This window comes from Bufo bufo, chromosome 1, assembly GCF_905171765.1.
Source record: "Bufo bufo chromosome 1, aBufBuf1.1, whole genome shotgun sequence".
NCBI classification, from domain to species: Eukaryota; Metazoa; Chordata; class Amphibia; order Anura; family Bufonidae; genus Bufo; species Bufo bufo.
The window spans coordinates 581,596,451-581,740,629 of record NC_053389.1 but is presented as its reverse complement, the minus strand read 5'-3'; the positions used below and the strand labels follow the sequence as shown (position 1 = coordinate 581,740,629).

At 43.2% G+C, this 144,179-nt stretch overlaps 1 protein-coding gene across 1 annotated transcript; it reads right to left on the bottom strand.

Moving 5' to 3' along the window:
- Positions 1 to 26,065: 26,065 nt before the first annotated feature.
- On the bottom strand, positions 26,066 to 127,683 carry PRKCQ (protein kinase C theta). The gene is given in 20 exon segments (XM_040413326.1): positions 26,066 to 26,899; positions 27,459 to 27,587; positions 53,920 to 54,005; positions 54,008 to 54,055; positions 54,058 to 54,106; positions 54,475 to 54,531; positions 54,533 to 54,614; positions 56,849 to 56,911; positions 58,561 to 58,652; positions 74,943 to 75,116; positions 77,015 to 77,175; positions 80,847 to 80,940; positions 91,340 to 91,449; positions 94,013 to 94,142; positions 102,625 to 102,710; positions 102,803 to 102,834; positions 107,026 to 107,188; positions 109,146 to 109,206; positions 110,115 to 110,314; positions 127,422 to 127,683. Coding segments are annotated over 20 exon segments (2,094 nt in total). The 5' UTR covers positions 127,543 to 127,683; the 3' UTR covers positions 26,066 to 26,743.
- Between the last annotated feature and the right edge of the window lie 16,496 nt (positions 127,684 to 144,179).

The following is a 144,179-nucleotide window of genomic DNA, read 5'->3' as shown; positions in this document are numbered from 1 at the left end:
TGCTGCATCCATTATCTCTCACACCTAGATGGTTGCATAAGTTAAATACTACTACACCTATGGTCTGTCCCAGATGCAGAATATTAGAAGCAGATGTTAACCATATGTGTTCAAGATTCTGGGATAATTTAACTGAGATTAGAGGAGATATACAGTACAGACCAAAAGTTTGGACACACCTTCTCATTCAAAGAGTTTTCTTTATTTTTATGACTATGAAAATTGTAGATTCACACTGAAGGCATCAAAACTATGAATTAACACATGTGGAATTATATACATAACAAACAAGTGTGAAACAACTCAAAATATGTCATATTCTAGGTTCTTCAAAGTAGCCACCTTTTGCTTTGATTACTGCTTTGCACACTCTTGGCATTCTCTTCATGAGCTTCAAGAGGTAGTCCCCTGAAATGGTTTTCACTTCACAGGTGTGCCCTGTCAGGTTTAATAAGTGGGATTTCTTGCCTTATAAATGGGGTTGGGACTATCAGTTGCGTTGAGGAGAAGTCAGGTGGATACACAGCTCATAGTCCTACTGAATAGACTGTTAGAATTTGTATTATGGCAAGAAAAAAGCAGTTAAGTAAAGAAAAACAAGTGGCCATCATTACTTTAAGAAATTAAGGTCAGTCAGTCAGCCGGAAAAATTGGGAAAACTTTGAAAGTAAGGGCTATTTGACCATGAAGGAGCGTGATGGGGTGCTGCGCCAGAAGACCTGGCCTCCACAGTCACCGGACCTGAACCCAATTTTGGGGTGGTTTGGGGTGAGCTGGACCGCAGAGTGAAGGCAAAAGGGCCAACAAGTGCTAAGCATCTCTGGGAACTCCTTCAAGATGGTTGGAAGACCATTTCAGGTGACTACCTCTTGAAGCTCATCAAGAGAATGCCAAGAGTGTGCAAAGCAGTAATCAAAGCAAAAGGTGGCTACTTTGAAGAACCTAGAATATGACATATTTTCAGTTGTTTCACACTTGTTTGTTATGTATATAATTCCACATGTGTTAATTCATAGTTTTGATGCCTTTATAGTCATGAAAATAAAGAAAACTCTTTGAATGAGAAGGTGTGTCCAAACTTTTGGTCTGTACTGTACTTCACATCAGTCATAGAGCAGCATCATTGTCATGAAGTCGAATTGTTCCATTAAGACCTGTCACCATCCACACACACATTCATACTGGCAGTGACGTGGACATCTCAAAAAACCCTCTCCAGCCCCATTACACAGTGACCGAGTTTTTCCAAATTTTTCCTGTACTCCCCTAGCTTCGTATGTTAACTTGTATACTGATAATGTGGCATTGATAAGCTGGATCCAATGAGACAATGTTGGTTTCTTGGGGGGCTTCCAGTTTAGCAGAATTGACTTTCTCGCATAAAACATCAGCAACCTATAAAGGATTTTGGTATGTTTAGTTGGAATAATATCATTAACAAGACCTAGCAGACTAACTTCAGGTGCCACAACTGCCGGGAGTCCAAGACGAGCATCCAGATAGTCATGTACCTGCGTCCAGAATTCAGCAATAACCGGACACTCCCATACCATGTGCATTAGGGTCCCCCTGCCATTATCACACCTTGTACACGTATCTGAAGCAAGTTTATGCATGCGTACCAGTCTCACTGGGGTATAGTAGACTCTGTGTAACCATTTCGTCTGAATCAGCTGATCCCGTGCACAAATCACCGTCCCCCTCCAAGAGGCCGACAGCTCCTTCTCATGACAATCTTCCAATGCGGGAATATCAGCCCTCCACTTAAGAAAAGCCCTGGTCATCGGTGAAGACCGGAAGGATAGAAGGAAAGCATAAAAGGACGACACCATTTTAGTATGGTTTGCCCGTCTGGCAATTTTCTCTACTGCATTATATTCCAGCCTCAAAGGACCAGCCCCAAACTGGGATTTGCAAGCATGTCTCAGTTGGAAAAATTTAAAAAGAGATGCTTGTGTCAGGTTATATTCAGTTTGCAAGGTTGAAAAGGTCTTAAAAAACCCGTCTTCATACACTTGAGTCAGGTATTTGACGCCCTTCCGCGGCCAGAATTCAAAATCAAGCAGAGAAGTTAGTTCCACCAGCTTGGGATTTCCCCACAAGGGCATCACTGGGGACAATATATTGCTTTCCTCTCCATCCCCCCTCACCTCCGCAAAAGTATTCCATGCATTAATCACCCCCGCCATCAATGTAGTAAAATGTTTAACCGGGTACTTCCCTGCTCTATACACTAAGTTCGTCATAGCTTCATACGACCCCATGAGAGCCGCCTCCAATACCACCGCCGGGTTATAAGGGTCTGCCTTTATCCACCAAGCAGCATAATTTAGTTGCCTCGCAATGTAGTATAGATACATGTCCGGAAGTGCCAGTCCACCTCTCTCAGTAGTAGCTTTCAAAGTGTCCCTAGCTATGCGAGGAACTGAGTTATTCCACAAAAAGGGCGTTAGCAGGCTATCTAAAGTCTGAAAATGAGATTTCTGTAAAGTTAGAGGGGCTGCTCTATATATGTACAGTAGCTTGGGGAGAAGGATCATTTTAAAAATATTGATGCGTCCTATCAATGACAGTGGTAGCGCCTCCCAAGCTTTCAGTTTTTGCGAAACATATTTCACTACCGGGTTTATGTTTAAGTCTATGAATTGGGGGACATCTTTATGTATGACTATCCACAGGTAGGTGAAGTTACTCACCACCTGAAGTGACGACAAGGGTGATACACTCTGAGAGGAAAGCTCATCAACTAAATATAACGCCGATTTGGCCCAATTGACCCGTAGCCCTGAAAAAGTTCCATATAAATCCACTATTTCTAGTAGAGCTTCCAAAGAATGCCCAACATCTCCCAAGTATATCAGCATATCGTCAGCATAAAGCGAGATTTTTTCAGATATACCTGCAATGTCCCATCCTTGTATTCTACTGCTACCTGCTATATACACCGATAGCGGTTCCATTACTAAAGCAAACAGAAGGGGTGACAAAGGACACCCCTGTCTGGTGCCTCTTTTCAGCGCAAATGACTTGGACAAATATCCATTGACTCTTACCCTAGCCGTCGGTTGCAAATATAGCAAGTGCAACCACTGGAGGAAATTCTTAGGAACCCCCATTTTCTTTAGGACTTCCCACATAAATCCCCACTCCACCGAATCGAACGCCTTCTCGTTATCCAATGAATCAATCGCTCTGCTGCCAGCATTATCATGTGTGATTTGTAAGTTTGTGAAGAGGCGCCTCAGGTTTATGTCTGTAGTTTTCCCGGGCATGAACCCAGATTGATCCATGCCTACTATCGATAAAATGACTGACGCCAATCTACTAGCCAACACCTTAGCCAACTGCTTAGCGTCTGAATTTATCAATGATATGGGCCTATATGAGCCACACTGATCCGGGGGCTTCCCTGCTTTGTGTATGACCACTATAGTAGCTTCATGGAACGATGTTGGCAGGACCCCACCCTCCAGAGCATACATAAATAATTTGCTGAGCCTCTGATTCACTTCCTCAATCTGGAAATTGTACCACTCCACAGGGAAGCCATCCGGACCAGGAGTCTTTCCTTTTGCCATAGATAATATGGCATGTTGGATTTCCTGCGGGACTATGGGGCCATCTAATAACTGCTTTTCTGAATGCGCTAGCTCCGTTACTGGGATAGTATCCAGAAAAAGTACTACCTCCTCTGTGGTTTTAGTAGTTTTAGAGGAATATAATGAGGCGTAATAACTAGCAAATTGGTCACATATTTCCTCTGGTGCAGTAAAAAGTACACCCTGCCCATCCCTAATAGCTGGTACTACTGTTAGTGTGACTTCTGTTTTGGCCAGGTATGCCAAAGCTCTCCCACTCTTATCCCCTTCAGAAAAAAAAATTCTGTTTCTGAACCATGAGGCGCTTCTGGATAAATTCAGTTAAGTATAAATTGTATTGTCTTTGAGCTAATAACCAAAGTGAATGATGCTCTGGCGTGGAGTCATCTACATATGCTTTTTCTGCAACATCTAATTTCCCCTCTAATTTCACCCACAAAGAAAGTAGTTCCATCCTGTGTGTTGCTATTGCCGCTATTAATACCCCTCTCAAAACAGCCTTACTTGCGTCCCATACCACCAGTGGATTGGAGGAGCCCTCGTTAACTTCCCAATATGATGAAATAGCTTCCCTGCACGCCACTCCCACAGGAAGGACGTCTAGCCACTTTGGATTTAACCGCCAAAAAGAACGCGGCCTACTGCTTGGCAATGTAAGGATTATCTGCAAGGGGGCATGATCTGAGATACCCCTCGGCAGATACTCTGCAGCCTTCACCCATAGAAGCCCCTCCTGATTTGTGAAAGCCAGATCTATACGGGACAATGCATTGACAGAGGTCGAGTGACAGGAGTATTGCTTTGTATCAGGATATAAGTTCCTCCATATTTCCGTCAAGTAATGTGCTTGCGCCCAATATAGTAAAGCGGGGTTGTGCCTGGGAGAAGCCTAAGTCTATCACGATTGCTATCTAGTGTGGCATTAAAATCACCCAATATGAACAAGGGAGCTGCAGGCAAAACAACTACTCTGGCCATGATTTGGTCAACCACTTCCCTCTCAAAAGGTGGGGGTATATAAATACCTACTATTAAGACGTCACAACCTCTAATGTTAGCCTGCAACAATACATATTTTCCTGCCGGATCAATGTGCACGGACATCAGCTGAAACGGAAGAGTCTTACTGACCAGTATGGAAACTCCTCTAGCGTAATTAGAATAGGTCGCATGATAAACAGATCCCACCCATGGTCTTTTAACCGCCAGCACTTTTTGACCGCGGAGGTGAGTTTCCTGAAAAATAAGAACATCGGGGTTATACTTCTTAATGTAATTAAACACTAGCGCTCTTTTAACTTTGTCATTGAGTCCCCGGACATTCCAGGAAATTAGCTTACATAAGGCCATTGTTGCTTAAGAGATATATCCCCTACTCCTCCAGATCCTTCAGCGTCACTGCCCCATTCACACACACACACACACACACACACACACACACATTCCAACTTGTCTCTAAAGTAGAACATCCCAATCTTCACCCACCCTGCCCAGACATCCCCAACTCGTCTAAGCTTCTATATCCCTAACCTATCCCTCCTTTTAGTGTAAACTAAGGAAGACCCAGTCTGCCTAAAAAAAACTAAAACATAGTATGAAACCCAAGTCCCTCAAAACTTGTTTAAAATAGAGTGATAACTCTGAACTGAGATTAACCCCTGTCAGTATCAAAACTTCCTGGCAGTACTATACTATCCTGCTACTTGCATGTAAGATCATATCTGTCTCGCAACAGCTAAGGTGTGACACCTAGAGTCCAGATTGATATAAACAGAGCTCCAATAGTAGAGCAAAACATTAGCAGCGGTTCACTGCAATATCATAGTCCACCGCTTCATCTCGGACGCTGTCGATCAATCCAGTCAGCCGCTTCCTCTGGAGTCTGGAAGAATCTGGCTCTGTCTCCCTCTTGGATCCTCAGCTTGGCCGGGTATATCATTGCGTATTTAAATCCCAGCTCCCGCAGACGAGTCCTGGCATTTGAAAACTGTCGCCGTTGCTTCTGCACCTCTGCTGTAAAATCAGGGTAGAAGGATAACTTCGCATTTTCAATTTGAATGTCCTTCCTTTGTCTGGCGGCCGCCAGAATAGCATCCCGATCCCTGTAGTTTAATAACTTCATTATGAAGGGCCTAGGAGCAGCCCCTGATGGTAAAGGTCTTGTAGGGATCCTATGGGCCCTCTCCACCACAAAACTGGATGACAACTCAATCGGGCACAGTATAGTGCGAATCAATTGCTCAGCATATGCTCAGCATATGCCTCTGAGCATATGCCTTCCACCCTTTCGGGTAATCCCAGGATTCTGACATTATTCCTTCTATTGCGGTTCTCCACATCCTCCACTCTGGCAAGCAGGATCTTCACCTGTTGCATGTTTCTGGTTGTCTCAGACGTGGTATTTGTAGAGTCCTTCACATCACCCAGGCGGCGTTCCACCTCTTTAGTGCAGTCTCTCATTTTATCCATATCATGTCTAAGACAATTAATGTCGCTCTGTAAGTGATCAATCTTGGTTGTCAGAGCCGCCTGACATGCAGCAATGGCAGTCATTATCTTGTCAGTTTGGAGCTCAGCACTCGCTGCGCCACTCTGGTTCAAATCCATCTCAGTCTGGCTCATATTATCTACCACTTCCTCGGCTGGTGTAGAGCTCACAGATGTCCCTGTTTTGCGGCCCATAGGTGAGATTGATGAATGGCTTCTGCTATTTGCAGGTGCAGAGGAGGTAGTGTAATAGGCGACCCAGCAATAGAACAGAGGATTTTGAGAGATTTAGGCCCCTGTCACCCATGCACAGCAGGGGTTCATTCACGGCAAAAGGGGGTTCATGTCACCCAGCAATAGAACAGAGGATTTTGAGAGATTTAGGCCCCTGTCACTCAGGCACAGCAGGGGTTCATTCACGGCAAAAGGGGGTTCATGTCACCCAGCAATAGAACAGAGAATTTTGAGAGATTTAGGCCCCTGTCACCCAGGCACAGCAGGGGTTCATTCACAGCAAAAGGGGGTTCTTGTCACCCAGCAATAGAACAGAGTATTTTGAGAGATTTAGTTCCCTGTCACCCAGGCACAGCAGGGGTTTATTCACGGCAAAACTAACTTCATGTCACCCAGCAATAGAACAGAGGATTTTGAGAGATTTAGGCCCCTGTCACCCAGGCACAGCAGGGGTTCATTCACGGCAAAAGGGGGTTCATGTCACCCAGAAATAGAACAGAGGATTTTGAGAGATTTAGGCCCCTGTCACCCAGGCACAGCAGGGGTTCATTTACGGCAAAAGGGGGTTCATGTCACCCGGCAATAGAACAGAGGATTTTGAGAGATTTAGGCCCCTGTCACCCAGGCACAGCAGGGGTTCATTTACGGCAAAAGGGGGTTCATGTCACCCGGCAATAGAACAGAGGATTTTGAGAGATTTAGGCCCCTGTCACCCAGGCACAGCAGGGGTTCATTCACGGCAAAAGGGGGTTCATGTCACCCAGCAATAGAACTGAGGATTTTGAGAGATTTAGGCCCATGTCACCCAGGCACAGCAGGGGTTTATTCACGGCAAAAGGGGGTTCATGTCACCCAGCAATAGAACAGAGGATTTTGAGAGATTTAGGCCCCTGTCACCCAGGCACAGCAGGGGTTTGTATACGCCAAAAATGGTAAATTGTCACCCGACAATTGAAAATAGGAATTTTTTCAATTTAGGGCTCTAAAATAGTCCTTGAAAAGGCTAGAGGGATGTAAAAGGCAGTAAAATGTGCTTAAGAGCATGGCAACTGCTCTGCAAACAAATGTGGATAGGAAAATAACTTAAAATAAAATAAAATAACTAAAAATTACAAATTATTAATCTGCAACTCAGAGAAGGAGGTGGATATGGAGTCGGAGGTTGAGGAGGCGGTGAATGTGGTTTTGTAGGTGGAGGCAGCAATGGAGGAGGACGTAGCCAACAATGTTTTTTTTATTTTTTTTATTGGGGTAGGTAGCCCCCAAAATTTGGGACAAATAAAAAAAATATAAAAAAAAGAATCATTGCACTTGACTTGAGTACAAGAATGTATGTTTGATGGTGGTATAAATGTCTATTCTGCACAAGGTACAGACAAGTCTTATGGGATCCAAGCCTGGTTCATTTTAATGAACGTGAGCTTGTCCATGTTGGCTGTGGACAGGCGGCTGCGCTTGTCTGTGATGACGCCCCCTGCCGTGCTAAACACACGTTCAGATAATACACTGGCTGCAGGGCAGGCCAGTACCTCCAAGGCGTAAAGGGCAAACTCAGGCCATGTGCCCAATTTGGAGACCCAGAAGTTGAAGGGGGCAGACCCGTCATTCAGTATGTGTAGGCGTGTGCACACATACTGCTCCACCATGTTGGTGAAATGCTGCTGTAACATCCTGAAGTATGTCACTAAACTTCTGTTCCCCTGCTTCATAATGTTAAGTGTATGTATATTGTCATCTGGTATAAGTTTGCATCACTCTCTCCATAATGTGCATTTTCCAGGCCTGTTGTATTGTATATTTGCTGTAATTCTCAATGTACATCAGCAGGTGGCAGCAATATGTAAGCAGACCATGGTTAGTTAAAAGATCTAGGCTGGAATAGATCATTCCAGGCTAGCTTTCCCCTATCTAAGGAGGAGTGGAATGTTCCCACATCCTACTTCAGGGGGAGGAAGGAAAGTTCTAGGGAGTGTGAGCCACCCCCCTGCTGGGGTAGGCTGTGTTAGTAGGAGCTCCCAGAAACAGGGATCCCAACCTAGGATCCAAGCCTCGGCTGAGGCCCAAGATCAACCTTCCCAGCCTGAGTCCCGTACCTCAGCTGGTGGACAAAGAAAGCAGCCCTTCACAGACATATAGATCTCCAGGAAGAAGACATCATACCCTGCGAGCAGTCCTGTAAGTACAGATCCTAAGACAAAGAGAAGATAATTACCTCACCAGCTAGTCAGACCCAAACTAAGCAGACTAAAGACAGAGCAGAGGATAGATACCTGCCAGTTTCTCTAGGCATATGATCAGATGCAGAATACATATAAATTCCTGCCACATATTGCCAAAACCTGCTGGGACCCTAGACTAAAGCTGTAACTTGTATGGATCAAAGCTGCATATCATACCACCAAGTAAAGACAAGTTAGACCCTATTATTTGTGTGGAATCCCATCATTCCTCAATTACTCCTATTAACAGCACTTAATTTGTTGCATGTGAGCCGGGATACAGGAGTCCAGCCGTACCACAGGTAGGAGACACCGTTGACACTACCATATCTGCTACACAGAGACAATATCCCCCTCTGGCATTCCTCACCTGGTACGTGAGCCTATACCATCTTAAAGGGCCCTGCTACAGTACCTGCGCAAGCTGCAACTGGCGTCACAAACTTATACACATATAAACTGACCCACTGCATAGCATCCCCACTGACCCAGTGTCCTGCTCATTGCACTGCCTCCTGCTAAGACATTCCATATCAGCTGGTGGTGCTGGTTGTTGTGGCGTGCTGACAAAGCTTTTCCACATTTTGGCCATGCTAACCCTGCCTTCTAAGGTGCTCGCGGTGTCCCAGCTGCGTTGGCGACCTCGTCCTCGTCCTCTGCCTTCGCCTTGTGCTTCCACTGTCCCCCCGCTGTCAGGTGGGAAAGCCACCAGCAGCGCGTATACCAGCGTGCACTTGTACTCGGTCGGCCTGGGCCCTGAGACGCTGCCCAAACTGTTGTGGTCTTACCCTTACCCTGCCTAGCCGGAGAGTGACAGAGCCCGTGGCTTGGATCGGCTGAAGTACAGACGCTTACCTCCGGTGGGTGACAGGAGTCGGTGGGGTTCTTGTGATCCTGGCGTGTGGGCGCTGCTGCGCCTTTTCCTCTCCTGAGGAGGCGGTGGACCCTGCGGTGGATGCTGGTGGACTGCGGTGCCTAGTCGTGGATGCCGGTGGAGTCTTTTGTGGAGGCTGGACTTGGATGCCGTGAGTCTGTGAAGCCGAGTCCCTCTGTGTGCTGTGTGCTTGAGAGGGGATGAGATCACAGATGAAGGTCTTCTGTGCCACCTGCGATTCTCAGGTGCCTCTGTTTGTATGTCTGGACGGATCTGCTCTCTGAATAAATATCATGCGCTGGGAGGCTTCTAGCTGGGCGACTTGACAAACTTGTCCGCTGGGTGAAATTGGCATATTTGGGGGCTCCATCTGGAGTGCAGGACCGTGAGGTTTGAGGAGGCCTCTGCCTGATCCACTGCAGGTGATCTATGTGACAAACTCTCATCTAGCAAGATCTTTAGATCTACAGTGGCTTTCGCCTGTAGGCTCTTGTGCTAGCTGAACCAGACTGCCATTTGGGGTTAAAGGAGCCCTCCGCCTGTATATTGTGACCTTAAGGTTGTACAGCTGCGGGAGGGTGTATGTACACAGCTGAATATGTGTCTTTCTCCGTCCTCGCCTATATGTATCCAGCTTCTATGTTTTCTTTCTATATCTACTCAGCTTTTTTGGTTACCAGGTATCCTATTTACTTGTGTTAAATCTATGTGTGGGACATTCATGTCTCTATGAGTACGAAGAAGGCTGTCTGGGTCTTACAGCTAATCCGGGGCATTTCCCTTGCCGATCCGGACTACTAGTGGATCTGGTATTGGAAATCCTTCTGTGTGTCATATTGCCAGGCTCTAATATTGGTTCTCCCCCGTGTGAATTGTGCATACGGGGCCCCCTAAAATGCTGCATAAGTATTGTAAATCAGGACGGATGTCCTCGCCAAAAGGTGGTCAGGGGGGAAGCCCCCAGGTTCGTTTAGATAAATTTTTGAAGTCCCCTTCACCTAAAACGAGGGGAGGTGTGCAAAGATCTGTCCTACAGGTTGAGCAGGGAGTGGTTAATACGGACCGGACAGAACTGGGTACTATAAAGGCTAGCACGCCCCAGAGTGAAGGTTTTGAGATTATTAATAAAAAACTTTCAGATAAATTGGGAGTAGTAAATGCTACTAACACCTCCGTCGCAGAGCTGGCCTTGTCCCTCTCAGTAGTACAAGGTGATATCACGATAATCAGAGATGAGATGGCTAAACTAAGACTGAAGGTGAAGGAACTGGAATCTGCAGTTAACTCTGCCACTTTAGAGAACAGTCTATTAAAAAAGAGACTAGAAGAGGTAGATGAAGATCGTTCCTGGCTTAGAAGGAAAGTGATAGATCTGGAGGATAGGTCTCGTAGATACAACTTGCGACTGGTAGGTTTCCCAGAAGGAGCAGAACAGTATAACCCTGCAAACTTTATCCAAAAATGGCTGGTTGATAATCTAGGGCCAGATCATGATGCATCTACTTTTTGCGTGGAAAGGGCCCACAGAATCCCCTCTAAAAAGCTTTCTCCAGGGGCTCCACCTAGGGCAATTCTGCCGAAACTAGTTTGCTCAAAAGACCGGGACTGGGTACTTAGACGTAAAAGAGAAGTATTAGAGATATATTTGGATGGTAATTTGATATCAATATACGCAGATTTTTCGCTAGAGACCCACAATAAAAGAAGATCTTTTTTTGATGTAAAAAAATTATTAGCTGCAGCTAACATTAAGTACTCAATGCTATACCCAGCCAAATTGAGGGTGGTGCACAATGATTTGGTCCGTTTTTTTTCTACACAGGCGGATGTTGTTCAATGGCTGGACTCGGTGGGGCTATAAAGAAAATATGGGTGTGGGGAGGAGGGAGGCTAAGGGGGGAAGTGGCTTAGGGGAGGTTTGGTGGATTGAAAGAGGTTGATGGGTAATGTGCTTTTCCTTATCAACCATGGAGGTTTTTTTTTGGGGGTGGGTATAAGGGAGGGATTGGCTGTCATCACTCGCTTTTTAGGTCTATGTGTCTCTCTCCTAGATGGGGGACCGGTATTGTCATTTATTCACTGCCTATGCCACGTAATATTCTATTCTGGAATGTGAGAGGGTTGGGAGACAGGGTGAAGAGGACGGTGGTGTTTGATCTTGTGGCCCGTCATTTGCTGGCAATCGTGGTATTATTAGAAATTCATGCAACAGTAGACAGGCTCTATACATTGAAAAGAAAATGGGCTTCTTTTGAAAATCATGCTTACTTCTCCTCTTATGCAAGAGGGGTTAGTGTATATATTCACGGTGGGATGGAATTTCTACCGGTAGATAACATGATTGATAAAGAAGGGAGATTTGTCTTCTTGCATGGGTATTGGAAAGGGCAGGAGATTATATTGGAGTTCATCTATATTCCTCCACCATATAAGTCAACTGTCTTTTCTCTATTATTGAAATACCTAGCCACAAAAAATCCTTGTCCGTTATTAGTAGCCGGAGATTTTAACTCTGTTCCTGATCCTGAGTTGGATCGTTTTTCTACCTCTTCTGGGCAAGGTCGGACTGGATCTCCTTTGAGTTCTGCTAGCGCTGGTTGATATCTGGCGCCACCTCTATGGAAACAAGATAATTTTCTCTTGTTTTAGCCAGTCCTATGGGTCAATGTCCCGTATTGATCTGGCTATTGCAAGTCGTGATCTGAATCGTCAAATTGTGAAAATGAAGTACGAACCTCATGGAATCTCAGATCACTTTCGAGTCCCGATTTCGTTCAGAGAGGTAGACTTTCCAGCCCCAGGTAGAACCTTTAAATAGAATTCGCACTGGTTTGATGTGATAGGAGAGCAAGGTCGGATAGACCAGGATATACAGGAATTATGGGGTTTCAATGTAGGGTCGACACATATTCATTATGTGTGGGATGCATTGAAGGCCCATATAAGGGGCATATATTTTACTAAAATTAACCGGTATAGACGTGAACTTCGTCAAAGGAAACAACACCTGACAGAGACAATTAGGAGATTACAGGGTGTATTGGTTGCTCACCACAATGAGCAACTTATAACCCAGTTAAAAGAGGCCAATTCACAGCTTAAGATACTCTTATATAGTCAAAATCACTTCTGTGAATTGGGCAAAACAGGTAAGTTCTTGGCACGGTTGGTTGCTAATCAGAGAGAGGCTACTAGTATAAGTGAGATTAGGAATTCAAAAGGTAATAGGGTGAGGTCCCCAGAGATGATTAGGGAGGAATTTGTGAAATACTACTCTTCGCTTTATCAGTCTGACATTACGCTTAGTCGGGATGATATGGACCAATACTTACAACAACTAGGGCTTCCCCAGTTAGATCTACAGGATAGGGAAATGTTGAATCGACCTATTTGTTTGGAGGAGTTGCGATTGATACTTCCATTGCTGAAATATAATTCATCCCCTGGTCCTGATGGTTTGCCGTTTGAACTCTATAGGTACCATGCTAATTCGCTCCTTCCAATTTTTTTGCGGGTCTTGAATGAATCCTGTGTATCTGGCTCTTTGCCTCCATCATTCAGAGAGGCAGTGATTACCTTGGTGTTGAAAAAGGATAAAGATAGATGCGATATGGGATCATGTAGACCCATATCGCTCTTAAATACAGATTACAAGATCTTTGCAAAAATATTGGCTAATCGCTTGAAAAGGGTCATAACATCTCTGGTACATTCCAATCAGACGGGATTCATTCTGGGTCGACAAATACAGATGAGTCTCTATAGGGTGTATTTGAATCTTTCTGTTGGGGGTAGTATAGACCACTCCATCCTGTCCTTAGATGCCGCAAAGGCGTTTGACAGGATGGAGTGGTCTTTTTTTTGGTCTACTATGTCTCATTTTGGATTGGGGACTGTATTCATAGAAATGAGCCAAATGTTATATGAACAGCCGTTACCGCGTATAAATATCAACTGTATTTGTTCTTCCCCCTTTATGATGTGACGTGGGATGAGACAGAGATGCCCTCTTTCTCCCCTTCTTTTTGCTCTATTCATTGAACCATTGGCCTGTAAGATCCGTTCAGATAACAGCTTAGACGGCTTTGGGGTGGCAGGAGTGAGCGATAAAATAAGCCTCTACGCCGATGATGATATTTTGTTTTTGGACCAGGGATGGAAAATCCTCCCTTATGTGATGGCAGTAATAGAGGACTTTGGTAGATTTTCGGGCTATCTGATCAATTGGTCCAAGTCATCGCTCCTCCCGCTTAACCACAAGGCCGTAGATGAGGGGAGTGGAGTCCGGGTCCTTGCTTCCAATGAAACCCTGAACTATTTGGGTGTTAAGATTGGGGTTCCTATAAAGAGGTTTTATGAGCTTAATTTAGTCCCGGTTTTGAATAAAGTTAAGTCTAAAATATGCGCTTGGCAGAAATTGATATTGGCACAGACGGATCGAATAGCGCTGGTCAAGATGATTATCCTGCCTATTGTGATGTACCCGATGTCTGCCTCCCCTGTTTGGATTGATGATATCTTTTTTTATAGACTGGAGACTCTTATTAACGATCTAATATGGGGAAGGAAGAGGGTGAGGATAAAACAAAGATATTTATGGCTGTCGGAATCAGATGGTTGGCTATCATTTCCTTTCTTTCAAGGATATTATTTATGTGCACAGGTTCAGCGTTGTTGTAATTTTAAATAGAGTGTATTAGCACAATATTTGTCGCAGGTTATGGAAAAACCAATAGAGAATATTTTTACATGTTTGGAATCTGGTTATTTGGGGGTGAGGAAGTCCCTATTGATTCCTTGGACCCTACAAATGGTTTGGAACAAGCGAAATTTCCCCAAAATAAAGGCCGAGACTGTTGCTGCCCTAAATGTGGATATGTGAACGCGGATTTCAGGCATTTACTTTGGGAATGTAGTAAAATAAAAAGGTATTGGGAACAAGTTTTTGTAGCCCTACAAAAGGAGTCCTCTTCGACATATAGCCCTGGGATGGTGACAGTATTGTTGGAAGATTATGCTCTAGTTATGGAAGTTCCGGCCCGGGTCAGACAGATCTAGATGATGGGTCTGATGGTGGAAAAAGTCATTTTAGTCAGATATTGGGGTTCTGTCTCCCCACCTTCATTAAATGAATGGATCCTGTACCTTCAGCAAATTAAAGTTTATGAGGATATGGAAAGGAAATGGAGAGCGGGACGTGTGACTGTTCAGACATAGTTACTAGGGTAATTATGTTGGTTCTTATTAGAGTTGGAGTGACGACAGCCAATTGGGGGGGAAGGGGTGGGAGGTTATAGTCTTATTGTGTGTAGTAATTGTGAATTTACAGTCCTATTTATAATCTTTGTAGGATTTTGTGGTATGTTATAGGATAGTTGACTATTGTTTTATAGTGGCTACCCTGTATTGGCAGTTTTTTCTATTATAATATTTGTTGTTTTGTATTATGAACAAAACAAAATAAAATGGAATAAAAAAAAATAAAAAATAAAAAATTGTGTAATCGTCTAGTTGTAATAAAGAATATGTGCAGCAATAAAGGTAGCAGCATAAGAAAAGAAAAAAAGAATGTGGGCAACTCGGCGGTCGTTGCGGAGACACTGCAGCATGTAATCGCTCATGTGTGCCAGGCTGCCCAGAGGCAACGAAAAGCTGTCCTCTGTGGGAGGTGTATCGTCTGTGTCCTCTGTATCCCCCCATCCACGCACCAGTGATGGCCATGAGCTGGTCTGGGTGCCACCCTGCTGTGAACATGGTTCCTCCTCCTGCATCTCCTCTTCCTCATTCTCCAGAACTGTGCACTGGCTGGACAACTGTGTACCTTGGGTTTGTGGGTGCAGGAACCCACCCTTGGAGCCACTTGGGAATGACTGGCCGGAAACCCTACGAAATGATCCCTCTTCCTCCTCCTCCTCCTCCTGTGCCACATCCTCTTCTATTATCGCCATGAGCGTTTTTTCAAGGAGGCATAGAAGTGGGATAGTAACGCTGAGAACGGCGTTATCGGCACTGGCCATGTTGGTGGAGTACTCGAAACAGCGCAACAAGGAACACAGGTCTCGCATGGAGGCCCAGTCATTGGTGGGGAAGTGGTGCTGTTCCGCCGAGCGACTCACCCGTGCGTGCTGCAGCTGAAACTCCACTATCGCCTGCTGCTGCTCGCACAGTCTGGCTAGCATGTGCAAGGTGGTGTTCCACCTTGTGGGCACGTCGCATATGAGGCGGTGAGCGGGAAGGCCGAAGTTACGCTGCAGCGCTGACAGGCGAGCAGCAGCAGGGTGAGAACGCAGAAAGCGCGCACAGACGGCCCGCACTTTATGCAGCGGCTCTGACATGCAAGGGATGTGCGTCAAACCGGCTAGTCCCAGAGTTGCTACGAGATTTCCCCAATTATCGCACACCACCAGGCCGGGCTTGAGGCTGACTGGCACAAACCACTCATCGGTCTGTTGTTCAAGGCCCGTGCACAGCTCCTGCGCGGTGTGGGGTTTGTCTCCCAAACAGATAAGTTTTAAAACTGCCTGCTGTCGTTTACCCCTGGCTGTGCTGAAGTTGGTGGTGAAGGTGTTACGCTGACCGGATGAGGAGCTGGTAGAGAATGAGGAAGCAGAATAGGAGGAGGAAGCAACAGGAGGCAAACTGAAGCGCCCTGCAATCCTCGTGGTGGAAGGACATGCGCCAAACTGCTATCCGCCTCAGGCCCAGCCACCACTGCATTTAACCAGTGTGCTGTTATGGAGATATAACGGCCCTGACTGTGCTTACTGGTCCACGTATCCGTAGTCAGGTGCACCTTGCCACAAATGGCGTTGCGCAGTGCACACCTGATTTTGTCCCCTACTTGGTTGTGAAGGGAAGGGATGGCTCGCCTTGAAAAGTAGTGGCGGCTGGGCACAACGTACTGTGGGACAGCCACCGCCATAAGGCCTTTAAAACTATCCGTCTCCACCTGACGGAATGACAGCATTTCAAAAGCAAGTAATTTAGAAATGCTGGCATTCAGGGCTAGGGATCGCGGGTGGGTAGGGTGGTACTTCCTCTTCCTCTCCCTCTCCAGCGTTTGGGATATGGAGAGCTGAACGCTTCCGTGGGACATTGTGGAGATGCTTGGTGACCCAGGTGTTGGTGTTGCTGGCAGATCCTCTGTTTGCGGTGTGCCAGGTGGCACTGTCACTCCAGAGGTGGATGAAGAGGCCGCGACTGCAGAAGAGGAAGCAGGAGGAGCCAAAGCCCTTTCTTGGTTTTTGAGGTGTCTACTCCACTGCAGCTCGTGCTTTGCACTTAAATGCCTGGTCATGCAGGTTGTGCTCAGGTTGAGAACGTTTATGCCTCGCTTCAGGCTCTGATTGCACAGCGTGCAAACCACTCGTGTCTTGTCGTCAGCACATTGTCTGAAGAACTGCCACGCCAGGGAACTCCTTGGACCTGGCTTTGGTGTGCTCGGTCCCTTGCTGCGGTGGGCAGTAGGAGGCGTACTGTCTAGAGGATAGCCGCTCAGCTTTTGCACCCTGCTCCCTCTTCTGCTGTGCTGGTGGCTCTGTGCGACCACCGCCTCTTCCTCCGAACTACATCGGTCACTCGCATGACCTTGATTCCATGTGGGGTCGAGGACCTTATCGTCCTCCACATCATCTTCCACCCAGTCTTCACCCCTGACTTCCTTGTTGGTCTGCACACTTTCGAAAGCCCCAGCAGTTGGCACCTGTGTTACGTCATCATCCGAGACGTGTTGCGATGGTCCTCCCATGTACTCATCTTGAAAAATAAGTGGTTGTGCATCGGTGCACTCAATCTCTTCCACTTCTGGGGCAGGGCTAGGTGGATGGCCCTGGGAAACCCTGCTAACAGAGTCATCAAAAAGCAGAAGAGACTGCTGCATGACTTGGGGCTCAGACTGCTTGGCTGATTTGCAAGGGGGTGAGGTGAAAGACTGATGGACATCGGCTGCAGGTGCCAACTGTGGTCTTAGGACTGGGTGGGAGACAATGTGAAGGAACTGGATCCACTGTCAGCAACCCAATCTACTATCGCCTGTACTTGTTCAGGCCTCACCATTCGTAGAGCTGGCACAGATCGACCACGTCCTCTCCCTGCAACAGGAGCTCCACCAGCAGCACCACGAGCTGGGCCACGTCCCTTATTTGACGCTCTCCTCATATTTTTTTTAATTTAGGATCTTGCCCTAAATGGGTGTTTAATAGTAGAATAGAACGACAGTATGTAAAGGGTGTATCTCACACTAGGCCTCAATAAAAGATTTTTTGCCCAAAATGGCTGTATTTCAAATGCCTAATTCAAACCCCTATATGTAGAGGTAGTATCTCAGAGGGCCTGAACCTCTGTAGGCCTGCAGTAAATATATCTTTTAACAAAATGGCTGTATTTCAAATGCCTAATTCAAACCCCTGTATGTATAGGGGGGGATCACACACGCCCTGAATCAGTGTAGGCATGAAGTAAAGATTTCTTTGCACAAAATGGCTGTATTTCAAATGGCTGTATTTCAAATGGCTGAATCAAACCCCTGTATGTATAGGGGGGATCACACACACCCTGAATCAGTGTAGGCCTGAAGTAAATATATCTTTGCACAAAAAGGATGTATTTCAAAAGGCTGTATTTCAAATGCCTAATTCAAACCCCTATATATGTATAGGGGGGATCACACACGCCCTGAATCAGTGTAGGCCTGAAGTAAATATATCTTTGCACAAAAAGGCTGTATTTCAAATGGCTGTATTTCAAATGCCTAATTCAAACCCCTGTATGTATAGAGGGGATCACACACGCTCTGAAACAGTGTAGGGCCGAAGTAAAGATTTCTTTGCACAAAATGGCTGTATTTCAAATGCCTAATTCAAACCCCTGTATGTATAGGGGGGATCTCACACGCCCTGAATCAGTGTAAACCTGAAGAAAAGATTTCTTTGCACAAAATGGCTGTATTTTAAATGGCTGTATTTCAAATGGCTGAATCAAACCCCTGTATGTATAGGGGGGATCACACATGCCCTGAATCAGTGTAGGCCTGAAGTAAATATATCTTTGCACAAAATGGCTGTATTTTAAATGCCTAATTCAAACCCCTCTATGTATAGGGGGGATCACACACGCCCTGAATCAGTGTAGGCCTGAAGTAAAGATTGCTTTGCACAAAATGTCTGTATTTCAAATGGCTGAATCAAACCCCTGTATGTATAAGGGGGGATCACACACGCCCTGAATCAGTGTAGGCCTGAAGTAAATATATCTTTGCACAAAATGTCTGCATTTCAAATGGCTGTATTTCAAATACCTAATTCAAACCCCTGTATGAATAGGGGGGATCGCACACGCCCTGAATCAGTGTAGGCCTGAAGTAAAGATTTCTTTGCACAAAATGGCTGTATTTCAAATGGCTGAATCAAACCCCTGTATGTATAGGGGGATCACACACGCCCTGAATCAGTGTAGGCCTGAAGTAAATATATCTTTGCACAAAATGGCTGTATTTCAAATGGCTGTATTTCAAATGCCTAATTCAAACCCCTATATGTATAGGGGGAAATCACACACGCCCTGAATCAGTGTAGGCCTGAAGTAAAGATATCTTTGCACAAAATGGCTGTATTTCAAATGCCTAATTCAAACCCCTGTATGTATAGGGGGGATCGCACACACCCTGAATCAGTGTAGGCCTGAAGCTGTTATTGTGTAAAACTTACATAAATAAAAAAAAAGTATACATATTGGGTATCGCCGCGTTCGTATCGACCGGCTCTATAAAAATATCACATGAAATAACCCCTCAGATGAACACCGTAAAAAATGTAAAATAAAAACTGTGCTAAATAAACCATTTTTTTGTCACCTTACATCACAAAAAGTGTAATAGCAAGTGATCAAAAAGTCACACGCACCCCAAAATAGTGCCAATAAAACCGTCATCTCATCCCGCAAAAATAATACCCTACCCAAGGTAATCGCCCAAAAACTGAAAAAATAATGGCTCTCAAACTATGGAAACACTAAAACATGATTTTTTTTTTGTGTAAAACTTACATAAATAAAAAAAAAAGTATACATATTAGGTATCGCCGCATCCGTGACAACCTGGTCTATAAAAATATCACATGATCTAACCTGTCAGATGAATGTTGTAAATACCAAAAAATAAAAAAGGTGCCAAAACAGCTATTTCTTGTTATCTCTCCTCACAAAAAGTGTAATATAGAGCAACCAAAAATCATATGTACCCTAAACTAGTACCAACAATACTGCCACCCTATCCCGTAGTTTCTAAAATGGGGCCACTTTTTTGGAGTTTCTACACTAGGGGTGCATCAGGGAGGCTTCAAATGGGACATGGTGTAAAAAAAAACAGTCCAGCAAAATCTGACTTCCAAAAACCGTATGCCATTCCTTTCCTTCTGCGCCCTGCCGTGTGCCTGTACAGCGGTTTACGACCACATATGGGGTGTTTCTGTAAACTACAGAATCAGGACCATGAATATTGAGTTTTGTTTGGCTGTTAACCCTTGCTTTGTAAAAGTTAAAAAAATATTAAAATGGAAAATCTGCCAAAAAAGTGAAATTTATAAATTGTATCTCTATTTTCCATTAATTCTTGTGGAACACCTAAAGGGTTAACGACGTTTGTAAAATCAGTTTTGAATACCTTGAGGGGTGTAGTTTCTTAGATGGGGTCACTTTTATGGAGTTTCTACTCTAGGGTTGCATCAGGGGAGCTTCAAATGGGACATGGTGTCAAAAAAACCAGTCCAGCAAAACCTGCCTTCCAAAAACCATATGGCATTCCTTTCCTTCTGCGCCCTGCCGTGTGCCTGTACAGCGGTTTACGACCACATATGGGGTGTTTCTGTAAACTACAGAATCAGGGCCATAAATATTGAGTTTGGTTTGGCTGTTAACCCTTGCTTTGTAACTGGAAAAAAATTATTAAAATGGAAAATCTGCCAAAAAAGTGAAATTTAGAAATTGTACCTCTATTTTCCATAAATTCTTGTGGAACACCTAAAGGGTTAACGACGTTTGTAAAATCAGTTTTGAATACCTTGAGGGGTTTAGTTTCTAGAATGGGGTCATTTTTGGGTGTTTTCTATTGTGTAAGCCTCGCAAAGTGACTTCAGACCTGAACTGGTCCCTAAAAATAGGGTTTTTGAAAATTTCAGAAAAATTTTAAGATTTGCTTCTAAAATTCTAAGCCTTGTAACATCCCCAAAAAATAAAATATCATTCCCAAAATGATCCAAACATGAAGTAGACATATGGGGAATGTAAAATAACAACTATTTTTGGAGGTATTACTATGTATTATAAAAGTAGAGAAATTGAAACTTGGAAATTTGCAATTTTTTACAAATTTTTGGTAAATTTGGTATTTTTTTATAAATAAAAATGAAATTTTTTTTTTACTTCATTTTACCAGTGTCATGAAGTACAATATGTGACGAAAAAACAATCTCAGAATGGCCTGGATAAGTCAAAGCGTTTTAAAGTTATCAGCACTTAAAGTGACACTGGTCAGATTTGCAAAAAATGGCCAAGTCCTTAAGGTGAAATAGGGCTGAGTCCTTAAGGGGTTAATGCTGATAGCAATAGATTGTTATGTACCTGGCCGGTGGTGTAAGGAGGGCTTGGGCGGCCCGCCAGTTAACTTCCCTGTAGAGTCTATGGCTAGTCTGCCCCTCTACATACTGTAAGCCAGCTACTTCACCATTGTGAAGTTTAAGGCTGTACTTGTGTTTATATGTAGGTTTTATGTAGAATGATAATAATTGCAGTGCTCCACTAGGTAAAAGTTTCTAATAGTTTATTCATGCATTCTAACGGCAAATGGATTACTGCAATAACACAGTTTGAGTGTTTGGTTTACAACTCCTTTCTTCAGGTTTCTGAACATTTACTATGTTATATACTGTATGTATCAATAAGTCTCATTTACAAAAAAAATGAACACATTTTAAATACCTCAATATATACATGTACACATACAGTACGACTGCTATTTAAAAATACATTTGCTCCTAATTACATTGGGCATTATAGGCTACAGGACAACCTTCACATAGCCCCAGGATCAGATGTAAGCATTCACTTATATCAGTTATGAACAGACACAGGTGCAGACACAGACAGTAAGGGCTCCTGCTCAAGAATGTTGTGGGCCAATTGCTGCTTATTAAATTGGTTGTGTCACTTCAGCGAATAGCATTTATCATGTAGAGAAAGTTAATACAAGTCACTTACTAATGTATTGTTATTACTAGTGATGAGCGGCAGGGGCTATATTCGAATTCGCGATATTTGACGAATATTTTGTAGAATATTCATCATATATTCGCGAATATTCGAAGAAAACAAATATATAGCAATATATTGAATATATTGCTATATATTCGTTTTTAGAATATTCGTCAGTTTTCATCATCCGTCTGAAGTGAACAGTACACATGATTCCTCCCTGCTTAGGGTGTCTGGTTCCCAAATAAACAGTTCTTATCTGTCCGGGCTCCCTAGGATTTCAGCCCGCTCGAGTCAGTGCCCGTTGCCGTGTGCATGGAGCGTCCCCATCACCATGGGAACGTCTCGGGTTAGAATATACCATCGGATCTGAGTTTTCACGATCTCACAACAGCGAATAGTCGTGTTCACTTCAGATGAAAAAAAATGCCGAATATTCTAAATAATGAATATATAGCACTATCGTGATTGAAGAATATTCTAAAAAAAAACAAATACATAGCAATAGTGCTGTATATTTGTTTTTTAGAATATTCGTAATTTTTTTCCATCTGAAGTTATGATTCCTCCCTGCTTAAGTTGCTTGTGGGCCAATGACGTCATTGGCCCACAAGCAAGAAGCAGGGAGTAATCGTGTTCAGATGGAAAAAATGGCGAATTTTCGAAAAACGAAATATATAGCACTATTGTCACGGCTGTATGTGAGCAACAAGAGCATGCACAGAAAATAGAGCTACTGACCGGACCCAAACTAGGGAGGATAAAGGGTTACCCCTGTCAGACCCTCGAAAGCTCTCCCTATGCTGCTAAGCCCATGCCCGGATCCAAATGGTGGAAGGAGGCATGCCCGCGTACCTAAGACTAATGACCACTGTAACCCCTACAATAGTGGAAGGGGCACGGCCACCGGTGCCCTGCTCAGTATATGGAGGGAACCGTGGTCGCCTCGGATCCAGTCAGAAAACACACAGATACACAACAATGTCTGCACACTTAGCTGAAGGGGCTGCAGCCGCAGTGAAGACGGATCCAAAGACAGGCTGGCAATATCCGGAGTACTTGCTGCAGCAGAACACAGGTCCAGTGAAAGGATAGCATGCAAGGGAAGATACTCAAGCAAGAGCTACAACCCAAATGAGAAATATAATCCACACCTACAATAGGAGGAGGGGGAATATAAAGGCAGGGAAATCAAACGCAGCTGGGAGGAAGGAAACAGAAAACTCCTCCCAGCTCTAGTACTGACATCATCACAGGGGTGGAGAAACAGAGCTGTGAGAACGTCCCAAAGCTCTGGTAGTGACAACTATATTCAAAATATTTGCGAATTCTCAAAGTGCCGATATTCACGATTAAAATTCGCAATTCGAATATTTGCGCTCAACACTAGTTATTAGCCATATTGCCTCTTTTACTGGCTGGATTTATTTTTCCATCATATTATACATTGCTCATTTCCATGGTTACGACCACCCTGCAATCCAGCAGTGGTGGCCGTGCTTGCACACTATAGGATAAAGCACTAGCCTATGTGTGCTCCTATGGTCCCGGCCACCAGGGAAGCCAGCGCTTTTTCCTATAGTGTGCAGGCATGGCCACCACTGCTGGATTGCAGGGTGGTTGTAACCATGGAAACGAGCAGTGCATAATTTGATAAAAAAAAATAATCTAGCCAGCAAATGAGGCAATATGGACAGTCATAATACATTAGTAAGTGGTTTGTATTAACTCTACATGATGAATGCCTCTTGCTGAAGTGACACAACCCCTTTAACTAATCATCATTGTGCTTCTTACCATGACTTTCTAGTCAAATCTTCATCTGATGGGTCACAATCTATCAGTAATTTTGAGTGAAGAGAACCTTGATGCCATGTGGATTGAGTGTCCCTTGCCTAAAAGGCAAGGATGAACAGGATACTTGAAGTGGCCCTGGGAAAAAACTAAAAGTGGCCCCCATGTTGTACATGGGTCCAAACTAACATAAGGTGGGGCAAGATAAGTAAGCAGGGCCAACAAAAGTACAGGGAGCAGCAAAAGTGGGATCATAAATACCATAGTGCAGCACAAAATACTGCCTCAGCAGAACTAAATACCACAGTGCTGTACAAATACCTCCCCAGGAGCTGTCTCTTTGTGGTGGCCATAAATAGCTGTCACTGTCCTCTGTTTTCCTTCAGTTGTCTCTAAGAAATGGTGCAGGGGGCTTAGCAGGTGTAATGCAGGCCACAGCGAAGCCTTCAGCATGCTGCATGGACTGCCCCTAGTAATGACTCCTATAGTAGCCCCAATAGTATGCCCCCTAAGTGGCCAAGGAAAGAAGAAAAAAATACTTGAGTCCCATTCCAAGCCATCATCTCCAGTGCAGGCCACAGACCTCTTTCAGCCTGCGGCCTGAGACTCCTGTGTCCCTGTGCCGTTTGTACACTGCCTCGTATAGTTGACTGTGGCCAATGAGGGTAAATAACAGGACAAAGAGCCATGGGCTCCCATATCCTACCACAGAATTCAGCTGTATCATTGTCCTGAGGACAGCTGTACAATTGAATTCAGGAGGGCACCTGCGGACGTCGGACAGATAAATAAGTACCTGATGCTCCCAGCATTAATTACCACTGAAACAATCATTATGTACCCAGCGGCAATGAGGAGGGCTCAGGCAGCCCCCTCGGCCCACTGGGAAATTTACCTTTAGGGTCTAGGGCCAGTCTGCCTCTGCCTAAAGGGTCTTTGTGAAGCCGCACAAGCAGCACCAATGGTACGTCAGCCCATGGTGAAATATACATTTCAATGCTGTCCAGTCTCCGACTGCATACATATATACACTGCTCAAAAAAATAAAGGGAACACAAAAATAACACATCCTAGATCTGAATTAATAAAAATATTCTTCTGAAATACTTTGTTCTTTACATAGTTGAATGTGCTGACAACGAAATCACACAAAAATTAAAACATGTAAATCAAATTTTTCAAACCATGGAGGTCTGGATTTGGAGTCGCACTCAAAATTAAAGTGGAAAAACACACTACAGGCTGATCCAACTTTGATGTAATGTCCTTAAAACAAGTCAAAATGAGGCTCAGTAGTGTGTGTGGCCTCCACGTGCCTGTATGACCTCCCTACAATGCCTGTGCATGCTCCTGATGAGGTGGCGGACGGTCTCCTGAGGGATCTCCTCCCAGACCTGGACTAAAGCATCTGCCAACTCCTGGACAGTCTGTGGTGCAACGTGACGTTGGTGGATAGAGCGAGACATGATGTCCCAGATGTGCTCAATTGGATTCAGGTCTGGGGAACGGGCGGGCCAGTCCATAGCATCAATGCCTTCGTCTTGCAGGAACTGCTGACACACTCCAGCCACATGAGGTCTAGCATTGTCTTGCATTAGGAGGAACCCAGGGCCAACCGCACCAGCATATGGTCTCACAAGGGGTCTGAGGATCTCATCTCGGTACCTAATGGCAGTCAGGCTACCTCTGGCAAGCACATGGAGGGCTGTGCGGCCCTCCAAAGAAATGCCACCCCACACCATTACTGACCCAATGCCAAACCGATCATGCTGGAGGATGTTGCAGGCAGCAGAACGTTCTCCACAGCGTCTCCAGACTCTGTCACGTCTGTCACATGTGCTCAGTGTGAACCTGCTTTCATCTGTGAAGAGCACAGGGCGCCAGTGGCGAATTTGCCAATCTTGGTGTTCTCTGGCAAATGCCAAACGTCCTGCATGGTGTTGGGCTGTAAGCACAATCCCCACCTGTGGACGTCGGGCCCTCATATCACCCTCATGGAGTCTGTTTCTGACCGTTTGAGCAGACACATGCACATTTGTGGCCTGCTGGAGGTCATTTTGCAGGGCTCTGGCAGTGCTCCTCCTGTTCCTCCTTGCACAAAGGCGGAGGTAGCAGTCCTGCTGCTGGGTTGTTGCCCTCCTATGGCCTCCTCCACGTCTCCTGATGTACTGGCCTGTCTCCTGGTAGCGCCTCCATGCTCTGGACACTACGCTGACAGACACAGCAAACCTTCTTGCCACAGCTCGCATTGATGTGCCATCCTGGATAAGCTGCACTACCTGAGCCACTTGTGTGGGTTGTAGACTCCGTCTCATGCTACCACTAGAGTGAAAGCACCGCCAGCATTCAAAAGTGACCAAAACATCAGCCAGGAAGCATAGGAACTGAGAAGTGGTCTGTGGTCACCACCTGCAGAACCACTCCTTTATTGGGGGTGTCTTGCTAATTGCCTATAATTTCCACCTGTTGTCTATCCCATTTGCACAACAGCATGTGAAATTGATTGTCACTCAGTGTTGCTTCCTAAGTGGACAGTTTGATTTCACAGAAGTGTGATTGACTTGGAGTTACATTGTGTTGTTTAAGTGTTCCCTTTATTTTTTTGAGCAGTGTATTAGGATTTCCTATGTAGATAGCATGAGGTATATGGTGCAAAAGATTAAATGCATTTAATATAATATCACAATTACTAAAACATTAACATGAAACACTATGTTGAGGAGACTTTTAGAGTGCATGTATCTTTTCTATTAATTTACAAACACATTCACAGAAAGATGAATAGACAAATAGCATATTGATAACTATTTACACATCTGCATCCCTTCACTGCTACAGCTGCCCAAACACCTTCCAATAGCTAAAATGCTATTTCAACCGACAGCTACTGTATCTCTTCCTACTGCTCCATAGACATACTTGATCGGCTTGGTAGAACATGTATGTGTTTTCACTGGGAGAAAAGAAAAAGCGAATGCCAGAAACTTCAGTGATACATTGATATACCCGATCCTTCTCCCCGATCATCTGTTGGGTTGAGTCGGGGGCTCCCTACACACTTTAGATTGTCTCCAGATGATCAGCATACAATCAATACAGTTTATTTTCTACTATCTAACACTCATCTATTAGCCTTTCATAAAAAATGGGATTTCTGAAGGCAGGCTCACAATGTTATGTGACGTCCAGTACACCTAGCAGAATATGAGTTTTTTTCCAGTTTTTCTTTGGGGACAGAAATGCTTTCTTGCAAATTCATTTAAAATGTATTATCATTTGGAAATTACATCATCTCAGCAGACAATTGCCTCCATTTTTGGATTCACATATGAAAAGTTGTTGAACATATTCTGGTCCATGCTATTGATCAATGTTCTGTCTGAACTTGAAATTCTGGCTCTCTCAATCAAAAATTCTTTGTCAAAGTTGCTGCAGTCATTTGCAGATTTCTGGGGAGAGAAGAAAATATTATGAACAAATAATATTTAATAATATTTTTAGAATCTATTAAATAAATAATAATCACTAAAGATAAAAAAATTGAAGTTGCTCAGATCAGTATTAGAGATGAGCGAATTTCATGTTATGAAATTCGTTCACGCTTCGTTTGGTGGTAAAAGCAGAATTGCGTTATGGATTCCGTTACCACGGACCATAACGCAATTCTATGACGGAATGCATAACGGAATGCCTTTAGAGGCATTCTGTTATTCATTCTGTCATAATAGAAGTCTATGGGCTGCATAACGGATCCGTCCCGTTTCCATTATGCAGGAGAGGACTCCCCTGCATAACGGAAACAGGACGGATCCGTTATGCAGCCCATAGACTTCGATTATGACGGAATGAATAATGGGATGCCTCTAAAGGCATTCCGTTATGCAATCCGTCATAGAATTGCGTTATGGTCTGTGGTAATGGAATATATATGAAATTCGCTCATCTCTAATCACTATGCTCAGTGTGATGAGCACTAGAATACATTTAAGAGTAAGATCTGTTCCTTACCACTTTAGGTTTAAATGGTGGCTCCATTTCCCTCTTTTCCAGTCTCTCCCAGTCTATCTTTAGGAAGAAGCAGTGCTGACGAATGTTGCCTTTGATTCCAAGTCTTCTTTCTGGTTCTCTGACAAAGAGCTGAAAATTGCACATACGATCAATATGTGGAAGTATGGTTAGTGCATTTCCTCTTAACTACAATGAAGAACATTTGAATATGTTTATCTTACTTAAATGGACTGTCACATGAAAAGAAACACTGTCTATATACTGTTTTCAGATATTGTATAATGCATTTGGACATTATAGAAGGGGCTTGGGACCCACCATGTATGAGCCAGAATGGAAGGACGCTGAATAAAGAGGTTTCTCTTCTGGCAGACTTGAGCTGTCCTTGTATTATACAGGTGAGCTTTTCACTATTTAATGCTAGATTTTTCATGCAGCTTAATTTTTCCAGGCAAAATTAGCTGTTCATCGGGGGTGCAGGGATTAGCACCCACGGTAGTTAGCTGATCACCATGACTAATGCAAACTAAAGTTAGCAATCTCTGAAGAGACAACCCCTTTAGGACAGAGGCCTGTTTCTTTTTAATTTACACATCTGTCTTACTTATGTGATTATGTGGAGCTGTAATAGGGACTGCTAAATACTGTATACCTAAGTTAATCCTTCTCCTTACTCCCCAATAGTATCATATCTAGGCAGATTTGCCTTCCACTGACCTAGGAAAGCTGGGATATAGCCATCTGTAGACTGTAGAATACCAAATTTACCAAGATAAATACCCCTCCCCACGCAAATATATACAATTTTAACCCAGACAACAGTTATTACAGACAGTCAGTCAGAGAAAATGCCTGTTCCGAAGGAAAACTTCCCCATCAGTTCTTCCTCTCTAGTGACAGTTGTTACCAAAGCGCCTAAGGCTGTGTTCACATCATGTTTTTGTCCTATGTTTAACATATATGTTAAACAGCTGCCTCAGATGGATGACATAAAGGGGCAACCATTACCATATGCTTCCACTGCAAACAAAAATGTATACGTTAGAACCGCTGAAGAGCCAGTGCATAGGATGGGAGTGCTAGTGACCCTGATGAGATGTTGTGTCATGGTGTACTCCCTCAGGCCATCGCTCCCTGGGGTTCAGTGTGGTGAATAAGTGATATGAAGGAACCACACAGAGATTTTGCTAACTGACAATGTCTCTCTCCTGATTCCTTTCCTTACAGCTGTACTCTTGTACCTGTGGCTGTAGATGTCCACTGTATGATGCAGGCTTCTAGCTATGCCTGTCCTGAACTGAGGTGGTGGTGTCTTAACATGTTTCTCCTCAGCTTGCAGTGGAGTCTGTATAGCTTGATTGCTTGATCACTCTGCTGATACAAATATGCTATAGCTTACAGATCTTTTGTAGCCTGGGGCCTTGCAGGCTCTCTGGGGCAGTGTTCCTCCTAGGTAAGCTGCCTCTGGTTTCCTCATGGCCTGGAGTAGCATGTCTGGATCGCATTCTCCCTTACTCCTCACTCTCTTCTTTCTAACTCCCTTCTAACTATCTCTGCCCTTCCTTTGACAGGAAGTCAGACCAGCTTACTCCTACTAAGAGAGAAGGAATGGGATCCTGTTTCCAAACACTGCCAACCATACCCCATCTACTGGTGTACAAAGTTTATAGCATGACATTACATTAAATGACACTACAAACCGTTTACAAAAGTAGTACCCTCAGGTCTGAGGTATGTTTTTGCTAGACTCTGCAGGATGGAAAAGTGATGTATACTACCATATAGTTTTGCATCCTTTTTTTTGTCTTGTATTATAAACGTTGGACAAAAACGTCATGTGAACAGTCCCTAACGGGTATCACTAGGGAAACACTCCACAAGTTTTACACTAAACATCCAATATGGACAGAAGGACAGTGTAACATGGAGACTTTACTGTGTGTTTAGTTATCTGAGGCTGTGATCCGGATGCTGGTAAATGTCTTGGTTGTGGAGTCAATAAAATGATCTAATACGATGCAGGGGTGATTAGATGATGATTGATTGTATTGACAATCCTTTTCTGGAAAAAAGACCAATCAAAGAGCAAGCATGCTCTGACTGATATGCCACCAATGTCTGATAGGTGCGAGTCGCACCTCTGGAACCCGTAACCATCAGCCTCAAATTCCTGAGTTTGTGGGCAGCTCAGGAATCCAGGTTGACACTGCGGGCTTCACATTTTTCAAAATGCTTTCCTCTGAGGGTTTTGTAAATGGCGGCTCAAACTAATTTATATGCCCAACAATTTATTGCTCAATATCCAACATCATTATTTGCTCGACCATTGATGTGGACCCCAGTAGAAGTAGCAGAGATGATGACATTTTGGGTGCTTGTGCTGCATATGGGCCTTGTAAAAAAGCCAGAAATTAGACAATATGGGAGTACAGACATTTTGTACCACACTCCAGTTTACAGTATGACCATGACCCAGAAACGATTTGAAGCAATTCTGAAATTTTTACATTATAATGATAATGCACAATTCCCACCACAAAATTACACGATAATTGACTTTAAAATTAGGCCAGTCCTTGACCATTTTAGTCAAACCTTTGCTAAGGTGTACACCCCTGAAAAAACATTTGTGTAGACAAATCCCTTTACATTACATTATAAAGGGAGGGTAAAATTATGCCAATACCTGCCCAGCAAGAGGGCAAAGTATGTGCAGTACCCAAGACCAGGTAGTATCTGCAAATGGTTTGTTGGTAAAATTGTATGTAATATATTGTTATGCTATGCAATGTATTAATAGCAACATGTATTACTCCCAGTATAGTTCTACATGGCAGTGATGGAGTTAACTAACTTGGGTTCAGCACTTTGCAGGAGGTTGCTAGGTGGTGGCTGGTGTAGTAGGTAGAGGAAGGAGTCCATGTGCTCCCTGTCCTTGAGCCTCAAGTTCCAGAGACTAACAGATCTCTATATGATTGCTGCAAGATCTACAGCAAGAGAAAAAGGAGAAGGTTCAGAATTCTGCATGGCTGACAAGAGTCAATCAGTAAGATAACTGCTATCGAGGGCAATACAGACTTTACTGCCATGGAGGGATTAGAGTTAAGACACCCTACACCATTAAGGAAACACCCGGCCAGTCAATCCAGTCATATGATTCAACCTGTAAGGTGCAGTGTGCATTATAGGCATAATTGCAAAAGTACAGTCACCTGCTATAAATTCTGCTGAGAGAGACTTTAGCTAGATAGTGAGTAAAGAGGGCCATAACTCCCATCCTTGCAAAAATCCATACACTGCTATCTGGGAACAGTTGGAACTGTGTTTTGCTATAGTTGAATGTGCTAGTGCCCCTGGTTTGGACCACAGAGACATTTATTCTTTCAACTCTGGCCTGGTTTTCTGACTCTTACACCATACTCTGCTATTGTATTATACACGCCCTGCCTTGCACCTAGCTACCAACAGGCAGAAGCTCAAGAATCAGGGTGTTCCCTGAGGGAAGAAAGGCTGTACCCCCTCCTTTCACTATATGGCCCTAGGGAGCAACAGTGTGAGGAGTTTGAGGACAGCTGTTATGATTGACTCTGACAGCCAGATTCACTACCATTCCCATCCTCCTCTCTGGCTTCTTCATGAGTCACTGCATATGGCATTAAAATGTATAAGCTGTGAGGGGGGCGTGGCCTGACCGAGCTTGATGGCGGCTGCTTAAGAGCGGAGCTCCCGCCACTAGATTCCCTATAGCCTTTCTAACAGCACTACCCGAGAGCAGAAATGAAAATCCAGCCAAAGGATTCGGCTAGAACCTCCACAGATCAGAAGCGGGATCATCCGCAGCAACCCGATATGGAAAAATACTTCCAGAAATCGGCTCCCCAGACATCAGCACGCGCGGGCAAGATGGCGCAGAAGAGGCATGGGGAAGACGACACGTCCGGAGACCTGAGTCAAGAGGGTCAACATACTGAAATGGCAGAGGTATGTGGGGCATGTCCTGGAGATGAGTCAGCGTTACTCACCAGAAACTTTCTGGAGGAAGCACTGCACAAAGCGCTAGCCCCGATTGCAGCTGACCTCGCTACCATCAAAGCGGATGTACGCCATATAGGAGACAGAGTGGAGGCCTTAGAGCAGGTGCAAGAAGCTATGCTAACCTTTGATACGGCAGTGAAAGACACCCTAGGGGCACACACTAGAGCAATGAACAGCTTGCTCCTACAGATGGAGGACCAAGAGAATAGGAGCCGACGGTGCAACATAAGAATCAGAGGGTTACCTGAAGCTGAGGAGAAGGAGGATCTGATGAGCACTATGGGCCTACTTTTCACTTCACTACTGGGGTCTGAAAGGGCTGAAGGAGTCACAGTAGAAAGAGTGCATAGAGCCTTGCGGCCAAAACCCGGCTCAGCTGAAAATCCTAGGGATATTATCTGCGGTCTGCTGAGCTACAGGGACACAGAGGATATCCTGCAAAAAGCAAGGGCCAAAGGAGAAATACACTTACAAGGGAGAAGCATTCAAATATACCAAGACCTAGCGGCCTCCACGCTTCAGAAAAGAAGGCTACTTAAACCGCTAACGGATCTCCTCCGGTCCTCAAAATTGCCTTACAGGTGGTTATTTCCATTTGGCATTCTGATCACGGCAGGGAACTGCCGGTTCACAGTCAGGACACCTGCGGATTTGACGCCATTTTGGAAGATGTCAGACCTGACACCAGTGGACATTCCCTCCTGGTTACCTGTGCCCTCAGAGGAAGAGCTCCCACCATTACCTCAAGTTTCTTCCTGGCAGAAACCGAAGCAACAGAGAACCGGCCGCAACAGGAAGATGGCGAACAGAGAAATAGACACCTGAAGCAGAAGATGTCAAGGACGTTTGCGTTCCAGTGAGCATGAGGGGACAGTGAGGATTGAAATACTTAATTAACGCAATTCTCTTCACCCCCCGCCTTCTCCCTTTCTTGTCCCTTCTTCTCCCTTGTGCTCGTATTTGCTCTATATATGCTATATTTGCTCTATATATGCTATATATATGCTCTTTATCATAATATGTATGCATATGCTTATGAAGGAATTGTTTAATACTTCAAAAATGGAAAAGTATGCTGAGCAATGTTATTGCCCTCCTGGCAGTATTATATTTGGGTAGATAAAACTCACCTTTATTATCTACACTAGGCTAATAGGAGAATCTAGGCCGATCAGGGTTTACTGATGTTAATTGGTTCCCTTCCCCCTTCTACCACTAGGAACTCATTGAGGGTTTCTTATCCTGGTTTATATACGCTGGTTTCATGTTCAGTTAATAGTTATTTTCAGCAAATGTTTAGAGCTCCACCTTCTGGTCATAATTATGTCTGCAGGGAGTTTTATATCATTATACTGGCATATACTTGTCAGATGACATGCAGAATGCAAAAATAAATTCCCCATTAAAAGTGTCCTGTCTGACCCAGGAAGAAGTACATCAGCGGCTTAAAAAGATTAAAATAGACAAATCGCCAGGACCGGATGGCATACACCCCCGTATCCTAAAGGAATTAAGTAATGTCATAGCCAGACCCTTATTTCTGATATTTGCAGACTCTATACTGACAGGGAATGTCCCACAGGATTGGCGCGTGGCATATGTGGTGCCAATATTCAAAAAGGGGCCAAAAACAGAGCCTGGAAACTATAGGCCGGTAAGTTTAACATCTGTTGTGGGTAAACTGTTTGAAGGTTTTCTGAGAGATGCTATATTAGAGCATCTCAACGGAAATAAGCAAATAACGCCATATCAGCATGGCTTCGTGAGGGATCGGTCATGTCAAACAAATTTAATCAGTTTCTATGAGGAGGTAAGTTCTAGACTTGACAGCGGCGAATCAATGGATGTCGTATATCTGGACTTCTCCAAAGCATTTGACACTGTACCGCATAAAAGGTTAGTATATAAAATGAGAATGCTCGGACTCGGAGAAAACGTCTGTAAGTGGGTAAGTAACTGGCTGTGTGATAGAAAACAGAGGGTGGTTATTAACGGTACACATTCAGATTGGGTCACTGTCACTAGTGGGGTACCTCAGGGGTCAGTATTGGGCCCTATTCTCTTCAATATATTTATTAATGATCTTGTAGAAGGCTTACATAGTAAAGTATCAATTTTCGCAGATGACACTAAACTGTGTAAAGTAATTTACACTGAAGAGGACAGTATACTACTACAGAGGGATCTGGATAGATTGGAGGCTTGGGCAGATAAGTGGCAGATGAGGTTTAACACTGATAAATGTAAGGTTATGCACATGGGAAGGAAAAATGCAAGTCACCCGTACATACTAAATGGTAAAACACTCGGTAACACTCACATGGAAAAGGATCTAGGAATTTTAATAAACAGCAAACTAAACAGCAAAAACCAGTGTCAGGCAGCTGCTGCCAAGGCCAACAAGATAATGGGTTGCATCAAAAGGGGCATAGATTCCCGTGATATGAACATAGTCCTACCACTTTACAAATCGCTAGTCAGACCACACATGGAGTACTGTGTACAGTTCTGGGCTCCTGTAAACAAGGCAGACATAGCAGAGCTAGAGAGGGTTCAGAGGAGGGCAACTAAAGTAATAACTGGAATGGGGCAACTACAGTACCCTGAAAGATTATCAAAATTAGGGTTATTCACTTTAGAAAAAAGACGACTGAGGGGAGATCTAATTAATATGTATAAATATATCAGGGGTCAGTACAGAGATCTATCCCATCAGCTATTTATCCCCAGGACTGTGACTGTGACGAGGGGACATCCTCTGCGTCTGGAGGAAAGAAGGTTTGTACACAAACATAGAAGAGGATTCTTTACGGTAAGAGCAGTGAGACTATGGAACTCTCTGCCTGAGGAGGTGGTGATGGTGAGTACAATAAAGGAATTCAAGAGGGGCCTGGATGTGTTTCTAGAGCGTAATAATATTACAGGCTATAGCTACTAGAGAGGGGTCGTTGATCCAGGGAGTTATTCTGATTGGAGTCGGGAAGAAATTTTTTATTCCCCTAAAGTAGAGAAAATTGGCTTCTACCTCACAGGGTTTTTTGCCTTCCTCTGGATCAACTTGCAGGATAACAGGCCGAACTGGATGGACAAATGTCTTTTTTCGGCCTTATGTACTATGTTACTATGTTACTATGTTACTATGAATGGCTCCTTTAGTTTTAAATATTGCCACATACAATGTACACGGCTGCAACAACCCAATTAAAAGGAGCCGTGTGTTCCGAGGTATTAAAAAAGCAGCAATTGATGTTATATTGCTGCAAGAAACTCACTTTAAGGCCCGACATATTCCTAACTTGAGTAACACTTCTTTTCTTCATTGGTACCATTCTTGCTCCGATAATGCCGCTTCCAAGGGAGATAGCATAGGGATCAAGAAAAATGTCCCATTCACTCTGCATTCACAATTGGCAGATCCTGGAGGCAGATACCTACTGCTAAATTGCGAGATAGGGCATGCTGAGTATACGATATGCAATCTATATGCACCAAACGCGAAAACAGTCCACTGGCTCATTGAAACTTTAGATAAAGTAGCCGCGTTTGCCTCAGGTGGGTTAATTATTGGAGGGGATTTTAATTTGACCCTAAATCCGTTACTAGATTCCTCATCCAAAAAATCGGCCATATCATTTAGGGCACTGAAGTCTTTACAGACTCGCCTGCGTGATATCCATGTGGTGGATGTTTGGAGATCGGTTCATGGGGACAAAAAGGACTATACCTTTTATTCTAATCCACATAAATCGTACCAGAGACTGGATTATATTATGATCCAAGACGCCAGTTTGTCACTGGTGCAATCGGCGGATATAGATTGCATAGCGATTTCTGATCATGCAATGGTACAATGTGCCTTGCAAATCCCTAACACAAGAGGGAAAGAATGGTCATGGAGACTGAACCACACGTTACTTGACACCCAATCTGAGGTAAACACTATCACTAAGAAACTGCAAGAGTACTTTGAGCTCAATGTAAACACTGCAACCACACCGGCTATTACGTGGGAAGCACATAAGGCAGTTATAAGAGGCGAATTTATAGCTTTAGGGGCATACCTAAAAAGGAAAAGGACAAAGCAGCTGACTGAACTACTGTCCCATATCTCCCAAGTGGAGAGAACCCATAAAAGATCTTTGGCAATTAAGGACCTTGAGACACTCATAAGGCTCAGACAGGAACTTAAGGCACTGTTAAATGTTAAAGTGGCAAAAGCCTATTTAAGGGTGAAACACAAACACTATATACATGGGAACAGGGGCAGCAAAGTTTTGTCCGCCATGATCAAAAAACGAACTGAGCAGTCCTTTATTAAGCAAATGGTGACTCAATCAGGGAAGACCACGGTGGACCCTGGAGAAATTTCCAGGGTTTTCACTAATTATTATCATGAACTGTATAATCTGAGGAAGGGTGAGACTATTGAGGAACAGCTAGTTAGGCAAGAAAAGACAGATAGCTTTTTGCAGGAATTAGGTTTGCCGTCGTTGTCTGCAGAGGAAAGTGAGAACTTAATTTCCCCAGTAACGCTACAAGAAGTAGAGAAAGTCCTAAAATCAACACCAAAAGGGAAAAGCCCGGGACCTGACGGACTGACGGTAGCGTATTATAAAAAGTTTTTCCCAATATTAGGACCTCATATTGTGTCTCTCTTTAACTCACTGTTAAATGGAACCCCACTACCGAAACAGGCACTCGAAGCCCATATTACAATTTTACCAAAACCAGGGAAGGACCCTGACCTGCCGGCTAGCTACAGGCCAATTTCATTGCTTAACGCTGATGTTAAGTTGTGGGCAAAGGTCTTGGCCTGCAGAATATCACCTCTTCTTAAGAACTTGATCTCGCCCGAACAGTCAGGCTTTGTGGGTGGAAGGGAGTGCAGGGATAGCACCTTTCGGGTTATAATGGCACAACAATATGCTCTGTCACATGGACATAGTATCACGCTGTTAAGCACTGACGCTGAAAAAGCGTTTGACAGAGTGGACTGGCAGTTTATGGCGGCCTCTCTGCACAGGTTTGGTTTTCCTCCCCAATTTGTGACTGCTGTGCTATCCCTGTACTCCTCCCCCACGGCAAGAATCCGCGTAAATGGTGCCCTTTCCGCCCATTTTGATATAAGGAATGGGACACGACAGGGCTGCCCATTGTCGCCAACTTTATTCATCCTTTGTTTGGAAACCTTCCTGCAAGCGATAAGACAGGATAATGAGATACAGGGACTTGAGGTGGGCCGACAGATGCATAAAGTTGCGGCGTTTGCCGACGATATGCTCCTGTTGCTGTCGGATCCTAAGGCCGCATTTCCTGCATTATTGAGGCAATTAGATAAATTTGGGAGTTTGTCTAACTTTAAAATAAATTTAGCTAAATGTGTAGCATTGGGGGTTAACACCCCACAGTCTACTGTGACTCATCTTAAAACACACTACCCCTTCCAGTGGAAAGAGGAGAGTTTAGATTACCTTGGAGTTCAAATAACGAGGCACCCAGATAAACTCTTCTCCCAGAATTACCCCAAGTTACTAGAGAGCATTAAGCTACAACTAAAAGAACTTAAAATTCCCTTTCTGACATGGTTAGGGAGAAAAAATGTTATTAAAACTTATATTTTGCCCAAATTACTTTACTTAATGCAGACTTTGCCGATAGCTTTACCCTGTCAATTTCTAAGCCAAATAAGGAGAATCTTTACCTCGTTCGTGTGGAATCAGGCTAAACCCAGGATTGCTTATAAACAATTAATACTTCCCAAACATAAGGGTGGGTTTGGATTGCCAGATGGGAATAGTTATTATAGAGCAATTCAAATGAGGTTGCACTATGAGATCATAAATCTAAAAGTGGATAAGATGGGCTGTCAAATAGCGAGGAAGCTGTTGGGACCCAGAGGGATAGCTATGTTGTGGGCTGTAGGCCAAAAACACCAGAGGGGTCTTAAGGTTCCTACATTACTTAAAGGGGTGGCTGACTCTTGGCAAAAAATGTCTGAATTTTTGCATCCCACCGGGTGTATCTCCCCCTTGACGCCCGTTAAATTTCTGCCTTACCTGGTTAGAGAGAACTTCAATGACGAGATGGGAATGTGGGCTGCCTTGGGGGATGTAGCAATAGGAGATCTGTTAGTAAAGCGTGAGATCCCAGACCTGCCATCTATGAAGGACACTTTCCGGCGGGTACCCTGGACCTTGACACAATATTCGCAATTTAATAACATATGTCGACAATATTTATATACTACACCCAGTAATTATGTTCCTTCGTGGTATGATGGGATATGGTCACAGACAGTCGGCGGGAAAGGGGCAATTTCCCGGCTCTATAATAAAATTATGGAAATAGGTTCTGGGGCTAGACCTAGATTTATCGACCAATGGGCTACTGAGATGGAAATCACGATTAGTGATATTACCTTAAAGAACATATTAAAACACTCACACGGCTATTCACGCTGTATAAAAATACAAGAGAATGCTTTTAAAGTCATCACTAGATGGTATAAAACACCGGATAAATTACATATCATCTCGCCCACCTATTCTGCTGACTGTTGGAGATGTGGGGAGGACAGAGGGACCATGTTCCATATTTGGTGGACATGTCCAAAAATCAAAAAATTCTGGGACATGGTGTCGGAGAAGGTGCAAAGCATATGTAAGATCAATTTTTCTATCACCTCCTTGGTAGCTATACTAAATATATCAGACAGCAACTATAAACTGACAACACACTCTTTGGTGGCACAGCTAATAGCAGCCGCAAAATTATTAATACCAAAATATTGGTTGTCAAAGGAAGTGCCGACTTTAAGAGAATGGAAGTATAAGGTTCAGGAGATTTGCCAGTTAGAAGAAATGACAAGTTGGGAATCCTTATCTCATGATAAGTTTCTGGCAAACTGGAGTAACTGGAAAGAATGGTATAATTCTACTTTGATATTGGATCAGTGAGAGAAGAAATGGCCCAAAAAACCTAAATCTGATAGAAATGTGTAAGATTATGGCCCAGTAGAATAAAGGCTTAATTGGGGATTTAGATATAAAATCTGTATTAATGGGGATAGCGCAGCGCACATTGTACTTTTAAATGGCAGGCGTACTTTTCAAGTGCCTTTACAAGGATGCTAATTTTTCAGTTTTTCCATACAGGATTAATTTAGGCACTTTATTCACTTCAAAAGCTAGATGTGATGATCATTCCTTGCATGTATAACTACATTATTCATGTGACCAGATATGTTTTGTTATGGAGCAATTATTGTTTCTGTGGTTTTCATTTGTACTTGTCATACGATGGAATCTCAAATAAACAAAGATTTGATAAAAAAAAAAAAAATGTATAAGCTGTGAGAGAGTATCTCTGGGTACACCCACAGGTTCCAGGTTTACTAAGGGAAGGACATCCAGATTGAACCCCCAGAATTCCCCCCTGTCTTAGAAGTTAGTGGGATAATAGTGTGGGACTTAGTTCACCCACTGCTGAATCAGAGTTACACCTCTATGTGGATAACTATTACTCCAGCATTCCACTATTTAATTCACTAGGTTCCAGAGGTACTGTAGCCTGTGGCACGAATTACAGAGGCCTCCCTATATCCCTGCTTGGGCAACCAATCAGAAAGGGCAAAGCAGTGCTCTCCTAAATGAGAAAATGTTGGTAGTTAAGTACAAGGGCAAGAGAGATGTCCTTGTACTGACCACCGTTCATGTGAACACCACCACCCCTGCCTCTGTACAAGGTACCACTACCCCCAAGCCAGACTGAATCCTGGACTACAATTGGCACATAAGAGGGGTTGATCTTTCAGATCAAGTTCTGAAGTCCTACAGTGGCATGTGAAAAACAAAGGTGGGGTACAAAAAGCGACCCATGTACATTGTAAAGGTTTCACTGTATAATGCCTACACGTCATTTTGTTCTGCTGGCCAGACAGGAAAATTCCTTCAGTTTCAAGAGGTGGTGATCAAGGCCCTAATTTTTCAGAACCAGGATGGGGAGGGCCCCAGTACTTATAGAAGTAATCGTGCCTGTACTGTACCAGGGCAGCAAGTCCCGCAAACAGCAAGGAAGGGGTATACGAAAGGACATCATTTATCATTGTAAAACCTGTCCTCTGCATAAAGGATTGTTTCAAAGCACACCACTAGAGAGGAGCAAATTTCTCAAAAACTTGATTCGGCCGGTTCACCAAATTTTTCGAAAAAATTTGGTTCGATACGAATTTATTCCTGGTGAAACGCGTTAAAAACCATCTATTTCCTGGCTTCAGAAAGCCTTTATAGTGGTTTAGAACACTGTGCCTTGCAGTAACATGCATAGGGAGTCTGCTGTGGTAGTGAAATAATACTGTGAGTCAGTATAACATGTAGATGACAGGAGTCGCTCTTAGAATCACTGCACACTTCACTTATTTGGGCAGTTACGAGGCCAAAATTGACCAAATAACTCAAATGTGAACACAGCCTTACAGGTCAATGTTAGCATCAAGAAGAAGCACATTCCTTTTACACTGTCGTCAGCTGATTCCACATAGATGTCTACAGAACCTGTTCTATTAAACACTTATACAAGTAGAGTCCCCTGACAGAGTAGAGTGGGTGTCAGCAGTAAGTTTGTGTTGACGTCACTGATTATTTAGCCTTTTCTCTGATCCGTCAGAACAATAACTCCCAAAAAACGGATCCTGTCTGTGGAGCATCCGTCTTCATTTGGTCAGCATTTGGTCAGTAATCCATCAGTATTGCTAAAGCCATAAAAAACAGGAGTGGATCCAAAACAGAGATGACACGTGAATGGAATATTTGCATGTCTTCTGTGATTTGTACCCACTCCTGCTTTTGGCTACCAAATCATAAGCCAATTCTGATGCAAAATAGGGACTACGTCATGCAGGCCTTACAGCTGTTACATAGACAGGATCCTTTGTGCATCTCATTTTTCCTTCCTTCTGACAGATCAGAAGGGTCAAATAAATGATGATGTCAGCCAGGCCGAAATGCAAAATAGTCGCCCAATCATGAAATGGGGAGGGTGGGAACATCATGAGAAGTCCACAGAGTGGCCCTATCACATATTGGTGAGGTGGAAGCAGCATGAGGAGACCACAGAGTGGCCCAATGACAAAGTCTGGAGCTGGCAGCAGCATCAGGAGGAGGCCACAGAGTGCACAATGACAGTGTGGTGGTGGCAGCAGCATCAGGAGGAGGCCACAGGGTGGCACAATGACAGAGTCTGGAGCTGGCAGCAGCATCTGGAGGAGGCCACAGAGTGGCAAAATGACAGCGTGGAGGCAGAAGCAGCATCAGGAGGAGGCCACAGGGTGGCACATTGACAGTGTGGAGGTGGCAGCAGCATCATCAGGAGGATGCCACAGAGTGGCACAATGACAGTGTGGAGGTGGCAGCATAAGAATCAGGAGGATGACCGTGTGGAGGCCACAAAGTGGCACAATGACAGAGTGTGGAGGTGGCAGCAGCAGCATCAGAATCAGGAGGAGGCCACAGGGTGGCACAATGACAGTGTGGAGGTGGCAGCAGCAGCATGAGGAGAACACAGAGTGGCAAGGTGACATAGGTTGAGGTAGCAGCAGCATCAAGAGACCACAGAGTGGCAAGGTGACATAGTGTGGAGGTGGCAGTAACATTATGAGACCACAGAGTGGCAAGGTGACATAGTGTGGAGGTGGCAGCAGCATCCGGAGACTACAAAGTGGCAAGGTGACATAGTGTGGAGGTGGCAGCAGCATCAGGAGACCACAGAGTGACCCAGTGACAGAGTGGGGAGGTGGGTGGCAATACCAGTACCAGCTGAAGATGGTTGGTGAAAGAAGGAGCACTTGGCATCAGATGTGTGGCATCAGGTGGGTGGCAGCATCAGAATAGGAGCTGAGGCAGGTAGTGTTGGTTTGTCACCATGGATGATCTAGTCTGATGCACCAGGCATTGGTGGGTGGAAATCCTGGCTGATCATCTTGACAAAGGTCAGTCTCTCCACATTTTGGGTGGACAGGTGAGTTCTTCTTGGGGTAACTATGGCCCCTGCCACACTAAACACCTGCTCTGATGCCACACTACTGGCCGGGCAGGACAACTTTTCCAGGGTAAACTCTGTCAGTTGCGGCCACAAATCCAGTTTGGCTGCCCAGTAGTCCAGAGGATCTTCAATGTGAGGTGGCAGTGTGCTGTCCAAGTATGCCACCACCTGCTGGTTCAGGTCCTGCTCCAGGTCTAGCTGCTGCTGGTGAGTAATTTCTTCACTAGGCGGGTAAAGAAAGCTGCTCATCAGCGACTCAAGTTGCTGCTGATGGAGCTAGAACTGCTCCTACCTTCTCACCCTGCCACAGCAGCCATGGCAGAGGAACGTGAGCACAGAGGGCCCCCCCCCCCCCCCCGGTCAGACCTGCGATAGGATGGACGATGGCGCAGATAGGCCGCGGCCAACTGACTACATAGGATGTCTCTATAGTAGTTCAGTTTGTCCTCCCTCTCAATGGGAGTAAAAAAGGCCTCCATTTTGGACCGGTAGTGAGGGTCCAACAAGGTGGAGAGCCAGAAGTAATCCCTCGGCTGTCACTATGCAAGCAAGTGAGCATGCATTGGGCCATTGGTGCAAATGACTCGGAGGGACTCCCTGCCTCCATCTCCACTCCATACTACCATGGAGTGTCTGGGTCCTCTGCCTCGTCTTCCTCATTGTCCTGTAGCTCCTCTAGCTGCTCATGCTCCTCCTCTCCTGTCAAATGTGTATAAAAACCATCCATTTTGCTACACATTGCTTGTGCTCCAATGTCCTCCTCATCCTCCAGTTCAGCCCCCACAGGGCTCATGTGGCCATGAGATGTAGACGCCATGTCTCCAGTCCCCTGACCAGCCAGATTTACCAGCATCTGTTCCAGGACATGAAGCATTGGAATGACGTTTTTCATCCCGTAGTCCTGGCGACTGACAAATAACGTGGCCTCCTCAAAGGCGTGAGCAAACGGCAGGTGTCACACATGAGCTGCCACTGGCTGACATCGAAGTTACACAGGGGAGTACTCCTGTCCGCTTGGATCATCAATAAATCGTTTATAGCCTTTCTCTGTTCGTATAGTTGGTCCAACATATGGAGGGTGGAATTCCAATGGGTGGAAACATCGCATATCAGCTTGTGTTCGGGGATGCTGTTCTGCCGCTGCAGCTCAAGGAGGGTGCGCTTTGCAGTGTATGAGTCGCTGAAGTGCATGCAAAGTTCCCTGGCTATTTTTAGGATGTCTTGCAGATGGGTGGAAGACTTCAGGAACCGCTTGACAACCAGATTGAACAAGTGTGCCATGCAGGGCACATAGGTCAACCCTCCTAATGCAGCACTGACACCATGTTCTTCCCGTTGTCGGTCACCATGGTTCCGATTTTGAGTTGTTGAGGAGAAAGCTAGTGTTCGATTTCTTGATGAAGTAAGCAGTTCCTCCCCTGTGTGACTCTGTTTGCCCAGGCAAACGAGGTGCAGAACAGCGTGACACCGCCGTTGTCACGCTAGGTAGCTAAGCGGGGAAATAACCAAACACAGGAAAACAAAAAGAACAAACGACTAGGTCCAAAGGAGAAAAGGGTCACCTCCTAGCAATCCCTAAAAGCTTTCCCTAGACTGCTTTGCCCATGTGCATACCCTTGTGGTGGATATGCACATGCCCTCGTGCCTAAACCTAAACACCCTGGGCAAACCCTAAGCAGCAGGGAAAAGGGAAGAGGCAACCTGCTTCTTCAAACTAGGAGGAAGCAAGCGTCTCCCTAGAGGCCTAGATAAAACACACAAAGGGAAATAACGGAGAGGACTTATCTTGAGCAGAGCTGGAGCAGACAATTCACCACACATCAAGAGCTCCCAGGAAAGAACTATAACCCGCACAGGCCACTGGGGGAAGGAGGGATAAATAGCCTCACTAACAATGAAACCCAGTACACCTGAAGGAAGCTAGATCCAGCTCAAACCCAAATCAAAACAAACAGCGAAGTCAGTCAGCCAGTCTGTCAGACCTCCGCACATTCACAGGGCAAGGCGTGACAGCCGTGCCCTGCACATTTGGTATGCTGGAGGGGCATTGTGAATTGTCCCTGCAGTGGAAGCTGAGGACACGGTGGAGGATGAGGAGGCAGAGGCGGACATTGTCGCAGGACCAATGGCGTGAGAACATGGAGGCAGAAGCGGCTTCACCTGACCAAGTTGCTGGTGTGGCTGTGGGCCGTAAAGGACATGTATTGTCCCTGACCATAGTTACAGCTCTACACGTTGGCACTGCCGTGCACTTTGGCAGACACCAACAGGCTCAAGGACTGGCCCACCTTCTGTTCTACATGTGTGTGCAGGGCTGGTACTGCCTTTTTGTCAAACCAAATGATGGTTTGGGACTCTCCACCTCGGCTTGGCACAAGCCATCAGTTCTCTGAGAGGTGCAGAGTCCACCACTTAGAAAGGGAGGGACTGCAGCACCAGCAACTTGGCCAGAAGCACATTCAGCTGCATACTGTTGTCTCTTGGTGATCGGTTGCTGACAGAATCACTGACGAGGAGTAGAAGTAGGAGCAGGAGCATCAGGACCAGCAGATGATGGAAAGGACAGACAGCTCCCTTCGGCTGAGGTGGTGGAGCCTTGACTGCCTGAAATCGGGTACGTGCCACTGGGTGATGCAGCGGTTGCTGCGGCAGGCTGGACCACCACATCAGAGCCACAGTTATCCCAGGCCACTTTATGGTGACGCTGCATATGTTGACGCAAGGCCGTGGTGCCAACATTGGCACCCTGGCCATGCTTCACCTTCTGCCCACAGATTTTACAAATGGCCATGTTCACCCCCTCCGGCGGCTTAACAAAAAACTGCCAAACCGCCGATTAGGTAATTTTACCCCCAACACTCCGCACTGACTGACTACTACCGCCGCTGCTTCCGTGAACCCCTGCACCACTACTTTCCGGGCAGATAGACCCCTGCGAAGCGGGTGGTCTCCCCCGGGAACGTTTGGCTCCTGACCTCCCACTGCTGCCACCCTGCTGACTCCGCCGCTTCCTCACGGGCAAGCTGCCACCCTCTTCTCCCAATGATGATCAAGCCCCTAATTCACCCGGCTCCCAAGTGTGATCAGCTACATCATCATTATTGAGTACTGTCTGCACGTCACTGATGTCCTTCTCAACGGTCGCTGGGTCATCAGCCTGACCGCTCGCAACATCGGCTCCCACGCCACTCTCCTCATCACTACATGCCCGCCTACAGGAGGAAGCGGCGGATGTCTCCTCCACATCTTTGCTGGCCAGTAGCTGCTGACTGTCCTCTAGTAGCTCGTCCTCGCTGTATAGTGGAGCTGAGCCCACAGCATATAATACTTCTCTGGCTGAGGTAACAGAAAAAGACAGAGGCAGGTTGAGGACCGGTGAGGGCACAGGGCCTGCTCCCTGACCATGACAACTAAGGGTTGTCTCTGACGAACCCACCGACTCTTGGCTGGGGGTGTCTGATGTCACTTCGGACGAAGTGGATGACCGAGTCAACCATTCAAGAACCGCATACCATACCAAGCTACTGTGCTCGACCAACTAAAAAACTGGTGGATCAATGACACCGCGAAAAAATGGGTACAAATGGAAACTAGCTTAACTCGTGCACCCTCATTGCAGCACTTACTTTGGCAAGGATTACTTTCCAAAACGCCCCCTCGATCTACATCTATCACTACTCAAGCTGGAATGTCGTTATGGACCAAGTGTCCACTTATCCCAAAAATCCTTCCACTCAGGATGCTCCGTTGTCAGCTTTCAGTGCCTGCTTGCCGGATACTGATTTCTCACAATGGGAATCTAAGGGAATCCTTTCAGTGTCCCAAATTTTAGCTAATGGGGCCCTTATATCATTTACAGACTTAAGAGAGCGGTATCAAATCCAGTGGTCTGATTTTTATAAGTACCTTCAACTACGCCACCTCCTAGCATCCAAGAACATTACGCACATTACACATTCCTCTATATATGCAGCATATTTCCAGAACCCCAGAATACGGAAGGGAGGAATTTCTGAGGCCTATAGGGGTTTGCAGCTCTCAGTTACTATATCAAAATTCCCGTTCCAGATTAAATGGGAGAAAGATTTAAATAAAACTTTTGCGCCAGCGCATTGGGCCTTTGTATTTTCCCTGAGCTCTAAAACCTCGAAGTGTGTCGACCACCTGGAGGCCTCAAGAAAACTCCTTTATAGGTGGTATTATACCCCTTATCGCCTATCCATCATATATCCAACCACCTCAAATGTTTGCTGGCGATGCCTATCAGCAGTTGGCAACTTAATGCATATCTGGTGGACCTGCCCTGCTGTCAACCGTTTCTGGTCCAACATATTGTCACTTATAGGTGCTGTGATAGGGAAGGCACACCCCATATCCCCGGAAATAGCATTGCTCTCTTTGGGGCTGGAATGTTTAGATTTAAAAGACCTCACTATTGCTTTTCATATACTAACAGTAACGAGAGTCGCGATAGCTAAAAGATGGAAGAGTAGAGACATCCCAACCATACCAGAAATCATTGCTAAAGTTCACTATAATTACGGCATGGAACTACTGATTGCAAAACAGCTTTGCCGGTTATCAAGTGTCAGCGTCAGGTGGCTAAATGGACGTCTTATATATCCAACACTATCCATCTTTGCCAAATCTACAAGTGTAGAAAATGTATACCTCAATTCTATTGCTTGATTTTAACTGTGGTGCAGTGTTTATTATTGTTGTTTGTGGTCGTTTTTTCACGGCCTTGTCTCTTTCTTTAATGTAAATGAAACTTTTCATCCGATGTTTCTATCCTGAATACTTGTAATGTGATGAGCAAATTATACTGTAATTTACGGTAATATGACACTGTGGAAGATGTTGTATGCTCCAATTTTCAAATAAAAAATTTGTGAAATAAAATGGAAAATCTGCAAAAACTATTTGAAATGGCTTCTCCACCAAACCAAAGGGTTAACAACATTTCTGAAATCAGTTTGAATAAGTCGAGGGGTGTCGTTTCTAAAATGGGGACATTCATGGGTGGTTTCTATTATGTAAGCCCTTCAAACTAAATGGGTCTTTCAAAAAGTCAGTTTTGGAAAATTTTCCAAAAATTGCTTCTAAACTTCTAAGCCTTCTAATGACCAAAAATAAATAGATGTTTTACAAATTGTTGCCAACGTTAAGTAGACAATATTGTGAATGTTAATGAATAAGTAGATTATAACTCTCCTTGGGGGCAGGGTCCTCTCCTATCTGTACCAGTTTGTTACTAAGTTCAGGCTCATTGTACTATGTGTACTTTATATTGTATGTATGTATTGCATTGTAACTATTGTGTAAGGTATCATCACTATCTGATTTAAAAGCTGAGAAATTCTAATTTTGAAAACTGCAAATTTTTCCAAATCTTCCATAAATTTACTTTTATTTTTTTAAATAATGGTACAACATATCAGCTAATGTACCACTAGCTAAAGTATGATGTGTCATGAAAAAAATAATCTCAGAATGGCTTGGATAAGTAAAAATATTCCAAAGGTATTACCACATAAAGTGACACAAAATTAGGCTGTGTCAGAAAGAAAAAATGTCTGGGGAAGGGTTAATTGAAAGCAGACTGGCTACACAGCAAAACAGCATCTTAAGTACTGGAGGCATATCCACTGCTGGTCTTGAATGATGCAACCTTCCCCTAACACTAAACAGTTTATGAAGTGCTATGTGTGTATGGTATATAATGGTGCATTTTTATATGTGCAATGTATATATGTGTATATGTATATGGTTTGCATGCGTCTATATGTGTGTGTGATGTATATATTTATATATATATATATGTGGTGCCGTGTCTTGTGTGTAGTGTATATATATATAGGGATTTACGTGTATTATTATATTATAATGGTGTATATGTATAGTGTATATATGGTGTATGTTAATTTGTATGCATATATAAGTGTGTAGATATACTGTATATATGTTTATATGTACAGTCATGTGAAAAAATTAGGACACCCTTTGAAAGCATGTGGTTTTTTGTAACATTTTTAATAAATGGTATTTCATCTCCGTTTCAACATACAGAAAGATTAAAGTAATCCGACTAAACAAAGAAAACTGAAGAAAAGTCTTTTCAAGATCTCTGTAAATGTCATTCTACAAAAATGCCTATTCTAACTGAGGAAAAAGATAGGACACCCTATGCCCCTAATAGCGAGTGTTACCTCCCTTTGGCTAAATAACTGCAGTGAGACGGTTCTTGTAGCCATCTACCAGTCTTCGACATCGGTCTGAGGAAATTTTACCCACTCCTCAATGCAGAACTTTTTCAGCTGTGAGATGTTTGAGGGGTTTCTTGCACTTACAGCCCTTTTCAAGTCACCCACAGCATCTCAATGGGATTCAAATCTGACTTTGACTTGGCCATTCCAGGACTCTCCATTTTCTCTTTTTCAGCCAATCTTTGGTTGATTTACTAGTATGTTTTGGGTCACTGGCATGTTGCATGGTCCAGTTCCGCTTCAGCTTTAATTTTCTAACTGATGGTCTCACATGTTCTTCAAGCACCTTCTGATACACAGTAGAATTCATCGTGGGATTCTATGATGGTGAGCTGACCAGGTCCTGCTGCAGCAAAGCAGCCCCAAACCATGACACTTCCACCTCCATGCTTCACAGTTGTATGAGGTTCTTTTCTTGGAATGCTGTGTTTGGTTTACGCCAAACATGTCCTCTGCTGTTGTGTCCAAATAATTCAATTTTGGACTCATCTGTCCCAAGAACATTATTCCAGAAGTCCTGGTCTTTGTCAACTTTATCTCTGGGCAAATGTCAGTCTGGCCTCGATGTTTCTCTTGAAAGCAAAGGTTCCTCCTTGCACACCTCCCATGCAAGTTAAACTTGTACAGTCTCTTTCTGGATTGTAGAGGCATGTACTTCTACATCAACAGTAGCCAGAGCCTGCTGTAGTTCTCGAGATGACACTTTAGGGTTTTTTGAGGACCTCTTTAGCATCTTGCGGTCTGCTCTTGGGGTGAACTTGCTGGGGCGACCAGTCCTGGGCATGTTGGCGTTGTTTTGAAAGCACTCCACTTGTAGACTATCTTCCGGACAGTGGAATGGCTGATTTCAAAATCTTTTGAGATCTTTTTAAATCCCTTTCCAGACTCATAGGCTGCTACAATATTTTTTCTGAAGTCCTCTGACAGCTCTTTTGCTCTCACCATGGTGCTCACTCTCACTTCAACAGTCAGGAGCACACCAAACTAAATGTCTGAGGTTTAAATAGGGCAAGCCTCATTCAACATGCTGAGTAACGATCTACTAATTATGTGCACCTGGTGTGATACACCTGTTGAGATCTGAGCCAATTAAGAGGGAATACATGTGAGGGTGTCCTATCTTTTTCCTCAGTTAGAATAGGCATTTTTGTAGAATGACATTTACAGAAGATCTTGAAAAGACTTTTCTTCAGTTTTCTTTGTTTAGTTGGATTACTTTAATCTCTCTGTATTGTTGAAACGGAGATGAAATAAACCATATATTAAAAATGTTACAAAAAACCACATGCTTTCAAAGGGTGTCCTAATTTTTTCACATGACTGTAAATGTGTGTAGTGTATATGGTACATGTGTATATTTGTGTGTGTAGTGCATCTGTCTGCCATTCCCCACTGTCACGGGGTTCCGAAGGTGCACTCGGTCCCCCATTGCCCGCAGAACTGTTGCTTAGCTTTTGGAATGAGGTTCTGTGTTTGACCTCATTCCCAGGGCGGCTTTACTAGCTGGGTGGCTCCTTGCTCCTAAGTCTGCCTTGAGCGCCGAGCTGATCACTCGGTGCTCGACTGGTTGGTCTGTCGGTCATGTGACGCTGGCCACGTCACATGACCCTCACTCCCCACTATAAATACAGGCAGCCTGCTGGCTACAGGTTGCCTGTTAATTTCTAGGTTCCTGGCTATTTGTTGGACTGCTGAATACTTACCTGATTCTGTTCCTTGACCATCCTTTTGCCTGATCCTCCTGTACTGCGCATCCGTCCTGGTATTGTGACCTCGGCTCCCACCTGACTACTCTCTTAGGACTCCTCTTGTACTTCTCTGCTCTCCTGGTATTTATGACCCCGGCTTCTCCTGACAATTCTCTGCTTGCGCCATTTGTACTTTGCAGCTTTCCTGTATTGACTCGGTCCGTTCACGTCCTGTTGTTTGTCTGTCTGTCATACCTGCACTTACTCCAAGTAGGATTGCCGTCCAGTTGTCCCCTGTCATTAGGGACTCCGCGACGGAAGTAGGCAGGGCCAGGGGTAAGGGTGGAGCGCAGTGGTCACTTCCCTCCCCCCTGTGTGTGTGTGTACTCGACCGTTACAACCCACTGAGTAAGGAAGAAGTTGTTTAAAATTTGACTGACACACCTATCTGTAGGTCGGTGGCTAGCAATGGGTCCTGACTAGGGATGAGCGAACCCGTGGAAGTTTAGCCGAACTTCAGGTCAAAGTTTGGGTTCTTGACCCGAACTTGACCCCGAACCCAGACCCCATTAAAGTCAATGGGGACCCAAACTTCACTTTATTATTTTCCGCTATAACATAGTTATAACGGAAAATAATAGCATTCTTAAGACAGAATGCTATATAATATGGCCATTGAGGGGTTAAAAATAATAATAAAAAACTCACCCCATCCACTTGATCGTGCAGCCGGTATCCTTTTCTTTCTGCAGGACCTGCAAAAGAACCTGCAATGATGTCACCGTGCTCACCATGTGGTGAGCGCAGTGACCGTCATCGCACGTCCTGCTGCATGAAGATAGAAGGACCTGTGGTGACCATCACCGCACTCACCACCGCACTCAACCCTAGTCCTGACCAAGTATCCTAGATAAATGCCTATATGCTGCAACTGCGGGTGCTCGTATGGTACCTGGCTGCTGTTGACAGTATACTTTAGACCATGGGAGGAGCTATAGCTCATCTAGGCATGCAGGGCGCACGTTGAAGAAGCAATATACTATGTGAAATATACAGTGATGTGGCAGAGGCACTTCTTAGGTAGGTCTTTTATTTGTCCACCTTGCACAGCCTGACTGTAAGGGAATACGGAAAGTGTGAATGGGGCATAATACTTTTGGGTTTCAGTGTGGGGGTGGTCTAGTCCAAGGTTTGCCTGGGCCATAGGACTCTAACGCTACTGTGTACTACTTGCTGAAAAAAATATTATGATAGGTACTCAATAAGAGTGCATTCAAACGACCATGGGACGGTCATGCTCGTGTTGTGGACTGAAAACTGCGGATTCCCCTAAAGTCGCACAGTCTTGTGAGTTCATCCTAATGCTATTACGTCTAAAAACTGGAGCACTGCTAATATGCTCGAGCTAGAAAATATTTTAGTAAGTGTCAGGGAGCAGATCACCATAAATTACTTTATATTCTATGAAAAGGAAACATTTATATCTCACGTCAAAAATGTATTCTGCATGGCTGAACAGCCCTGCTGGAGTAAAATACAGTGGAGATGTCAGACAGACTTGAGTCACGTATCTCTGCCTAAAACTCAATATTATTCTACTTCTCCTTAGAAGAGCACCTGAATAGTGGCTTTTAATTATCTGTCTAAGGTTGCTTGAAATTTATTAGCTATCAATTAATTATAATCCTGCCAAGTCTGACGTGCATTTCAATGATTTCAAAGCCAATATGCTCCACTAAATGATGGCATTTTCTTGTACTCATATTTCTTGTAAGTGAATGGACTACCTCCTGTAGGAAAAAGAGGATCTGTTTCATTTCTAGAAGACAGTTTTGCAGTAATCTGGTAACACACAAGCTGATATTACCCCTTTGCAGGACTGTATAGCACCAGAATCACTATTAAACATGTCCTACATATAGTAGCCATAGTGCATGGCCAGTCAGCTTAAAGAGGACTTCTCACCACAAAATGCAAAGTAGTCTGTAGACATTGCTATATAGGTTAAGGGTCCATTCACACGTCCGTAGTGTATTGCGGATCCACAATTGCGAGACAAGATTAGGACATGTTATATTTTTTTGCGGAGCCGCGGCCCGAAAGTTCGGGGCCGCAGCACAGAAATGCGGATGCGGATAGCACACTGTGTGCTGTCTGCATCTTTTCTGTCCCCATAGAGAATGAATGGGTCCACCACCCGTTCCGCAAAAATTGCGGAACAGATGTGGACCATTTGCGGACCTGTGAATGGAGCTTATGGGAAAAGAGTCCATAAAACCTGTAATTCATACAATTATATCTTTGCTTTTTCCACTTCCTATCGGTACAGGGAGGAGGTGTTATCAGTGACTGACAGCTATCTCGGCCACATTTATACACACAATGTAATCTGATAACACCTCCTCCCTGTACGATAGCTCTTTACAGGAAGTGGAAAAAGCAACATATAAATGTATAAATTACAGGTTTTATTGAATCTTTTCCGGGCAAATCTATAGATCTATATACTATATATAATATCTATAGATGAAAAAAGGATAATATCTTCATTATGTGTAAATGCTTCATGTTTGTTGATAAAAGCAAATTTATTATATTGTTAGTATATTAATGACATTATATTTATAATATTATAATATAATTAAATTGATTATAATTATATTATATTATAGTTATATTGTGATTTGTTAATATTATATTATTATTTATTTGAAAGTGCCATTAATTTCATGGCGCTAATACATCCAGACGGGGTTACACAAATATAAAAATAAAATAAACAACTATTTACATACTGTACAGAGGGGTAGAGAACCCTGCCCGCAAGAGCTTACAACAGTTTCTGTTGTAAATTATAGTTATCTGTTGGGTCGCAGAAGGTCCCATTCATCTAATAAGCACATCCAGTTTAAAAAGTGGTGTAATCGATTCAAAAGCCCTAAGAATCACTACATTTTTAAAGCAAATGAAGCTTGCACAAAAAAAAATTGTGACTTTTTGAAGTCAGAAAACTGGTGATGAAAAGGTCATGGTAAATTCCACCTATTGACTGCCATGCAGATGGCAATTCTTGCATATTCTGAAAGGGACTTCCAAACAACTGACTATTTGCCCAGCATAACCAGAACCTAGGATGCTCCTTAAAAAGTAAGATCCTTACACAGCATATAACTGATAAAGCCATAACATTTCAAAGTCAACACTATGGAATGGTCAACCACTTTGTCGGTATTTCACTAATATCTTTTAGTTTAGAGTGGCTGCATGCTTTGAAAAAGTCAAACTCTCAAAATCTCAAAATGGTTCTGTCCAGAATTCCTGAGGGGTAGCTCATAAAAAATTCTGAATGCATGTGTCCCTTTGTTTCAAGCAAACCACAAATAAAAGCATCTCTAGATTGCAGCACTGATTATACCACTTTCACACAGTCATTATTTGTCAGTATTTTTCCTAAGTGTTGTAAGCCAAAAACCGGAGGGTGGGGTTGAACAGAAGAGGTTCAAATATTTTCGTTATACTGTTCCTCTGTAGGTTTTATTCATGGTTTTGGCTTACAAATTCTGATGCAAAATACTGACCAAGTACTTACTGTGTGAACGTGCCTCAGTGGTGATACTAGCCAATATTAAAGTAGCTTCTTTCTGGCAAGGGAACCGTGCCAAGTACAACCGACTAGACTGATACAATTCCGTTCCCTACTGTTGAAATATCGGAGTAGTAGAGGCTTTTAAAGGTCACCCAGTATTTTTTTGGACAGTTTGTTCAAAGTGCAAGTAAAAGAAGAATTGAAGTTACTTCCAAGAAGGTTGTTGTCATAGAAATCTCACCTTCCTGCATTTGATTATATGTTAAAATTCTTCAAGAGCCTACAAGATCTGCTGTTCCATCACATTGCTCATGCAGATGTGAACGTTAATAGATTCAACTTCTCATTTCTGAAATATTTAAAGGGTCACTAATTTAAAAATCTTTTTTTTTTTGGGATATCATAAAGACATTACAAAAGTTTAGAAGTCTGAATGTTGAGAACCCCACTGATCCCTGAATGAAGGTAGAGAAATGCGTGCATAAGCCCATTCTCTTTCCACGCTGCATGAGACGGGCTCCATGGAAATCTATGGGCCTGTCTTGATTCAGTTCTCAGCAGCGCGGAGAGAGAGTGTGTCATGCATGTTCTTCTTTCCCCTCAGTCTAGGAATCAGGTGGGGGTCTCAGCTCTAAACTTTTGATATGTCTTAATGACATATAAAAACATATTGTGAAAAGTTAGTGCCTTTTAAAAGCTCCTCAATGAAAACAAAAATTATTGTAATTAAGCTAGAGCTACAATAAGGGGTTAAACATAAACCCCCAAGTGCCCACTCATGCCAGAGGCAATTGTGGAAAAGACATACAAAAACAACATAAGAGAAAATAGCTATTGTATGATCTTACCATGACCAGTATATCTTTAGCCTCTTTACTAAGAAAACGGGGATACACTGGGTCATCCATGCGTATAGACTGAAATAACTGTTCTCATCCATACCACGGAATGGAGATTGGCCAATTAACATTTCATAGAGAAGACCCCAAATGACCACAGTCAAACTGAATAGCTGTATTTCTGTCCCAGTAAAATCTACAACACAAGCCAGAAATAGCGGGTTATTATATAATCATGGAAATATCACTTATCTCACCTGACTTTCCAATGATGGTCAGTGTAGCCTGCTGACTTTTCCTATTGGCCAACCATAATAAAATGTATACTGTTCAGAATATACCGTATGAGAATCTATGGATGCCATGAGCAATTATATGGTATACCGTTGCATTTGCTTTACTTTTATGGCAAATGTCAGGAGATTATTCCAACGTATACGCCAAATATAGAGTCCTAAACATGATATTAACAGAGTATAAACCTTCATATTCATGTTTCCTGGTTTTGCAATGAAAATTGAGAGGTACAAGAACAACATGTACAATGTAGAAAGGAATACATACCTCTGGAGCAATGTAGTCAGGAGTCCCACAGAATGTACTTGTTTTTGCATCTCCAAAACATATTTTCCTTACACATTCCAAAATCTGCTATCTTTATGTGGCATTCCATATCCAAGAGTACATTATCTAACTTTCAAGTCCTAAAATAGGAGAAAGGAAGTTGATCCTAAATGAACTTGTATAGAGCATTCAATCAGTGATGTGTTCTAAAATTACTTCTATGAAAATTGCAATTGTTTTATCACATATAAGAAATAAAAGAGTTTTCCCAGAATTCAATGTTCCCCATTGTAGTTAGTTCAAAGCTTTCTGGCAGAGAGTCCCCAGGTGCTTAATAGGTATTTCTTTTCCTGGTAAATTTATGATTAATCGGTCGCCTGAGTCTGGAGTTTTCTGATACCTTCTGGACATGTTTTGGACCAAAAAGACTTTGTTCACTTCTATATGCATATAGTGAGATGTTCTCCCCATGCAATGATAGCTGTTTCATAGGCACTGGCTGCAATTACTATTTTTGTACCCCAGATGCCCCTCATGAGTTATCTTCTCTCTGCATGGATTTTTTAAAAAGTACATTTTGATGATTTGGTTTTGTCCTTGTCGGGTCCATATATAGTGTCAAATAGGAACAAAGTCAAAGAAATGTTCAGACCAGTCCTGTTTCAGCCTTTAAAGACTTTTTTCCTTGTGTTGATAGCCCAATCCAGTTTTGGTCAAAACGTGACAAGTGTGCTTGTTTATTTCAGTGAGTGATGACTAGAGACCTCTATTGCAACGTATCTCCAGGGGAAGAAGAATTGAGCAGGGTAAAGTTCAACTTCCCGATACTTCTTTCTCGCCGTGCCCATCAGGCATTAAAAAAAGATTGAGCGGAAATTATCGATATCCTTCAACATAAATCTCATTGCCAGTCTTTGAGTTACCGATCTACTAGCAGAAACCAATTTAGTTCTAATATGAAAAAGCTTTCAACGCTTCCTGATATTGTGTATATGTGTAAAAAATGTTTTTTCTTACAGAAGAAATAAAGTGGATATAAAACGCCGAGAAATTCCTCAGGAAAAAGGTATGAATTTGTTATGATACATTTTCTGCACGTCTCAGAAAATGATGTGTTGTCTACATAGTCTTTGGATGAAACAGATCATTGCGATTAGGCTACTTTCACACTAGCATTAATGTTTTCCGGTATTGAGATCCGTCATAGGGTCTCAATAACGGAAAAAAAAACGCTTCTGTTTTGTCCCTATTTATTGTCAATGGGGACAAAACGTAACTGACCAGAACGGATGCTCCAAAATGCATTCCGTTCCATTCTCATACTGGATAGCAAACCGCAGCATTGCGGCAGTTTGCTTTTCCATCCTGGGATGCGGAGCAAGACGGATCCGTCATGACCCACAATGCAAGTCAATGGGGACGGGTCCATTTTCTCTGACACGATAGAAAAAGGATCCGTCCCCCATTGACTTTCAATGGAGTTTATGACAGGTCTGCATCCGTTATGAACGGATCCGTTGTATTATCTTTAGCATACCCAAGACAGAGCGTCTTGGGTATGCTAAAGATAATACAACCGGAACCGTTCATAACGATGCAGACGATTATATTATCAGTAATGGAAGTATTTTTGCTGAACCCTGCGGATCCAGCAAAAAACGCTAGTGTGAAAGTAGCCCTAGCCAGATTTATATACAGCCTTACTTTATATTTCATCCTTTTCTTTTCTACTTTGCAACAAATGTATCATCATTCTGTTTTGTATCCAAAATGTAAAAATAAAGAAGCACTTATGCAGTCTCGAAGAAAACGGGACATTCTTATCTTTATTTGTATCTTCTTCAATGTATCAATGCAGTTGAAGTTCTTATGGGCAGGTAAGTTCTTTTCTCTTAATGTATTGTTCGGAATACTTTGACATTTTACTCAGACGCTATTTGCCTAACTATGCACAACCTTTAACACTGGCAGATGATCACGCTAAGTATAATTGGCACTTGTTAATGGGTCGGCGATCTCACTGGACAAATAAGTAAACGCTTGTTAGTTGGTTGATTGTATCATTTATGCCAGCATGAAAACACGTGCAAGTTAGCATAAACAGAGGAAATGCCACCAAATTTGCATAACTATGGGAGATGAACGATCTTAGTAATGATGATTTGTCACCCATGCACTTTCCATTCACCTTGGAAAGACCTTATTACAACAAGCATGATCAACTGGTTTAATTGTTGTTTGGTGCCCACTATGCAATACATGCTATAGAAATGAGGTTATTATTATTATTATTATTAATAATAATAATAATAATAATAATAATATTATGATTATTACTTTTAAGTAGCAGCATAACAAAGCGTCTGTGTGTTACCTGTATACTACTCCTTTGGAATGAAGGAACTGGAGACCACACACAATTTCAGCTGCATAGAATCTACAAATAATTGAGGAAATATTAGGTTAAGCAGATAAAAAACACAGTAAAATGATACATAGCAAGTTATCATTTATTTAAATCTGCATACCTATTAAAAGGGTCAAACATGGACTTATAGGGTAGCTGCCTTACATCTGGTGGCATTGGAGGCAGAGCTTGTTAAGAGCTCATTTGCCTCCCTTTCTTCCCAGAATTCCAGAGGAGCATGTATGGCCTATAAGTCTCCTCACGCCGATTAAGGTGCTCTCTATCCCCATGGAGAGATAGTACCCCCCAAATCCTTTTAGATGAGTGATTCAAAGGAGAAGCCAATATAGGCAGAATGTATGTAAATAAAAAATCTGCCACAGAAAAATCTGCTCTTGATGGGGATTGGTCCTCACAAAGTGATCTTTTTGAGAGTTTACACTGTAGAGTTCTCCTATAACATATCTAATTTTTTTTAAACATTTTGAATTTCTAATTATATTTCATGCATTTTCAACAGCACTGCAAAAAAAATATTATTTTTTTAAATCATATTAGAAGTTTTGTTTTTATTTGTATAACTCTTGGTATTCTCATCTCTGATACTTATGGCATTATATCATCACCTCTGGTACCTCACACATATTGAGGTGAGTGAGTCTAGTGAACTCTGTTCAACCAGGTGACACAGCTGCAGACTGAATGGAGATGTGGTTGTGCAGTACCCCAGAATAGGGTATATGCAAATTCTTTCTTGTTATATAATGTTATGTAACATTATTTAATATATTATTACATTGTAATACACTATATTAGAGTTAGTTAGTCAAGTATTTGCTGTTTAAGGCTGATAAAAACGTTACTTCAGTGAGAGGGACATTGCTAAAACACCTTTCACTCCTGGACACGGTCTGGCCAACCGAATCTTAATCCTGTACCCCTCAACTGGGAATTATAGCCACCATTGCAAGAATAATATTGCCAGCATTATAGTCTGCTGAAAGAGACTTGGGGAAGATAAAGAGGAAGGAGTACTACACTCCCCATCCTGTCCTATGTCCATACATTGCTATCTGGGAAGACTTGTACTGTGTATTGTTTGGAACTGTGTTTTGATACCATTGGATGTAATACAACTCCCATTCTGCACTTTAAACAGAGACTTTTTCATTTTCTACAACTGGTCTGGTTACTGACTCCAGCACCATTTGCCAGTCACTGCATCTACCATCAGGCAGGAGTCCCAACATCAGGGTGTGCCCCGAGGGAAGAAATGGTGCACCTTCCTATGACTACCCTGGCCCTAGGGAGCATCGATGTAAGGATTGCCACTGTGAATAATCATTGCAGCCAGAGCCACTACCACTCGCATCCTCCATTCTGCTCCCCTGGGGCTTGAAGCAGTTGCACATGTGCAAAGCTTTCTCGATTTCGGTCTGTAAGAGTTACAGAAAGAAATACAGAAGCCACCTCTGCATCCTGTTCTCCATTTGATGCATCTTCTGTTCGCCATCATTCCTGGTGAAACGGCCTATAATGTTTTGACAGGTGGAGGTCTAGATTTGGGATATGCCATATGTCTGAGAAGGGAAAGCCCCTTATGTTTATCAATCTTGTATGAATTGGGGTAAAATATTTTCGGAAACATTTAAAAATATATATATATTTATGAAACCTACGTAGCTAAGCCAAGATCAAACTTATGACAGCTCTGTATATGAAACATTAGATCGCCTCCGTTGAGATATTCCATGACAAAAAATAGGTTCTCCTGTCCAAGAAAAAAAGAATGATGTGAATAAATTGTACATATGAAATGACCAAATCTATATAACAATTAAACAAAACATAAGTGAATACATAATTTTACCTCTCTTTTAGTATGACACCCATATGTTATCACTAGTCAGTTGGTTTTAGTAGTGAGAAACTTAGTCACCTATGAGCAGTCAAGGTGCCTGACGTGACTGTGGTATAAATGAACTTGTATCTGGAAGGTCTAACTGATAATGAGTCAGTTTCCTGGCAAAACTACACCACAGAAAGGCAAAAAAATGACTCATAACTTCCCTGAGGCTATTGAAAAGTGCCTCTAATGTGATAGATACAACATGTTAAATCATGAAATATCTGAAGACTGCACATTGCCAAATTATTGATTGATCGAGTTTGGTTTAATTAACAGATCTGCTGACAAATCATGTTCATTTGTGGTGAGCAATCTTCACCAGATGCTTTATGGTCATTTTTTTAAAATACAGAAGTCATAATCTTTTTTTTTTAATATGATTTATTTGGGGTGTCTTAAAAAAATCAACATTATCAGTTTTCCCTATGTGTTTCCATTAGTTGCATACCAAAAATGAACGTGAACGTTAACTAACTAATTTTCAGCAAGATAGTAAGCTCATGAACACCTCCAAAGTTTACCAAAATCCTTTGGGGGAGGTTTATTAATAGTGTTTTTCGCATAATATCTTGCCTCTGAATAGTGAGGGACATTTATCGAACCTGGTATGTGAAAATGTGGCCTGCAAATGTCACAAGTACTGTCACACGGGGTGATTTGTCCAGAAGTTTGTGACATTTTGAGAGCTGCACTTTCACATGCCACTTTCAGATGTAGAAAATAAAAATTTAGTCAGGATTTCAGTGTAGATCACTTGTATGTCACAATGATGAAGGGTGACTTTAAAAAAAAAAAAACACAAAAAAGGCACAACTTCATGCAAGTATTCCCACGTGTACTTACACTGAAGGAGTGCATTCTACATTGCACTTGCTCTTGGTGCAGGTGCTCATAGCAACTCCAATATAAAAACTCAAATATCAATATAAATATCAATTATCACACTCAAATTATCAATATAAATATCACTATAAAAACTAACCTCAAATCCACCTACTAGATAAATTCCTCTAGTGTTTTTTTTGTTAAATGTGTGTTAAATTGTGAACGATGCTTGAAAGGGCCTGTGCAAGAGTGTGATGAGATCTGTCATATTTCAAGGCAGTCTGTAGGAAAAATGCAACAAACGGCCCCATGTGAGGGTGTAAGTGATGATTTTGCAACTGAATGGGCCACAGGGGATGCTTATTTGAGAAGCAATGTGCCATAGAGATGCCTATTTGAGACAGAATCTGCCATAGAGATGCCTATTTGCGGGCACAATGCTCCACAGGTCTTTCTACTAACAGAATTTTGCACATATTTTCATACAACCTTGGAGCTGTTATACTTTTTAGACAACCTAATGTGACTCAACATGGCTTAGATTAGACAAAGACAAAGATATCAGCCATAAAAAATTTACTTAAAAAATAGACATGTCTACCATGGCACTTAATAGTAATACTTTAGGTGTAGTATGATAATATATGCCATGCAAGAGATGCGCGCCAGAAAAAATTGCACAAGGCTGACGGATTCTAGGTGGCAAGTGCTATAATACTATATATGCTCTCCGTTGGGATTTTGGTGGGATAAGTGTGGATAACATCTGTGAGATGAAAATGCAGTTTTCATGTGTAAGCTATTTACTGTTTTGACTGCTGACAAACTTATTGACTATTCCAATAGCAACCAGCAGAATTGTGAAAGTTTCCACTGATGTATAAAGGTCCCTTTACCAGGGACGATATTACAGCAGATTGGGTCGGGAAGGGAGCGTTTCCCGACATTCTGCTGCTCGCTGATGTAGGAGGACCGCAGGCATTTACATGCAGCGATCTCCTCCAGGACATGGGGAGGAGCGATCGCTATTGCCGAGGAGGTTTTTGGGTTCTCACAATCAATCCAATTACTCGATGAACGAGTGTTTTGTACATTTACACTGCCAGATCATTGCTAATGAGCATTATTATTGAACGCTTGTTAGCGATGATCTATCCGATTCTTGGCCTGTGTAAAGGGCCTTTAATACAGTGTGTGATTACTATCTGATAAGTAAAGTAATATATTTACAAAACACTGACTCATTTAGCAATATATTAACCTGTTAGTGACTGCCCATAATGGTCTTTAACCTCTTGACTGCAGCATCTAAGCGCTTTCAGAGGGAAGAGGGCTCATTCTATCACCTGGTTGTCCCCTGTGAATGCGGGTATTCAATGCTTTTAAATTACAGCCAAAGTTCCAAAAGTATGACCTAATAGATTGCCTGTCACTCTTTTCTACTGACAGCATAATACACTGTTCTCCAAAAGCTCTGTGTATATATTGTAGGAAAGCGCAAGGGTCCGTCATTGGCGGAAGATATGTCACCGAGGTTCTTGGCCTCGGTGAGGTAAGAGCCGGTAATTTTAAGTGTCAGTGGCAGCTAGTGCTGACTGACACTATTGATTATTTAGTGTGGCTGTAAAGCCGATCCGGGCCGGCTCTTACTGGGAGCAGGGTGGGTGGCTGCTCACCCCGTTTCAGACCGGGTTTTGGTTAGGGATATAAAACCCAGCCATGCAGTCTCAGCTGGGTGGTGTGGATTATCCTACATTTCACAGTGAATCTGTGGAGTCTTGTGGTTTGAGATCTGCATGATGTGTGCCGTACTAAAGGGCTGAGGAGCCACATTGCTGGGAAGCAGCACCTAAAGCCTTGTTGGGGACTGCTACTGCCAAAAACCGCTGACAAGGTGAATGCTTTTTGTTCTGTGGACCTTGACGTGGTGTGAATGAACACCAAGACGACGAACTGTCATTTTTGTTTATGTGAATAAACACTGCACTGTTTAAGTCAAAGACTTTGTTTTTGCCTCTGTATAGTGTCGGCTAATCTGCCTACAAAACGCGAATCCCCCACATATATATATATATATATATATATATATATAGAGAGAGAGAGAGAGAGAGAGAGAGAGAGAGGAGATTAGAAAAAGGGCAGCATTCACATGGGTGAATAAGGATTTATTTTCCCTTATTTAAGAGTGCTGCCTACTGTATTTCGTATCTTTGTATTTAGGGTCCCAATAATACATATTCCCTTTTGTAGGATGTTGTTTTATAGCCATGTATATATGGTATATGTATATACCAGTACAGACAAAAAGTTTGGACACACCTTCTCATACAAAGTGTTTTTCCTTATTTTCATGACTATGAAAATTGTAGATTCACACTGAAGGCACTCTAAAACTATGAATTAACACATGTGGAATTATATACATAACAAACAAGTGTGAAACAACTGAAAATATGTCATATTCTAGGTTCTTCAAAGTAGCCACCTTTTGCTTTGATTACTGCTTTGCACACTCTTGGCATTCTCTTGATGAGCTTCAAGAGGTAGTCCCCTGAAATGGTTTTCACTTCACAGGTGTGCCCTGTCAGGTTTAATAAGTGGGATTTCTTGCCTTATAAATGGGGTTGGGACCATCAGTTGCGTTGAGGAGAAATCAGGTGGATACACAGCTGCCCTGGCCTCCAGAGTCACCGGACCTGAACCCAATCGAGATGGTTTGGGGTAAGCTGGACCGCAGAGTGAAGGCAAAAGGGCCAACAAGTGCTAAGCATCTCTGGGAACTCCTTCAAGACTGTTGAAAGACCATTTCAGGGTACTACCTCTTGAAGCTCATCAAGAGAATGCCAAGAGTGTGCAAAGCAGTAATCAAAGCAAAAGATGGCTCCTTTGAAGAACCTAGAATATGACATATTTTCAGTTGTTTCACATTTGTTTGTTATGTATATAATTCCACATGTGTTAATTCATAGTTTTTATGCCTTCATAGTCATGAAATAAAGAAAACTCTTTGAATGAGGTGTGTCCAAACTTTTGGTCTGTACTGGTATATATATATAGATATATATAAATATATATAATATATGTATATTATGGGTTGTGGGAAGCTGCAATGAAAAACAGTTTTTAAGAGAATACAGTTATCGTGTTGTTTAGACCACAAAATTTAAAATGTAAAAAATAAGTGTTTGTTTTCCCAGAAAGAGTTAACAAAAGTTAATCACCATTAAAAAATAAAAATTGTGCCATTAAAAAATAAAAAAATAAAACAAAACAAAACAAGGCTCTTACGGCTACAATGAAGGGAAAATTGAAAAAAATTATAGCTTGTGGAATGCAATAAAGAAAAAAATTGCTAGGTCACTGAGGTGCAAAATAGGCAGGCCACTAAGGGGTTAATAAATTAATCAGTATGAACTAGTAAACTATTTAGTTAAAGCAAACTTGCTGATGGTAGATTTTTACTTTTGGCAAATAATTAAATTAGATGAAAATGTCAAAGTTTGTATTATAAAAGTTATTCTATTCTCAGGCCTATGTTTGTCAGACATATTGCTCGGGTTTTCGGCAGGCACATACTAGGTACTCCAGCTGCTCTCATTACAAATAAGCCTATGTGTGATTCTACACAGTAGACGTGGTCCCACTCTTCAAAGTATGAAAGGCCTATTGGACCGGAGGAATCTCTCTCCTTTTTAAAAACCTTTCATGAGCTGAGTGACCATCAAGCTGGGAAAAAGGTCAGAGAGATCCAGAATCAATTCTGAACCAGCATGATACTTGAATTAAAAGGTGGCAGAAAAATCTTTACTCTTTGTTTGAACCTTGCTCTATCCTCTGCATTTTTCATTTGACTTTTAAACACCATCTTTGATTGAATTGTGTTTGATGGTAAAAGGACAGAGTAGTAATTGGCTGTTAAATTAAGCACAAAATGAACAGTGATTTATACAACGTCTGCCTTGGTGGTTTCCCTGAACTAAGAAATGGGTTTCTATGGGTGTATTCTAAAGAGAAGAAAGACATCAATCTATTGAAATGTTAGTCGTACAGAGCTGTGTATAGAGTACCCCGTGTGCTCAGGAAACATTATTATCTTTTGTACTATACCATCATTTATAGTGTGCACTCGGGAGACAGTATGATTTTATGGACTGTGCTAGCATTTACTGTATACAATGTGTTCAGGGGACATTATTATTATGAGCAGAAATGTATGCAATGTGCTCGGGAAATGCTGATATACTGTTATGCCATGTGCAGGAATCAGCTGGCAACTGCAAACATTTGCAGTTTTGTTAAGTATCTCATGTAATATAGTAATCTAACCTGAACTATTCTAAAATAAAAATGACTCCTCTAATAGATACAAACTGTTTGGTGGGGGCCCAACCTCTGGGATTCCCATGATCACTAAACACAGATTATATCTATTGGACTGCTGAAGAGAAGCTTAGTTCAGTGGTCAAGTATCTCCATCAGTCTCACATTGAAGAATTGGGTTGGGTCAGACCCCACCGATCAGACACTTTTTAGCTTTAAAAAGGTGATCAGTTTAAATTATGGGAGTCTGGGACAGTCCTTTTAAATAATGGACCTTGTTTGTTCTCCATGATTTGGGTGCTTTTTTTTGGGGGGGGGGGGGGGGGGGGGGGGTGCTTAGAAACCTTAAGGTCACATTCACACCTGTGCTGTGAACTCCAGCATTCTGTTCCGGTAGAGGAACTGACTGCCGGAGTTCACTGTATCCGGTATAGCCGGATACCGCCGCGCACCGCCGGATCCCCATTCACTATAATGGGATTTAGCAGGGATCTCTTTCTGGCATATATACCGGGTTTTGCCCAGACAAAAATGCTGTGTGTTGTACTTTTTGTCCGGCATACATTCCAGATACAGTGACCAGAATATAGTGCTGGAGCTTACAACGCAAATGTAGACCCGGCATAGGGTCTTGACAATTTATGCTTCCATGTACACCACATTTACGATGGTTAAATAAACACAGCAATATATTAATGGTGAAATGGTTCAACCTATTATCGTAGATTGTTGATCCAGACGAAATAAAAACAACCTATATAAGGTAGTTGCTTGATAATGTACTGACTTGATAATGTAAAAAATATACACTACATAGAAGATAAAAAAAAAGATTGAGATTCCTCAGTGTTGATTACTTTAATGGCTAACTGAAAAGATGATGACATAATTGCAAGCTTTTGAGACTTAAGCCTCTTCCTCAGGACATCTTTTAAGACAGCAACTGAAGATCCACCTTTAGACACCAAAGTACAAGTACAAAGGAATAATGAGGTAGATGAGACAAGTGATGTAAAGCAGGTCAATATGAGTGGAGGAGTAAACAATTGAAGCAGTAAATTGTTGGAGATTTACAGATTAGGAGTATGAAAGTTTTACTGTCCTCTAATAGATACCCGGTCCATGAATATGATGACTCAAAAGGTCTGAGGGGAACATTCATAATTATGATGACTCAAAAGGTCTGAGGGGAACATTCGTTAAGAGATGTAGAAGGACATAAATTCATGAGACACATTCATTCCTGATCTGAGTGTGTCAAAGGGGGTCATGGGCTTGTATTTCCAGACTCTCCTGTCCTTCTGAGATTTGAAATTTCCTTTTAATATCAAAACTTTCATGGCTGTGTGTTTTGGTCAAGGCTGCAAAAGTATTTCAGTTCAGGCAAAGGTTTCCTTTTTTCTTTTACTGTGTGGAGATGAGAGTTCATTCATGTTTTAAGCTTTTGACCTGTTTCGCCGACATAGAGACAGTATGACTTTTGGTGCATACAATCAAGTAGACCACATTTGGCAGGGTAAAGGTACCTGAGATCTTGAAGTTCTAATGTGTATTGGGGATCTGTACCTTGTCAAAGTGGTCATTATGTATGGACAGGTCTTACACTTGGTCTGGTTGCAGGGGAATGTTCCAGTTGTTGTTGGAGAGGACAGTGAGCTTCTGACAATGATGTTTTTAACATGAGAGGACCATTTGAAATCCATATTTCTAGATCCCCCCACTTCTGTGCTATAGGTAGCCCCCTAATCTTAAAAACATCATTGTCAGAACTGACTGTCCTCTCCAACAACAACAGGACTCCTGAGCTCACACACACAATGGAGAGGACTTAAAGAGGACTCCTCTCAATGCAATTTACTGCTAGTTTGTCAGAGCACAGCACCAAAATGCAAGTGAGTATGAAGATAACGATTACATAACCGGACTCGGCATTGCTTACACTATACTCTTCTTACTATAGTTTGTAGTGTGATTCAGAGCTGACAGATTCCCTTTAACAAGAAAAATATATTTCCTGACTCCTATATAGCAATCAAAACAAATGCCTTGATCGATCACGGAACTTAGGAATCAATTAGAGATAACTTGTAAAACATTCGGATATATCCCATAAAAAGTCTTTTGCTCCAGACCTGGGCTCATTTAGAAATCAACTGATGTCCCTTTGACAGATTATCTATATAGTCAATCATATAAGGTTACAAAAAAACCTTTAGTGTGTGAATCACCTGCTAATTGAATGTAGTAGCTCAATAAATGCTTTTAAATAGATGTTAGTTGAGCCCTGTAGTAATAGGCATAATTGGGCAGAGCTACAGTTCTCTTACCAGCTGCTTTCGTTTCATTCTACCTGCACAACTGGCACATAGGTTCCAACATGGGGGCATACACATAAAGACAGACCCAGTAGTATTTATCAGCATGGGGTACCCACAAGGTGCAGTTACACTAGTACACCTTACACCTACAGACAGGATTTAGCCTTTACTTCATGATGAATGCAGGCAAATTGTCACCGGAGGGAGCCAAAGGTCTTTGGGTATCCATATACAAGTGACTAGGCAAAGTAAAAGCTAAGGATATTTTAGTGTATTACAAATTTTCCATCCCTACTTTTCACGTACATACAGGCAATGGCAATTATACAGTGTAATTTGTAGGTTTGCTCTGTATATCTGTGTTTTTTTTCTTCTAATTTTACAAAGTTATATTATCATATAATAATACAAAAGTATTCGTTATTAGATAAAGGGGTATTCCGGTTATGTAAACTTATCTTCTATCCACAGTATAAGGGATAACTATTAGCTCTGTAGCGGTCCTACCGCTGGGACATCCTCTCCTCATAAGAACCTGTCGAATTCCCATAGAGATAAATGGAGCGGCCACGTACATGCCTGACCTCTTGCAATGTTCATTTGGGAGGGGGGGGGAAGGGGTTGCTCCACGGTGTCCAAGTTCTCATGATCATTGGGGATCCCTCTGGTAGAACCTCACCAATCTAACAATTATGGAGCATCTATTCTCTTAAATCTATGATGTGCCATTCCTTTCTTATTCTTTCTAAAAGTTTAGGAATGAATTACTAGCTGTTTGCACTGAAGGTTAAGATGGGTGTTAACAGTTGGGGGGTGTCCCTGCACAATCTGACACTGGCAGGATAAAGCCATATGTTAAATCTATAAGTTGTGCTCTACTTGATAGGCAGAGCCTCAGTCGCTAGACATTCTGTGCCTTCTGATTCCCGAAATGTAAATCCGGTACTGTGTGTACTGATCTTTATATAATTTCTATGCTTACAAGGATATTACTGCAGTGTATATCTTAGTGCTTTGCATATTATTATCTTATAAGTAGGGATGAGCGAACCCGAACTGTATAGTTCGGGTTCGTACCGAATTTTGGGGTGTCCGTGACACGGACCCGAACCCGAACATTTTCGTAAAAGTCCGGGTTCGGGTTCGATGTTCAGCGCTTTCTTGGCGCTTTTTGAAAGGCTGCAAAGCAGCCAATCAACAAGCGTCATACTACTTGGCCCAAGAGGCCATCACAGCCATGCCTACTATTGGCATGGCTGTGATTGGCCAGTGCACCATGTAACCCAGCCTCTATTTAAGCTGGAGTCACGTAGCGCCGCACGTCACTCTGCTATGATCAGTATAGGGAGAGGTTGCAGCTGCGACGTTAGGGCGAGATTAGGCAGATTAACTCCTCCAAAAGACTTCATTCTGTGATCGATCTGCAGCTGTGGATCATTGAAGTGCTATTATTGACTTGCTCACTTTTTTGAGGCTGCCCAGAGCGTTTTTAGATCCTTTTTTTTCTGGGGTGATCGGCGGCCATTTTGTGACTTGTGGTGCGCCAGCACGAGCTATCACCAAGTGTATTTAACCATCGATAGTGTGGTTATTTTGTGCTATATCCTACATCAGCTGCAGGCTGAGCCTGTGTCACCGAAGTGCATTTAACCATCAACAGTCTGGTTATTTTTTGGCCATATACTACATCAGCTGCAGGCTGAGCCTGTGTCACCCAAGTGCATTTAACCATCAACAGTCTGATTATTTTTTGGCCATATACTACATCAGCTGCAGGCTGAGCCTGTGTCACCCAAGTGTATTTAACCATCGATAGTGTGGTTATTTTGTGCTATATCCTACATCAGCTGCAGGCTGAGCCTGTGTCACCCAAGTGCATTTAACCATCAACAGTCTGATTATTTTTTGGCCATATACTACATCTGGTGCAGGCTGAGCCTGTGTCACCCAAGTGCATTTAACCATCAACAGTCTGATTATTTTTTGGCCATATACTACATCTGGTGCAGGCTGAGCCTGTGTCACCCAAGTGCATTTAACCATCAACAGTGTGGTTATTTTTTGGCCATATATTACATCAGGGGCAAGTTGAGCCTGTCACCCAGCGCCTAAAAAATAGACCTGACATTTCTATTCAACCAAATCTGCACAGTTTTAGCTGGTCAAGTTATTTGTAGTGACCGTAAAAGCAGACTTTTTGTTCTGGGTTGAAAAAGCATTCCAAATTTGCCATTCTGAAAATAACTAGTTTGTGGTATTTGAGGCCTACTTGAAATCTATCCCAAAAAGAAAATCTTACATTGAAGGTATTGATAGTGTCATTCAGAAAAACCTAAGACACACGCTAGCGTGCTGATAGAAGTGTCATTCTGTGATTAAACCTATAACTGTCACACAGCGCAAAAAAAAAACAGGTCTCACATCTCTATTCAACCAAATCTGCACAGTTTTAGCTGGTCAAGTTATTTGTAGTGACCGTAAAAGCAGACTTTTTGTTCTGGGTTGAAAAAGCATTCCCAAATTTGCCATTCTGAAAATAACTAGTTTGTGGTATTTGAGGCCTACTTGAAATCTATCCCAAAAAGATAATCTTACATTGAAGGTATTGATAGTGTCATTCAGAAAAACCTAAGAAACACGCTAGCGTGCTGATAGAAGTGTCATTCTGTGATTAAACCTATAACTGTCACACAGCGCAAAAAAAAAACAGGTCTCACATCTCTATTCAACCAAATCTGCACAGTTTTAGCTGGTCAAGTTATTTGTAGTGACTGTAAAAGCAGACTTTTTGTTCTGGGTTGAAAAAGCATTCCCAAATTTGCCATTCTCAAAATTGTGGTGAACGGGAACAATGAGAAAAACATCTAATAAGGGACGCGGACGTGGACATGGTCGTGGTGGTGTTAGTGGACCCTCTGGTGCTGGGAGAGGACGTGGCCGTTCTGCCACAGCCACACGTCCTAGTGAATCAACTACCTCAGGTCCCAGTAGCCAGCAGAATTTACAGCGATATTTGGTGGGGCCCAATGCCGTTCTAAGGATGGTAAGGCCTGAGCAGGTACAGGCATTAGTCAATTGGGTGGCCGACAGTGGATCCAGCACGTTCACATTATCTCCCACCCAGTCTTCTGCAGAAAGCGCACAGATGGCGCATGAAAACCAAGCCCATCGGTCTGTCACATCACCCCCATGCATATCAGGGAAACTGTCTGAGCCTCAAGTTATGCAGCAGTCTCTTATGCTGTTTGAAGACTCTGCTGGCAGGGTTTCCCAAGGGCATCCACCTAGCCCTTCCCCAGGGGTGGAACAGATAGAATGCACTAACGCACAACCACTTATTTTTCCTGATGATGAGGACATGGGAATACCACCTCAGCACGTCTCTGATGATGACGAAACACAGGTGCCAACTGCTGCGTCTTTCTGCAGTGTGCAGACTGAACAGGAGGTCAGGGATCAAGACTGGGTGGAAGACGATGCAGGGGACGATGAGGTCCTAGACCCCACATGGAATGAAGGTCGTGCCACTGACTTTCACAGTTCGGAGGAAGAGACCGAGCCAACAGCGTAGCAAAAGAGGGAGCAGTGGGCAAAATCAGAACACCCGCCGCCAAGAGACTCCGCCTGCTACTGACCGCCGCCATCTGGGACCGAGCACCCCAAAGGCAGCTTCAAGGAGTTCCCTGGCATGGCACTTCTTCAAACAATGTGCTGACGACAAGACCCGAGTGGCTTGCACGCTGTGCCATCAGAGCCTGAAGCGAGGCATTAACGTTCTGAACCTTAGCACAACCTGCATGACCAGGGACCTGCATGCAAAGCATGAACTGCAGTGGAGTAAACACCTTAAAAACAAGGAAGTCACTCAGGCTCCCCCTGCTACCTCTTCTGCTGCTGCCGCCTCGGCCTCTTCTGCTGCTGCTGCCGCCGCCTCGGCCTCTTCCTCCGCCTCTGGAGGAACGTTGGCACCTGCCGCCCAGCAAACATGGGATGTACCACCAACACCACCACCTGCGTCACCAAGCATCTCAACCATGTCACACGGCAGCGTTCAGCTCTCCATCTCACAAACATTTGAGAGAAAGTCTAAATTCTCACCTAGCCACCCTCGATCCCTGGCCCTGAATGCCAGCATTTCTAAACTACTGGCCTATGAAATGCTGTCATTTAGGCTGGTGGACACACACAGCTTCAAACAGCTCATGTCACTTGCTGTCCCACAGTATGTTGTTCCCAGCCGCCACTACTTCTCCAAGAGAGCCGTGCCTTCCCTGCACAACCAAGTGTCCGATAAAATCAAGTGTGCACTGCGCAACGCCATCTGTGGCAAGGTCCACCTAACCACAGATTCCATGGACCAGTAAGCACGGCCAGGGACGCTATATCTCCCTAACTGCACACTGGGTAAATGTAGTGGCGGCTGGGCCCCAGGCGGAGAGCTATTTGGCGCACGTCCTTCCGCCGCCAAGGATCGCAGGGCAACATTCTTTGCCTCCTGTCTCCTCCTCCTCCTACTCAGCTTCCTCCTCCTCTTCTTCCACCTGCTCATCCAGTCAGCCACATACCTTCACCACCAACTTCAGCACAGCACGGGGTAAACATCAGCAGGCCATTCTGAAACTCATATGTTTGGGGGACAGGCCCCACACCGCACAGGAGTTGTGGCGGGGTATAGAACAACAGACCGACGAGTGGTTGCTGCCGGTGAGCCTCAAGCCCGGCCTGGTGGTGTGCGATAATGGGCGAAATCTCGTTGCAGCTCTGGGACTAGCCGGTTTGACGCACATCCCTTGCCTGGCGCATGTGCTGAATTTGGTGGTGCAGAAGTTCATTCGCAACTACCCCGACATGTCAGAGCTGCTGCATAAAGTGCGGGCCGTCTGTTCGCGCTTCCGGCGTTCACACCCTGCCGCTGCTCGCCTGTCTGCGCTATAGCGTAACTTCGGCCTTCCCGCTCACCGCCTCATATGCGACGTGCCCACCAGGTGGAACTCCACCTTGCATATGCTGGACAGACTGTGCGAGCAGCAGCAGGCCATAGTGGAGTTTCAGCTGCAGCACGCACGGGTCAGTCGCACTGCGGATCAGACCCACTTCACCACCAATGACTGGGCCTCCATGCGAGACCTGTGTGCCCTGTTGCGCTGTTTCGAGTACTCCACCAACATGGCCAGTGGCGATGACGCCGTTATCAGCGTTACAATACCACTTCTATGTCTCCTTGAGAAAACACTTAGGGCGATGATGGAAGAGGAGGTGGCCCAGGAAGAAGAGGAGGAAGAGGGGTCATTTTTAGCACTTTCAGGCCAGTCTCTTCGAAGTGACTCAGAGGGAGGTTTTTTGCAACACCAGAAGCCAGGTACAAATGTGGCCAGACAGGGCCCACTACTGGAGGACGAGGAGGACGAGGATGAGGAGGAGGTGGAGGAGGATGAGGAGGAAGCATGTTCACAGCGGGGTGGCACCCAAAGCAGCTCGGGCCCATCACTGGTGCGTGGCTGGGGGGAAACACAGGACGATGACGATACGCCTCCCACAGAGGACAGCTTGTCCTTACCTCTGGGCAGTCTGGCACACATGAGCGACTACATGCTGCAGTGCCTGCGCAATGACAGCAGAGTTGCCCACATTTTAACGTGTGCGGACTACTGGGTTGCCACCCTGCTGGATCCCCGGTACAAAGACAATGTGCCCACCTTACTTCCTACACTGGAGCGTGATAGGAAGATGCGCGAGTACAAGCGCACGTTGGTAGACGCGCTACTGAGAGCATTCCCAAATGTCACAGGGGAACCAGTGGAAGCCCAAGGCGAAGGCAGAGGAGGAGCAAGAGGTCGCCAACGCAGCTGTGTCACGCCCAGCTCCTCTGAGGGCAGGGTTAGCATGGCAGAGATGTGGAAAAGTTTTGTCAACACGCCACAGCTAAGTGCACCACCACCTGATACGGAACGTGTTAGCAGGAGGCAACATTTCACTAACATGGTGGAACAGTACCTGTGCACACCCCTCCACGTACTGACTGATGGTTCGGCCCCATTCAACTTCTGGGTCTCCAAATTGTCCACGTGGCCAGAGCTAGCCTTTTATGCATTGGAGGTGCTGGCCTGCCCGGCGGCCAGCGTTTTGTCTGAACGTGTATTCAGCACGGCAGGGGGCGTCATTACAGACAAACGCAGCCGCCTGTCTACAGCCAATGTGGACAAGCTGACGTTCATAAAAATGAACCAGGCATGGATCCCACAGGACCTGTCCATCCCTTGTGCAGATTAGATATTAACTACCTCCCCTTAACAATATATTATTCTACTCCAGGGCACTTCCTCATTCAATACTATTTTTAATTTCATTTTACCATTATATTGCGGGGCAACCCAAAGTTGAATGAACCTCTCCTCTGTCTGGGTGCCGGGGCCTAAATGTGTGACAGTGGCCTGTTCCAGTGGTGGGTGACGTTAAGCCTGATTCTCTGCTATGACATGAATACAGATTCTGCGCTGACATAAGGCCAGATTCTCTGTTACGGGACCGCTCTCCTCTGCCTGGGTGCCTGGGCCTAAATGTGTGACAGTGGCCTGTTCCAGTGGTGGCTGACGTGAAGCCTGATTCTCTGCTATGACATGAAGACAGATTCTGCGCTGACATAAGGCCAGATTCTCTGTTACGGGACCGCTCTCCTCTGTCTGGGTGCCGGGGCCTAAATGTGTGACAGTGGCCTGTTCCAGTGGTGGGTGACGTGAAGCCTGATTCTCTGCTATGACATGAATACAGATTCTGCGCTGACATAAGGCCAGATTCTCTGTTACGGGACCTCTCTCCTCTGCCTGGGTGCCTGGGCCTAAATGTGTGACAGTGGCCTGTTCCAGTGGTGGGTGACGTGAAGCCTGATTCTCTGCTATGACATGAAGACAGATTCTGCGCTGACATAAGGCCAGATTCTCTGTTACGGGACCTCTCTCCTCTGCCTGGGTGCCTGGGCCTAAATGTGTGACAGTGGCCTGTTCCAGTGGTGGGTGACGTGAAGCCTGATTCTCTGCTATGACATGAAGACAGATTCTGCGCTGACATAAGGCCAGATTCTCTGTTACGGGACCGCTCTCCTCTGCCTGGGTGCCTGGGCCTAAATGTGTGACAGTGGCCTGTTCCAGTGGTGGCTGACGTGAAGCCTGATTCTCTGCTATGACATGAAGACAGATTCTGCGCTGACATAAGGCCAGATTCTCTGTTACGGGACCTCTCTCCTCTGCCTGGGTGCCTGGGCCTAAATGTGTGACAGTGGCCTGTTTCAGTGGTGGGTGACGTGAAGCCTGATTCTCTGCTATGACATGAAGACAGATTCTGCGCTGACATAAGGCCAGATTCTCTGTTACGGGACCGCTCTCCTCTGTCTGGGTGCCGGGGCCTAAATGTGTGACAGTGGCCTGTTCCAGTGGTGGCTGACGTGAAGCCTGATTCTCTGCTATGACATGAAGACAGATTCTGCGCTGACATAAGGCCAGATTCTCTGTTACGGGACCTCTCTCCTCTGCCTGGGTGCCTGGGCCTAAATGTGTGACAGTGGCCTGTTCCAGTGGTGGGTGACGTGAAGCCTGATTCTCTGCTATGACATGAAGACAGATTCTGCGCTGACATAAGGCCAGATTCTCTGTTACGGGACCTCTCTCCTCTGCCTGGGCCTAAATGTGTGACAGTGGCCTGTTCCAGTGGTGGGTGACGTGATGCCTGATTCTCTGCTATGACATGAAGACAGATTCTGCGCTGACATAAGGCCAGATTCTCTGTTACGGGACCTCTCTCCTCTGCCTGGGTGCCTGGGCCTAAATGTGTGACAGTGGCCTGTTCCAGTGGTGGGTGACGTGATGCCTGATTCTCTGCTATGACATGAAGACAGATTCTGCGCTGACATAAGGCCAGATTCTCTGTTACGGGACCGCTCTCCTCTGTCTGGGTGCCGGGGCCTAAATGTGTGACAGTGGCCTGTTCCAGTGGTGGGTGACGTGAAGCCTGATTCTCTGCTATGACATGAAGACTGATTCTGCGCTGACATGAAGCCAGATTCTCTGCTATGGCATGAAGAGACTGATTCTCTGCTGACATGAAGCCAGATTCTTTGCTATGGCATGAAGAGACTGATTCTCTGCTGACGTGAAGCCAGATTCTCTGCTATGGGACCTCTGTCCAATTGATATTGGTTCATTTTTATTTTTTTTATTTTAATCTTAATTAATTTCCCTATCCACATTTGTTTGCAGGGGATTTACCTACATGTTGCTGCCTTTTGCAGCCCTCTAGCTCTTTCCTGGGCTGTTTTACAGCCTTTTTAGTGCCCAAAAGTTCGGGTCCCCATTGACTTCAATGGGGTTCGGGTTCGGGACGAAGTTCGGTTCGGATCCCGAACCCGAACATTTACGGGAAGTTCGGCCGAACTTCTCGAACCCGAACATCCAGGTGTTCGCTCAACTCTACTTATAAGCCTTCACTTTAAAAATACTCATATAGTGTAAGAAAGTGATAGAAGATGCACCATTAAGAGCATCTAATGGGAACTAAGCTAAAGACACCTCATATAGGAAATCCTATTTGTGCCCCATTTAACTAGTACATTTTTCGCTTCTATTTATCGAGGCTAATGTACACAGGTAACAATGACAAAGAACAAGCTTGTAATACTGGATTATAAGGATGTTGGTACCTTTGTTTGAAATGTACAGTACAGGTGTGTCAGGAAAGGGTGTTCCCAAGCGAGAGAAAGGACTCTTTTCTCTACCATTGTGCATTCAACGTCATCATCCATGAGAACTACATCTTTCTTCAGAACTTTCATTGCAAAGAACTGGTTGGTCTCCTTCAGTTCTGTGAGGAAGACCTAGAATAGCAGTTACATGGATATGAGACGGTTCATTTAACAAGCACTTTTCTGAATATGAGGCAAATTATAGTCTAAACCGACAAGAGCATTACCATGATTTGAGCGCTGCACAAGCTTATGTAGATGAGGGCTGCTTACGTTTTTCTGAATTGTTATTATTGGTAGCGCTTCAGGTGTCGGGTACTTATATAATTTATTAATATTATTTATTAATAGTGCTGTTATTTTTATATCTGATGTGTCTGATTTGCTTAGCCTGTGATCAATAGTTTATATTTCAAGGTGCCTTTCTTTTTTCTCATTCCTGTGATCTCGTATGATTAGCTGCTACCACTGTTCTGTTGAACACTCTGATGTGTATCATGAAAGATGCTGACGGATATATTGGCATGCAAAGGGAAAATATAAAAATGTACTATTGACATCACTGCATTTGGTTTGTTGGCTGAGGTAATCACAAATACCCATGTCATTGCGTTATTTTAATTCAGACATTAAAACATTTACAAGGCAGTTTATATTGTTTTTGAAATATTACGTTAGGATCCATTAATTTTATTCTTTTAGCAGCAGATATCATTGTTACTGTAATATTACCTGATTTCTTTACTCTAATTGTAATAATATTGACTTCCCAGGACACTAAACATAGAAAATACACACCAAAAAATATCAAATCCCAGCTCTCCCTTCCTTCATTTTCCATCTCCTTTCAAATAGTCCTGATTTTGTCTTATATTACAGTTAAAACAGAGAAATATATAAAGAAACCTCTGACCCATGCCCGCCCCTCCTCCTCACAGTCCTGTGGCAAGCTATAAGACAACTGGCTGGAGTAGGAGCCTCCCCTCTCTGTCCTGTCTGTAGTAGGACTAAATGATTGTTAAGATCATTAACTCCACCCCCTTGGCTAAGCCCTGCCCCCTAATGTTGGTCTCCAGCTAAAGATGCAGATCAGCAGGAGATTAACCCCTTTGTTCTCTACAGGATTTCTACAAGACTGTGAGTGTTGGAAATATGCCGAAAATGTTGCAGACTGGCACACACTGAGGACAACTACACTTTTATTATTATTTTATTTTTAATATTATCTATTTGAAAGCACCATTAATTCCATGGCACTGTACATCTAGCAGGGGGTATACATACAGAATATTAAACAATACAGGCCCAACGATCATGAACATATTAACAGACTAGTACAAGGGCAGGGGATCCTGCCCGCGAGAACTTCCAATCTACACTTTTAGCATTCTTTTTTAAAGGCGGGGTTACACTGCACAATGCTACAGCAGATTGTTGGGGAGGAAGTGTTCTTTCCTGACAGTCGGCTGCTCTTTCAGTGAAGAAGACCGCTACATTTACATGCAGCGACCTCCACAGTATGAGGATGAGGGATCGCTCGTCCCCATACAGAATAATTGTTTCTGGGAAGCAGATCTCTGTTTAGACAGCACGATCTACTGCCCAAAAAATTGGTGTGCCTACAGGAACTACAGGATCATCTGATGAAGGAGAATGTTGCTCGTCCATCTAGTGATCAGTGGCACCTTTAGAAAGGCAGATTGTTGGGAATGAGCGTTTGCAGGAACATTCATTCCCGATAATCTTCCAGATTATTAGGCAGTGTAAATCCACCGTAAGTGTTTCTTTAATATGACTAATTAAACCATTGCAACTCACATGATAGTATCAAACTAAAACCTTTGGGCACTGTGCACCCCTTCATTCTGCTGACAGTGGGTATATGTGGTTTTAGAGTTGGACCCGCACTGTTTAAATTGATTTGCCTTTCTAAGGATAAGACATTAATTTCCTGCAAAACCCTTTAGTTAACTGTTGTTATATCCGAAGGCGAACCATGAAAAAGTGTTAAGTGAGCATTCAAGTTTTACCTTTCCAAAGCTTCCCTTGCCAAGCATTTTATGCAGGACAAAGTCATCAAATGTCAGTTTCATGTGACTGCATGGTTCTTCTATCTTCAGTGCCAGACTGGCTGTAGTTTCTGCACATTTAGTCTCTTCTACTGGTGACTCCCAAGAAATGCCTTGAGACTCTGGTATATAAAGATTATACAGATATAAAGACATAATCTTGTGTGATAATACGATGACCAACTAGGCCACTGCTAGTGATAGAACTTGGTAAATTACATGACATTGATATTTTGTAATGTGCTAAACTATGTTATATTACCTACAGGTACCTCAGGCTGAATCACAGGGTTAAATCCAGCCAGAGCAGAGCCTAACCCCTGGGCTTTGCTCATGCCTGGGATGTTAAAGGGATTATCCAAACTATAAAACATGCCCCCCAATGCTTAGGCCCCTCATATAGATTATACTTACCCTGCTGCCCAGCACCCGCGTCGCTCCTTATCCCCTGATAAGGAGCAACGTGGGTGCTGGCAGGATAAGTCTAATCTATATGAAGTGTCCAGGCATTGGGGAATAACCCTTTAATGAGTTGAAGTTGGTGCTCAGCTAGCTGAAATGCAGAAGTGTGAGAAGCATCTCGACTTCTGTAGCAGCCTCAAACCAAGTTTGGGACTCAGGGAAAAAGCCAATAAAGACCCCACAGAAGGTTTGTAGATAATAATCCATAAGAAGGTTGTGCAGCCATAAAAAGAGAGTAGACTTCTGTGAAGGTAATGCTTGTCTAAGGCTACTGAACTTCACAGACATTGACTGGTTTTAAAGGTTTCTCTCATATTATTGTGGCAGCTTGCAAGTGTGAGGTACTGTTTAGGCAACTTTCACACCTGCGTTTAGGTGCGGATCCGTCTGGTATCTGCACAGACGGATCCGCACCTATAATGCAAACGCTTAGATCCGTTCAGAACGGATCCGTTTGCATTACCATGAAAAAAAATATATATATTTTTTTTATTTTTTTTGTTCATGATAATGCAAACGGATCCGTTTTGACTTTACATTGAAAGTCAATGGGGGACGGATCCGTTTGAAAATTGAGCTATATTGTGTCAAGTTCAAACGGATCCGTCTCCATTGACTTACATTGTAAGTCTGGACGGATCCGTTTGCCTCCACACGGCCAGGCGGACACCCGAACGCTATTTGAAAGCATATCTCTGTAGGGATGAGTTTCTGAAGATAACCCACTGTTTCAGCCTCAGAACCTGCTATAACATTGTTGGAACTGTTTAAGTACTGTGACTCCGTCTTGTGGAAGATTTAGGACGGAATTTATCATGAGGGTAATATTTGTCAGTTTTGCTTGACTCTGTGTTGGAGTACTTTATGCCACATTTATCGAATAGTGTTGAGCACGAATATTCGAATTACGAATATTTATCACAAATATCGCAACTTCGAGAATTCGCGAATATTTCGAATATAGTGCTATATATTTGTTTTTCGAATAGTTGCCATTTTTTTAATCTGAAGTTATGATTCCTCCCTGCTTAAGTTGCTTGTCAAGCAACTTAACCAGGGAGGAATCATGACTTCAGATGGAAAAAAATGACAAATATTCTAAAAAATGAATATATAGCACTATATTCGATATAATGCTATATATTCGTTTTTTAGAGTATTCATTTTTTTCTATCTGAAGTTATGATTCCTTCCTGCTTAATTTGCTTGTCAAGCTGGAAAAAAATGACGAATATTCTAAAAAACTAATATATAGCATGTGGGGAACCGTACTCACAAGACCAGTGTTCAAAGGCAGGGACATCAAACCGTTCATCAAAAGTCCTCTTTATTTAGGCTTTTCATGTCAGTACAGCCAGTACATCCAGCTCGCAGCCGGGTTCAGCAGTCGTAGCACACTCTGACAGTGTTACCTCACACTCTCTGCTTTTCCTCCAGACTGAGACACACCTAAGATCCTGCAGCAGGATTAAATAGGATCCCTGGACATGAGCATGCCTCAAGTCCCGGACTGGAACCTAGGGAACAGGCACCCACCCAAGACATTGCCTGTTCCCAGTAAAAGCCCGCCCTGAACTAGCTGAACCATCTACACTATCTATATGGTGTCCCCCAACTACTTTAGTGGACACCTAGACTATGGCTTTTACTCCACCAAGGAGGGACACCTTGGTGACACTTTCCTGGTAAAAGCAAGCCGCTTTAGAATACTTCCTGCAACATTCTGAGTGACACATATCTCCCCTCATAAATGACTCCTGTCACCTCCTCACAAGCACTATATTCTATAGTGCTATATATATGTTTTTGATCCACGCCTGTAATGATCGCGTAATATTTACATATTACGCAATCATTTCCTTGCCGATTTTTGAGTAAAAAAAAAGAATGTAGAATATAACGAATATTCGAATTCGGGAATATTCGATGAATATTCTACAAAATATTGGCGAAATATCACGAATTTGAATATGACCCCTGACGCTCATCACTATTACACACTATTAAGTCACATGCTTGATAAATTTGTCTCATCCTTAAACATAGTATTTTTGCCTAGAAAAGCTACTCTAGTTTTCCTACTTTACCCTCCTACTGGCATGAAATTTCAATTTTTTTTTTAAAACTTTCTAAAAAGTCTCACTGATAAATTGGAGTGAAACTCATTAACATAGTGTAGGAAGGCGCAAGGGACCGTCGTTGACGGAAGGTATGTGTCACTGAGGTTCCTGGCCTCGATGGAGTAAGAGCCAAATTTCATGTGTCAGCAGCAGTTGCTGTTTGACACCTTGCTATTTAGTATGGCTGTAATAGCTGATCCGGGACAGCTCTTACTGGGAGTAGTCAAAGTGCTGGGTGGGTGACTACTCCCCACGTTCCAGGCCGAGTATTGACTGGCCTATATAAAAAACCCAGCCAGCAGTATCAGCTGGTGGTAATTACCTCTCTCTCTGACAGAGGAGCTCTGGCAATCACTGGATTGGGATCTGAGCCGTGTGCTAGGCTGGAGGCCTGAGTTTGGGAGGTCTGCTCTGTCCTGAGCAATGCCGATCCGGTGTGAACTAACACCTAGGATAACAGGTGACTCTTTTTCTGTATGAACTGTCTAGGTGTGAACAAACACCAAAAACTGCAAATGGACTGTTTTGTTGCCAAAAGTGTGAATAAAACACTGAAGTTTTTGATTTACAAACTGGTCTTTGCCTCTATACGGCGTCCACTTGTCCTGTCTACCAGAGCGAATCCCCACAATAGCTAACCATGCCCACTTTCCCATCCATAATTAAAAACTGGAGTCACGCAATTTTAGTGCAAGAAACTTCAAAAAGTCAGAACCCCACCTTCCATCAGGCAGGAGACTCAAACCAGGGTTTTCCCTGGGGGAAAGACAACAACTAGGTGCTCCTCCTCTTCACTTTAACAGCCCTAGGAGTGAGGGAACCAGCCATGATGAGGTCTGTGAGTAACACCATTACCACTCTCATCCCCACCATATGCTCCTCTATGGGAAATTACAATAACTTTTAGTTAGCTTACTTTCTTTCAGATCTTTACACCAGAATGTTTGAACATTTTGGTGTTAAAAGATCACATTTTATACCATATTCTCCTTTTCCACTAATCCATGCCCCTTACCTAGGAAAATAAAAACGATTAAAACATCAGTGCATTTTGCGCCAAAGTTGAAGCACAAATTTGACATTAACTCTGGGTAAATCAGTATACGTTCTTTGGATTTTATTTACAATGTATTTTTCACAACTTGATGAAGCCATTCAAATATACATGTTAATCACATTGTATGTTACTAGTGTGTCCCATTGTTTTGTACCTTTCTTCACAGTTTGTTCTTGTAATGTGCTTCTGTGACCAACTTCAATGGGCCCTTCTCGGTAGATGTGTTCAGATTCTCTCTGTTTCCTATCCTAGAGTCAAGACAAAATATACCTGTAAATATTAAATACAATGGCGATATATCTTTGACAATGCGCATGAAGTCCTGTCTATGGGTAACTATTGGTTATGGAGCAGAAAGAGCTGAGCAGATTGATATATAGTCTGTGGGAAATTATTTAGCATGACTTGCATTTTATTCCTATACTTAGGAGTCTAGTGGGAGGGCCTACTTAGTGATTGGCAGCTAAATACTGAGTATATATATATATATATATAAATCCAGAAAAACGGGCGGCACTCCAAGAGATAAAAGAAAGTGAACCTTTATTCACCCAGGTGGTGCGACGTTTCGGCTCTACACTTGAGCCTTTTTCAAGCAAAGATACAACTCAAATCACAACATTATATACAGGTGAAACAATTAGCATATCGACATGTGATCACACTCCACCCAGTGGGTGTGTTACAACTCATAACAATCAAATGTGAGCACAAAATGTAAACATCACAAGAAGACAGTAAATAAAGTGCAGATCAGTTAAGGAATGTATATAACATACATGTCATATATATGGTGACTGGAGGCACATGCCACAAATATCTGAACACGGATTGATCTGACCGATCAGTGCAATATAATGTGATATATTATATATACAGGAGGGAACGACGGAGATGAGGGGCGATCGAACAAACATACCAAGAGGGCGAGGTGGTTCCTGTCATGCCGCTGTTCGGCGTTGTTTACTATTCAGTGCGCAGACGTAGCGCAGCACCAATCAGGGATATGCAAGTCGCAGGCGTCCGGTGTCGTCAGGCCAGGCTGCAGCGTCATCTCCCTCAGTCAAAACCTCTAGCCCCAGGCGCATGCTCAGTGGGGAGAAACCTGCTGACGGCGCCATCTTGCTTAAGGGAAAAGGATCACTATAACAAAGCATTCAGTGTAGTGCATCAGTCCCACATCATAACGGATATAGGCAACTCAGAAAGACAGAGGTCACCTGGTAACCAGGGTGTCCATCTGTATTTATCCAAGTGAAGCCCCATCCCGACCACGGAACCGCGGCCCATGCAGGGATACCACCAGGGTTACTGAGAGCCATCCTATCCGAGAGGGGTCTCCTCTTGTGGGCACACAGATGCCACAGAATGCAGATAGCGTATACATATCGTGTCGCCCAGGCTTGCTGTCTTGATCGACCAATCCCAAGGTGCTTGTAAAATTAAAAAACATACAAAATACACAGGGAAAAAAATACAACCATCATAAATAAAAAAACAAAAGGACGAAACGTCCAAAATAACCCTCTCCTATACGGTATGCCGCGATCACCCCAATCAGATCTGTCATTCCTCCTGTAGTGAAGTGTGAGTAATCTGTGTAGAGAACAGAAAAAAACATTATTATAATTTAAAGCAAGAAAAACATTTTTTGAGTTATATAACTCTCTTAGTGTATACACGTGACACCTACTGGCATCCATCGTGACTCAGGAGGCAAACCATCCCTACAGAACATCCCCAAAATTATATTCTACATTTAACCCATGGGGTTTCAGGCTGCCCAACCTGTGGATCCAGTTGAGCTCCCTACGCCTCAATGCCCTCGATCTGTCCCCGCCTCGTCTGGGCTGGGGAATATGGTCCACTATCCAGCATCTCAGGTCGCTCTCCCTATGTTTGAGTTCCGTAAAATGCTTGGACACAGGTAGGTCCAGCCGTTTTTTACGGATACTCAAGCGATGGTTATTTAGGCGTGTCTTAAGTTCGGTGGTCGTCTCGCCTACATATATCAAGTTGCATGGACAGGATAGTACATAGACAACGTGACTGGAGTCACAGGTTAGGTGAAATAAAATTTGGAAAGATACCCCAGTGCCAGGATGTATGAAATTCCTCCCCTTGCGGATGTATTTGCAGTTAGCACAATTGAGGCAGGGATAACAACCCAAACCCAATTGCGCCAACGTGGTCTGTCTCAAGGATCCTTTTGAGCCAATATCCGCCTTGACTAACTGATCCTTCAAATTTCTGGATCGACGGTAGGAGAGAAGAGGTGGACGCTGAAATTCTGGGATGTCACCGAAGCATGAGCCTAGCAGGCCCCAATGCTTTTTTAGGATTCTATTAACTGAGGAACTATGCTCACCATATACAGAGATAAACGGAATCCTGTCCGCGTTGCGGACAGTTTTTCGTTTTGTCAGTAAATCCGCCCTTTCGAAATTGTGCACTCTGTTAATATGCTCTTTCAGCAATCGTTTGGGGTAGCCCCTATCCTGAAATTTCAGGGCCATGGAGCCCAAGGTCTCATCTAATTTAGTCTCATCCGACACTACTCGCTTGACCCTGAGAAACTGGGAGAAAGGCAATGATTGAATCATTTTCCTTGGATGGGAACTGTTGAAACAAAGCAAGGTATTAGTATCGGTGGGTTTCGTATACAATTCAGTATATAACACTCCTTCCTTGAGCACCACTTTGGTGTCCAAAAACTGGATCTCAGTCGTGGAGTGAATAAGGGTGAACTGCAGATCCGGATCATGGCTATTGAGAAAGCCATGGAAATCGACCAATTCAGCCTCAGAACCTGTCCATATGAGGAAGATGTCGTCGATGTATCGCCACCACCTCAGCACATGTCTGAAGTGGTGGGATAAAAAGACGACATCTTCCTCATAACAACGCATAAAGATATTTGCGTAGGTAGGGGCCACGTGAGACCCCATCGCCACGCCACGCTGCTGCAGATAGAATGTATCTCTGAACAGAAAGTAATTATACTGCAATATAATCTTGAGCAAATCAATGATGAATTCAGAGGCCTGCGGGGTATATGTGGACCCCATTAGCATTTTCTCCACTGCACGGATGCCCCTCTCATGCACTATTGAGGTGTATAGTGACGTAACATCGAATGATGCAAGTAATAATGGAGGCACCTGTGTTAAGTCAATGCCCTGAAGCTTGACAAGAAAATCAGATGTGTCTTGTATGTAAGAAGACCCACCTGTTGAAAAATCCCGCAGGACTTTGTCCAAGAAGATGGAAATGCCGCTGAAGATGGAGTCACTGCCCGAGACAATCGGACGTCCCGGGGGATCGATGAGGGTCTTGTGTATCTTGGGCAGCACATATAACACCGGAGTGACCGGATGTGCTATCTCAAGATAATCACAAAGACCCCCATCGATGATACCAGCGGTCATGGCCTCCCTCAGACATCTGCGTATGATATCAGTGATCTTAAATTTTGGATCCGAATCAAGGGCCCTGTAAACAAGCGGGTCCCCCAGTTGTCGCATAATCTCACTTACATACTTATCAGTGTCCATCACTACGACCGCACCCCCCTTGTCCGCAGGTTTCAAGGTAAGGGTGGGGTCGGATCTGAGGGACTTGAGAGACTCAATCTCAGAGGTGGTCAGATTGGGGTATCTGAAGTCCAGGTCACCACTGGAGGATGACCGGAGCTCAGAAATCCCCCGTCGGACAACACTGATATAGGCATCCACTGCTGGTTCATTGATAATTGGTACAAAATTGCTCCTTTGGAATAAGTTGAGAGACCCCATGGTGAATTCACTCATCTGGGGCTTAACAACTCTATCCTTTTTGTGAGACCATATTGTTAATTTAATACGGCGGAAGAAAGAAAATAAATTAGATTCCAACTCAAACCAATCTGTGCGTGAAGTGGGACAAAATGAAAACCCCTTTGAAAGAACACTCACTTGAGCAGGGGTTAACTCTTTGGAGGATAAGTTGACTACAGTCATTTTCTCCTCACTGTGTTCGTCTTGGTTACCATGGGTCGATTCTTGTTGCTCCGTAGTCTGCCTGGTCCTCCCGTGTCTACGGCCACCTCTCCTGATTCGTCGGTGCGTCTCTCCGGTATTTGTGGATTTAGGTCTAAAAAAGACTGCTTTTCATTTGAAGATGCCTGGGTCGTTTTCCTCCACCTCCTCACGTCTCGCTGTTGAGAGTTCATGTTGTAGATATTCAATATTAAGTAAAATAAAGTCCAGTGAGTATCGATTAGACAGAGCTTCAAATTTTTTGCAAAAAAGGGGATTGTTGTAAAAAAGATTAGGTCGGATGCTGGATCGCATCCCTCTGGGAATCTTCTGTGTTCTATGATATTCACCAAGTGTCGTCATATGTAGACGGAGGGATACCATACGTTTAGAGATAGCCTCAAACTTACGTTTTAGTTCTTCAACTGATCTTGTACCAGTGCCGCCTTTCTTCCTTGGAATATTGTGGCCTATTGGCTGAGCACGGCATTATCCTCCAGCATTTTCCTTTCCTTTTTTTTGCATCATGTCTACTTTTGAACCTGCTTCACCCAGTGGTTGTGTATACACGACTGAAGATGACGAACGCATCCTGCGTGACATAGGCGGAGATGCCACCTTCCTCAACACCCCGTCTACCAAAGAACTAAAACGTAAGTTTGAGGCTATCTCTAAACGTATGGTATCCCTCCGTCTACATATGACGACACTTGGTGAATATCATAGAACACAGAAGATTCCCAGAGGGATGCGATCCAGCATCCGACCTAATCTTTTTTACAACAATCCCCTTTTTTGCAAAAAATTTGAAGCTCTGTCTAATCGATACTCACTGGACTTTATTTTACTTAATATTGAATATCTACAACATGAACTCTCAACTTTGCTTTCTGAAATAAGGGACTTGGAGGCAGCTCTACAGTCTCTTTTATCCCCTGAGGATTTCAGCAAATATATGGAAGATACATCCACTTCAATGAAGCAGTTCCAGCTGGAATCGGAGGAGAGTAAAAGAACGAAGTGGTATAGGGACACAGAGGACTATAAAAAAGGAAATGTCTACAATTGGCAAACTGAGAGACAACACAATACTCAACAGCGAGACGTGAGGAGGTGGAGGAAAACGACCCAGGCATCTTCAAATGAAAAGCAGTCTTTTTTAGACCTAAATCCACAAATACCGGAGAGACGCACCGACGAATCAGGAGAGGTGGCCGTAGACACGGGAGGACCAGGCAGACTACGGAGCAACAAGAATCGACCCATGGTAACCAAGACGAACACAGTGAGGAGAAAATGACTGTAGTCAACTTATCCTCCAAAGAGTTAACCCCTGCTCAAGTGAGTGTTCTTTCAAAGGGGTTTTCATTTTGTCCCACTTCACGCACAGATTGGTTTGAGTTGGAATCTAATTTATTTTCTTTCTTCCGCCGTATTAAATTAACAATATGGTCTCACAAAAAGGATAGAGTTGTTAAGCCCCAGATGAGTGAATTCACCATGGGGTCTCTCAACTTATTCCAAAGGAGCAATTTTGTACCAATTATCAATGAACCAGCAGTGGATGCCTATATCAGTGTTGTCCGACGGGGGATTTCTGAGCTCCGGTCATCCTCCAGTGGTGACCTGGACTTCAGATACCCCAATCTGACCACCTCTGAGATTGAGTCTCTCAAGTCCCTCAGATCCGACCCCACCCTTACCTTGAAACCTGCGGACAAGGGGGGTGCGGTCGTAGTGATGGACACTGATAAGTATGTAAGTGAGATTATGCGACAACTGGGGGACCCGCTTGTTTACAGGGCCCTTGATTCGGATCCAAAATTTAAGATCACTGATATCATACGCAGATGTCTGAGGGAGGCCATGACCGCTGGTATCATCGATGGGGGTCTTTGTGATTATCTTGAGGTAGCACATCCGGTCACTCCGGTGTTATATGTGCTGCCCAAGATACACAAGACCCTCATCGATCCCCCGGGACGTCCGATTGTCTCGGGCAGTGACTCCATCTTCAGCGGCATTTCCATCTTCTTGGACAAAGTCCTGCGGGATTTTTCAACAGGTGGGTCTTCTTACATACAAGACACATCTGATTTTCTTGTCAAGCTTCAGGGCATTGACTTAACACAGGTGCCTCCATTATTACTTGCATCATTCGATGTTACGTCACTATACACCTCAATAGTGCATGAGAGGGGCATCCGTGCAGTGGAGAAAATGCTAATGGGGTCCACATATACCCCGCAGGCCTCTGAATTCATCATTGATTTGCTCAAGATTATATTGCAGTATAATTACTTTCTGTTCAGAGATACATTCTATCTGCAGCAGCGTGGCGTGGCGATGGGGTCTCACGTGGCCCCTACCTACGCAAATATCTTTATGCGTTGTTATGAGGAAGATGTCGTCTTTTTATCCCACCACTTCAGACATGTGCTGAGGTGGTGGCGATACATCGACGACATCTTCCTCATATGGACAGGTTCTGAGGCTGAATTGGTCGATTTCCATGGCTTTCTCAATAGCCATGATCCGGATCTGCAGTTCACCCTTATTCACTCCACGACTGAGATCCAGTTTTTGGACACCAAAGTGGTGCTCAAGGAAGGAGTGTTATATACTGAATTGTATACGAAACCCACCGATACTAATACCTTGCTTTGTTTCAACAGTTCCCATCCAAGGAAAATGATTCAATCATTGCCTTTCTCCCAGTTTCTCAGGGTCAAGCGAGTAGTGTCGGATGAGACTAAATTAGATGAGACCTTGGGCTCCATGGCCCTGAAATTTCAGGATAGGGGCTACCCCAAACGATTGCTGAAAGAGCATATTAACAGAGTGCACAATTTGGAAAGGGCGGATTTACTGACAAAACGAAAAACTGTCCGCAACGCGGACAGGATTCCGTTTATCTCTGTATATGGTGAGCATAGTTCCTCAGTTAATAGAATCCTAAAAAAGCATTGGGGCCTGCTAGGCTCATGCTTCGGTGACATCCCAGAATTTCAGCGTCCACCTCTTCTCTCCTACCGTCGATCCAGAAATTTGAAGGATCAGTTAGTCAAGGCGGATATTGGCTCAAAAGGATCCTTGAGACAGACCACGTTGGCGCAATTGGGTTTGGGTTGTTATCCCTGCCTCAATTGCGCTAACTGCAAATACATCCGCAAGGGGAGGAATTTCATACATCCTGGCACTGGGGTATCTTTCCAAATTTTATTTCACCTAACCTGTGACTCCAGTCACGTTGTCTATGTACTATCCTGTCCATGCAACTTGATATATGTAGGCGAGACGACCACCGAACTTAAGACACGCCTAAATAACCATCGCTTGAGTATCCGTAAAAAACGGCTGGACCTACCTGTGTCCAAGCATTTTACGGAACTCAAACATAGGGAGAGCGACCTGAGATGCTGGATAGTGGACCATATTCCCCAGCCCAGACGAGGCGGGGACAGATCGAGGGCATTGAGGCGTAGGGAGCTCAACTGGATCCACAGGTTGGGCAGCCTGAAACCCCATGGGTTAAATGTAGAATATAATTTTGGGGATGTTCTGTAGGGATGGTTTGCCTCCTGAGTCACGATGGATGCCAGTAGGTGTCACGTGTATACACTAAGAGAGTTATATAACTCAAAAAATGTTTTTCTTGCTTTAAATTATAATAATGTTTTTTTCTGTTCTCTACACAGATTACTCACACTTCACTACAGGAGGAATGACAGATCTGATTGGGGTGACCGCGGCATACCGTATAGGAGAGGGTTATTTTGGACGTTTCGTCCTTTTGTTTTTTTATTTATGATGGTTGTATTTTTTTCCCTGTGTATTTTGTATGTTTTTTAATTTTACAAGCACCTTGGGATTGGTCGATCAAGACAGCAAGCCTGGGCGACACGATATGTATACGCTATCTGCATTCTGTGGCATCTGTGTGCCCACAAGAGGAGACCCCTCTCGGATAGGATGGCTCTCAGTAACCCTGGTGGTATCCCTGCATGGGCCGCGGTTCCGTGGTCGGGATGGGGCTTCACTTGGATAAATACAGATGGACACCCTGGTTACCAGGTGACCTCTGTCTTTCTGAGTTGCCTATATCCGTTATGATGTGGGACTGATGCACTACACTGAATGCTTTGTTATAGTGATCCTTTTCCCTTAAGCAAGATGGCGCCGTCAGCAGGTTTCTCCCCACTGAGCATGCGCCTGGGGCTAGAGGTTTTGACTGAGGGAGATGACGCTGCAGCCTGGCCTGACGACACCGGACGCCTGCGACTTGCATATCCCTGATTGGTGCTGCGCTACGTCTGCGCACTGAATAGTAAACAACGCCGAACAGCGGCATGACAGGAACCACCTCGCCCTCTTGGTATGTTTGTTCGATCGCCCCTCATCTCCGTCGTTCCCTCCTGTATATATAATATATCACATTATATTGCACTGATCGGACAGATCAATCCGTGTTCAGATATTTGTGGCATGTGCCTCCAGTCACCATATATATGACATGTATGTTATATACATTCCTTAACTGATCTGCACTTTATTTACTGTCTTCTTGTGATGTTTACATTTTGTGCTCACATTTGATTGTTATGAGTTGTAACACACCCACTGGGTGGAGTGTGATCACATGTCGATATGCTAATTGTTTCACCTGTATATAATGTTGTGATTTGAGTTGTATCTTTGCTTGAAAAAGGCTCAAGTGTAGAGCCGAAACGTCGCACCACCTGGGTGAATAAAGGTTCACTTTCTTTTATCTCTTGGAGTGCCGCCCGTTTTTCTGGATTTATACATTGGGGTAAGAAGCCTATTCCCCTTGGGACGTGCACCCTAACTTCAACTGATCTTGTACCAGTGCCGCCTTTCTTCCTTGGTATATATATATATATATATATATATATATATATAGTACAGACCAAAAGTTTGGACACACCTTCTCATTCAAAGAGTTTTCTTTATTTTCATGACTATGAAGGCATCAAAACTATTAATTAACACATGTGGAATTATATACATAACAAACAAGTGTGAAACAACTTAAAATATGTCATATTCTAGGTTCTTCAAAGTAGCCACCTTTTGCTTTGATTACTGCTTTGCACACTCTTGGCATTCTCTTGATGAGCTTCAAGAGGTAGTCCCCTGAAATGGTCTTCCAGCAGTCTTGAAGGAGTTCCCAGAGATGCTTAGCACTTGTTGGCCCTTTTGCCTTAACTCTGCGGTACAGCTCACCCCAAACCATCTCGATTGGGTTCAGGTCCGGTTACTGTGGAGGCCAGGTAGACTGGTGCAGTACCCCATCACTCTCCTTCATGGTTAAATAGCCCTTACTTTCAAAGTTTTCCCAATTTTTCGCGCTGACTGACTGACCTTCATTTATTAAAGTAATGATGGCCACTCGTTTTTCTTTACTTAGCTGCTTTTTTCTTGCCATAATACAAATTCTAACATTCTATTCAGTAGGACTATCAGCTGTGTATCCACCTGACTTCTCCTCAACGCAACTGATGGTCCCAACCCCATTTATAAAGCAAGAAATCCCACTTATTAAACCTGACAGGGCACACCTGTGAAGTGAAAACCATTTCAGGGGACTACCTCTTGAAGCTCATCAAGAGAATGCCAAGAGTGTGCAAAGCAGTAATCAAAGCAAAAGGTGGCTACTTTGAAGAACCTAGAATATGACATATTTTCAGTTGTTTCACACTTGTTTGTTATGTATATAATTCCACATGTGTTAATTCATAGTTTTGATGCCTTCAGTGTGAATCTACAATTTTCATAGTCATGAAAATAAAGAAAACTCTTTGAATGAGAAGGTGTGTCCAAACTTTTGGTCTGTACTGTATGTAAATTAATAGTAATAAGTCAGGGATACTGGTCTGATATATTTTTTTGACTAGTTGCTCTGACTTCTTGCAATTTATTACTACTGATATACCATGACCTGGATGAATGGAAACCTTAACAGATGTAACATGTATGTGTTTTCAATGGGGAGAGGGGAGAAAGTTTCTGCCAGACACCTCCAGGTTTGGGCATTGAAATTCAGTGTGCCTGATTCTTCTGTATTCCGACAAAATCTGGGGGGGGGGGGGGGGGGGACGAAGACTCCCCATATACATTAGATTGCTGTCAGTCCTGCCAAAAATGGTAAGTTCAGCAAGGCTAACGTTGCCTAATGTATATGATGGGCCTTAAAGGTGTTTTGAAAGGCCAAAATGGAAATAAGCCAAAGTTAGCGCTGGCCCGGGATGGCCGGAGTTATGGAAACAACTGGAACTCTGCTGTTTCCATAACTCTAACAGCAGTAAATGGAAGCTAGACAAACAGTGCAGCAGGTTTCACTGTTTCTGCAAGTCCCTAGTTATTTCCTTCTCACCTATGAAAGGTCAAAATGGGACAACCTCTAAGGTTGATCACACATATGGCTGCATTGTATTAAAGCTGCAACATTAGGACCCCCTGTGACTGTACTAAACCAGAGTTTAGATCAGTATAGAACCGTCTGGTGATTTAAGTTCAGTTCTGTAGCTCTGATTCTTGTAGCTGTATTTCAGCCTTATGAATATACAAGAATGATAGTGCTATTGGAGTGATGCCGGTAAATGCTGTTTACCTGTTGTGTGCTCTCTATCATTGCCAGTGCTTCTGCCATCAACTTCTGATTAACCCCACATAGGTTGGCTACTTTATTTTCACACTTGTGATGAACATTCATACCACATTCTTTATACAACAGAAGAAGAGAAGAAGGGAAACCGTTATTAGCATTTCTTACAAAAAACTGCTGGCATGATTAGTTGATAGCAGCACAGAAACCAATTTGTTGCTATCTAACAATTTTTACCAATGTAATGGATTTCTGAGGCATAATTATTAAACCAATGGAGAGAACCTGATAAATGTCTCACTTACATTTTTTAATTAAAATGTCACAACTGTGACATTTTCAATTATAAAAAAGATGCAAGCTCGATGCCAGTCCTGATTTGTCACACGTGCTTCATTTGTGTAAGGCAAAAGAGATTGATTAATAGGTTGTATAAGTTAGAGTCATTAAAGAATAATAAATAGGTTGTACAAGTTAGGCCTCGTTCACTCGAGCTAGTTTTCCCCCCAGATGCTATGAGTGTTGTGAACTGATTGCATCTGGACTGAATACTGACCCATTCGTTTAAATGGATAAGTGCACGTGAACATTGCTTTTCAGCCCTGATCCCTTAGAAATGAATGAGACTTGTGCAGTACCCCAGAGCAGGGGGTATCTGTAAATGGTTTGTTATGTAATATGCTGCATTGTATTGTCCTGTTATGTAATGCACCCAGCATAGCCATGTATGGATGGCACAACCTGGGTTAACAATCCTGGCTCAGCCCTTGTAGGAGGTTAGTGTAGACTGGAGTTTGTAAGGGAGAGGAAGCTGTGACTTGTGCTCCTTCTTTTCAAGCCCAAAAAGCTACAGAGGCTCACTGATTTCTGTTTGATATACAAAAGGAGAGAAGGACAAAGACAAAGGAGAGAACTAGAGAATCTAGAGTCTGCATGGCAGAGCACTGGAATTAGTAAGTAAACCTGCTACCAAAAGGTGCTAAGACTTTACTGTAGTGAGGGGCACTGCTAAGACACCCTTCACACCTAGACACGACCTGGCCAGTCATATCTCTAAAACCCGGTATCACTCCATGGATATTACAGATGCCATTGAAAGAGTATTATTGCCCATCATAGATTCTGCAGGGACTTTAGACAGATAGAGAGGGAAGAGTACCATAACTCCCATTCTTGCCTAAATCCACACACCAATATCTGTGAAAAACTGCACTGTGTACAGTGGAAACAGTTTTTTTGCTCTACAGTAAAGAGAGACCTTTTTTTCTGCTAACTCTTGCCTGGCTACTAATTCCTGCACCATACACTAACCATTGCACTCTACATGCCCTGCATTGCACCCATGCAGACACAAACATCACAGGCACTCCAACTATCATCAGGCAGGAGCCCCAGAACCTCGGTGTGCCCCCAGAGAGGAAGTGGTGCACCCTCCTTTCACTGAATGGCCCTAGGGAGTAGTGATGTGAGGAAAGCCATGACTCTTACAGCCAGAGCCAGTCCTATCCTCTGCTTCATCTCCTCCCAGGTCGTTGCACTTGCGTTAAAAAAAGGAAGGCGTCCAGATGTAATGCGTTTTTCACTGATGATTGCTAAGAGATGTTGGGTGTTATTCTTCAGTTTCTCTTCATGCATGGCCAGAGAGGCAGTTCTGATAATAACTCATATACTCATACTGTATATTGGTTGCATCAATCTCTGGTTTAGTAACATAACTCAGTACATTTGTTCTTGTCAATACTTGTTTCAGGGGGCACATTTTAAGATAAACAGGTACTTTTTAAATACCCTGAAATGATTAGAACCAGACATCGCCATGTCTGTATTAGGCTACTTTCACACCTGCGTTAGGTGCGGATCCGTCTGGTATCTGCACAGACGTATCCGCACCTATAAATGCAAAAGCTGGTATCCGTTCAGTACGGATCCGTCTGCATAGCTCAGTCAAAAAAAGTCTAAGTCTAAGTGTAAGTCAAACGGATCCGTCCTGACTTTACATTGAAAGTCAATGGGGGACGGATCCGTTTACAATTGCACCAATATTGTGTCAATGTAAACGGATCCGTCCCCATTGACTTACATTGTAAGTCAGGACGGATCCGTTTGGCTCCGCATTGGCAGGTGGACACCAAAACGTTTGGTGTCCGCCTCCAGAGCGGAATGGAGCCAAACTGATGCATTTTGAACGGATCCTTATCCATTCAGAATGCATTGGGGCTAAACTGATCCGTTCGGGGCCGCTTGTGAGACCCTTGAAACGGATCTCACAGGCGGACCCAGAAACGGCAGTGTGAAAGTAGCCTTAGCTGGGTGCCAGTAGAAAAAGACCTTTTAAAGGATTTTATGGGTCTTGAAGGCACATAGTTAACAGACATTACCTTAGTTTAAGTTAATCTAATTTCATATAGGGCATCTAGTGAACAGACAGTATTATCTATTTAAGAACTTGAGCTATCAAATAAACCTTCATTGTAAATCTATATATTGCCTAACAGTGGTAATTACGAGCAGAAGATACTCTATCAGCTTGTAAGGATCAGCAATTGTTTCTTGACTTGCTAATAAAACTTTCCAGCTGAATCCACAGGGGGCATTTCTCAGGCGTTGTACAATAGCTTTAGTGCTATAGATAGAATTTCTACTGTTCTCTTCTGCTGTCAATAAGACTCCTGGACTTACCTGCACACTTTAATCCTTGCTTTGCCAAGCCCCAGAGAAGAGTCCCGCAGTGTTCACAGAAAGTCGGACTTTTATAACTATACACTTTAAATCTGTGCGGCATGTCTATCTTAAATCTCTCTTTGTTGAGCTGTGAAAAAATGGGTCATTGGAATTTAATGAGTATTCATATATACAATTTTACAAAGAGACATAATAGAAGTTCAGCAACTTGGATGCAATATTCTGGGAGTAGGGCATTCATTTCAGAGTCATTATTAACAGTGTGATATGTGGTTAGGATTTGATCCGTGTGATATGAATTCCAGATGTCATACTTGTACATTTATGGATGTTATAGCAGTGCAGGGTGAATTGTACAGCATTAAACCATGCAATGTTTCACTAAAAGCAGCCAAATTATCCAGGTATTCTGCATAGTTGCTTAACATGTACTATAACAATGATGGTGTTGTAAAATATGTTTTATTAGTGAACGTAGTATTAAAAAGAGTCTGTTCCTCCGCTCTAATTCCTCTTGGAAGTGTATAAATAAATTGACAACTGGGAGTTACTATTCCTCTTGTTGATGGGGTTTGTCCTAAAAATGAGAAAATTGAGATCTTCTGAATGAACCTGATTTGTACCAGATTTCCCCAAAACTTTAGATTCTTGCAAACCCAATTTTTTGGGAGTCGTTTCTGGCTTAGCATGCTACTCTGGGTTTCTTGGCAATATATATATGCATTGTCTGGGGAGTTCACTCTTTTTAGAGATCGCCTGATATGCATAGTAAGTGTGCCTGCTGAGTACTGTAGGCCAGACAATACCTCTCTGGGTTTCTGGGAAGGATATTCAAATTAGCTTTCCTAAGCCTATCTGATGCCAGCTGATGTAAGTGTCACGCTTCGGTGTGGGAGGGAAACACCACACCCAGCATAGGAGGGAAGGGGGAACAGGGAATCAGGCCTGAGAACTAGGGAAGGAAGATGGACACCTCCTAGTGAAAACCCTAACCAAAATCCTGACTGACTATCAGTATGAACAGACCCCAAAGGTAGGTGAGTTCATACACAGGAATAACTAGAGTCCTATCAAGCCCTATAGGACCCTAGTACTAATGGCAGGGACGAGACTACATGTTCCTCTAAAAGGAAGGACAAACAGGAGTCTCCTTCAGGCCTAATACAAACAATAGGGAAATGCAACACACAGAACCCAAACAAAATACAAAAGGGAAAAGGGAAAAGAAAGACTTAACTTCAAAGGAACAATGGAAGCACCAGGAACTCAGCCGAGATCCAACCACAATCTATCCACAGGTCCAAACAGAACCTATAAACTGCATAGCATTGTGGGAGAAGCAACTATAAATAGAGAAGGTTAAATGACTCTAATAGCCACACCTGGGGAAGAAGGTGTGGCAAGTACCAGAAACAACACAGATGTCATTTGATCCAAATAGAAAACATGTCAGATCAAACCACGTTTCTGATCTCCTGCAACCTGTCATGGGAATGTCCGTGACAGTAAGATGTAATAATTTTCTAATATTTTTCCCAGAAACCCAGAAGAACGTTGATTGGTTTATGATACTCCTTAATTAAAAAATAGTGGAAAATTGATCTATGACCAACAAGTATATCTTTTTAAATATACAGACAAGTGAGGAGCAAATGAATGCTATCAATATGTAATTCATGCTAAATTTTAAAAAAATTATGGATTCTAACAAATATTGTGCAATTCAATATTGACCCATATGTCAGATAGAAAAAAAAATGATTGGTTTACAACTAAAGCATAGCCTTTTAAACAGACTTACATACCCGTATATACTCGAGTATAAGCCGATCCGAATATAAGCCGAGGCCCCTAATTTTACCCCAAAAAAATGGGAATTTTTTTTCCCTCGAGTATAAGACTAGGGTACATATAGCATCTTATGCTGGTCCCCCTCATGGCCCTATGTGTCCCCTCATGTGTCCTAAACTGCGCACATAACTGGCTTTGTGTGTAAAGTACTTTACTAGTGTGTAAAACAAGCTCTCTCCTATTGATAACATGGCCGCCTCTGTACTCACTGTCACTATGAATGCACTGCAGCGAGCGGGAGCGAGCTGGCCGGCGCGTGACTGACGTCACTTAGTAACGCTCCTCCCACTTCAGGAAGCAGGAGCATTACTAAGTGACGTCAGTCACGCGCCGGCCGGGCCGCTCGCTGCAGTGCTTTCATCGTGAAAGATATAATCGCGGCATTTTCGGATTGGCCAAATCGCTCCTACTGGGAGCTTAACAGAGGTGCCGCGCGGACGTGCTGGGAGCTGACCGGAGCAGCTGTAAAGGTAAGTAACAACTTCTCCGGCCCCCAACATGTCATGGTCTGTATTATGGCAATGTAATTTGCCATAATACAGACCTAGACTCGAGTACAAGACGAGGGGGCTTTTTGAGCACAAAAATATGTGCCAAAAAACTCGTCTTATACTCGAGTATATACGGTAACTAGAAAAATAACTAAGCCAGCCTCACTTCTGCAACTAGCTCTTTGATGACCAAAGCCCTTTATCAGAGCAGAGCAGATAGAACAAACTGGTTGGGGTTCACGTTGTCAGACTGAGACAAAAATTAAACTTAAAGGTGTATTACCATCTGAAATAGTATGTATATGGAATATTGAAGATACAGAATATATCATAAATGTCTGGTTACATTTCCAGGGTTCCCATCTAATGGAAGAGTACATGAAAAATACATTTGAGCAGCCACAAGACATAGACATAGATGTCTGTTACCAGATGGTCGAGGGCTGCACAGAATGTTATCAAGGGCTGTATGTACCCCTCGGGCTGCAGGTTGTGCAGTCATGAAATAGAATCAGCTTTTCTTGTTGAGAGGCCTTGGGGGGACCTCTGGCTGGGTACTATTTCTATAATTAAAACCACTTAGTATATGTGATGACTATTGTAGGCTAGGCAATGCTTCTCTTGGTTTCTGTGTAAAAAATATACAAACTAGTATGTCTAACAGCTGGCATCAGAAAGACTTGCTTTATCTTTTCTGTCTGGAAAGCTTATTTACTTACCTTTGGGTTTTTGGGAAAAATATTCAAATTAGCGTTTCTAATTCTATTGATAACTGAAATGTATTCTTATATTTCCAATAGGAATAACAGGAAAAACACAAAACAAAATTATAACTAAATAGCTCCAGCATTGCTATTTCATAGGGAGTTCAACTATTTACTAAAACAGACATGTTACCCCACTTGTGCAGTTCCCATTTTTGGGTTATTTTATCACCTTTCTGATCATGGAGACAACAGTGCAGCTACCTTTGTAATCTTGACCATCCACTGTATTGCTACTGATCTCTGAAATTAATAATCCCATTGCAATCAGCTACTTGCAGCAGGTACTACAACTGAAGGTGGCCATACTAATTCAATAGCTGTCAGAAGAATGATCGTTTGGCAGTTGGCTCTTTCTCCCAGCTTCCAACTCTCCTATACACATACATGTTTGGTTCGGCAGCCAAATTGTGTATTCAGTACAGCGGAGAAAGTGGCTGCCAGGCACCTGTGGCTGCAGCTTATATCCCAGTAGTACAAAAGGATTGGTCAAAAATATTTACTTTGATGATATACAGATGATGTAGGGGGAAAATCTTGAGCTCCCCTACATACATCAGACTGTCAGCTGAACCCACCCGCCCACTAATATGTATGGTGGGGTCTTAAAGCCTTGAGAATAGTGTAACCTGCTGGGCACAGGTATAGATTAACCCCTTTCCTATTCTATGACACCAAAGATACTAACCCTTTCAGTAGCGTAAACCATCAAGGAACCCTAGACTACCAGGGATATTACCGTTAACCCTTTAACCCACCATTTTTCCTTCAAGGTAGAAAATGTATTAACCACTAAGATACCATATGCCAGAGGGATAGTATTATTAACCCTAAGCCATGAAAGGGTTATTCACCATTAACCCCTCAGACACCAACAGTTACTATTTTCTCACTATGATGTGCCATATCTTGCTGATTGGTAGTTCTGATTTATTGGACCACCATTGCTCAGTAGTATGAAGGGACTGCATCACTAGTAAAATTATTTGATATATTTATTGTATTTTATTTACTTGAATGGGTCTGTGTATGAAACTTCTGCCTAGAGCCTGGCTGCGAGTGTCTCTGTACAGTAAAATGCTGAAGGGGTTATGGTCCCTTTATTGACAGTGGGTCTCCCAATGGTTGAACCTTACCAATCAGCAAGTATTAACATACACTAGTGATATAACATACTGCAACTTGATGCTTTAAGTCACTTTTAGCTGCCAGGTGGAATTTATGAAGCTCTCTATGATGGTTGGTGTCAAAAAGTTGACTTTTTGTGATTTGTAACCTTTTGTAATTTAATGCCTCTCTCGGCGCACACTAGCGTCTGTAATTTCACTTACTGAGCTGTGTCTACATGTACTTGTAAATGTCAATAGAGACAATATCTGTAAAATTATACATCAAAGTCCTATACATTTCTAAAGCATTTCCATCAACAAAAGCCTAATGTATCATCATATGGAGGAGGACTACCAAGTATGTCTTGCTTACACTTGTCATTCGGTATTTGATGATTTTTGTTACATAAGCTGAAGCTTAGGAAGCTCTGACGGGATGTAAAAAAGTGCATCTCATGGGTATAGACTAGACTTCAAACACTTTTAATGTGGAAGAGTGTTTGGGTTGCACCTGAATCAGGAGTGCAGTGCAAGCAGGAAAGTATTGAAATGACATCTCCCAGTCACATATTTTATAATTTCTGTAAGAGAGCAAATGCCCAGGTGGCAGAAATAAGATATTGCAGTTACAAAATCATTAGAATAATCAGCATATGCAAAACTGCACCAAGAATAAAATATTAAAACATATAAAATGCATAAATATATTTCCATCACTGAAAACATTCACAATATCTCCAGAGCTTTCAAGGACTCCTGAATGGCAATTCTTTTTATTACACAGGATCTATCACTACACATACAGACAGACATGCCAGGAGTCTGAAATAATAAGTGGAAAACAGCAACAGAGCAGCAATAGTGGACATAAAGGTGAATACCCAGACATAGGTACAACAAAAAAATTGGTTACGAGGAGTTTTAACCATTTGAAAATATGATTAAAGAGAATCAAGTACTTTACTGTTTCTAGTAAACAGGGAGAAGCAGGTGTCAGATTTAAATTTTTAACAACAGGTTCCTTACTCAACGACGGATACGTGCCGTCACAACACATGTTTACATACTGTATACATACACCATATATATGCAACACACATACACAAAATATACACCATATATACATTGCACACATATACCACCCAACTTTTAAAAAGCCTAAGGAGCTAAGCTATGGAATGGAAGCCCTGATCTCCAGCTGGCTCCGCCAGAGCACCGGATCGGGATTCAGCCGGTAACACAGTTCTCCAAACTGACTGTAATTTTATCAACTGGATCTGGAGAACCTGAGGGAACTGGCTTCAGTTTAATGCATGTGTCCTGGTGTATACATTAAATGGAGACCATCAATCTGAACAGTGTTACCATAGTGTTAGCATAGTTTATAAGGATGAAAAATACATACGTTCATCTTATTCAGCCTGCTATCATACAGTGTTAATCTAGGAAAAGACAAACAACCTCCATGGGGTACAAACCAATTTTCGTCATATTGCGTAGTATGCGTGGGAGGTGTAAAGGAGGAGTGGAGTGGTAGTTGTGGCCTAGATTGTAGTAGTAATGGCCCATGGTGGCTGTCCTCACTCCAACGCTCCCTAGAGCCGTGCAGTGAATGTAGTGCACAACCTTTCTTCCTTTTTGGCACACCTTGGGCTTTCTGAGGCTCTTGCCTGATGTCAGTTGGGATGCCTTTCATGTTGTGAGTTTTAGAGGTGCAAAGCAGAGCTCCCTCGTGATGTTGGTCGTTCAATGGTGGGGCAGTGAAGGTGATGGGTGCAAGGCGGTAATGAGGCCTGTTTTGTTAAACAGCAAACAGTTCCTTTTCTCACATAGTTTAGCCTGTTCGTAACAAAGGCAATAATAGCTTCGGTTCAGTCTCTCCAAGATACATAAATAATACTTCCAAGGCTGAACATGGGATAAGCGGCAGTAAGATGGCTGTCTCTGAGTCTCTCTGTCAACCCCAAACAAGTTTCCAAGTAGACCAAAGTGGTGTACATTCACAATGTAGTATATATGTACTACAATTCCCACAGTGTAAATCCTCCAATGGGTAGCTAATCCATTGTAAAAGTGTGGTGGGTACCTTAGGCGATGTGGCACAAGCAGTAAGGCATGTTGCCATAGAAAAGTGATTGCACTTACTATCTGTCCTTTGCACCAATCCTTCACTTTGATCCCACACAGTGTTTATATTCTGTACTTATTTTTTTCTTAGAGGATGGTAACTTTTCCTCAGCATGCAAGAATGGAGGCTTTTTGAGTAGGCCTCACACTGCACAGGCAAAATACAACTCTTCACTCTCTGATTGGTTGAGCTACACTCTCTCGCCTCGCCCTCGGAGGGCGCAGGTACAGCCTTCCTTCCTCTAAGTAGGGCACAAAAACTAAATGGTGTTCTTGAGCCACAAACCTCACATATAGAGAGTTCCTTAACATCAACAATGGACATTAACCCATTTAATAGCAAATTAACCCATTTGCAGTAGTCCTTCCAGACTTCCAGTTTGGCAATCAGAATAACTTCCTGGATCAACAGTCCTCCAGAATTCTAGTAACTGTAATTTGTAATATTATTTTACTCAAGAAATACATCTGTAACGCCCCAGAGTGGCATTACCACCTTTTACACCCCTCTACTATCTCTTATGGTTGATTATGTGTATTTATTTCCAGGTCTTGCACATTGTGTATTTGTATTTCTGAATTTGTGACTGTTAAAATGTAATGTGCCTGGTTCACCAGCAGATGGCGGCAATGATGGCAGAGCTAGTTTGCCTTGAGTGGAACCTTCTGTCCATTCTAGCCCTCTCTAGAGAGGGAGGAGTTTCCCTGCTGGACGGGTCCTGCTAAGGCCAGCAGAGCACCATCAGTTCTGCTGGAACAAGAGAAATAAGCAAAAAACCTCAGAAGCCAGCAGGAAAGGTTCCCTGGACAAAGATAAAGATACAGATAAAGATAAAGACTGAGTCAGACTACAGAAAGCTAAGTTCAGCAGAAAGGAAAAGTTTATATTTAATCCTGATTGCACAGCAGAGCCAAAGAGTGACAGATGTAGTAGATCCGAGTGTGTTTGCCTGCCAGAATTTAAGCCAAAACCTGCTGGTAACCAAGATAAAGTTGGAAGACTGTCTCCTGATGCAAGTTTACTCAAGTAAAGCTGTTATCAACTTTAATACAAGTTTAGACTCCATTTCTTTCATCATCCCTTCATCAACTATTCACCCTACTTGCACTGCTGTGGACAACAACGCCTGGGGTTCCTGGATATCCAGGTAGGAGCACCGAGACACATGCACAGCCACATACAAAGGGACATTATAGGCTACCCTTACACCACTCTGGGTACCACCATCACCATCTACTTAGGGGGACTCTGTCCCTCGTTGCTGAAATGCAACTGGCGTCACAACAAAACTTTTACTTAAAGTGAACCCGCCAAGGCCACGGTCCGGTCTGCTGCATTCCACATCCAGACCCCTCTTGAACTTTAGTGATTTCACCATCACAACCTCCTTTGGCAGAGATTTCTATAGTCTCACCTTCTTCTTTACTATAGATTGATGTTCCCCAACCTGTTGTACTCTGCAATATAGTTTTGCAACATCTGGAGAGCCAGAGGTTAGAGATCATGGCTATAGATGTACGAGATGCCTCCTTGTTACCCTCACAGTTCTGGGTATAAATAGATCCTGTTATCTATTTTCTAAATGAAATAATAATCTTTCTGCGTACTGTAGTCCACCCAATCCTTTTATTACCTTGGTCACCAACTATTGTACCCACTTAAGAGGGATTTCTAGGCTCCTGATGTAGATAACCTATCATTGGTATTGTGTGGTTTTGGACCGTAACCAAACAGATATTAATTATCTATCCTGAGGGTAGGTCATCGATATCAGGAGCCTTGAAATCCTCTTTAAGCTGTATGTCTTTCATGTACACTGGTACCCAAAATTGTATACAATACTCCATGTGCAGTCTGACTAATGATTTGCAAAGTGTGGTGAAACTGTATGCATCTATGCCCCATTTGATGAAACCCATAATCTTATTGGCCTTGGCAGCAGATGTCTGGTCTTTCCCATCCCTTTGCTACTGGATGGTAAAAACTCCCCTGTTCAAAGGAACTGCATTGTAAGTACACAATAAGGTATAGCATTGACTGAAGATAATAGAAAGGGCATATAAGAGAAAACAAACACAGACCCAGTCCTTTGGGCAAAACCAAGGATCAAAAGGGGGATCCATTTAGATTTTTGCCCCCTGCCTTCTATTTACACCATTGCACCACTGGCAACATACCCCACTACTAAGGCCGCATATGTCTTTTTCTGTATAAAGTGTGTTAGAATGATAGAAAATACGTTATAAAATACAGATGATAGACATACCACAGTTTCTTTGCTGTTGACTGCAGAGCCTGTGCATTTTGCAATGACTTTGTCAATGCATTTTTTATGAATAGCCGCATTGCACTCTAGAGAAAATCGAAATAAAACATGAAAATAGAATACTGTAGGTTATCGCTACTGGTCAATGAAGCGATAAAATAAAATTTAGCAAACTTACGTCTGCATTGGTATCCTTGCTTGTTTAGCCCCCTGAAATATTAAATATGGAGAGAATATATACTGGATTTTAATAGTTTAATGGTTGGTTATAACACAACTGACAAAATAAAAATGCATGGTAATTGTAGCAAATTTTGTTCAAATAATTTTCCCAACTTAAACGTTTAACACTCAAGGGCCCTTTACACGGGTTGAGAATCCTGCAGATAATGCTAATGAGCGCTCATAAAACCGCTTGTTAACAATTATCTGGCGGAGTTATAGATCATTTGTGTGGTCTCAAAAATTATTGTATGCCGGCAGCAGATTGTGCTGTATAAGCACGCTCTGCTGCCGGCAAACAACTAGTCAGTATAGGGATGAGCAATGGCATTAGCAATCACGCCTCCCCATACTGTGGAGATCGCAGCATGTAAATGTAGTGGTCTCCTCCACCAGCGAGCAGGCGATTGTTGGGAAGGAACGCTTCTGTCCTGACAATCTGCTGCTGTATTTTTTCGTGTAAAGGGACCTTTAGATACAGCCAACCATACTGACTATTAGTATGAGATAATAGCATCTGATGAACAAGACAAAACTCCTTACAAACCAGAAAAGGTAGGCCATTGACTGATGTTATGCACTAGATAAGGACTAGATCAGGTTGGTATTCAAGTAGCATAATGAGCTTAGGCTACTTTCACACCTGCGTTTAGGTCGGATCCGTCTGGTATGTGCCCAGACGGATCCGCACCTATAATGCAAACGTTTAGATCCGTTCAGAACGGATCCGTTTGCATTACCATGAACAAAAAAAAAAAAAAAAAAAAAATTTTTGCAAACGGATCCGTTTTGACTTTACATTGAAAGTCAATGGGAGACGGATCCGTTTGAAAACTGAGCCATACTGTGTCAACTTCAAACGGATCCGTCCCCATTGACTACTAGCGTTCGGAGCGGATCCGTCTGATGTTTCATCAGACGGATCAGCTCCGATAATGCAGACGTTCGCATCCGTTCAGAACAGATGCGTCTGCATTAAAACTTAGAAAATTTTCTAAGTGTGAAAGTTGTCTGAGCGGATCCGTTCAGACTTTACATTGAAAGTCAATGGGGAACGGATCCGCTTGAAGATTGAGCCATATTGTGTCATCTTCAAGCGGATCCGTCCCCATTGACTTACATTGTAAGTGTGGACGGATCCGCTCGCCTCCGCACGGCCAGGCGGACACCCGAACGCTGCAAGCAGCGTTCAGGTGTCCGCTCACTGAGCGGAGCGGAGGCTGAACGCTGGCAGGCGGATGCATTCTCAGTGGATCCGCCTCCACTGAGAATGCATTGGGGCCAGACGGATGCGTTCGGGGCCGCTCGTGAGCCCCTTCAAACGGTGCGCACGAGCGGACACCCGAACGCTAGTGTGAAAGTAGCCTTAGGCTACTTTCACACTAGCGTTCGGGGCTCCGCTTGTGAGTTCCGTTTGAAGGGGCTCACAAGCGGCCCCGAACGGATCCGTCCAGTCCTAATGCATTCTGAGTGGAGGCGGATCCGCTCAGAATGCCTCAGTCTGGCAGCGTTTGTCCTCCGCTCCGCTCAGCAGACGGACACCACGCGTTCGGGTGTCCGCCTGGCCGTGCGGAGGCGAACGGATCCGTCCAGACTTACAATGTAAGTCAATGGGGACGGATCCGTTTGAAGATGACACTATATGGCTCAATTTTCAAACGGATCCGTCCCCCATTGACTTTCAATGTAAAGTCTGAACGGATCCGTTTGCATTATCATGAACAAAAAAAAAAAAAAAAAAAAATTTTTTTTTTTTTTTTTTTTTGTTCATGGTAATGCAAACGGATCCGTTCTGAACGGATCCAAGCGTTTGCATTATAGGTGCGGATCCGTCTGTGCAGATACCAGACGGATCCACACCAAACGCAGGTGTGAAAGTAGCCTTACATTGTAAGTCTGGACGGATCCGTTTGCGTCCGCACGGCCAGGCGGACACCTGAACGCTGCAAGCTGCATTCAGGGGTCCGCCTGCTGAGCGGAGCGGAGGACAAACGGAGCCAGACTGATGCATTCTGAGCGGATCCGCATCCATTCAGAATGCATTAGGGCTGAACGGATCCGTTCGGGGCCGCTTGTGAGCCCCTTCAAACGGAACTCACAAGTGGAGCCCCGAACGCTAGTGTGAAAGTAGCCTTAGGCTACTTTCACACTAGCGTTCGGGTGTCCGCTCGTGCGCTCCGTTTGAAGGGGCTCACGAGCGGCCCCGAACGCATCCGTCTGGCCCCAATGCATTCTCAGTGGAGGCGGATCCACTGAGAATGCATCCGCCTGCCAGCGCTCAGCCTCCGCTCCGCTCAGTGAGCGGACACCTGAACGCTGCTTGCGGATCCGTCCACACTTACAATGTAAGTCAATGGGGACGGATCCGTTTGAAGATGACACTATATGGCTCAATCTTCAAGCGGATCCGTCCCCCATTGACTTTCAATGTAAAGTCTGAACGGATCCGCTCAGGTTACTTTCAGACTTAGAAAATTTTCTAAGTAATAATGCAGACGGATCCGTTCTGAACGGATGCAAACGTCTGCATTATAGGAGCGGATCCGTCTGATGAAACATCAGACGGATCCGCTCCGAACGCTAGTGTGAAAGTAGCCTTAGTTTGATGGGTTGTAGGGATAAAATGATACATCATATCCCCAAGGCCACCATATTTCCCTAATGGGAAAGACAGTGCTGATAGAACATTCAAGACAAACAAAAAATATATCTATGGTATAGACATAAAGGCTACAGGAAACATATAAAATAACTGTTGCTAATGCAAAAGGCAAATTAATTGATATGCCTGCAGTGGTGAGACTTTCCCTATGGTACCACTTTACAAAAATTAACCATTATACATTACATAATGGCTTAGGATAGAGTAGACTAATGGGGTCATTCAACAAACTGGTGTAAAGTAGAACCGGCTTAGTTGCCCATAGCGACCAATCAGATTCCAACTTTCATTTTCCAAAAGAGCTATCAAAAATGAAAGGTCGAATCTGATTGGTTACTATGTGCAGAGTCTGCACTCCTGAACATAGATGCCCAATGGCATAGGTAGGTTTAGCGTAGGACCCGCCTGACCTGAGACCACCTTGGCGCTGGGTAGGTGGGCACAGATGTGTTTTAATCAAAATATATTGGCTAAGAGTCTCCGATTTTATTACATCAGAGTGATGGCTTAGTCCATATATAAGGGTTGCATCTATTTTGTGCATTATTATCTTTTATTTCTGTGATTTTTTTCATAAATGTAGCCAGGGACATCCGCATATTTATTTATTATATTGTGCAGGATGTTTTTATCTTCGTTTTTTCTCTTTTTGTTTATTATGTAGTATATGCTTGAGGGAGTGGCGTCTTCAAGTGTGAATGCGCTCCTATTTTATCTTGGGAGTAGCATTCCTGTGCAGTTTTGCCCTTCCTATCAAACAAACCGTCTTGATTAGGTGGTATATATAGCTGTGCGTGCTCCTCCTCTCATTGTATACTGGATGCGCATAGAGGTGACCAGGAGCAACACACTATATGTGCAGAGTCTGCGCTCCTGAACATAGATGCCCAATGGCATAGGTAGGTTTAGCGTAGGACCTGCCTGACCTGAGACCACCTTGGCGGGGGTAGGCGGGCTCAGATGTGTTTTGATCAAAATATATTGGCTATGAGTCTCAGATTTTATTACATCAGAGTGAGGGCTTAGTCCATAAATAATGCTTGCATCTATTTTGTTTCTATCTTGCATTGTTATCTTTTTTTTCTGTGATTTTTTTTTTATAAATGTAGCCAGGGACATCCGCATATTTATTTATCATATCGTGCAGGATGTTTTTATCTTTGTTTTTTCTCTTTTCTGTGATTTTTGGTTGCTATGGGCAACTAAGCCAGTAATACTTTACCCCAGTTTGATAAATGACCCCATAAGTCTTTTGTCTCAAAACAAGCCCATGTTAATAAAATATCCAAAAACTCAGAAATCAAGAATAGTAAATGGAAAATTTTTCAATGAATGTGCAGGAAGATCACACGCACAACCCTGAAATGCTAAATGTTTTGACCCCACAAACAATGTAGGAAAACAACAGATTACAGTATATGCACCTTTGTCTGGAAACTACAACACACACACAGACATACCAAATTATGACTGCATGTACAATGCATGTCTACAGGATGAAAAAGCATTAAAATTACCATACAAATTCATGACAAACGGAGCAAAACGTTGGCTGTGGGAAGAAAGTAGCTAAAAACTCATGACTCTTGACGTTATGAACCTTGGCCTGTTTAATGGCTCCACGACGCTGATGTAAAGCAAATTGGCTTTCTGAGTCTGAGTCATAATGTCCTTTTGGATCTGTGGGAGGAAATTAACATGAAATAAAATAAAAAATAAACACAATTACCTTACTCTTACATTGATTAAAATGGTCCGAAACATTTTTTTTACAAATTTTTTTCACATTCTAGTTGGTTCAACTCATAGCACCCTAAAAATTATTCATCAAATTTCTCTATGCACGGCAATGGCAAAGAGTATATATTGCCCACTGTATACAATAGGCCTGAGAACAATGTTACAGTCATATTTTTACATGTATCTTACGTTAGAGGAATTCTCTGTAGAAGAATGACACAAGGGAACTCAACATTAGCCTATTCATTTATATTGGGTGCAAAGAGTTTAAAGAGGACCTTTCATCTGGCAAAACATTGTGAACTAAGTGTCATGATCTGTACAGCGGCGCCCAGGGATCTCACTACACTTACTATTATCCCAGGGCGCTGCTCCGTTCTCCCGCTATGCCCTCCGGTATGTTCGGTCACTTGGTTATAGTAGGCGAAGACTTAGGGGACTTGGTTATAGTAGGAGGAGACTGCCCTTGTTCTCCTGGGCGTCTCCTTCTCCCGGGCTGTAGCGCTGGCCAATCGCAGCGCAGAGCTCACAGTTTGGGAGTTTTTTTTCTCCCAGGCTGTGAGCTCTGCGCTGCGATTGGCCAGCGCTACAGACTAGGAGAAGGAGACGCCCAGGAGAACAAGGGCAGTCTCCTCCTACTATAACCAAGTGACCGGAGGGCATAGGGGGAGAACGAAGTGGCGCCCAGGGATAATAGTAAGTGCAGTGAGATCCCTGGGCGCCGCTGTACAGATCATGATACTTAGTTCACATTTTTTTGCCAGATGAAAGGTCCTCTTTAAAAGGAGTCTAAAAGTAGGACGCTATTCCCTATCCATAGGATACTGCAAAAGTATTTAATCGGTGAGGGTCCGAATTTCAGGATCCCCACTGATTACAAGAATGAGGTCGCACATGCCCACTGCCACGCAGTTAACTTGCCTCTGTCACTGTGCTCCATGCTGTATGCAATATCACATGGAAGAACTGAGTTGGAGAGACACTTTTACCCAGTCACCTATCCTAGACCACCAGGTAAGCAGGCATTAATCTCTTCCCAGCCTGAAACTATTAAAGATGTTGATACTCACCCCTTCACTACCCTACACCACCAATGTTTTGATTAATAACCCCTTAATTGCTATAGACCACCACAGATGTGGTCATCATTAAAGAGAGGAAACATTCTTTCATGTCAGGGGGCATATAAATTGCATGAGCTGTCCTGATTTATTTGGATGCTGTATGCAATATTTATCTCTGCTTTCTATTCTCACTTTCACAAAAATGGCTGCCTCAACAAAAACTTTACAACAAGTAAACATTTTGACCAAATATTAGGTACTGCTCTCAATTTTGGTTTACTAATATATGAAACATGTAGGAAACTCTGTTTCACTTGGAATTCTATCACTGGGCCTACATTTTTCATAACTGATAACAGGAGCAAATTAGGGGTACCAAGCCTTCCTTATCCTTTCAATAAGAATCTGTATAGATAACTTCATGGGCAATACAGGTAATAGTAACACCCTTTTAGACCCTACTTTGAGCAGCTTTGTGACATAAAGCAAATAATTTAATATGAAATTTCTTGATACAAGGTTTACATTTTGAAGCAATACCGCTGATACCCTGAAATCCTTGAAATCAGATACAAATAAGATACATACAAATAGTAATATGAAATAAATCTGACAAAATTTACAAAGAGCTCATTTCATACAAGATTTCATAAAAATAAAGTAAAACATAATTTCCATTACACTGTTGGATCTCATTGCTTCTTTTACCTGAGTTGTTGGGTTAACAGAATTGGCACTTGTTTAAGAAATTCTAAAAGTCTTAATACATGTTATAAAACACATGCTGTTGGCATTAGTGTTGGTATCTGGTTTTGAAAAGAAAATATACTTGCCTGTTTGTTCCAGGAAATACTTTGCATTCATTATCATTCTACCTTGTGGTTTAAGTTCTATCTGCACAAAAAAAAAAAAAAAATATATGCATTTCTTTCTATTTCTATTATTCTCCCATCAAATGTTTTACAATAAAGTATTAACTGAAAATAAAATTAAAAAGGAAACAATTAACAAACAACAAGACTAGATTTATGTGCAGAGAATCCGCAATGAAATCCGCAGGTATTCGCAGGGAAATCTGTGAGAACAATCCACATCAATTGGTGCATCGTGTGCATGCGTAATGCGGATTTTACTCTTCCCATAAAGTGAATGTAGAAAATCTGCATGTATCCGCTAGGGAAAAAGAAAATAAATTGACATGCTGCGGATTCTAAAATCTGCACTGCAGGTAAAGATTTGCACTGAAAAACCTCTATCGTATACGTGAGATTTCTCATAAAACAACATACGATGTACATGACCTACGGTTCAAATCCATGCTGAAAATCCACACACAATCCTGATCATGTGCATTTAGCCTAAGGCTTCGTACACACAACCATATTCATATTTTGGTCCACAAACCATGGATCCACAAAATATGGATACCTTCTGCATTGTTCTCACTGCCAGAATAGTACATGTTTTATGTTTTGTAGAGCAGCCACATAGATCTATCTATCTATCTATCTATCTATCTATCTATCTATCTATCTTCTACATCTCTCCATTTGTTCTATTGTAAAACCACTTTGAGATGACCACCCAAAATTGCATTGACAATTGGTCTTCTAGGGAGGTGGGCTTCTCAACGAAGATGGACAGAAATGTCTACTATATGGTGTATCTAATAAATCTGTGACAGAAATTCTGGTTTGAATGAGGGGATGATCTTCTTAAACGGTTGGTCTTTTGGTAAAGTTTCACTGTTTCTGACTCATACCAATCATCCCCATAAATACAGTAAGAAAAGAGAAGCTTACCCATATCTCCATCTTGCCATTATTTTTCTTGCATCGTTCAGCCAGAGAAAATAGTTCAATTGTGGTCTCTGATACCATCCCTGTAGTCCTTCCTTCCACAATTATATGCATAACTCTCCCTTTGTTAATGTGAGCATCAAATGTGCTCTCCCAAAGTGGGTACATAGTTGGCTTCTGCTGTACATAAACCTTCCCTGTTTCTGCAATGAAATGTTTATTTTATAGGTCAATATATTTGCAGCCACAAGTGAGTCAGAATACCCCCATACACATTAGATGGCAGGCTGGTTCTGCCGAAATTGGTGGGTTCAACAGATATACATGTATTATGTATGGTCCCCTTTAGAATAGAGTACTATGCTTCGCTGAAGTGCAATCTATGACCCATAAAGGACACTTTACCTTAGGATGCACAACCACTGAATTACAACCACTTTTCACCAAGAATTGGATAATCAATGCATAAGGAAAGGATAGGTTAGGTATTACATTTTTTTGTAGCTGAGGGCCAGAAACAGAATGGTCAGCCACAGAACCCAATGAAATATATGTTAAACTAAAACTGGAAGAAGTCCAGTTCTTTTATATTATGACACCACAAAACTTTGAGTAACTGTCCAGAGAAATCTTGTCACAAGTCTTGTCTTTGTAGATGACATGGTTTACCTCAACAATAAGGAAGAATAGATGTAAAAAGGATATCATCAAGGCCACTGAGTCATATTATCAGATAAATGTAAAATGTTCTAATCAATGACATAACAGTAAAAGGTCAGTCTTCTCAGGTGAGTCTCTGCGAGGTGTCTGTTGTTGACATCATGTTAACATGTACCATCCCAATAATGTCCTTCACAGCTGTGAAAGTTTCTATCCATGACATGACAGATACCTTTACATAAATTGAATGATGACAAATGTCATATTAAGCCACTAAATGAGTCATGAAACTTGGAGACTGTATTGAAAGCTTTGGGCTCAATATAGTTTTAGTTACCCATAAGTATGGCTGACAATAGATTTAATTATCACTAACAAGACTCAGCTCATTGTATTTGCGTACATTAAACTCTCTTGGAATGCTAGGATTGCCAAAATTGATATACTTACAGTATTTCAAACTATTTCAATATTTTTTTCCCCAGCTAATAGTATATTTGAAACCCAGTAGGAAAACCTTGTATCGTCCAATCTATCAGGGGGTCATGGGAATACCAGATTTATTACTATGCATTACCATCAAGTGTCAATGTTAAAGAAAAGGACTAAATAGGCCCTTAACAGTTCCCTGTACAGGGTCACCATTACTTAGTTAAAGCTTCACTTTTAATGAATACAATGAGATAAATTAAAGTGTAACCATTAAAACTATTGGGGTGCCACTGTCTTCCTATTAATTGATGTTAGTATGAAGCCAGTGGCTCTCACAGTGGTGGAACGTGATATTGATTAGAAGTGTAACACTCCTAATCAATATCACACTCCACCACTGTGAGAACCGACTGTCAGTTGATGTGCAATATGTGGGTTTCCTCCTTCTTCCCCTAAAATATGGTTTTCCTAATGAATCCTACATTTCCCATCATGCCAGGCTTTGCAAAGGCAGAGCTGATGGAGTCTCACCACACCACACTACTCTGAGTCCTTTGTAAGGGCAGCCATGACAGATCAGTGACACAGAACTGCTGTTTGCTCTCACTGCAGGGTCTCCATGTTTTCCCATGTAATACAGTTTGGGCCTGTCTGCCCTCTCCACCCTGTCATCTCTCTCTCTTCTGTCAGTTCCTACATGTAGGAGGCAAGGAGACCAGTGTGAAGCTACATCTCCCAGAACTACACTGGAGAGTCTGCACACACAGATAGTACAGGCAGGCAGTGTGCGTCAGGAGGTTTATATAACTGCAGCTAAACACTGTATACACTCGTCTACTATATATCTGCAGTCCTGGCTCTTTAGATAGGGAAGATTAAATTTTCAACATTATAAAGGGATATACAGAGGAACATGGAGGGTGGGGAGGGGAGGAGCCTGAGAGATGCTAGGAGGGATTTGGTCGGTGATGATGTTATCCTGTAGTTGACAGGAAGTCAGCCACATGGTAGAGACCTGACTCCTGTTTACACATTAGAGTAGGCTGCTGGTCAGACATGCAAACACATGAATAGGTTCCTATAATAAAAAGGTTCAAAATATATGGGTGCAACTGAGCTAGGTTGTAACAAATTACATTGCTAGAACTTTGGTGTCGAGTTACTAATATATATATATATATATATATATATATATATACAAACCGGATTCCAAAAAAGTTGGGACACTAAACAAATTGTGAATAAAAACTGAATGCAATGATGTGGAGATGGCAAATGTCAATATTTTATTTGTAATAGAACGTAGATGACAGATCAAACGTTTAATCCGAGTAAATGTATCATTTTAAAGGAAAAATACGTTGATTCCAATTTTCACGGTGTCAACAAATCCCAAAAAAGTTGGGACAAGTAGCAATAAGAGGCTGAAAAAGTAAATTTGAGCATAACGAAGAGCTGGAAGACCAATTAACACTAATTAGGTCAATTGGCAACATGATTGGGTATAAAAAGAGCTTCTCAGAGTGACAGTGTCTCTCAGAAGCCAAGATGGGTAGAGGATCACCAATTTCCACAATGTTGCGCAGAAAGATAGTGGAGCAATATCAGAAAGGTGTTACCCAGCGAAAAATTGCAAAGACTCTGCATCTATCATCATCAACTGTGCATAACATCATCCGAAGATTCAGAGAATCTGGAACAATCTCTGTGCGTAAGGGTCAAGGCCGTAAAACCATACTGGATGCCCGTGATCTCCGGGCCCTTAAACGACACTGCCCCACAAACAGGAATGCTACTGTAAAGGAAATCACAGAATGGGCTCAGGAATACTTCCAGAAACCATTGTCAGTGAACACAATCCACCGTGCCATCCGCCGTTGCCAGCTGAAACTCTACAGTGCAAAGAAGAAGCCATTTCTAAGCAAGATCCACAAGCTCAGGCGTTTTCACTGGGCCAGGGATCATTTAAAATGGAGTGTGGCAAAATGGAAGACTGTTCTGTGGTCAGACGAGTCACGATTCGAAGTTCTTTTTGGAAATCTGGGACGCCATGTCATCCGGACCAAAGAGGACAAGGACAACCCAAGTTGTTATCAACGCTCAGTTCAGAAGCCTGCATCTCTGATGGTATGGGGTTGCATGAGTGCGTTTGGCATGGGCAGCTTGCATGTCTGGAAAGGCACCATCAATGCAGAAAAATATATTCAGGTTCTAGAACAACATATGCTCCCATCCAGACATCATCTCTTTCAGGGAAGACCCTGCATTTTTCAACAAGATAATGCCAGACCACATTCTGCATCAATCACCACATCAGCTGCGTAGGAGAAGGATCCGGGTACTGAAATGGCCAGTCTGCAGTCCAGATCTTTCACCTATAGAGAACATTTGGCGCATCATAAAGAGGAAGGTGCAACAAAGAAGGCCCAAGACGATTGAACAGGCCTGTATTAGACAAGAATGGGAGAGCATTCCTATTTCTAAACTTGAGAAACTGGTCTCCTCGGTCCCCAGACGTCTGTTGAGTGTTGTAAGAAGAAGGGGAGATGCCACACAGTGGTGAAAATGGCCTTGTCCCAACTTTTTTGGGATTTGTTGACACCATGAAATTCTGATTCAACATATTTTTCCCTTAAAATGGTACATTTTCTCAGTTTAAACTTTTGTTCCGTGATTTATGTTCTATTCTGAATAAAATATTAGAAGTTGGCACCTCCACATCATGCATTCAGTTTTTATTCACGATTTGTATAGTGCCCCAACTTTTTTGGAATCCGGTTTATATATATATATATATATATATATATATATAGTATATATAAAAATAAAACTGGAATGCTTCTTTAAAAGCAGTAGAAGGGAGAACCCAACCCCAGATGGGCTTACACAGAGCAGTTAGTCTCTGGGTATGATTGCCTTTCTGATCTATTATTTGCATGCATAATAATAATCCCCTCTAATACTAAGATCAACAAGAGATAGTATGCACATTTAGTTTAACCTGTCCTCAAGCTATAACAGCATTCCCTGGGGTATGGGAAGGTGTCTGAGCAGTAGGTTCTGACCTTGCCTAGTTCCTGGAAAGGTGTGTTCAGTTGCTATTGTGTATTGTGACCTCATGTACCTGACCACCCCCATATTACCATACTGACCCTGCGCCACCTGTCCTGACCTCATCCTTATTACTGTATTAGCCTTGTTTTGCATCCCCTGATATACTGCGTGTTTTATCATATTTCAAAAACTCTGCCTAAACTTAGCTTGCCCTCCAACCGTGCTTCTGCCTGTCCTCTTGGTGCCACTAACCAGTGTCCCTTGACCAGCCTGGGTCAGCAGCCACGGAACAGAAACTACTCCTAGAAGTAGAAGCCTGGTGACCCTTGCAGGAGTTGCACTTTGACAATGCCTTCAGTAGTACACCCAAGTCAAATACATTCAGTGGCATATTGGGTCCACACCCACAGTGTTACAACAGTTGCGTATAACAAGTAGGTAATATTTAACTGTGGATAGTCTAAACTTGCAATCATGGCTAGAGGTCAATTAGAACGCTCATTCTCGATCATTGGCCCATGTAAACCTGGCAGTAATCAGCCAACAAATGAACAAAAATTATTATTGTTGGCAGCACATGTACCTGCATAAACAGTAAATTTACTGCTGACAAAAAGCAAACTTCATGGAAACCAAACAATCTCACTTGTCTGCATATAGGTAGCAGACAGTGTAAAAATCCCATGAAATGAGCACTGATCGACTTGTTGTATCATTGATTGGTGCTTGTTAGGACCCTAACGCTCCCTTACATACATGTATACACTTTGTAGTAAAACCGCAGCACTCTCTTGTCTTCAATATCCAAAAGGTTTATTCATCAATACAGTGCGACGTGGTATGTCCGCACCGCAAAAAGATATGACGTCATATTTTTTTTGCGGTGCACAACCATGGAAAGAAACACAATGGAAGCACTCCGTAGTGCTTCCGGTGTTCCGTTCTGTGACTTCATTCCGCATCTCCGGAGTTGCGGATCTATTCAAGTGAATGGGTTCGCACCCACGGGGTGCACGCTGTTTGCGAGGCGCAATACGGCTACAGCCGCCCAACGGCCGTGTGCATGAGGCCTTTGAGATGTGGCAAGAGGCACTTCAGACACTTGAAGGGGTTGTCTCATGTCGCCATTAGTCCCGAGTCCCGACCACCTCACAGCTGGGAAAAAGCAGAGTACTCTTGCACTCTGCTGTTTCAGTAGGTCTCTTTGCCATGCATGAGAGCTACTGAAACAGTGTGGCACAACAAGTTATGTTGTTTCTGAGTTAGGGAGACACCATAATTTGTTATGCTAAGCTGTTTCAGTAGCTCTCATGCATGGCAAAGTTTCCCAGCTGGGAGGTGGTTGGGACCAGGTTGGACTGGCCCACAGGGGTACAGGTGAATCCCCCGGTGGACCCCTAAGCAAGATGGGCCCCTAGTCTCCCACCCCTTGCACAAGTGCCACATAGCACAGTAGACTTACTGCACTATATACATATATTCAGTGTACAGCACCTCAACCAGCCTCTGTTCATATAAAACACCTGATAGATTATTAAAAAAACTCCCTAGTAATATTATAGACACGATCAGAGCTGAGATGACTTCTAGGTATAGAGGAAAGCCACCAGTGTCCTCTTCTCCCCAGGACCTACCTTCTCAAAGTTGCAGGAACCCCCATATTAAATAATCTTGTAGCGTCTTGCTGCTGTGTGAGCAGGTAATATTTGAATGTATCCATACGGTGGGCCCCCAAAATAAATTTTACTGGTTGGCCCTAGGAAACCCAGTCCGACACTGGTTGGTGTCTCATCTCACCTTAGTAACAGTGAGATGAGACAACCCCTTTAAGTATGACCTCTACATCAACCATGTTTTGAGGCAACCTGAAATATCCAACTAAGGTGGCACTGTGCACCAGTTAAACCACCCTCCCTCTTTTGACATAAAGAACTCGAGTCTGTGTATTAGAGATTGTGGAATGGAAAGTTCTCTGCTGCACAAACCATATCAGAAAATGTGCAGATGTTTTCAGTTTATTAAAATATGTTTGTACTGCATATCATAAATGACTTTGTTAGAGATACCGTAAGTTATTCCTAACTCTTTTGCAGATAAAGACCCATTATTAGTAGAATAGTATCATGCACCATATTAGCAAACAATTCAAATACACAATAATTATTTCATAAGCAATAAAAATAATCAGTTGTCACAGTGCGCTTTCCTGTGCCTGAGTTGCTACGTAGGCTGGCTGTCCTCTTGTATACTGGTCTACAGGCTGCCCTTCTGTGTAGGCTGGTTACTTGGGGCTGCGTGCTGGCTGCAGTATCCGTGTTGAACCGCCTGTGTACGTTTTCCCTCCCTGATTATGTTCTGTGGTTCTGTTCCGGTGCCCAGATTGTTGTATGCCCTCGCGTTCTGGCAGCGGTGTTCCATGTATGCCAGGGGCAACGTCCGGTGCTTCTGCTTGTGTTCTGGTATTTCTGCTTCGCCTGGCCTGATAGGGTTAATTCCTTCTTGTTTAGCACCTATTTCTCCCAGTGTGTCCTGTTCCTGTGGTCAGTTCTGTTTTGTCTGTCAGTTTGTTCCGTTCTGTCTGTGAGTATTTCAGTCCTGGTCCTGCTTGCTGGGTGTAGTCCCTTGTCGCTGACCCAAGGGGCTTTCTGACTACACTTCGGTGTGGTATCGCCTAGTTCTGCATTTATGTTTCCGTCTGATCCATACCTGTTCTGTGATTTTATTATGCCTTGATGTTGCTTATCTGCGTCTGTTTCTGTCCATGTCTGTATCTGCTTGCGTAACACCCCAGAGTTGTGTTACGAAACTCTTTATACCCGCTACAACCTGTTAAGGGCATTAACTTTGTCATCTAATGTAATTTCACATCATATTCTCACAAATGTGCATTCAAATCCTTGTTAAATATATATTGCTGTAATTTTTATGTTCACCAGCAGGTGGAAGCAATGTGTTCAGCAAGGACTTAGCCAGTTTACTGTTTCTGAACTGGAATAGTTCATTCCAGTTCAGCTCCCCCTCTATGAGCAGAAGTGGGCTGGCCCATGTCCTGCCTCAGGGGAAGGGAAGGAAGTTAGAGTCAGTGTGCCAGCCACCCTGGCTAGGGGAAGGCTGTGCGTGTAGGAGCTCCCAGATATAAGGATCCAAGCCAGGATCTTGTCTCGGCTGAGACAATTGATCATCATCCCCAGCCTGAGCCTTGCAGCCTCAGCTGGAAGAAAGCAATCAGCCACCTCCAGTTACAGGAAGAAGCATACCCTGAGAAAATAACTGTGAGTACCGTCCAGAGACCCCAGGAGAAGCCATAATCCTCCTCAGCACGTCAGTCCCCAAGACAGCAGAAGATAGATAGTGCAGAATATAAATTCCTGCCACATTACAGAGCTACTAAGCAGACGTCTCTTTCCTGCAAAAGCTCCAGGCACATGATAGAGCAAAAGATAATTTCCTGCCACATATTGCCAATACCTGCTGGGACCAAAGACCAAAGATAATGCTGTATCTTGCTTGGATGAAAGCTGCAACTAGTAAAGACAAGTTTGAACTTTACCCAAAGTCTGAATCTCAATTGCTACTGCAAGTTCCTCAATTACTCCTACTAGCACCACACTCATTTTATTGCAAGTGAGCCAGGATCCAGGAGTCCAGCCGTACCCAGGTAGGAGACACCGTTGACACTATTGCCATTACCACACAGAGACAATACACCACTCTGGCATTCCTAACCTGGTACGTGAGTTACAACATCCTTAAAGGGCCCTGTGTTAGTACCCTGCGCACGCTGCAATTGGCATCACAAACAAAACCATAGACTATTATACCCATATCCTGACCCACTGCATTTTTGGCGTCTGTGTAACCGTACCACGGTCCGGCTCTATTGCACTTGTTTCTTGTCTGCCTTCGGAAGAGGGTCCTGTGATCCCCGGAGGGGGAATCACCATCCGTGTGCAGCTTTGCCTGGGGCCGCCTAGCTTCTACTGTGCTTGGGGTGCAGGCATCTCATTCTGGTTCTGTTCTGTTCTGTCCTAGGTTCCAGCGTCTGTTGTTCCTGGTTACCTGTGTATTCCTGATAGTTACCTTTGTAGGTATCTCAGTGCCTGCCTGTTACTGCTGCAACTGACTCGGTTTACGCTCTGGAGTAGCCCCTGGCAACTACCATGGCTCAAGTCTATCCTCCCCACCAGAGGCACTAGTGAAGACCTGGTGTTGCTTAGTTACGCCCCTCTAGAGTAATGCTAGTCAGTGGCACAGTGGGTTCATAGGTGCTGATCCTAGCAGTACATTTTGGTTTAATGGTTCTGTCGTTTGCTTTTATTACTTGTGTAATAAAGTCCTGTTGGTGCCTTGGTCTGTTTCGCCTGTGCCTGTTTTCCAGACGTCCCGGAGGCTTACCCAGGGTCCACGGCACGTCATATTGGTGCATTTTTCTAGTATGAATCTTGTTAGGGCGAGACTTGAGCACATAGTTGACAACCTAGATACCATTAATGAGAGTCCAAACTGCATTTAAGGGTTATATTAATAAAGATTAAAGGGAATTTATCACCAGGAAATTCATTGTTAAACCAGGTACAGTGTCTTGTAGGGTTATGTCAGATAAATGTAAAAATACTTTTCATTTTGCCATCCATTGCTTCATTCTAGAGAAAAAGTTATTTTAATCAATATGCAAATTAGCAGTTACTTGTTCCATGGGCAGGCCCAATGCTTGTTCTTCTTCTACCGCCAGTCCCTCCCTTTCCTTGATTAACAAGGCCAGGCAAGATGACTATGCAAAAACCTATACTGCCTGCTACTTCTGTCTTTCTACAATTAGAGTTCGTCCACATAGTGGTTGCCTACATCTCTGCCTACATCTAACTCCTGCCTAAATCTCATTATGCCAGCCTCGAGCACCTGACCCCAAACCCTGCATCTGTAACACCCCAGACTTGTGTTACTACACGCCTCTACTCCGCTACTATCTTCTAAGAGCTTTATACTGTCATCAGATATAATTTACATTATGTCTTCCACAAATGTGCATATAAAACTATGTTAAATGCATTTGTTCATGTAATTTGCCTGGTTACCAGTAGGTGGCAGCAACTCACTGGCAAGTACAAGTTTAGTGTTTAGTATATCTAGGCTGGAATGGATTATTCCAGCTTAGCTCTCCCTCTGTAAGATAAGTGGGCAGTTCCCACACCCTGCAGCATGGGTGGAGAAGGAAGTTAGAGAAAACTACAGACAACCTCCAGAGTTCCAGGAAGAAAGCATCCCCTGAGAATCCATCTGTGAGAGAAGTCCAGAGACCTAGGAGAAACTATTTCCTACTCAGCTAGTCTGTCCCCACAAAGCAGAAGCTACCAGATAAGTGCAGAAGCTAACCCTGCCATAGTTACAGAGCTACCAAGCAGACATTTTATCCTGCAAGCTCCACATTTAAAGTAGATGTACTCATTCCGGCCATTCCCAGGTGGGAGACACCGTGACACAATTATCACTACATTACAGAGACATTATAGGCCATTACACCACTCTGGCATTCCTAACCTGGGACGTGCGTTATTACACCTTGGAAGGGCCCTTTGCACATCTTCCCACTGCTCTCCAATATAGCTACACTGCGGTTTTAGTACAGTCGATTCTTGGCATAATTGCCAGGCTGCGGCCGGATCTTTGCAGGTCCCCATTATAGTTGATGGGGCCGGCGGGCATTCAGGCAGCTTCCCATAATGCCGGATGCAGAGAGCTCCGACAGGCTGTTCCCTGTGTGAAACTAGCCTTACATGGTACTGTCTATGCTAGGTGACTCAAGAGAGACAGTTGTTTCCTTCAGTCTTAACAAAATCCTTAAAGTTTAACGGTTGTCTCCTTTTTTTTATGTGTTGGGACAGTGTGTTTTAGTAATACACTTTATTAGGATTAATATTTTTTATTAGACCTTACCCCAGCTCTGCCTCCCTAAATGAGTAATAAAGCTTTCTAAAAATGATGTGAGGTGGTTCCATGCAATTTATCTGCTCCAAGTGCTCTTCTCTACCTTTCTAGTATGTGTCTGGTTAGCGCTGGTAAGATAGGGAGATGAGCGAGGCTGCAGCATTCAGCGCAGACAGTAAGTATACAGGAACATAGCGCACTTACTGTTCCTCTCCATCTTCCCAGTGTGTCTCTGGTTATGGCTGTGAAGACAGGGAAAGGATCGGGGGAGCAGCGTTCAGCATTGACAGTAAGGGCTCATGCACACGACCGTATGTATTTTGCGGTCCGCAAAACACAGATCCGCATAAAATATGGATGACGTCGGTGTGTGCATTGTGTATTTTGCGGAACGGAACAGCTTGCCCCTAATAGGACAGTCCTATCCTTGTCCGTAATGCGGACAATAATAGGACATGTTCTATTTTTTGCAGAACGGACATACGGAAACGGAATGCACATGGAGTAACTTCAGTTTTTTTGGCGGACCCATTGAAATTAATGGTTCCGCATACTGTCTGCCAAAAAAACGGAATGGAAACAGAAAGAAAATACTAGAGGTGGGAATCCACGAATTCCTTGAATTTTGCTGGATTCGAATCCGACGAATCCCACCGCAACGTCATGTCCCCGCGCCACGTCCCCAAGACGCCTGCTATTTCCCCAGTGGCATAGCCAAGGGGGGGCCAGAGGGGGCCACGGCCCCCCCTACATCACGATGTGCCCCCCCAACTGAATTGTGCCCCCATTCATTTTGACCGCTCACAGGAGTGTACATTTCTTCTAAACTGTAATTGGTATCCTCTGACCTAGTCCTGCAGTAACTTTAACTTTAACTTTAAATCAGCGCTCGCTCGGTAACAACTAACAGGCAGCGCAGGCGCGTGACGTCACTGTGAGCTCCGCCCGTGCACTGCCTGTAGGCTGTAGCCTGGCCCTGTTACCCAAGCTAGCTGAGGAGTGGTGTAAGGTACTAGTAGAGATGAACGGCTGCTTATTTAAAGTTAAAGTTACTGCAGGAGATGGATTACAGTTTAGAAATGTGACTGTCAAATGTACACTCCTGTGAGCGGCGGGGAGGGGGATCTGTGGATGACACTGTTATGGGGTGGGATCTGTGGATGACACTGTTATAAGGAGGGGGATCTGTGGATGACACTGTCATGGTGGGGGGGGGGGTCTGTGGATGACACTGTCATGGGGTGGATCTGTGGATGACACATATAGCATAAGATGCTATATACGGTATGTGTCATCCACAGATCCCCCTCCATAACAATGTCATCCACAGATCCCCCTCCATAACAGTGTCATCCACAGATCCCCCTCCATAACAGTGTCATCCACAGATCCCCCCATAGCAGTGTCATCCACAAATCCCCCCCATAGCATTGTCATCCACAGATCCCCCTCCATAACAGTGTCATCCACAGATCGCCCCCATAATTGTCATCCACAGATCCCCCTCCATAACAGTGTCATCCACAGATCCCCCTCCATAACAGTGTCATCCACAGATCCCCCTCCATAACAGTGTCATCCACAGATCCCCCTCCATAACAGTGTCATCCACAGATCCCCCTCCATAACAGTGTCATCCACAGATGCCTCCATAACAGTGTCATCCACAGATGCCTCCATAACCGTGTCATCCACAGATCCCCCCCATAGGTGTCATCCACAGATCCCCCTCCATAACAATTTCATCCACAGATCCCCATAATTCTTATGTACAGGATTCGTAGGATTCGAGATTTGAAAGATTCAATATATTCGAGAACCTTTTCGGATTTGGATTCGAAAAAAATTGGATTCGTCCCACCTCTAGAAAATACATTTGTGTGCATGAGCCTTACGTGTACTATGTTCCACTATACTTACTGTCAGAGCTGAATGCTGCGGCCCTGTTCCTCTCTCTATTTTCCCAGCATGAAAAAAGTGACAGACTGGGAAGGTAGAAAGGAACACTGGCAGCAGATAAACTGCAGGGAAGCATCTCACATCATTTTTAGGAATCTTTACTACACATATACGGAGGCCGGGCTGGGGTAAGAAGACATAGACCAGAGACCATTTACCTAACTGTCTACAGTACCGTAACCTTCAATAGTACCAGTGAGTTTCCAGAGAGTGGAATTACCTTGAGGAAGTGTTGCGCCCTCAGTGTATTTGATAGATGAAGAGACAGAAAACAGCAGGTGTTTATAAGTGGTGGCATTAAAAGCATCATGTACTGTATAAAACCACTTGATTATTTATATGCAGGGACATTCACTATCTTTATGTCTTCTGCAAAACTAAGCTTGTACCTTTTGTCCCCAGATATACATCCTAAATGCTTTTCCTTGGTTTTCTATAGTCACTGTATGAAAATTCTACTTATCAGTCCATGGACTTAAATGCTTCTATAGTCACCTATAAGAAATGTTGGTAAAATAAATACAAAATCAATGGACATTGTTGGAATGTCAGTTGAAACTGAACATTTATTAATGAATATCAAGGTTTTCTACTTTGCTAAACTACTATTTGTGCACATACGTGCTAAATGTCCCATAACATCTGAGGCCCTGGAAAAATGGGAGAACTCCAGGAACAGTTAGCAAATCTTCAGTGTAGCTAATGAAGGGCCTCGTTTATCCAGAGAAAGTAGCCTCCTATGAGTGCTAACTGTATGTGGCACCGGGATGATGCATTATTAGACTGAGCCCGAGTGTCCATATGTGGTCTGAGGGGACGACGCATCTCAGAAGGGGCATGGTATGCTGTGAAAAGGGTGTGGCCTACCCAGGAGGGGGTGTAGAGTCTCGAAAATGGGCATCACAAAAATACAATATCATAGCCATACACATTAGAGAACTGTGTGCTGTTAAGATGTTTTCCTATAAAGTAGAGACAAGGAATTCTGTTCCCTAACTCTATCTCTCTCTCTCAGGAAAACCATATAGAACACTAAGCAGAAGTACTGAGCAACAGTGATGTGAATAAAGCACTTGGGGTGAGCTATAGCACTTAATATTAGCTGCTGAGTCTGCTAAATCCTATCTGTGTTGTCTTTGTTTCTCTTGGTACTTCCTTCTTTCTCCTTCCCTTCCACTCTTTATAGACTTCAATACTATGATGTAAATATGGAAGTGAACGGTAGCTGAGCTGTGTAGTAACCTGCACGGCCACTAAACTTTGAACAGACCTGTGCTTCCGTTTCCAATCAAAGCGCTGGAGCCTGCATGGAACAGCTGATCGTTGTGGGTGCAAAGCGTTATTTATTAAGTTACATTTTAAGAATTTCATGTCCTCTGTGCTCCTGCAGAGTGTTAGACCCTCACCAATGCCTTCCCCAAAAAAATAAAAAATCCTTTAATATAACTAGACAATACAAATAGGCAGTGCACCCAGTATGTAAATGTCCTGACCTATCGCAGGATCTGTATCGGAACTACCTGGTAAGGAGATTCCATCATACGCAGCGCCTTCCTATAACCTACCAAAACAGCACATAGTGTGAAGCAGCAAAATCTCCCTGTTCTGACCTATAGAGCATTGTCTACAGTATTTATCAATGTATATCGATAACTGCTGTATATATGCTCTAGACAGCACTCTTTTAGAACATCTTAATGAGTTATAGTTAAATAATTATTTCGATTTTGAGGGCTGACAATTATGCTATTAAAGCAGATAAGCTAATGGTGATAGCTCCTCTTTAAGAGAAAGGGATATGTGAAAAGTATGATGCACATTTCACCCAACTAATGGTACTACTACTAAGATGATTTTTTTAGGTCAATGTTTTCTTTGTAGCTCTGTAAACTAGTACACTGTGTGATGTAGTCATAGGAATACCACATCAGAAAAGAAGCTCATGTCGCTCTGAATGCGTACATGTGTACAGTGCCCATGCAGGCAGGAAGCACAAGTTATGCTGTGTGGATAGACAAGACTGTATTTGACAGTCAGTTGCTGTTAGGAGGCTGAACACTCAAGAAAGTGTTGCTCAATATTTTCAGCAGATTTCAAATAATTAACAGAATGCCCAGATGCCGGATGTATTTTGAAGGTGAAAAGACTTACTTTATAATAATTACCCCATGTACTACTCAAGTTATAGAACATTGAAAACCAGATGTATTTATACTTCAGTGAATCCATACAGCACACTTTCTGCTCTGATCTTTTTGAATTAGATATTGGTTTAGACTAGAGGATGGAGCCTTTCTATTTTCTTCTTAAAAAAGAGAAACTCTGAGCTCATGTTAGTAGTTAGTATCCCGAGTAACATAAATCTCCATGACAGACTGAAGACACTTGGAAGAACACAGAGAGGTGTGGATTAAATAAGGGCAACCTTATATTCAAGCTTTAACACCATAAGGACCCATCACTTAAGGACCAGCGCCGTACATGTACGGCGGGCTGATCGGGTGGGTGCAGGAGCTGCGCCCCCCCCCAATCAGCGACAGGGGTCCGGCATTCACTGATAGCCGGACCCCTGCTGTATGCACCTGCATCGGTGAAAACACAGATTAACCCTTGCACTGCTGACCATGGCAAGTGCGGGATCCTACCGGGTGCGGTGTGGCCATTGGGTTCCCGCGCTGCTGTTACGGGGACCTAATGGAAGGGAAGCTTCCGTGACAGCCTGTGAGATCCAGCCCCCTAAATCTCACAGGAAGCAGGCTGAAGTGTATCACAGTGTATAATACACTTACAGCCAATGCATTACAATACAGAAGTATTGTGATGCATTGTAAAAGAGATCAGACCCCCAAAAGTTGAAGTCCCAGAGCGGGACAAAAAATAAAGTGAAAAAAGAAGTAAAAAAATAAAAAAGTTTTACAAAAAAATTTAAAGTTTCAAGTAAAAAAAAAGAAAAACTAAAAAATTGGAAAGAATAGGGAAATAAGAAAAGTAGACATATTAGGTATCGCCGCGTCCGTATTGACTGGCTCTGTAATAATATCACTTGACCTAACCCCTTAAGTGAACACCGTCAAAAAAATTCAATAAAAACTGTGCTAAAAAACATTTTATGTCATTTTACATCACTAAAAGTGCAACACCAAGGCGTATGCCCCCCAAAATAGTACCAATCTAACATCTCCTCATCCCACAAAAAATTAGCCCCTACCTAAGACAATCACCCAAAAAAAAAAAAATAACTATGGCTCTCAGACTATGGAGACACTAAAACATTATTTTTTTTGTTTCAAAAATGCTTTTATTGTGTTAAATGTGAAAAAAAAAAAAAGTAGACATATTAGGTATCTCAGCATCCGTAACAACCTGCTCTATAAAAATACCACATGACCTAACCTCTCAGGTGAACACCATAAAAAAAAAATATAAAATCGGTGTAAAAAAAAACATTTTTTGTCACCTTATATTACAAAAAGTGTAATAGAAGCGATCAAAAAGTCATATGCACCCCAAAATAGTGCCAATCAAACCGTTACCTCATCTCGCAAAAAATGAGCCCCTAACTAAGACAATCGCCCAGAAAATAAAAAAAACTTGAGACAGTAAAACATGATTTTTTTCTTGTTTAAAAAATGCTGTTATTGTGTAAATCCTTAATAAACAAAAAAAGTATACATATTAGGTATTGTCGCGTCCATAGGAACGTGCTGTATAAAAATATCACATGAACTAACCCCGGTGAACACCGTAATTTTTTTTAAAAAAGTGTGTCAAAAAAGCAATTTTTTGTCACCTTACATCACAAAAAGTGTAATACCAATCAATCAAAAAGTCATATGCACCCTAAAATAGTACAAATCAAACCGTCATCTCATACTGAAAAAAATGAGTCCCTGCGTAAGACAGTCGCCCAAAAAATACAAAAGAAATATGGCTTTCAGAATATGGAGACACTAAAAAATATTTTTATTCAAAAATGCTTTATTATGTAAAACTGAAACATTCAAAACAGATGAACATTCAAAATATAAAAAAAGTGGGTTTTGGAAATTGTCTGAAAAATTTCAAGATTTGCTTCTAAACTTCTAAGCCTTCTATTCTAACGTCCCAAAAAAAGAAAATATCATTTACAAAATGATCCAAACATGAAGTAGACATATGGGAAATGCAAAGTAATAACTATTTTAGAAGGTATCACTGTTTTAAAAGCAGAGAAATAGAAATTTAGAAAATTGCAAATTTTTTACACATTTTTGGTAAATTTGGTATTTTTTATAAATAAAAATGAAACATTTTGACTCAAATTTACCAGTGTCATGAAGTACAATATGTGACGAGAAAACAGTCTCAGAATGGCCTGGATAAGTAAAAGCGTTTTAAAGTTATCACCACTTAAAGTGACACTGGTCAGATTTGCAAAAAATGGCCTGGTCCCTAAGGTGAAAAATGACAGGGTCCTGAAGGGGTTAAAGTGACCTTCTGGTTCAAGAATAAAACAAAAAAAATAACATTAACTGAGGAAGGAATAGAACATTTACATGGTGACCTCCTTTTCATCAATTCTTGGGCTCTTCTTCTGTCATCCACGATTGATGGAGCGCTTATCAGACTATCTGATGCATACTGTGCATTTGGTAGTCCTAGACACCTCCTGCATGTTTAGTCCTACTCTTGGATTAGCCAACTCTCCGCACGTAAGCAGCGATGGCCCATGCATGGGCAGCAGGAACCGTCTTGGCTAACAAATGCACAGTGTGTATCAGGTAGAGTGAAAAGAAGTACGGCTATCTTGGATAACAGAAAAGGAGACTGGGAAGTGGTGGATGAAAGCACAAGGTAAGTGTTCTGCTCATTCCCCAGATTTGAGGAAGTCATGGCGTTCAGTAGAGCTCTGGTGAGCCCCACGGCTCCTCACAACTTACTTGGCACAGTCCATTGGATAGCAGCTCTGCTTGGTATTGCATCTCAGCCCCATTCACTTGAAATACACAGAGCTGCACATAGGCCATGTGACTAATGAATGTGATGTCAAATGTCCTAGGAAGAGCACCACAGCCTCTTCATACAGCTGACAGGCTGGGGTGCCAGGAGTCGGACCCCTTCTGATCTGATATTGATGACCTATCCTGAAGATAGGCCATGAAAATCAAAATACCAGAGAACCCGTTTCCTAATGGTTTATGTCACATTCATCGATATCTAAAACAGTCAATATTAAACTAAGTGAACATCTCTGTAAAAACTTTCTGTCCTGCTTGGAAGAACATATAAGAAGATACATACCTGTCTCAACAGCTTCTTTGACTATAACGGCACAGTAGGGTCTCTGCATGACTTCCCCATTAGGTGGCAGGTATGGCCCAACTTCGAAATTGGAGAGACTTATTCGTAGAAACGGTGACATAGCTCTTCCTGTTTGATAGTAAGACAAGAAAGTTGTTTCTATATAAATGGCACGTTCCTTTCCTTCAGCTGGTTATCTATCAGGAAAAGACTGAAATGAGCAGTCAGAGTCAACGCAGCTATACTAAGTTATCTGTATAGCAGGAAGCTCTGCAGTGGTCTGTGTGTTGGCAAATGTGTCATCTGCACTAGCTTGGACTCTGTCTTTCCTGATTTCTCTGGCTACTTACAAATGTCAGCAGCACCTGTCGTTATCAGTTTCCACCAGCACAAGACACTAATGTAACTACAGTCAAAGCAAGGAACTACTTATGAAAGCATGCCAAGAAATTGCACGGAGTGTATGTCTATATCAAATGCACCAATTTTCTCATACGGCTGCAATTCCTATTGATATAGCATGCATCCATCTATGTCATGGATTATGAAAAAAAAATCTTCATAGCCAAAATTCTGTTCAAATAAACACTTTGCTATAATGTTGACAATAATACTTACTGTACTAAACCCACCAAATGCAATGTTAACATAATTGAATTCTTTTGTAAAATATATGAATTAATTAATTATCAGAAAAGTAAGTATCAATTTTAACGTAGCTTTTAGATATAAATTAAAAACAGACATGTTTCTTTTCTTCCCCATGGCACTTGTCTATTGTCTATAATATGAAAATAAATAATGAAATCTTCATGTATTCGCATTGGTCACTGCACCTTCCCAGCAGGCTGATACTTTTTGGTTTTATGAGATCATTTTTCAGCTTGTGCCGTGTACACTGGGGCAGGGGCAACAATCATCCTATTATCAGAGGATTACAATGAAAGATAACACCTCTTATAAAGCTGTCCTCCTCCTACCTATAAAGTCACCTCTGCACATGAGTCATTTCGCCATACACTTTTAGTAGTTGTCGGATGCATTATTAACAGCTATTTTAATCCCCTCTCTTTTTTATGCAGCATGGTATAGGCAGCTTAAAAGAAGAACTTAGCACAGAAAATGCTAAAAAAATCAACATTTTTTTTTCTTGTTCCTATTTTGTCTCATATTACAATTTAAACTGAGAAATATATATATATATATATATATATATACGGAAAAAAATAACCAGCAGCACCACCAAGCCAGGAAAAAAAGTAGAGAGGGTGCAATGTCCAAGTATGGTAACTGGTGCTTACCCACAAATATGGAACAAAGAAATCGGACTGCACTCCAGTTGAATCCTCAGTGAAAAAAGGTTTATTCACCCATAGGTGGCACAAGCGACGTTTCGGCTCACAATGAGCCTTTCTCAAGCATTGATAGGGTGTGGATAGGTTACATATAAAGGGGTGACAATCATAACACTAGTGATTAAACATAATTGATACTTAAAGTCATATCTGCAGCAAAATATTACAAAATAAGACAACATATTGCTAATTCAATATAGTTGAAGAAAATGAAAAATACAATAGGTGCATTGAGTGCATAATGCATCAAAATTACATCTGAGCTCATCCAGAACCATAATTGATCACAGCTGTATTCTACTCTGGACATGATGATTACAGAAGCCATAATGATACACATGTGTGAAAGGAGAAAACAAGTTAATTGATACCTGGAAAAGTACTGGCGACCACGCTGTCCATCGCGCTGTATAGCGCGTCCATGGAGTGTCTTTGCGCATGTCCCGACCGGCCACTACGTCATACTACAGCGCGTTCCATAGAACACACACGCGTAGTCCAGTCCCATATTAGTGACGCGGGCGACGCGTGCCGCACCAGATGCACGGGATGACGTGAACTATCTAGAAAGGAAGCGCATGCGCATAGCTGATCCCCGGTATACTAACCACCATAATGGATAAGGGAATACTGCCCTCTTGTTGATTTATACTGTATACTATGTAAGTTGCCGTTATTCGTTCCACATTGCGTCACTACATACAAAAGCAGGTTGGAAGAGTCTCCTCCTTTTCCAAGAAGGAGGCTCAATTCCAATCGTTACCCCAGTCGAAGAAAAATGGTGGCACTGGCTATAATCAGGAAAATAGGGTGAATCGACTTCTTACCCCACCAATGTATCCAGAAATTGATGGACGGCACTCCAGTAAGATGAAATGTAGTGATTCCTTTATTCAACCATCCGGTGCAACGTTTCGGCTCTAAAGTGAGCCTTTTTCAAGCATTGCTTGAAAAAGGCTCACTTTAGAGCCGAAACGTTGCACCGGAAGGTTGAATAAAGGAATCACTACATTTCATCTTACTGGAGTGACGTCCTTTTTCTGGATATATATATATATCTGCACCGTGAGGTCAGCCATATCCCCCCTTGTTCTTACTGTCCTATGACAAGCTGCATGACAAGTGGCTGGAGCAGGAGCCTCCCTGCTCTGTCCTGTCTGCAGTAGGACAACAAGATTGCTAGGTCCTGCCTTAATCATTAAGATGCTGTGAGTTCGGTCAGAGGAGCAGTTTTCTGCATGCGGAAATACAGCTGTCACATGGAGCGTGTCTCCCAGACTGAATACGCTCATGTGAAACAAGCCTTAAAAGGAAGTCATGCAATCCTGCAATTTTAATAGATATCAAACGCCTCAATAATCTGGAAAATCTTATGGGTCCAGAGCTAGTTAGGCCGAATGTGAATTTTCTGCACTTAATTTAGACTGATATGTTTATTCCTGACATGACTGTACTTCCTTCAATGACATAACACTATATAAATGAAAGAGAGGATTTCCGGGAAATCACAAGTGAACGTCGTCTTCCTGTAGTTTCTGCTTTATATACAAATACAAGCCAACAAAATACAAATTTCCCAACATCCAGTCATGAAACCAGTATTGTAACCAGAGACGGTGGTTCAACAAGGCTTTGGGGGACTCAGGCCTACCGTATCAAGCAGGCTTATTTATATATTGATTTTATAAAATAAATATAAAACAAGTCACGGCCACCTCTAGTGGGAAATCCAGAGCACAGAAGCGGTGCAGAACACCAGAAGAAGAACAGCAGAAGGAATACAAGTTCCAGCCTATGGACAAAATCACAGACTCTTTTATTGATTCTTTTTAAGATCCATAGGTACAGGAAACACAATGTACACCAGTTCAAATAAACCCGACACTGCTGTAGTGTAACATGGCTCACAATAAAAAAAAATAATAATTGTAGAAAATAAGTATAAAAACATGGTGACATGATAACATGATGACATGGTGCACTGATTGAAAAATATATACATAATATTGATTAGTATTGTAAAATAAAATCCTGCTTTTTGTGTAAGCCAATAGGGATATATTTAATTTGAACATCCACTTGGCTTCTTTATTAACCAGTTCCTGTCCAGACAGTCACGTCTCCTCTGATCGGACATTTTAAAAAACCTCGTGCAGCTGCTGAGCAGGGGTCCCACTGTCAGTGACAGCAGAGCACCCCATATTGAAGGCAGGCATGATTTTTCACTATCCCACCGAGCCTTACCTATTGATCTAATACGCAGTGCAGAACTAGCGCTGTGTATAAAGATCAGGAAGCACTATGCTGCTTCCAGGCCCGGTCCCAGCAGTTATGTGACCGCTGGGGTCTAGGTGTCTGCATGAGCTGCTAGGTCAGCGCTGCAATTTCTCTGGGGGCTGCATTTCCCTTGTAACTGGGGCTACTATGTCAGCCCCAGTTACAGGAGAAATCAGTAATAAAAAAGATTATATTTCCTCCAAAGGTTCACTCATCAAGCCATTTATCATTATAAAAAATAGAAAAAAAAAGAGAGACATACTTGATGTTGCCACATTTGTAACAATTGGCTTAATAAATATATCACCTGATCTACCATGCCATAAAAAAAAGCTATGCCAGAACAGTAATTTTTTTGGTCACTTCACCACCCAAAAAACATTATATGAAACAATTAAAAAATCTTATGTACCCTAAAATGGTAAGAATGAAAACATCATCTCATCCTGCAAAAACTACTCACACAAGACCATCGCCAAAAAAATATGGCTCCCAGTCATATGTACCCCAAAATAGAACCAATGATAATAGCAAATCATTATGCAAAAAATAAGCAGTGAAAAATAAAAAATGTATGGTTCTCATAAAATAAACGTACTGGTTCCCCAGAGGCTTTGCAAAAGCAACATAGTGCCCATAAATCAGTCCACCAAAATGTGCACTGCAAACATTGCACATTTATTTCCGTAACACAGTAGAACTCGCCTAACAACTTAAAGGCCGTGATGTGTCGCAGATGGTACAAGCTGGGCACAGCATACTGGGCACTGAAATGCCATATCGTTGGAAAACTTGCAGTTTTCATTTTGTGTGGTCCCCTGCTCATTTATTTCTGCGAAATACTTGTGGTGTAATTTCTGCAAAACACCTTAGGGGTGTAGTATACCAAATGGGATAACTTCTTGGGCGTTCCATTTAATATTTCACTAGAGCCTCTACAGTAGTGATGGCCTTACGGTTCGCGCGGCGGTCGGTTTGCGGCGAACTTTACGCATTCGCGATTTGCCGAACATGCGAACATATGGCGATGTCTGCCGGCGCCAAATTCTTTTGCATTGCGCCGAACTTTGACCCATGACACATCCATCAGGTGGGACAGGACACTCAATTGAGATGTTTCAGCACATGGACACATCCCCAACCCTATAACAGAACCTGATCTGTCAGCCATTTTACATTATGTGTTTTGCCAGTGTAGGTAGAGGTTGCATTTTGGAGTAGGGACAGGCTTTTAGGAACTTAGGGACACCAAACGCTAGCTAATAGGGCCACAAAAGTCCTTTTAAGGAATGGTAACGTGCTATCGATAGGTGTGATACACAGAGGGGTGTGATATGCTTATAATATACTTTATAACATAGAAAGTATATTATAGTGCATTTGTATGCTTCCAGAAAATACTGATTGATGGCTGCGATCTATCAGCTTCCACAAAATAGTGAAAGAGGTTTTCCATATACCTGCGTTCACAAAATTACTGCTTGAGGGTAATATACCAGCTTCAACTAACAACTGATTGAGGCCTTCTATATATCAGCTTCCACAAAATAGTGATAGCGGTTTTCCATATACCTGCGTCCACAAAATTACTGCTTGAGGGTGATATACCAGCTCTAACTAACAACTGATTGAGGCCTTCTATATATCAGCTTCCACAAAATAGTGATAGCGGTTTTCCATATACCTGCGTCCACAAAATTTCTGCTTGAGGTTGATATACCAGTTCTAACTAACAACTGATTGAGGCCTTCCATATATCAGCTTCCACAAAATAGTGATAGCGGTTTTCCATATACCTGCGTCCACAAAATTACTGCTTGAGGGTGATATACCAGCTCTAACTAACAACTGATTGAGGCCTTCTATATATCAGCTTCCACAAAATAGTGATAGCGGTTTTCCATATACCTGCGTCCACAAAATTACTGCTTAAGGGGGATATACCAGCTTCAACTAACAACTGATTGAGGCCTGCCATATATCAGCTTCCACAAATACTGCTCTTCTTTAGGGACTTTGGCACAGGGTCATTTTGAAAATGACAGGCAGAGTAAGAGGCAGACCGTTCTGCAGGAGTGGTAGGGGTCAGGCAGGAGCACCAGGCCGGAGCCTGAGTGGGAAGTTGGAGAAGGTGTGTGTGATTATGTCAAAGGACACACCAGAGTGGGTTGAGTGGCTCACTCAGCATTCCGCTTCTGCACCCTCCTCATCCTCTGTATCTGCACCCTCCTCACTCTCTGCTGTGTGCACCCCCAAAGACACCACCACCACCACCACCACCACCATAACCCCTCCACTCGAGTCAAAGGAATTATTTTTCCATCCATTCCCAGACCTTACCGATGCACAGCCATTCTTGGCATCGGATGAGGAAGAGGAGGTAGCAACGGCCGACACCCAGCTCAGCCGGAGGAGGGTGGTCCCCGCTGTTGCTGCCTACTCAGAGATCTCTAATGTCATTGGTGGTGAAGGTGACGATGATATATAAAAAGTGTAGCAGCACAACGGAAAAAGATAAATATCGTTCCTTAATGTGGTGGTGCCAGCCGTGTTGGGAGTCAGTCCAGAGCTCCCCCAAACATAGATAAACTTGTAAAGAAACTGCAGCACTCTCTTGTATTCAATATGCAAAGGTTTATTCACCAATACAATGCGACGTTTCGACCTGTGTGGTCTTTCTCAAGGCTTGAGAAAGACCACACAGGTCGAAACGTCGCATTGTGTTGGTGAATAAACCTTTGGATATTGAAGACAAGAGAGTGCTGCGGTTTCTTTACAAGTTTATCGAAGGTGACGATGATGACGTGTCGATGGACGTCACGTGGGTGCCCACAAGAAAGAAAGAGGAGTGGAGTTCAGAGGGAAAGACAGAGCAGCAGATAAGGAGGAAAAGGAGCAGAAGCAGGCAGAACTCGCAGTGTACAGGAGGCAAAAAGCAGACTGCAAATGTATCTGGAGTGAGCCATCCACCACTAGAGCCTCTACAGTAGTGATGGCCTTACGGTTCGCGCGGCGGTCGGTTCGCGGCGAACTTTGCGCATTCGCGATTTGCCGAACATGCGAACATATGGCGATGTCTGCCGGCGCCAAATTCTTTTGCATTGCGCCGAACTTTGACCCATGACACATCCATCAGGTGGGACAGGACAGCCAATTGAGATGTTTCAGCACATGGACACACCCCCAACCCTATAACAGAACCTGATCTGTCAGCCATTTTACATTATGTGTTTTGCCAGTGTAGGTAGAGGTTGCATTTTGGAGCAGGGACAGGCTTTTAGGAACTTAGGGACACCAAACGCTAGCTAATAGGGCCACAAAAGTCCTTTTAAGGAATGGTAACGTGCTATCGATAGGTGTGATACACAGAGGGGTGTGATATACTTATAATATACTTTATAACATAGAAAGTATATTATAGTGCATTTGTAGGCTTCCAGAAAATACTGATTGATGGCTGCGATCTATCAGCTTCCACAAAATAGTGAAAGAGGTTTTCCATATACCTGCGTTCACAAAATTACTGCTTGAGGGTAATATACTAGCTTCAACTAACAACTGATTGAGGCCTTCTATATATCAGCTTCCACAAAATAGTGATAGCGGTTTTCCATATACCTGCGTCCACAAAATTACTGCTTGAGGGTGATATACCAGCTCTAACTAACAACTGATTGAGGCCTTCTATATATCAGCTTCCACAAAATAATGATAGCGGTTTTCCATATACCTGGGTCCACAAAATTTCTGCTTGAGGGTGATATACCAGCTCTAACTAACAACTGATTGAGGCCTTCCATATATCAGCTTCCACAAAATAGCGATAGAGGTTTTCCATATACCTGCGTCCACAAAATTACTGCTTAAGGGGGATATACCAACTTCAACTAACAACTGATTGAGGCCTGCCATATATCAGCTTCCACAAATACTGCTCTTCTTTAGGGACTTTGGCACAGGGTCATTTTGAAAATGACAGGCAGAGTAAGAGGCAGACCGTTCTGCAGGAGTGGTAGGGGTCAGGCAGGAGCACCAGGCCGGAGCCTGAGTGGGAAGTTGGAGAAGGTGTGTGTGATTATGTCAAAGGACACACCAGAGTGGGTTGAGTGGCTCACTCAGCATTCCGCTTCTGCACCCTCCTCATCCTCTGTATCTGCACACTCCTCACTCTCTGCTGTGTGCACCCCCAAAGACACCACCACCACCACCACCACCATAACCCCTCCACTCGAGTCAAAGGAATTATTTTTCCATCCATTCCCAGACCTTACCGATGCACAGCCATTCTTTGCATCGGATGAGGAAGAGGAGGTAGCAACGGCCGCCACCCAGCTCAGCCCGAGGAGGGTGGTCCCCGCTGTTGCTGCCTACTCAGAGATCTCTAATGTCATTGGTGGTGAAGGTGACGATGATATATAAAAAGTGTAGCAGCACAACGGAAAAAGATAAATATCGTTCCTTAATGTGGTGGTGCCAGCCGTGTTGGGAGTCAGTCCAGAGCTCCCCCAAACATAGATAAACTTGTAAAGAAACTGCAGCACTCTCTTGTCTTCAATATACAAAGGTTTATTCACCAATACAATGCGACGTTTCGACCTGTGTGGTCTTTCTCAAGGCTTGAGAAAGACCACACAGGTCGAAATGTCGCATTGTGTTGGTGAATAAACCTTTGGATATTGAAGACAAGAGAGTGCTGCGGTTTCTTTACAAGTTTATCGAAGGTGACGATGATGACGTGTCGATGGACGTCACGTGGGTGCCCACAGGAAAGGAAGAGGAGTGGAGTTCAGAGGGAAAGACAGAGCAGCAGATAAGGAGGAAAAGGAGCAGAAGCAGGCAGAACTCGCAGTGTACAGGAGGCAAAAAGCAGACTGCAAATGTATCTGGAGTGAGCCATCCACCATGCACGGTCACATCTTGCGCTCCCAAGATGCCGGCACATGGCTCCGCAGTGTGTTTTTTTTTTAACATGTCAGCTGCTGACAATAGTGTTGCCATCTGCAGCTTGTGCTGTCAACGCATACGTCGCGGTAAGCCCAACACTCACCTAGGGACAAACGCCTTAAGAAAGCACCTGGCCTCCCATCACCGAGCCCAGTGGGAGCAATGCCGTCAGAACCCACAAAGCCACACTCCTGGCGCTCCACGTCCTGCCTCTTCTCCTTCTCCTCTCTCCTCCCATTTGTCCTCCACCTTCCACCATGTCGTCATCGTGTTCATCTGGCACAAGGCAGGCTTCCGTGGCCCAAATGTCTGAGCTTAAAAAAATGATGACGCCGGATAATCCTTTTGCCCAACAGCTGACCGCTGGCTTGTCGGAACTGCTAGCCCGCTAACTACTGCCATATAAATTGGTGGACTCGGAGGCCTTTAGAAAATTTGTGGCCATTGGCACACCGCAATGGAAGGTCCCTGGAAGGAAATATTTCTCCCAGAAGGGCATCCCTGAACCACGTTCAGCGGCAAGCTAATATATCTCTGGCACACAGTGTCGGTGCCAAGATACATTTGATCGCAGACATATGGTCTAGCAAACACGGGCAGGGAAGGTACATAACTTTTACTGCCCACTGGGTGAACCTTCTGACGGCCATCAAACATGTAAACCGTGGCACCCGTGTGGATTTGGTGTTACCGCCACGGATTGCATGCAGGCCTGCCTCTTCTTCTCCTCCTCCTACTCCATCCTCCGTCTCCTCCTTGGCTGACTCCTCCTTTTCCACTGCTACCACGTCTTATGCTGCACCCCGTAAGCTCCCCAGAACCTATTCGACGTCCCAGGTGAGACGCTGCTATGCTGTGCTGCGGCTGTTGTGCCTGAAAGCCAAGAGCCACACCGGCCCTGCACTGCTTTCAGCTCTGCGGTCACAGGCCGAACAGTGGCTAACCATGCTCAATTTGACAGTTGGCAAAGTGGTGTGTGACAATGGTGCCAATCTGCTGAACGCGCTGAAACAGGGGAAAATGACACGTGCCGTGCATGGCACGGACTACTGAACTTAGTCGTCCAGCGATTCATTGCCAAATACCCCGGGTCCGGGACGTTTTGCGGCAGGCCAGGAGAATCTCTGGCCATTTTAGAAGATCTTACACGACCATGGCTCGCCTTGCTGGCGTTCAGCAGTGACACCATCTGCCCGTCAGACAACTGATTTGTGACTGCCCGACGCGCTGGAACTCCACCTTGTATATGCTTGATAGGCTTCTCCAGCAGAAACGTGCCGTTAACGACTACCTGTACGAACTCTTCGGCAGAACTGGTTTTCGGGAGCTTGGCTTCTTTTCACCGTGCCAGTGGCTGATCATGCGCGACACATGCAGACTTCTGCGGCCATTTGATGAGATCACCAAACTTTTCAGTCACAGCCAGGGTGCCATCAGTGACATCGTACCTTACGCCTTCTTTCTGGAGCATGCATTGCGTCGTATCATTGATCAAGCTGTCGAGGAGCAGGAGCTGGAAGATGAGGAAGTCGCAATGCTGAATGAATTCCCAGGGGGGGCTGCTCCATCTGAAACAAGTCAGCAGTAGTGATGAGCGGCATAGGCAATATTCAAATTCACGATATTTCGCGAATTTTGGGCCGAATATTCGCCATAAATTTGCAAATTCGAGAATTCGTGATCTCCAATTATTTTCTTGATTGCTAAAATCGGCAATGTAATATATTCATGATAAAAATTCGCGATTAGAATATTCTCGATCAACACTAAATGGTAGGCAATTTTCCTATTGGTTGCTAGGGATGTTGCTAAGTGCCGATATTCACGATAAATTCGCAATACATTCATGATAAATTTGCGATTAGAATATTCACGATCAACACTATTCGCGAATACGAATATATAGCACTATATTCTAAATATTCTCGAATTCTCGAAGTGGTGATATTCGCAATTAAAATTAGCGATTCGAATATTCGCGCTCAACACTAGTCAGCAGGATTCTGAAGAGGAGTCAGAGGAGGATGGTGGCTGGGGAAAGGAGGAGGAGCAAGAAGAGCAGGCTTTAAACTTTTCGGGGATCCCTGGTGTTGTCCGTGGCTGGGGGGAGGAGACCAAGGACAACATTCTCCTGGGCGATTAGCAGAAGCCAGGGTGCTCAACCGCTTCCAATTTAGTGCGAATGGGGGCCTTCATGCTCCAGTGTTTAAAGAGGGACCCCCGTATAAAAAGCATAAAGGTCAAGGACGTGTACTGGGTGGCAACGTACTTAGACCCCCGGTACAAACACAAAATGGCGGACATGTTACCAGCATGATTGCAGCACTTCCAGGCCTTGCTGCAAGACATGCTGCATTCTGCTGTTGTGGGCACTGGCAGAGCAATTTCCACCCACAGCGAAACAGGTGCAGGTACCAATCCTACCTCGCCTGCAAAAAGAGGGCGGTTTGAAGATGTGTTTGTCACTTTGGATATGAGATCATTCTTGCAGCCAACCCATCGACAGCCGCCCTCCGGATCCAGCCTCAGGAAACGCCTATACCGACAGGTGTCTGACTACATTGGGTTAACGGCCGATGTGGACGCTCTGAGAAGCGAGGAGCCCCTTGACTACTGGGTGTGCAGGCTTTACCTGTGGCCAGAGCTGGCACAATTTGCCATTGAACTCTTGGCTTGACCCTCATCACGTGTCCTGTCCGAATGTACGTTCGGCACAGTAGGGGGATCGTGACCGATAAGCGCACTCGCCTAGCTCAAGACAGTGTGGACTACCTCACATTTCTAAAATATGAAGAGGCATGGATCTCGGAGAAACAACTGTGATGACCATGTGTAATTGAATTTCCTCATGCCAGCCCACACATATCCACCACTACCCAGAACGAAGAATGGTCCTTGCCTTATGTATATACAGCAGCATAAAAGGCCTTTTATGTCTTGTGAATGCCTAATTTTTGGGGCCTGTACTGGCCGACAGTTACATATTTATCCTTTGACCGCCTAATGTACCTCCAGCCACAGAATCCAAAGTTCTTTGCTGTCAGGTGAATGCCTATTGGCCAATTTTTGGGGCCTGTACTGGCCGACAGTTACATATTTATCCTGTGACTGCCTAATGTACCTCCTGCCACAGAATCCAAAGTTCTTTGCTGTCAGGTGAATGCCTATTGCCTAAATTTTGGGGCCTGTACATTTTTTTATCTCTAGCCACTTAATCACACCCCTGTCTCACTCTTCTGCCTCTCATTATGGTGGCAAATGAACCACATTCACCATAAGGACCTTTTAATGTCACAGGGTCATGTGACTGTGCCCCCCACCCCGTACTGTGCCCTTCACCCCGTATTGTGCCCCCTTATACCCTGCATTGTGCCCTCTTACCACACCCTGTGCAGTGCCCCCAGTCATTCCCTGTACTGTGCCCTCTTATACCCTGTTATCTGGTCACGGTATGGCGGGGTTATCCGGTCACTGTACAGAGATGTTATCCAGTCAATGTATGGAGGTGGTATCCTATAACTGGATGGCCATAACTGTATCTCTTTCCCTGCCTAAACCATCCTTTTGTAGACCTGGCATGAGCGGGAAAAATATGCAGATTGCGGTGCTAAGGACCTTTGCGCCACAATCGGTGTCAGAAATACGCCTAACATAGACGTATTTCTATATAATAAATGACCAATTAATTGTATTATTTTTCGGGGGTAGAGCTAATATCTTTATATTATATAGATTCTAGTGTATTATACTGTGCCCTGTATTTCCCAGTAGAAAATGATCCTTGGGAAATGCAGTCCTCATCCCTGACCACCAGGACCAGGTAGCTCTCTGTCAGTACATGGCGGCCTCCCCTCTCCGCCACGCTGCGCCGCTGTGTACTGGTGCTTATTCTGACACTAGGGCTGGGTTCACATCCTATTTTTTCTATCCATTTAATGCATACCAAAAATGTATGTGTTAACAAAAGCCTCAGACTGATGCCGTACAGTGGTGTCCGTTCACCATACAGTTCCATGGTAGAAAAAATGTTTTACGTTAACATATGCATTTTTTTAATGGACTCTGCAGGATACAAAAACTTGTACATTTGTATACATCAAAACGATAGGAAATAAACATTTTCTAGCCTCCAGCAGGGGACATTTTTGAGAGTTTCCCTAAGATGTATAAAAATGGCCCCTGATTAAAATACATATTTTTTGTGGGAATTTTTGCCAATGATCCCCCTCTGGTATATCACTGTCCATGTTGTGGGACTATTTGTGTACTTATTATGTTTGCTGCCATTAAAGTGAATGGGGCCCGCCGCGAACGCGCGGTTCGCGAATCGTCCCGGCCGATATTCGTCCATCATTACTTTACAGTTGTCAACACATGCTGCATAAATCATCACATGGGGCCTCAAATGCACATGGTGCAATTTTACTCCTGAGCCCTGTGATATGTCCTGGCAAAAGATTAAGGCCCCATGTAGGCTGCTTCTAAACCCAGCTAACAAATCATAATAATAATAATAATAATAAGAGGGCTGACTTTTCACAGTGACACACAATGGGCACAACATATTGGACACTGAAATGGCATATCTGTTAAGAAATTGCAATTTTCACTTTGCACTATCTGCTGTGAATTCATTTTTGCAAAAGATCTGTGGGGTTAAAATGTTCACTAAAACCCTTGGTAAAATCTGTGATTGGTGTGGTTTCTAAAATGCACCGACACAATAGAGATGTCTCACACTTAGCAGTAGAGCATCTCGAAAGAGTAACAGTTTCTGCCAGGTGAGGTGAATTACACCACAGACGGCTTAATAAAGAAGCCCAGTGGATGTTCAAATTAAATAGGTGTCCCTATGGTCTTAAACAGAAAGCAGGAATTTACATTACTAATCAATATTATGTATATTTTTTCAATCAGTGCACCATGTCATCAGGATGTTTTTATATTTATGTTCTACGCTTGTTTTTTTTTTATTGTGAACCATCTTACACCACAGGAGTGTCAGGGTTAATGGCACTGGTGTTCCACTACTCCGAGGGCCGCTGCCTTTTCAAACAGCTCATCGGTAGAGGTCCCAAGTGTCGGACCCCCATTGATCTGGTAATGATGACCTATCCATTAATATTAAAATCTCGAAAAAACCCTTTAATTGTCCAAGTAAATTATTATTTCTTTCATTTTTTTCATCATAGCCTTCCAAGAGCTATAATTTTTCTTATTTTTCCATCTATGTAGCCGCATGAGGGCTTGTTTTTTGCAGGACAATTTGTAGTTTTTAATGGTGCCATTTTGGGGTACACATAACTTATTGATTTACTTTTATTTACTCTGGATTTATTTCTCACTTCATTTACTCTTTATTTATTTCTGGAAGAGGGATGGGAAAAAACAGCAAGTTTTTATGTTATACATTTTGTGGCTTTTTTTTTTGCATAAATAACATGATTACTTTATTCTCTGGGTCAGTATGATTACAGCAACACAAAATACGCATTTTTTATAGGTTTTACTATTTTTTGCACAATAAAACCCCCAAAAAAAGAAGAAAATGTTTTTGCATCGCTGCATCCCAAGACTGGAGCTGTATGAAGGCTTGATTTTTCAGGACTACCTGTAGTTTTTATTTTGGGGTACATAATACTTTTGTTCTGTTTTTTTTTTGTGGTACCATTCAATAGTCCCACAAGAGGACTATAATAGGCAATCTTTGGATTGCTTCTAAAATACATTGCACTATTCTTGTAGTGCAATGTACAGTCGTGGCCAAAAGTTTTGAGAATTACATAAATATTGGAAATTGGAAAAGTTGCTGCTTAAGTTTTTATAATAGCAATTTGCATATACTCCAGAATGTTATGAAGAGTGATCAGATGAATTGCATAGTCCTTCTTTGCCATGAAAATTAACTTAATCCCAAAAAAACCTTTCCACTGCATTTCATTGCTGTCATTAAAGGACCTGCTGAGATCATTTCAGTAATCGTCTTGTTAACTCAGGTGAGAATGTTGACGAGCACAAGGCTGGAGATCATTATGTCAGGCTGATTGGGTTAAAATGGTAGACTTGACATGTTAAAAGGAGGGTGATGCTTGAAATCATTGTTCTTCCATTGTTAACCATGGTGACCTGCATAAAAATGGCTTCACAGGCAAGGATATTGTGGCTACTAAGATTGCACCTCAATCAACAATTTATAGGATCATCAAGAACTTTAAGGAAAGAGGTTCAATTCTTGTTAAGAAGGCTTCAGGGCATCCAAGAAAGTCCAGCAAGCCCCAGGATCGTCTCCTAAAGAGGATTCAGCTGCGGGATCGGAGTGCCACCAGTGCAGAGCTTGCTCAGGAATGGCAGCAGGCAGGTGTGAGCGCATCTGCACGCACAGTGAGGCAAAGACTTTTGGAAGATGGCCTGGTGTCAAGAAGGGCAGCAAAGAAGCCACTTCTCTCCAAAAAAAACATCAGGGACAGATTGATCTTCTGCAGAAAGTATGGTGAATGGACTGCTGAGGACTGGGGCAAAGTCATATTCTCCGATGAAGCCTCTTTCCGATTGTTTGGGGCATCTGGAAAAAGGCTTGTCTGGAGAAGAAAAGGTGAGCGCTACCATTAGTCCTGTGTCATGCCAACAGTAAAGCTTCCTAAGACCATTCATGTGTGGGGTTGCTTCTCATCCAAGGAAGTGGGCTCACTCACAATTTTGCCCAAAAACACAGCCATGAATAAAGAATGGTACCAAAACACCCTCCAACAGCAACTTCTTCCAACAATCCAACAACAGTTTTGTGAAGAACAATGCATTTTCCAGCACGATGGAGCACCGTGCCATAAGGCAAAAGTGATAACTAAGTGGCTCGGGGACCAAAACGTTGACATTTTGGGTCCATGGCCTGGAAACTCCACAGATCTTAATCCCATTGAGAACTTGTGGTCAATCCTCAAGAGGAGGGTTGACAAACAAAAACCCACTAATTCAGACAAACTCCAAGAAGTGATTATGAAAGAATGGGTTGCTATCAGTCAGGAATTGGCCCAGAAGTTGATTGAGAGCATGCCCACTCGAATTGCAGAGGTCCTGAAAAAGAAGGGCCAACACTGCAAATACTGACTCTTTGCATAAATGTCATGTTATTGACGATAAAAGCCTTTGAAAAGTATGAAGTGCGTGTAATTATATTTCACTACATCACAGAAACAACTGAAACAAAGATCTAAAAGCAGTCTAGAAGCAAACTTTGTGAAAACTAATATTTGTGTCATTCTCAAAACTTTTGGCCACGACTGTCTTTTAAGGTCAGTGCTATACAGCAGCAGGCTGCGCCACAGACACTCTGCGCCACAGACACTCTGGAGGCTGGCCTGTGTGTACACACATCAACATCCTGTGTTCTAATTTGTGGGATGCCAATTGGAGACAGAGGGAGTCTGCTCCATCTGTAACCCCTTACATGCCACAAGTGCTATTGCCCGGAACTCCTGCCAGTCTGAACTATTAGAGCAGGAGCACAGCTCTAATGTTAGAGCTGAGCCCCCGCTCTCTGCTGCACAGGAGATCTGTGCAGTGCTTAGACTGGGCTGTTTTAAAAAGGTGGCGGCCCAGGCTAATGCCCCTTTGTGACTGCCGTAAAAAAGCGCATTGGTGCTCACTAAGGGGTAGGAATAAGTTATTTAAATAAAAACTCAGAAAGTAGCCAGAAATAGTCTAAAATAACAAAATAAGCAATGCGTATGCTTCCAGCATTATACCATTACAGTGGATATAAAAAGTCTACACACCCCTGTTAAAATGTTCAGATTTCAGAACTTTTTCCACCTTTAATGTGACCTATAAACTGTACAACTCAATTGAAAAACAAACTGAAATCTTTTAGGTAGAGGGAAGAAAAAATATAAAAATAAAATAATATGGTTGCATAAGTGTGCACACGCTTAAACCTATACTTTGTAAAGCACCTTTTGATTTTATTACAGCACTCAGTCTTTTTGGGTATGAGTCTATCAGCATGGCACATTTTGACTTGCCCACTCTTGCCCACAAGATTTGCCCACTCTTCTTTGCAAAAACACTCCAAATCTGTCAGATTGCGAGGGCATCTCCTGTGCACAGCCCTCTTCAGATCACCCCACGGATTTTCAATCGGATTCAGGTTGCTCCACAGCAAATACAGGGTTGAAGCGTTCACCAC